Consider the following 144179-nt stretch of genomic DNA (forward strand, 5'->3'; position numbering starts at 1 on the left):
CTGAAAAGGAATTGAGCCACAGTCTGGGTAAGTAAATTGCCCAGGCCACATAGCTGATGTGTGGTAGAGTTAGTACTCAGCTCGGGCAGGTTTACCCCAGAGACCATGGCCTATCCTTTTCTCCCCCGCTCTCCTCTCCCCTCCCTCCCCTCCCCTCCCTTTCCCTCCTCTGTTTTCCCCTCCCTGCTCCTTCCTTCTCCTCCCCTCCCCTGTCCTCCCCTTCCCTTCCCTCCCCTTCGTTTTTTTGTTTCTGAGATGGGGTCTCACTCTGTTACCCAGGTTGGAGTGCAGTGGCGCTATCTCGGCTCACTGCAACCTCTGCCTCCCAGATTCAAGCAATCCTCCCACCTCAGTCTCCTGAGTAGCTGGGACCACAGGCATGCGCCACTATGCACAGCTAATTGTTTGTATTTTTGGTAGAGACAGGCCATTTCCCAGGCTGATCTTGAACTCCTGAGCTCAGGCAATCCATTTGCCTCAGTCTCCCAAAGTGCTGAGATTACAGGTGTGAGCCACCATGCCTGGCACATTGCCTATCCTTTTACTGTATGGCCTCTAAGGGCCCTTCCAACTCAAAGATTCTATATTTATCTAATGTGGTATTTTATTGACACAATAAAGGCAATACCAGAAGTAAAAAACTAACAGGATAATAAGTGAGGGACCTCCTGTCAGATGACTTACACTTTATGAAAACCTACATGTATGGGAACTTCATGTGATGTTATGGTATCCAGTTGTTGAAAATACCATAATGCTTACCCACCAGAAGCAGACATTTTCAAAACCAGGATGCCACAAATAAATTAAAATCATGACACATAGAAATATGGAAAGTACATGATTCTGAAAAGATAGAAATGTATAGAGACTTATGTTTTCTTTGCTACAGGATATAAGTAGAGCCTTGAACCTGTTTTTCAAAAATTCTATCTTGGTGACATATTCATCATGTGGACCCAACACATGTAACTGTTTTGCTCACTTACCACTTACCCCTCCTGGCTGTCTACACCTTTCCTCTTACTTCTTCCATTGTATGAATAGAGAAGTATATATGTGATGTCATAATTAACTCAGAGGCACACATTTTCTTGGGCAAGCAAATCTAAATGGGAAAAAATGAGGGGATAGAATCTTTCAACTCTTTCTAGTTATTCTATGTTATTATTTAAGACCTGGATTTCCAAGGGTCGATACTTATTTGTGTGGCTTACTCTTGTTTTCCTTCCTTGTTGTTATCTGACATGTCTACCCTAACGTATGAAAAATCTTATGCTAGCTCCACTGCTCAGGCAATATTAATACTTACTTATTTGAGAATCGGATTTTCCAAGTATTGGTGAACAGTAGTACAAATAAATCAGTGGACAAACTTAATTATATCATCGATTTCCTTAAATTCTCACCTCTTCCTCAGTTCCAGTTAGAGAGCAAGACTTGCTTAGGCATCTTGCTCCAGGAGGTGGACTTTTTATGTTAAAAGTCATACTTCCCTTCAGGAATCTTTTTTGTGTTCAAGTTTTGGGTATGACACTAAGATACCTTTAATCAAGAAAAGAGGTGCCAGGAAGTCACTGCTGTTCCTGCCGACAGCTAGCATCTCCTATAGAGTTGGAATTAGAGATAGGAAAAGAATACACTCTATTTCCAAGTTGTGGGACAGCAATGAAAGATAACTGTAAAAAAATAAGCGCAGTTATGTTGGGAAAATGGATTAAATGTTTTCTTTTTCATGTACTAGTTGTTTGTGAGTACTTTGGATTTCTATAAATTTTACTGGGTAAACAGTTGCCTATTGATTTTGAAGGTGTTGGAACTAAGAGAAAAGATTGAAAAAAATAATTGTTTCTTGAACAGATTGTAGCTGGAGAAAATGTAGAAGTAAAATGTGGATAAATACAGCTATTTTTCTTTAAACAAGTAAAACAAATGTATCTCTCTGAAATCTGGATTTTCCTTGAGTAACAGGAGAAATAAGACAGGATGCAATAATTCAAGAGGAGAGGTAAGTCAGGATGCAATAACTGAAGGTAAAAAGACAGGATGGAATAACTGAACAGGAGGAATAAGACAGGCTATAATAACTGAATGGGAGAGATAAGACAAGATGCAGTGATTGGAGAGGAGAGATAAGAAAAGATGTGATAAATGAAAAAGACAAGATGGGATGTAATAAATGAGAGGGAGAGATCAGACAGGATACAACAAATGAGAGAGAAAGAGAGAGAAGACAGGATGCAATAAATGGATGTGAGAGGTGAGACAGGATGCAATACATGAGCAGGTGAGATAAGACAGTACAAAAATGAATAGAAGAGACAAGAGGGAATAACTGAATGGACAAGATAATGTGATGCAATAAATGAAAAAGAGAGATAAGACAGGATATAATAAGTGAACTGGAGTGATAAGACAGGATGCATATGGTAAATGAGTGGGAAAGATAAGACAGGATGAAATAACTAAATAGGAAAGATAAGACAAGCAGGAGTAACTGGTAGAAAAGATAAGACAGGATGCGGTAAGTGAAATGGAAAGATAAGATAGGATGCAATAAAAGGGCAGAAAAGATAAGAAAAAGTGGAATATCTGGATTGGAAAGTTAAGACAGGATGCAATAACTAAGCAGGAGACATAAGACAGGATGCAATAACTGAACAGGAGAGAGAATCAGGATGGAGTAAATCAACAGGAGATGTAAGATAGGAAGTAATAACTGAAAGGGGAAAGATATTAGGTTATTACAGACAGATTCTCCTTCCTACTAGGGAATGCTTTTTGAAGCTGGTAACGAAGTATGAGTAGGGTGGACTTGCAAAGAGGAGGAAAAAGCATGACAACAGGAGAAAGAAGAATCTGACTGTGATATTAAAATATGGGAAAAGAGCACTTAAGTCTACCTAGGTATCACAGAATTTATAAAAGTGAATAATTTGATGCCTAAAGAAGGTATGAAAGTTGGGTAAAAATTAGAAACATTCATTTACTTATACTTTCAAAATGTAAGTATTGAGCATAAACTCTGTTCAAGGCACAATCCCAAGTGGAGGGATACAAGGATAAACAAGTAAGAACCCCAATTTACATTCATGTAGCTTGTATTTTAATGAGGGAGAAGATATTATCATAGTTATTATAAGTAATAAATGATGAGATCATATAACAGGGAAATCTTAACTGTTCTAGAGGGACTAGGAAGTGAAGAGTATCACAAGGTGAAACTTCCAAGGTGGGAAAAGACTTCTTTAGGATTTTGGCCTTTGTGCTAACAGCAAAGGTATGGTTTTAAGCTAGAGAGTGATGTGATCAGCCTATTATTTTTAAAAAGCTCTCTCTGCCTGCAGTTTAGAATAGATTTGTGAAGTAAGAATAGGTATGTGGAATACCAGGCAGTAGATGATAGTAGTTTGGTCAAGGAAGATGACAGTGAAGATAAAGAGAAATTGATGGTCTTGAAAGATGTTTAAGAGTAGTAAAAAAAAAAAAAAAAAATTAATGATCGATTGGATATGGGAGAATGAAGGACATGTAGATTTCAAGGCTGATTCCTAGTTTTTAGCTTGAACCAACCGAGTGGGTAATGTTGCCATCCACTATGATAGAGTGGTATGGGAACAAAAGCAAGTTTTAAGGAGAGGAGGGGAAGGTCATGAATACCTCTTAACTGTGTTGTGTTTGAAGTGCCTATTAGTAGAGAGATTGAGTCTGACTCTCAGGGGAGAGAATTAGGCTTGGGATATAAAGTTGGAATTCATAGTTTATGAATGGTAATAGAAGCTAAGGGAGTGGATGAAATCATTTAGGGAGAAAGTGTAAAGTGAGAAGAGATGGGGTCTAAGATGAGACTTTGAATCATATCACATTGAGGTTACATAAACACTTGAAGGTTACAGAGAGGAAGTTGAACTGACAAATCAAAGAGAAGGAGAGACTAGAGAGCCAAAGCTCTGAAGAAAACCAGGGCAGGAAAAAGTCTTGGAAATCAGGTGAAGAGATCAATTTCAGAAAGAAAGAATGGTCAGATGTATAAAATATAATTGGAAGATTATGTTAGTTAAGGCTTGGGAAGTGTCCATTTGATTTAGCAACAAATGAATCATTGAATCATAGTGAGATCCATTTCAGTGAAGTGGAGGGAGCAAAAACTACTTTGAAATGAATTAAAGAGTAGGTGGGAGGTGAGGAAATGAAAACAGCGTGTATACACAATTCTTTTCAGACACTTTGTTGTAAAGTTGAGAAGTGAGACAAAATCTGGTGAAAGAAACAGGATCAAGAGAGCGTTTAAGAAAGGATTCAGTAGAGTGGGAGATATTGGGGATGAAAAGGAAAGAGAAGTAGTCTATTATATAAATCTTCCAAAAAAGAAAGGAGGGAGGGAATGAGATTTAGTGCCAGGAAGAGAAGATGGCCTTAAATTGGAGGAGACACCTCGTCACTGGAAGGAGCAAGATGGTTTGGCAGTATAAATGTGAGCCCATTTCCTTTTGAGCAAGATGGTTTGGCAGTATAAATGTGAGTCCATTTCCTTTTGAGCAAGATGGTTTGGCAGTATAAATGTGAGTCCATTTCCTTTTGAGCAAGATGGCTTGGCAGTATAAATGTGAGCCCATTTCCTTTTGGTGACATCTATTTTTTTCTTTTTTTTTAAATTTAAAATATTTAATTGACAAATTGTATATTTTCAAGTTGTACAGCTTGATTTGCTATACATATACATTGTGTAATGATTACATCAATTAAATTAACACATCCATCACGACCCATGCTGTACGTTAGATCCCCAGCATTTAGTCCTCTTATATGTGAAATTTTTTACCCTTTGACAAACATCTTTTTGATTCGCCCCACTCTCAGCCCCTGGCAACCACTGTTTTACTCTCTGCTTCTATGAATTCAACTTTTTTGGATTCCACCATATAAATGAGGTCATGTGGTATTTGGTTTTCTATGACTGGCTTATTTCAGTTAGCATAATGTCCTTATGGTTTGTCCACGTCATTGTAACTGGCAGGATTATCTTCTTTTATACGGTTGAATAATATTTGTGTGTGTGACATTTTCTTTATCCACTCACCCATTGATAGACACTTAGGTTGTTTCCATATCTTTGCTGTTGTGAATAATTCTGCAGTAAATATGGGAGTGCTGGTGTCTCTTTAAGTTACTGATTTAATCTTTGTCTGTATGCTCAGAGGTGGAATTGCTGTTTTATTTTTAATTCTTTGAAGGACCTCAATACTGTTTTCCAAAATGGCTATACCAATTTGCATGCCCAGGAACAATATACAAGTGTTCACTGTTCTCTATAGCCTTGCCAATACTTGCTATCTCTTCTCTTTTTCATAATAGCCATCCTAACACACATGAAGTGACAGTTGTGGTTTTGATTTGAATTTTTCTGATTAGAGATATTGAGCACCTTTTCATATATTGATTGGCCATTTGTATGTCTTCTTTTAAGAAATTTAGGTCCTTTGCCCGTTTTTAAATAGGGTTATTTGTTTTCTTGTTATTGAGTAGTTTGAGTTCCTTTTACATTTTGGATATTAGCTCCCTATCCAATTTATGATTTGTGAACATTTTTTCCCGGTAGTAGTCCATTCTCACACTCCTAATAAAGACATACCTGAGACTGGGTAATTTATAAAGGAAAACAGTTTAATTGACTCAGTTCAGCATGGCTCGCGAGGCCTCAGGAAACTTACAATCATGGCAGAAGGGGAAGCAAACACATTCTTCTTTACATGGCAGCAGCAAGGAGAAGTGCTGAGCAAAAGGGGGAAAAGCCCCTTATAAAACCATCAGATCTCATGAGAATTCACTCACTATCACAAGAACAGAATAGGGTAACCGCCGTTATGATTAAATTATTTCCCGCCAGGTTTCTCTCATGACAAGTGGGGATTATGGGAACTACAATTCAAGATGAGATTTGGGTGGGGACATAGCCAAACCATGTCATTCTGTTCCTGGCTCCTCCCAAATCTCAGGTCCTCACATTTCAAGACAAAATCATGCCCTTCCAACAGTCCCCCAAAGTCTTAACTCATTCCAACATTAACCCCAAAGTCCAAGTCCAAAGTCTCATCTGAGACAAGGCAACTCCCTTCTGCTGATGAGCATGTAAAATCAAAAGCAAGTTTGTAACTTCCTTGATACAATGGAGGTACGTGGATTGGGTAAGTATATCTGTTCCAAATAGGAGAACTTGGCAAAAAAAAAAAAGGGGAGTCACTGGTCTCATGCAAGTCTGAAATCCAATAGGGTAGGAATTAAATCTTAAAGCTTTGAAATAATCTCCTTTAACTCCATGTCTCACATCCAGGTCACTCTGATATAAGTGGTAGGTCCCATGGCCTTGGGCAGCTTTACTGCCATGGCTTTGCAGGGTACAGCCTCCCACCTGGCTGCATTCATGGCCTGGAATTGAGTGTCTGCAGCTTTTCCAGGGGCATGGTGCAAGCTATTGGTGGATCTACCATTCTGGGGTCTGGAGGACAATGGCCCTCTTCTCACAGTTCCACTAGGCAGTGCCCTAGTGGGAACTCTGTGGGGGCTCTGTACCCCCATTTCTTTTCCATGCTGCCCTAGCAGAGGTTCTCGATGAGGGCTCTGCCCCTGCAGCAGATTTCTGCCTGGACATCAAGGCATTTCCATACATCCTCTGAAATCTAGGCAGAGGTTCCTCAATTTCAGTTCTTGACTTCTATGCACCTGCAAGCCTAACACCATGAGTCAGCTGCCAAGACTTGGGGCTTGCATCCTCTGAAGCAATGGCCTGAGCTGTACCTTGGCCCCATTCCCTCTTTAGGCATAGCTGGAGCTGAAGCAGCTGGAATGCAGGGCACCATGTCCTAAGGCTGCCTAGAGCAGGTGGGGCCTAAGCCCAGCCCACACCACCATTTTTTCCCTCCTAGGCCTCCAGGTCTGTGATGGGAGGAGCTGCTGTGAGGGTCTCTGACATTCTGTGGAGACATTTTCCCCATTGTCTTGGTGATTAACATTTGGCTCCTCATTACTTATGCAAATTTCTGCAGCCAGCTTGAATTTCTCCACAGAAAATGGAGTTTTCTTTACTATTGCATCATCAGGTTGCAAATTTTCCAAACTTTTATGCTCTGCTTCCTCTTGAATACTTTGCTGCTTAAAAATTTCTTCCACCAGATACCCTAAGTCATCTCAAGTTCAAAGTTCCACAGATCTCTAAGGCAGGGGCAAAATGCCATCAGTCTCTTTGCATAGCAAAAGTCAGCTTTACTCCAGTTCCCAAAAGTTTCTCATCTCCATCTGAGACCACCTCAGCCTGGACTTCATTGTCCATATCACTATCAGCATTTTAGTCAAAGCCATTCAACAAGTCTCTAGGAAGTTCCAAAATTCTCACATCTTCCTGACTTCTGAGCCCTCCAAGTCTGTAGGAAGTTCCAAACTTTCCCACATTTTCCTGTCTTGTTCTGAGCTCTCCAAACTGTTCCAACCTCTGCCTGTTACCCAATTCCAAAGTCGCTTCCACATTTTTCAATAGCCTTACAGCAGCATCCCACTCTCTGTGGTACCAATTCACTGTATTAGTCAGTTCTTACACTGCTAATAAAGACATACCTGAGACTGGGTGATTTATAAAGGAAAGAGGTTTAATTGACTCACAGTTCAGCATGGCTGGGGAGACCTCAGGAAACTTACAATCATGGCCAAAGAGGAAGCAAACATGTGCTTCCTCACATGCTAGGAGCAAGAAGTGCCAAGCAAAAGGTGGAAAATTCCCTTATGAAACCATCAGATCTCATGAGAACTCACTATCATGAGAACAGCATGAGGGTAACTGCCCCCATGATTCAGTCACCTCCCACTGGGTCCCTCCCACAACGTGTGGGGATTATGGGAACTACAATGCAAGATGAGATTTGGGTGGGGACCCAGTCAAACCATATTGCTCCCAATCTGTGGGTTGGCTCTTTACACCACTAACTTTCCTTTGCTGTATAGAAACCTTTTAACTTGATGCAATCTCATTTGTTTATTTTTGCTTTTGTTTTCCATGCTCTTGGGGTCATATCAAAGAAATCACTGCCCATACCATCGTCATGGAGATTTTTTCCCCATGTTTTCTTCTAGTAGTTTTACAGCTTCCGGTATTATGTTTAAGTCTTTATTCCATTTTGAGTTATTTCTTCTATAAATGATGAGATAAGGATCTATTTCACTCTTATGCATGTGGATATTCAATTTTTCCAACACGATTGAAGAGACTATCCTTTCCCTGTTATGTATTCTTGGCATCTTTGTCAAAAATCAATTGACTGTAGATGTGCAAGTTTATTTCTGGGCTTTCTATTCTTATTCCATTGGTCAGTGCATCTGTTTTTATGCAAGTACCATGCTATTTGGATTACTATAGTGTTTTAGTCCATTTTCACACTGCTATAAAGAACTACCTGGAACTTGGCAATTTATGAAGAAAAGAGGTTTAATTGACTCAGCTCCATAGGCTTAACAGGAAGCATGGCTGGGAGGCCTCAGGAAACTTACAATCATGGCAGAAGGCAAAGGGGAAGCAAGGACCTTTTTCACGTAGTGGCAGGAGGGAGAGAGAGAGAGAGAGAGAGAGAGAGAGAGAGAGAAAGAAAGAGACAGTGCCACACACTTTTAAACCATCAGATCGCATGAGAACTCACTTATTGTCACAAGAACAGCAAAGGGTAAATCCACGCCCATGATCCAACACACTTTTAAACTATCAGGTATCATGAGAACTCACTCACTATTATGAGAACAGCGAAGGGGAAATCCGCCCCCATGATCCAGTCACTTCCCACCTACTCCCTCCTCCAATTTGACATGAGATTTGGGCAGGGACACAAATCCAAACCATATCATATAACTTTGTAGTGTATTTTGAAATGTGGTTGTGTGATGCCTTCCACTTTGTTCATTTTGATCAAGATTGCTGTGACTGTTTGGGGTCTTTTGTGCTTCCATACAAATTTTAGGATTTTTTTTTTCTATTTCTGTAAAGAGCAACATTGGAATTTTTATAGGAATTGCATTGAATCTGTAGCTCACTTTGGGTAGTATGGAAATTTTAACAAAATTTATTCTTCCAATCTGTCAGCATGAGATATCATTCCATCTATTTGTGTCATCTTCAATTTCTTTCATTAATGTTTTGTGGTTTTTGGTATACACATATTTCACTTTGTTGGTTAAATTTACTCCTGTATTAGTCTGTTCTCACACTGCTATAAAGAAATACCTGAGACTGGGTAATTTATAAAGAAAAGAGGTTTAATTGGCTCATAGCTTTGCAGACTGTACAGGAAGTATAGTGGCTTCTTCTGGGGAGGCCTCAGGAAATTTACAATCATGGCAGAAGGTGATGGGGAAGCAGGAGCATCTTACATGGCTGGAGCAAGAGGAAGAGAGAGCCGGGGAGGTGCTATACATTTTTAAATGACCAGATCTTGTGAGAACTCTATTACAAGACAACACCAAGGGGATAGTGCTAAGCCATTTATGAAGGATCCACTCCTGTGATCCAATCACCCCTCCCTGACCAGACCCCACCTCCAACAATGGGGTATTACAATTGAAAATGAGATCTGGGTGGGGACACAGATTGAAACCTATGGGGGAACCAGCCCCCGATAATTCATCATAGGTTCTTTTCTATTTTCTCTAAGTGTCAGCTGGTCTGAGAAATAAAGGGAAAGAGTATAAGAGGGAGAAATTTTAAAGCTGGGTGTCCGGGGGAAACATCACATGTCGGCAGGTTCCGTGATGCCCCCTGAGCCATATAATCAGCAAGTTTTTATCAGCAGTTTTCAAAGGGGAGGGAGTGTATGGATAGGGTGTGGGTCACAGAGATCACATGCTTTAAGGGCAACAAAAGATCACAAGGCAGAAGGTCAGGATGAGATCACAAGGTGAGGGCAAAACTAGAATCACTAATGAACTTCCATGTCCTACTGTGTACGCATTGTCATTGATAAACAACAGGGTTCAAGAGCAGAGAACCGGTCTGACTAGAATTCGTCAGGCTGGAATTTCCTAATCCTAGCAAGCCTGAGGGCGCTGCAGGAGACTAGGGTGTGTTTCATCCCTGTCTACATCTGCTTAAGGCAGACACTCCCAGGGTGGCCATTTTAGAGGCCCTGCCCTGGGAATGCATTCTTTTCCCAGGGCTGTTAATTATTAATATTCCTTACTGGGGAAAGAATTCAATGATATTTCTCTTACCTGTTTTTGGTAATAACAGAAATATGGCTCTGTCCTACCTGGCCCACAGGCAGCCAGACTTTAAGGTTATCTCCCTTGTTCCCTGAAAATCGCTGTTATCCTGTTCTTAAGGTGCCCAGATTTCATATTATTCAAACACACACGCTCTACAAACAATTTTTGCAGTTAACACAGTCATAACAGGGTCCTGAGGTGACATAAATCCTCAGTTTATGAAGATGATGGGATTAAGAGATTAAAGTAAAGACAGGCATAGGAAATCACAAGAGTATTGATGGGGAAGTGATAAATGTCCATGAAATCTTCACAATTTATGTTCAGAGACTGCAGTAAAGACAGGTGTAAGAAATTATAAAAGTATTAATTTGGGAAACTAATAAATGTCCATGAAATCTTCACAGTTTATGTTCTTCTGCCAATGGCTTCAGCCAATCCTTCCGTTCGGGGTCCCTGACTTGCCACAACAGAAACCATATTAACTTCTATGTATATTTGTTTTTAGATGCTGTTGTAAATGGGATTGATTTCCTAATTTTTAAAAGATAGTTGTTTGTGTAAAGAGTCAGTAGTATACACTGCTGATTTTTGTATGTTGATTTTGTACCTTGCAACTTAGCAGAATTTCTTTGCTAGTTCTTATGGTTTTTTTGGTGATATCCTTAGGGCTTTTTATGTATAAGATTATGTCATCAGCAAACAGAGACATTTAGATGGCTTTTTTTTTTTTTTTTTTTACTTCCATAATTGTTCTGCCTAGGACTTCCACCACTATGTTGAAAAGAAGTAGTGAGAGTGGGTAACCTTATCTCGCTCTTGATCTTAGAGCAAAACCCTTCAACTTTTCGCCATTGAGTATGTTAGCTGTGGGGTTGTCATATATGGTCTTAATTGTGTTGAAGAACATTCCTTCTATCTATACCTATGTCGTTTTTATTATGAAATAATTTTGAATTATATTAAATGCTTTTTCTGCATGGTTAAGATGCTAATATGATTTTAATCCATCCTTCATTCTGTTAATATAGTATGTTACATTTATTGATATGTATATATTGAACCATCCTTGAATTATAGGAATAAATCTCATTTGATCATGGCATGTGATCCTTTTAATGTGTTTTTGAATTCAGTTTGCTAGTATTTTCTTGAAGATTTTTGTATCTGTGTTCATCAGGGATATTGACCTGTGATTCTGTTTTCTTATAGTGTTCATATCTGGCTTTGGTATGAGATTAAGGCTGGTTTCAAACAAATGAGATTGGAAATGTTCTCTTCTCTTCATTCTTTTGGAATAGTTTGAGAATTATTGCCATTAATTGTTTCATTGCTTGATAGAATTCACTTGTGAAGCCATCTGGTAATGGGCTATTCTTTGTTGGGACTTTCTGATTACTGATTCATTTTCCTTACTCATTATTGGTCTGTTCAGACTTTTTATTTCTGCTTCAGTCTTGGTAGGTTGAATATTTCTAGGAATTTATCTATTTCTTCTAGGTTATTCAATTTATTGGCTATAGCTGTTCATAATAGTCCCTATGATCCTTTATATTTCTGTAATATGAGTTGTAATGTTTCTTTCTCATTTATAATTTTTTGTATCTGAGTCCTCTTTGTTTCTTGGGTAGTTTAGCCAAAGAATTGCCAATGTTTTTTATCTTTTGACAAAACCAAGTCATGGTTTTGTTGACCTTTTGTACTCTCTTTGTAGTCTCTGTTTCATTTATTTCTGCCCTAATCTTTATTTCTTTTTCATTCCTTCCTCTGACTTTGACCTTAGTTTATTCTTTTTCTGATTTCTTGGGATGTGAAGTTAGGTGGTTTATTTGAAGTCTCCTTTTTTATTAATGTTGGTATTTATCACTATAAACTTCCCTCTTATAACTGCTTTTTCAGCATCCCATAACTTTGAGTATGTTGTGTTTTCATTTTTATGTGTCTCAAGATACTTTTTGATTTCCCTTTTTGATTTCTTTTTTGATCCATTGGTTGTTCAGGAGTATGTTGTTTAACTTTCACATATTTGTGAATTTTTCAAAATATTCTTGTTATTTATTTTTAGTTTCATACCATTGTGGTTAGAAATAGTACTTGATCTTAATATTTTTAAACTTGTTAAGACTTGTTTTGTGGCCTAATATATGGCCTGTCCTGGAAAATGCTCAGGTGCATTTAAGAAGAATATATATTCTGTTGTTTTGGGATGGAATGGCCCATATATATCTGTTAGATCCATTTGGTCTATATTGTTATTTAAATCTGCAGTTTCCCTTCTGATTTTCTGTCTGGATGGTCTATCCATTGTTAAAAGTGGGATATTGAAGTCTTCTACTATTATATTGCTGTCTGTTTCTTCCCTTAGTTTTGTTAATATTTACTTTATATATTTAGGTGCTGTAATGTTGGGTGCATATATAATTACAATTATTATATCCTCTTAATGGATTGATTATTTTATCATTACATAGTGACCTACTTTGTCTCATGACAGAATTTCACTGAAATTAATATAAGTATAGTCACTCATGTTATTTTTTGGTTACCATTTGCATAGAATAACTGTCTGTCTCTTTACTTTCTGTCCATTTATGTCCTTCAGACTAAAGTGTGTCTCTTGTAGACAGCATATTTTTGGATTTGTTTTTTAAATCCATTCAGCCACTTTGTTTCTTTTGATTGGAGAATTTAGACTATTTACATTGTAAGTAATTATTGAAAGGACTTACTATTGCCTTTAATTGTTCATTGTTTTCTGATTGTTTTGTAGATCTTTTGTTTCTTTCTTCTTTCTTGTTGTCTTTGCGATTTTTTGGGTTTTCTTAGTGGTACATGTTGATTTTTTTTCTATTTATCTTTTGTGCATGGACTATAGAGGTTATTTTTGTGGTTAACATGGGGCTTACATAACCTCTTTTTAGTGGATAACAACTTTAATCATATACAAAAACTCTACACTTTTATTTTTCTCCATGTTTTATGCCACAGTTTATATATTTTTATGTTGTATATAAAAATTATATATATATGTTCATATTAAATTATTATAGCTATAGTTTAAAAATTTTTTTGTATTTTAACTTTTATACTAGAATTGGAAGTGAAATACACACCGCTATTACAGTATTATTCTGATTTTGACTGTGTATTAAACTTTCCCTATGAGTTTTATACTTTCGTATGTTTTCTCTTCTCCTTCCTTCCTTCCTTTCTTCCTTCCTTCCTTCCTCTCTCCTATTATCTTTCTTTCCCTCCCTCCCTGTCTCCCTCCCTCCCTCCCTTCCTTCCTTCCGAGTCTTGCTGTGCTGCCTAGGCTGGAGTGCAGTGGCATGATCTTGGCTCACTGTAACCTCAGCCTCCTGGGTTCAAGTGATTCTCCTGCCTGAGGGAGAATCAAGTAATTCTGCTGAGTAGCTGGGACTACAGGCATGTGCCATCATGCCCGGCTAATTTTTGTATTTTTAGTAGAGATGGGGTTTCATCATGTTGGCCAGGCTGGTCTCAAACTCCTGGCTTCAATTGATCCACTTGCCTTGGCCTCCCCAAATGCTGGATTACTGGCATGAACCACCACCTCTGACCTCATATGTTTTTGTGTCTTACTTAGCATTCTTTCATTTCAATCTGAAGAATTCCCTTTAGCATTTTTTGGTAGGCAAGTCTTGTATTGATGAACTCTCTGAGCTCTTGTTTGTCTGGGAATGTCTTTATTGCTTTTTCATTTCTGAAGGATAGCTTTGCCAAGTACAGTATTTTTGCTTGTAATGTTTTATTTCAGCACTTTGAATATGTCATCCCACTCCTTTCTGACTTGCAGGATTTCTGTTGAGAAGTCTATTGTTAGCCTTATGTAGGTTCCCTTGTATGTGATGAGCTGCTTTTCTCTTGCTTCTTTCAAAATTTTCCATCTTTGACTTTCACAATTTTATTACAATATCTTGGAATATTCTTTTTTTGGGTTAATTTGTCTTGTGATTCTTTGAGTTTCATGGATGTAGATATGTATATCCTTTTCAAGATTTGGGAATTTTTAGTTAGTATTTCTTTAAATAAGCTTTTTGTCCTTTTTTCTCTCTTCTCCTTCTGACACTGTCATAATTTATACATTTGTATGCTTGATGGTGTCCATAGTCCTTTATGCTTTTTCTCTTTTTCCTTTTTTGATCCTCTAATTGACTAATTTCTGATGACATATCTTTGAATTCACTAATTCTTTCTTTTGCATGATTGAGTCAGTTGTTGAAACTCTTTATTGAATTTTTCTATTCTTTTATTATATTATTCAGCTCCAGGATTTCTGGTTTTTTTTGTCTTTACTATGGTTTCTATTTTTTTGTTAAACTTTTCGCTTTGTTCATGCATTATTTTCCTAATTTTGTTTAGTTGTCTATTTTGGTTTTCTTGCTTCTCATTGAGCTTCTTTAAGATAATTATTTGAATTCTTTTTCATGCAGTTTATAGATCTCATTTCTTTGGGGTTGGTTATTGGAGCTTTATTAGTTTCATTTGGTGGTGTCATGTTTACATGATCCTTTGTTATCTGTGTAGTCCTGCATTGGTGTCTGAATTTATTCAGGTTTAGTTCTTTCCACTCAAATGTAATAGGGTGTACAGAATGGCAGAGAAATTAGGGAGTTCTCAAGAGAATGGCTATAAAGATAGGTTATGAATTTTTCCATAAATGGGAAGAGAAATAAAGATAAAAATGATGCTGATTTAGATGAGAAGTAAAGAGACCAAATACTCAGGTGCTAATGGGGTTGAAGAACTGTTATGTTGGGAATAGTCCAACAAGCAAGATAGAGAATCAGAAAGGAGATGCTTTATGTAGTTAGTTTGGAGAATGGAGATTGGACAGTTTTGTGATACTTTCTAGAGTGAGATGAGACTATGGAGGAGGGGTAGTGGCAGAGAAGGTGGTTGAGTTGGAAGTCAGTGTATTCAATGAATCATCCATGTGGACACTGAAATCTCCCAGGAATGTGGTAAGGATTGGGTGGAAAGGAAAGGCAGGTGCCAAAATCTTCGATGAATGAAGAGTTAGTAAATGACTGCAGTAGGTTATGTGGAATAGCTAAATAATATGAACTTCAAAGAAGGAAGAGTCTTCTATAGGAGGATAAGCAACAAGGGGAATTGAGAGGGGTATTATTTCTAGCTTAGGACTAAGGAGTTCTTGAACCATGAGAGAATAATGGCCACCTCTTAAGAAGACTTACAGGGAAGGATTTTTATCAGGGAGACGCAGATTTCCATTTAAACCAAGAAGTGGATTGGGGGGAATATTCCAAAGAGCATAAGAGATCTCATGTTTTCCAGGAGGGTCAATATTAAGTGAGGGTACAGCTAAGATTTGCTACCATAATCAGGTCCTTCTGTCCTTTCCTGACTCTTTGCTTAACATATGCCCATTTATTTATCCATTTTTCTCATTGTCAATAACCAAAGGAAATGGAAATGTATAACTGGAATATTACGATATAAACTTTGGGAGAAAACTGAATATTAAAATCTATTAAAATTATTTTAAAGTCCAGTCCAAGATATAGCATTACAATAATGAGTTGTTTCCAATAATCAATAGAAAATAAGTGGAGGTGCATAATGACCCAGAGAGAATCTTCCCCAGGAACTGAGGTCCAGAGATGTATGATTGGATATTTTAACCTACTGGATCATAAGATTAGAAACATTTAATTGTATATTGTTCCTTTTAAGTAGACTGGGTACTATTCTCACGAGACCTTTGTTATATCTTTAATAGACAAGATACTTGCTATTTTACTTGCTCATGTTGTATAAAAAATTGACATAGGTGGAAGGCCCATGCTACCCTCAGTACAGGTAAACCTGTGGTAGTAATACCACAGTTACAACAATGATGACAACAATTGTCATAGCACTATAGAAAGACACAATACAGAAATCTAAAGTAATGAGAGTAGCGTACTGACTTTAAAACATATGAACTGACCTATTGCTATCAATATACTGGAAGAAATCTTTGTAAAATACAGAAGTATCCAAAGAGATAGAAGACATAATAGAAACATATTTCTTAACAATTTTTAACTCCTGGTTACCATTTGATTGTGGTAACCAGGGAGGGGGCACAATCAAGCAAACTAAACATCTGTAGAAAACAAAAAACTTAAAATCTCTTATATTTAGAAAGAGCCAGAAAACCTACAGAACATGTTTCCCTCTCAAGGGATTCTAATCCCAATTTAATGGTTCATATAGTTATAGTGAAGAGTTTGCATTTTAAATATTTTTGACAATACTTAAACCTAATTTTTTAATTTTTCTCTTATTTTATGTAAACAACATGTTTTAATTTATTTTTACTCAGCCTTAGGATGAAGGATTTTGTATCATTTTATGAAGAAAATCAATAATTTCATTGACAGAAACTAGCTATGTTTTGTCAAGTAAGGTTTACCAAATATTCTATGTTTTGTGTGCCTGTGGTATACCTTTAGGTTCACCTACTTCCCATAGGGACACATATAGTGGTACTTACCGGGGTCGGCCTAGCTGCTCTCTATCATGTCTTAATATTGGTGACTAAGCACTTTTCTGTAAAATGTAACCAAACTGTTGAGATGTTTTTCTTTTCTCAGTACTTCTAAAGACAAATTGCCATAGAGGGGAAAAAGAGACTCACAAGATTTTGGCAGATAAATTTTTTATCTCCAAAAGTCATAAGTACAAAATGGAGTGACAAAGATTTTCACATTTTGTGCATTTCTTTGGTCACCTTTCAGCAGTTGGATAAATTACTCTTCACTTATGATTTTTGTGTGAACCTCCCGGCTCTTCACCCGGAGCTTGTTGACCTGGGACTCAGCAATGTCAGCCCGTTCCTCGGCCTCCTCCAGCTCGTGCTGGATCTTGCGGAATTTGGAGAGGTTGACATTGGATTGTTCCTCCTGTGAATGGAAATCCATTTATGAGGAAGAAAAGTTCAGAATTTTTCAGAAATTCAATGGCTCTTGACTTTCCTTTTTACTTAAAAATGAATCACTCTAGCAGATCTTTTAAGAAACCTAGAGAAGTGCTCTTGAATTTGTATTTTTATTTTTTTGCATTAGCTTCTTGAACTCGTAGATAACAAGGAAGGACAGGTGACATTTGTATCTGAACTTTTAGAACAGCAAAACATCCTGGAGCTACTACTAAATATCCCAGGTGTCCAGCTTTGTTTTTTTTTTTTGTTTCGTTTTGTGTTGTGTTGTTTTTCAGAATCCTGAGAATGGAACCAAACCTTTTAAGAATGCAAGTATGCAACCAAACCTTTTAAGAATGCAAGTATGCAATCTATACCAAACCAAACCATTAGGCTTGAATATAAGTTATTGCCATGTGAATATAAATTATTGCCGCTTAAGTTTAGAAACTAAGCAAGAAGTTTGTTTCTTAAAATAGTCTGAGCTGTCTCTGATTATACTCAAATATATAGCAGAGAATTTGAACAGGTCAGTTCTAGTTTAGTCTCTGGTAATCATTCTTATTTAAAAGTCTCAGTGAGAACCTCTAAAATGTGGCATTCAAATTTAGAACAGACATAAAGCTTAGAATCATTAAATAGTATAGCTTGAGAAAAAACCTCAGCTTTTCCTCTTACAGATGAGGAAAGCAGGAACTGAAGAAAGATTAAGCAATTTGTCCAAGGTATGGACAGTTGTGTGTATGTGTGTGTGCGTGCACGTGCATGTGTGTCCGCATACACACATGTGTTTGTTTTCTCTCCCTCCCTCATTCCCCTCCATCCCCATCTTTCTCTCTCTCTTACCTTAGATGTCAGGGGTAAAATAAAAACCCTCAATGAACAGAGGAACTCATTTGTGAGATATAACTATGCATATTTATATGTAGGAAATTGATACTATTTGATTATTAGTCCAGATGAATCATGGGATAGGGAAATGAGATAAAGTGGAGTGTTAAGAATCTACTGATTTGAACATAACCAAGACCTTCTGAGTTTCAGAATCTTATATTTAATGATTTACTTGACATGTTCACTTATGTATATATGGTATTATGTATCTAAAACAGAATTCCTGTTTCTTTCTTGCCCTGCAAATCTGTTCTTCCCTTTGTTCCCCACTTAAGTGTTACATCATCCACCTGATTACTCAAATCATAAACTTGATAAATTACTCTTAATTGCCTTCTTTCATCTCCCAAGTGCAACCTACTAGCAATCTTGTAGTTTCTACCTCCAAAATATGTCCTGAATCTCTCCACTTCTCTCTGTTCCACTTTCTTTTCCAAGCCACAGAACTAACCCGAAAAGCTTCCTAACATGTCTCTCTGCACCCACTTGTGTTACCCAATAACCCATTCTTTACATAGTAGCCCGAATACTCTCTTTAAAAAATATAGATCAGGTAATGACTGACCTACATTAAAACCCTCCCTGGCTTCCCAGTACCTTACTGTACTGAGAATAAAATCCAGACTTCTTACCATGGCCTGGAAGACCCTATGAGCTGCCTCCTGCCTGGCTTTCCAGCCCCAGCTGTGGTACTTGCCTCCTTTTTTTTGTCTGCTTCTTGAGCCAGACTCTTTTCCACTTAGAAGCTTTGCCTTTGCTCTTCTCCATCTCTAGAACATCTTCTGCTGGCTTGTCAGGCAGCTAAGCTAAGGTTTTACCTTAGCTTTGGACCTCCATGTAGTCATTTGTTTTCCTTTGATCCTTCCTCATTTTACTTATCTTTTCTTTTGTTGCTTTAACTAAACTGGCCTGGTCATGTCTGAGAAAAATCACCCCAAGGGGTTGTGAACTCACCGCTTCCTCAGCTTGTCTCTTGTAGGCTTTCACCTTTGCTTGCAGTTTGTCCACCAGGTCCTGGAGCCTGAGAATATTCTTGCGGTCTTCCTCAGTCTGAAATAATATTTTCAAGAGTAAGTTTCTTGAAAGTACAAATATCACATTTTGTCATACATATGGCTTTTAATCCCATGTAGACTAAAGTGAAAACCTAGACAGGCCATTTTCCTTACTTGGTAACTGAGTTCCTTCACTTTTCTCTCATGTTTGCGTAGACCCTTGACGGCTTCAACATTGCGCTTCTGTTCACTTTCAACTTCACCTTCAAGTTCACGAACCTACAAGAAGATGGACATTTTAAGGACATTCACTTGATGAATTTTTACTTCTTCATATGACACACATACTTCTTTTACTCTGCTTTGTATGTAGTTTTTAATGCCCTAGTTCAGTTTTCCTTATTATGAGCTTTTGGGCATGACGGAATAGCTCTCCCTCATCTCGGTATGCCCCACATCATCTAGTAGTGCTAGGTATTCAGAATCATGCGTTGGATTGGAATGAGATAGGAATACACGCTGATTAGGAGACCCACCCTGGCCTCCAGTTTCTGGATCTGCTTCTTCCCGCCCTTCAGGGCCAGCTGCTCAGCCTCATCCAGACGGTGCTGCAGGTCCTTCACTGTCTGTTCCAGGTTCTTCTTCATCCGCTCCAGATGGGCACTGGTGTCCTGTTCCTTCTTCAGCTCCTCAGCCATCATGGCAGCCTAATTAGCAGTAAAACAGAATGGGTTAAGACAGCTAAGACAGCAAATTAAGATTCAAGTTTGACCACCACTGTGTTACCCTTCACTCACATCAGTGATGGCCTTCTTGGCCTTCTCTTCTGCATTGCGGGCTTCCTGGACGATGTCTTCCATCTCTCCCTGGATTTGGGAAATGTCTGTCTCCAGCTTCTTCTTGGTGTTGATCAGGCTGGTGTTCTGTTTAAAATGTGAAATTTAGAAATATTAGGCACATGAGAGAAAAATTAGGAAGCCTGATGTTCTAATGAACCCATAAACTAATTAACTAAATGAATTCATTAATATTCCTCCTTGTTTCATAAATTATCTAAGTTGTCATATGTTTAAAAGACAATCAACTATGGATGTTATAGTTCAGATAAACAAAAATATAGATAATCAAAAAATAAAATATTTTAAACTTTATCCCTCATGAGATCTTATAAATAGATTACTTAATAGTACCAAGATTTCAGCAAGAATGTCATTTTCATACCCTTATATTTTTTACTATTCTGTTATTACATGCACCTGGGTGTGCAGGAGCTGAACACGCTCACTGGCATCCAGGAGCTCCTGTTCTGCGATTTTCCTGCTCCTCTCTGTCTGCTCCAGAGTGGCCCGCAGCTCCTCGATCTCAGCCTGCAGCAAGTTGGCTCTGCGCTCCACCATGGCCAGCTGCTCCTTCAGGTCCTCCTGGGTCCGGAGAGCATCATCCAGGTGGAGCTGGGTATCCTGTTAAACAAACCGTCATTGAGACACCATGTATTCAGGGTTGCAGGCACCCCAATTGTCCTGGGACCATCTCTTAGACATATTTACCTTGAGGATGCCTTGGGTGTTCCTGTAGTTCCTCAGGGCCTCGGCAGCCATGCGGTTGGCATGGTTCAACTGGATTTCCATTTCATTGAGGTCTCCCTCCATCTTCTTCTTGAGCCTGATGGCATCATTCCTGCTCCTGATCTCAGCATCCAGCGTGCTCTGCATGGACTCCACGATTCTAATGTGGTTTCTCTTCAGCTGGTCAATTTCCTCATCTTTTTCAGCAATTTTCCTATCGACCTCAGACTTGACTTGGTTCAACTCAAGCTGGATGCGCAGGATCTTTCCCTCTTCATGTTCAAGAGATGCCTTAATGACAGCAAGAGGTGACATTAGTAGGGTAATGGAAGTGTGTAGTATTCTAGAGATAAGAATGATTTATCCTTCATGAAACCTTATTTATAAATAGATTTCTAAATAGTAGTAAGATTTAAGCAAGAGTGTCATTTTCATGCCCTTGCATTTTTTTACTATTCTCTAACACACACACAGTTTCTGCCTTTGTGCTGCCATCATACATTTTTATTTTGTTGTTATAGAAATTTCTACAAATTATTGAACATTATTATTGGTTTTATATGCTTCTATCTCCCTAGGTAAGTTGTGTCCTTGAAAACAGGGCCTTTAACTGATTCATCTTTGTTTGTTCAGCATCTAGCACAGTTCTTGACATATGGTTATTTTGGTTGTATGCATGGTCAGTTCTCCATTCTCATCTCTAGTACATGGAGCAAAAAATATTTTTCGTTTCTTTTGATTCACCATTCCTTGCATTTAATAGAGCCCAATTCCTCTTGTAATTGTTTTAGAGTATGCAATAAAATGCTTACCTCTGCCTCCTCTAAAGCAGCCTGAAGTTCAGACTTTTCTTGCTCAACTTGCTTCTTTACTTTTTCCAGTTCATGGATACGCTTTCCTCCTTCTGCAATCTGTTCGGTGAGATCAGAAATCTCCTCTATTGGTGAACAAAAAATATAGAAATTTGTTCATCGATGGAAAAGAGTCTTTCAAATCTTTTATTGTTAAAGAAAAGGTAAAATGTGCTCACGTTGCAAATTCTTATTTTCCCGCTTCAAGGTTTCAAGTTGGTCTAAGGATTCCTCATAAGCATTCTTAATCTTGAATAGTTCTGTGCTGAGGGAGCGGGACTCCTTTTGAGAAGCTTCAAGTTCAGCATGAGTTTCTTCACACTTCTGTTTCCATTCTGACAGGATCTGAAGGTCAAGGAATGGACAAGAAATTTAGTGGAGAAAATTTGATGAGATAAAAACCATCTATTCTAGCAACTCTGAGTTGAGGTGTTCTGGGACTGAAAAAAAAAATTACAAGTGAGAAGAATAGAAACCACAGCAGCATCTCCCCTCTCCACAGACAGCTGCTGATGGGTCAAGAGCCACTGAGGACAGCCCTCAGATGGTTTGAATTGGGCACACTGAAGGCAGTAGGCTATTGTTAATTCTATGTTGAAAGTTGAAGCAAAAACTGGAGAAAATACCTTATCGAAGTTCCTTTGCTTTTTGTCCAGGGCGGCACAGGCAGCATTTGTCCTCTCAACATCAATCATGAGGTCCTCAACTTCATTCTGGAGCCTCTGCTTCGTCTTCTCAAGGGAAGCACATTTGGCATTCACAGCTTCTACATGTTCCTCAGCATCCTGCAGACGCTGAGCCAGCTTCTTCCTAAAAAGTGAAATATGGACAATAAAAGTGAATGGCTGTCAACTGAATTGGGTGTTTCAAAGTGGGTACAAGAGAGTGAATTCCACAATCAGACTTCTTTAATACTTTGCTTCTCAAGCTTGTTTTGTAGGTCCAGTTCTATATTAACGTATTCCCATTATCCTACCACCAAATACTGAAAACAACTCTAATTTTGGTATTGCCATACTTCATAGAGTGGCTTTAAGGCCATCCATGACAAGCATGAGCTAACATTTTACCCTTCCAGGTAGCTGTCTTATTCCTCTTCTGTCGAATATTAATGTCTACCTTGAATTACTGCTTTGTATGTCTGTGTCTCCATATAATTTTAATCCCCAGAGGGAGAGTCTGTACCGTACTGATCTTTGTATTCTTGTAGGCTGTCCAACATATTAAGGGCTCAAATGTTGGATACATTGAATTCAAATGAAATATATTTGATTTTGTCTGTCTAATTATGTCCTTTATTTGTGCTAGCTTTTAATTAATCCATAAATAATAAAGAAGCCTTCCCACATCGATATAAATTTTGCATTGAGAACTCCTCTCAGAATCTCTTCTAAGGCATCTACCAAAACATTAATTCCAACAACAAGGCTGTATATGGTCCCAGAATGTTTTTTCCCTAGTTTTTCATATGTTTTGGGAGCAAGGAAACTGTTTGCCCTTATAGTTCCATTTTAACTAAGTCTGGAACATACTTGGCCTCCTCCAGCTCCTCTGTCCGCTGGATGGCGTCCGTCTCGTATTTGGTCCTCCACTGGGCAACCTCACTGTTGGCCTTGGACATTGCTCTCTGTAGCTCAGCCTTGGCTTCCTGCTCCTCCTCATACTGTTCCCGCAGCAGGTCACAGTCGTGGCGGGAGGACTGCAGGGCGTGTGCCAGGGCACTCTTGGCCTGAGAACATAGAGGTTGGTGACTTAATTTTATATATTTAAAGTGATGTTTGATTCCTGATCTCCTATAGGCCACCAGAAGAAAGTCTGTAAAAGTAAGTGAAAAACAAACAACTACAAGAACAATAATGACAAGAACGACAACAAGTGGAACTTACCTTTATCTCCTCTTCAAGTTGCCTTTTCAGTTCCTCAATCTGTTGTGTAAAAGCTTGTTTGCCCCTCGAGAGCTGGGAAACTAATGAATCCTTTTCATCTAGCTGGCGTGAAAATTCACCTATAAAAGACCCAGGTCCGGAAAACTCAACCTTACTTTGGAAATTAAAACTCTAAAATAAAAACTTGAGCAGGGAAAGGGAGCCAAGTCTGAAACTCAATGGAGGGCATGGGTGACAACAAACCACCAACATCCGCTTTAACCCTGATAAGCAAATCCATGTAAAAATTAGAAGCATGGAGAAATTTGAGGCAGATTACATGCTTGTGTACGGCACAAAAGATTTCAAGAGATATTTATGATTATTTGATCATACTCAGAATTGACGAAGAAACGTGAAAAAAGTGTAAATCAAGCCAACAAAATATTCCAGTACTTTTTATTTTATGTAAGGCAATAATGTTGACTAATTTGCCTTCCATTGAAAGTTGTTTGAAACAAAGGATTTATACTGTGGAAAATAAGAGACTTTGGGCAATTTCTTCTGTAAGTAGAAGTGATAGTCAAAAGAAATTCTGGAAGGATTTTTATATTAAGAAATGATTAAGTGGTCTCCCATCCCCAGAATGAATTGGTTTCTGGATAAGTACTTTCCAAACTAAATGGCATTTACACATGTCTTTAATTTTTTAAGCACCATAATGCAGAAAATACACTACATTATGTTAGAAAGGTAGGAAAACTTTTCCATACCATTTTTAAACTAGTTATCTTGAACTTTATCTCTTTGGCATTTAATAAGAATTATCTTTTTTTTTTAAACACCACTGAGTTAGGAGGAATAAACATGTATTGAGGAAGAGAAACTACAAGGAACATTTTGACTCCTTGAGGATATAGTTTTTCTTTTTCATGAAGTGTACTGACCACCTTTTAACAAAAATTAAAAAAACATATTCTGAACTTTATTATAGAAAGAACGTATTTGAATACCAAAGATGTAGAGTGATTTTCCATCACTTTAACCTGCCTGTTACTTTAATAGCCTAAATTACCCATAAAACAATTTCCATCTTGTTATCTGTACTTGGGGAGATAGAACTTTGGTAGAAAGTTGGACAGGTCAGTAGGATGGGGAATAAATGCAGAAACTTTCCAATTTCTCTAATCAAAAATCTACAAATCTTACTTGAATGCTTCTCAGTTGGGTTGTGGTCTTGAATATTTCCCTACTTAACCATGTTAGTTACCAGTAATTGGCAAGACTTCAGGAAAAAGACTGGAGTAAACATTCTTGGACAAGTCGCTTCATCACTACCATAATCCGCTGTCTTTAAAATGGGGATAGTATTACACAGACTAATGAGGAAAATAAAGTAACACATAGCTTGCGAAAGCATTTTGAAAAGTGAAAAGAGGTACTGTAAGGATACACTTTGTTTTTGATAACTTTCTGATTAAAGCCAAATCTTCCTTAAAGTCTTCAAAACTAAAAGGGCCTGATTCTATTTCTCTCTCTCTCTGTCTCTCTATAGATGTATGTGTGTATATATATATCTTTCATATATATACACATATATTTCTCTCATATATATGAAAGAAAGCAACCTCATGCCAGTGGTCAATAATGTTTTCATATTAGTGGGGATCTCCCAGGGAGGTAGTATATGACCTCAAGTAACTAAATGCAGAGTTTCTCAGCAGATGGCACATGCAGGGTGAATTCGTCATTCAAAGTCAGTACTGGTAAATGGCCCACCTGATTCTGCCTGCAGACGCGCTCTCTGCGCTGTGAGGTCATTGATCAGCCGCTGCTGCTCCTCTTCCTTGGTCTTAATTTCACTCAGTTGATCTTCTAGAGCGCGGCACATCTTTTCAAGGTTTCCCTGCATTCAAAAAGTGGTAGAAGGCATCTCAAGTCAGTAATTGGACCAAAGAAAGTTTCAGTAATCTAAACATTCCATAGGAGCTGCAGTACTCATTTATTTCGAGAAGAAACTATCTTTACAAACAAAACCAGCAAAGGTCTTAGATTGTGATGGAAAGACTAATACATAGTCCAAGCATACTGCCACTGAATTGCTAATCTAACTACTTTACTAAATTGTACTATCCATGATATGAATAAAAGGGCACCTGATTTAGTTCATGAGATGTTTTTGAGATACAAATCATATTTGTGCTAAAGGGAAAAACAAAAAAAACAAATAATCCATGTGAAGTGTTGATTGTACCTTGGCTTTGGAGACGGTCTCCATGTTACCAGCAAGGTCATCGATCTCCATCTTCATCTCACTCTTCTCCTTCTCCAGCTTCTGCTTCACCCGCTGCAGGTTGTCAATCTGCTCCCCCAGCTCGGCCACACTGTCTGCGTGCTTCTTCCTCAGGGTGGCCGCCGTGGCTTCGTGCTGCAGGGTGGCCTCCTCCAGGTCCCTGCGCATTTTCTGGAACTCAGCCTCCCGCTTCTTGTTCATCTCAATCTGGGCGGAAGTGGCCCCACCGGCTTCTTCCAGCCTCTCGCTGATCTCCTCCAGTTCCCTGGAGAGGTCAGAGCGCTGCTTCTCTGCTTTGGCCCGGGAGGCCCTCTCTGCCTCGATTTCCTCCTCCAGTTCCTCAATGCGGGCCTGGAAATGGTGAAAAATATTAATATAAACTCAACTTCTTGGTGTCAGTAACTTTTTGATGTTGAATTAGCCTGGTGAAAATCATTTAACGTACTTGTAACTCCTTGATTTTCTTCTGCAGCTGCATAGCAAGGGCTTGTTCATCTTCAATCTTGCTTTGCAGACTGCTCATTTCAAACTCTTTCCTATTAGAAAAGCACTTTATGTCAGTCTCAGAAATATTAAGAGTAATTTCCCCCCAAAACTCTTGTCCTGAAACTGCTTACTTTTTAAGCTTTTCATCAAGTTGTTGTTTGTCATTTTCTATATCCATTGTGGATTCTTGAGCCAATTTTAGGTCTCCCTCTAGTTTTCTCTTTGCTCTTTCTAGATCCATCCGGATTTTCTTTTCTTGTTCCAAAGATCCTTCAAGCTAAAAGTTAATAATCCATGAATATGGTTCTCAGAAGGGTACCACCTTTTGTCCCAGATTAAATTTTTCAACATTGTATCTATTCAGCGAACTATTTTTTCTATGAATTAGGCAGATTTGTCCCATTGATTCCATTGTCCTTGGTATTTACCTAGTCGAAAGAGTCATCATTTAAAAGGCAAAATATGCCTCTTTGTCACATTGTTACAATAAGTTACTAGTGAGACATTATGCTTTCTGCATCTCCCCACTGGAATCCAATACTTTTCCAACTGGGATGGACACCATGCTAATACTTCCAAACCATGATTTTTTTAATGTCAGGCATTTTCAGTGGGTTCTTCATCTTCCACATTCCTAATTCTGAGTGTCCTTTGTTTCTGTGAGAGAAAACCTTATTGATCATTACAACTTCTTTGCTGTTGCTATGCTGCCTGCTTAAAACACCCCCGCTCTTCTGTAACTGCACATAGCCACTTGTCTTTCAAGCCCAGCTAAAGACCTGCTTTGCTTGTATAGCTTTTCTTTGTGAACACGTTAAGCTTCCTTTCCCTCAATTCTTTTACCCATATTGTCTATTATTCACAGTTAACTTTCTTTATTGATTTTAACAACTTTCTTGTGTGTACATCTTAGTCCTTGTAATAGGGATGGTATTCCATATTCCTCATTCATAGGAGGTACTTGATAAATACTCGCTACGTCATAAAAACACAAACTCACGCTTACTTAGTTTGTTACAAAATTTTTAAAAAATCGTTTTTATATAATGTTAAGCTTACGTCATCCACTTGTTGTTCAAGTTTGATTTTAGCTTTGGTCAGGGTGTTGACTTTGTCCTCCTCTGCCTGCAGGTCATCCAGGGTCTGCTGGTGGGCCTCCTGGAGAGCCTTCTTCTCCTTGGTCAGCTTAGCGATGGTTTCGTCCAGACCTGCCATCTCTTCTGTGAGGTTTTTCACCTACAAAGGTGAAGAAAGCAGCTTAGTTGTTCTAAAGCAGCTGAGTTGGGTGGCAGAACCTCTATACAGTATTGTAGAATATGATTGATACCTTGTTCTCTGTGGCATGTTTCTCCTTCTCAACCTTGGCCAGTGTCAGCTCAAGGTCATCAATGTCTTTCTTGAGTTCTGAACATTCATCCTCCAGTTTCCTCTTCTTGGCTGTCAACTCAGCATTGATCTCTTCCTCATCCTCAGCTCTTTCAGTCACCTCTTTGATTTTGGCCTCTAGCTGGATTTTGGTTTTGATCAGCTGGTCACACCTTTCCTCTGCATCAGCCAAGCTGTCAGCTTCCTGAGAAGAGGCAATAGATACTTACAGATTTTAGTTTCCTAGACATGTTCAGATTTTATTAATATTTTGAAACCAAACAAGTGAATTGTTTTAAGGCTTCAGGTTAATTTTTATTAGCTTTCTACCATTCAGCAAATATTTATTGGGCACTTATGAGTCTGGTGATAAAAAAAGGAACTTAAGTCATGGTTCCTGGTGAAATTATGTTACAATTATATTTGCTATAACATATATAATGTGTTGCTATATAATTTCAGGTCAGCCAATTTTCTTTTTTTAATATTTATTTTCAGGAGCATTCAATATATGAAAAACCAATAGAAGGATTGGGTTTCTAGCAGGTTGCTAGGATAGAGGGGTACTATCAGAAAAGTGCCTTAAAAGGAAGAAGTGTCATCCAGTGACAGAGTAGCTTGGAACTAAAGGAACACCTGGAAGCACCAAAGGGAATGGAACATGTTCAAGGTGATGCTTAGAGAAGTAGCAAGCATATTTCTCATGAGAAGAAATAGGAGTTGGGATAAACTGTGAGGGAAGGACCATGTTTCTCATTCAAACTTACATCCCTGTCTGGAACTTCACCCAGTATTTATTAGTGGATAGTTGATAGAATATTGTTAAACAGAGGCTATATAATACTATCCTCAAAGGAGAGGAGTATTCTTGGATAGATTATCTCCTGTTTCTTGAAGGCATGATGAACCACTCCTCAGTGTGGAAAACCCCGATCTATACAAAGTACAGGAAAGTCACAGTGCCAACCTAGGTATTCACAATTCATCATTCTTTAGATTTTCTAAATATGTGTCCCAAACTTGTAGGCGCAATGGGACTAGTCAATTCCCTTTCTGAATTCAGAGAACTGGGAGGGTAACTTTTAATGTTTCTGCTGTTGGTTTTGGGGGCAGCAATTGAACTGTCTTGTTATTTGGGTTACAAAAATGGGTTAGGTAGTGGCTCTTGAGCAAGTATTTCTCCCCAAGCCTCTGGATAGTTACTGGGACATTAGAATGAGAATAGCAACCCTATCTCTCATACTTTGCATAAAAATAGGCATTATCTATGGAAGACATTGCCATTATCCTTACCAGAAAGCATTGCCATTATTCTTGCCATAATCTTACTCTTTCAGGTACTAAAAAGTTTCTAAAAATAAAGTTGAGAAGAAAGTTGCTTGGGGATTGTAGATACAAAATTCAGAATATTGATTTCAAGTTAATGCGTTTTCATAAAAATCTCCTTCCTCTTCACTGACAATATTTTTCTTTTTCACAGCTCTTACTTGCATTTTTCAGTAGGGAGAATTTAGGGGACAAAGCTCACTTTATTTCCTGTTCACATTCTGCTATGGAAAACAACAGAGGGGAAGGAAAAATGCTTTTATTTTTCCCTTCTTGACAGCAAAGAATCCTGCCGCAGTGATTTTTAGTAATATTGTGTATGGAATTTCATAGAACATTCTAAGGAGTTGTGGATTATTAAAGATTCATAACCTGTCCCTTATTTAGTGGAATCTAGACCTCTCCTTAGTGACCACTGAGCTGAAGTTTTAGCATCAGATTGCAGGAAATGACTTCTGGATACTCACAGCTTGAACTTGGAGTTGCAAGTCATTTTTTTCTTGCATCAGAACAACCATTTTTTCTTCCAGCTCTTTTCTTTTGGCCTCAGCTTTTGCAAGGCTTTCTTTCGTTTTCTCAAATTCTTCCTTCATATTGGCCATCTCCTTCTCTGTCTCTGCACTCTTGAGGAGGGGTTTGATCTTGAAATACAGCTTCATCCAGGGCCAGTGCTTCACATTCATGAAGGCACGGACATTGTACTGGATGCAGAAGATGGACTCTCTGTCATAGGAACAGAAATGTTCAAATCAGATTATAATAAGAAACAGAATTAAAAGGCCTAGGATGATGAGGTTAAGTAAAGAATTCTTTACTTAATACCTTCTTTCCACCATTTTCTGGTACTCCACTCTTGCCAAGAACCCTCTACACATGGCCTGGGTTCGGGTAATCAGCTGGGCCAGCTTCTCATCTCGCATCTCCTCTAGGAGCCCCAGAAGACCAGCTTTGAAAAAGACCTATGTGTGGGAAGAATTTCAGATCAGAAAATTTACATAAAATTCAAAGGGACAGGAATAACATCAGGTAGGATTTACAGAATATTACCTTGGTGTGCCCAAATTTATACTGGGTGTGGTCAACATCAATGGACCCAAGGAGCTTCTCAGAAGCCTTCTTGCTATCGATGAATTGTCCTTCAGGGATAGCACTTGCATTTAATACCTTGTATCTGTTTAAGCCAGGCAAAAAAAATGATAAGGCTGTTGTCACAGACAAGAAATCTTCCTGTCTGGCTATAGAAACAACATAGCCACTGGGTAATCTGAAATAAACAAGAACTCATATCTACCCCTTTATCTATCCTCTGTATATTCAAAAGACTTCAGATTTTTCTTATGTCAATATGAAGTTTGTTAAGTGAGTTTATCTTCTCTTCAATTTTAAGAGGAGGTATAAAGGGTTCTTTCATTGAAACATGTTTAAGAAGTAATAAAAACCTTAAAATAATATACAGCAAAAATGTCTGACCTCTGTTTGAAGTCTGCATATAAGATTCTGCTCGGGAATCCTTTCCTACAGATGCGGATGCCTTCCAGCACCCCGTTACACCTCAGCTGGTGCAGGACAAGCTCGTGCTCCATGGCACCTAAAAGAATGAATCCACATGCCATACTTCCTGGTCTATTGCACACACGCTGGAGCTTGTCTGGATATCAGAAATGTCTTACCAGGAGTTTTAGTTTCATTGGGGATGATGCACCGCACAAAGTGGGGGTGAGTGCTCCTCAAGTTGGTCATCAGCTTATTCAAATTCTCCTGTGGAACCATGTGAGTTTACATTTTTAAAAGTGTACTGTTTTCTACATTCATATTTACAGACATAATCATTGTGATCTATGACACTGGTTTAATTCTTACGAATAGTATCCAGATGAAAATTTTCAAAGAGTTATCTCTGGAATTTCCACATTCCCAATATGTCCTCCTATTTTCTGTTGGTGTGCATTAGAAACATAGATTTCTACTAGCTGTTGAAGTGACTGTTCACTGCTGTTGAATTTCCTAGTATATGTTTTAAATTCACTATGACACTCTAAATACATGGAAATACTCTACCCATTCTCTTTTTGCCTAGATACATGGTCTGATTTTACTACTAATCAATGCCTTCCTCTCATTCTCCCACTTTTTTCTTTTTCTTTTCTTCTTCTTTTTTTTTTTTCTTCTGAGACAGAGTCTTGCTCTGTTGCCCAGGCTGGAGTACAGTGGTGCAATCTTGGCTCACTGCAACCTCTGCCTCTCGGGTTCAAGCAATTCTCCTGCCTCAGCCTCCTGAGTAGCTGGGATTACAGGCACACGCCACCACCCCCAGCTAATTTTTGTATTTTTGGTAGAGATGGGGTTTCACCATGTTGGCCAGGCTGGTCTTGAACTCCTGACCTCAAGTGATCCACCCGCCTCAGCCTCCCAAAGTGCTGGGATTACAGGCGTGAGCCATGGCACCCAGTCACACCGACTTCTTTCTTTACCTGACTTTCACTTGTATCTGTGTGTCTATCACATGCTTATTCTTTGCCACAGATACAGAGCTGTGTCCTCCTGCTTATTCCACAGAAAGTGGCCTTTATTAATGCCTGTTCTGGGAATTGGTAGAAAACTGACAGCCATGTTACCAAGCATGTAAAGTTTTCCATCTTTTGGAAATCCTGGTTTTTCCAAATATCTACAGCATCAGTTATTAGAGATGGAATCAGAAATGGGATTGCCAAAAGAAAAATAGACTTTCCTTTTTTTCCTTGAGATGGCGTCTTGCTTTGTCGCCCAGGCTAGAGTGCAGTGACATGATCTCAACTCACTGCATCCTCCGTCTCCTGGGTTCAAGCGATTCTCATGCCTCAGCCCCCTGAGTAGCTGGGATTACAGGCGTGCACCACCATGCCCGGCTAATTTTTATATTTTTAGTAGAGACGGGGTTTCATCATGTTGGCCAGGCTAGTCTCAAACTCCTGGCCTCAAGTGATCTGCCTGCCTTGGCTTCTCAAATTGCTGGGATTACAGACATGAGCAACTGTACTCGGCCGTATTTTTTTTTTCAAGTGCTATTTTTTTTTTTATCCCATCTGGTTTCTTATTTCCTTCTTTTGACGGGGGCTCCAATTCCCACCACTGTTCTATCTTTAGCTTTCAAAATCTACTCATTTCTGTTCTATACCAATATATCTTTAAGCACCTAAATCACTTGGAGGCTCCCAAAGCCTCAAGCAAATCTCAGCTTTACTTAATCCTATCCCAGTGGAGTCTTTTGAGTGTTAAATGACCTCATTCTCAGGCCCCAGAATTGAATTTTGCTGTCTGATACTGACTTCTGCAGTTCACTTTCATCTCCCCTGACTCCTGTGTCTTCTGAATAGTGAGGTGTGTCTTCCAAACTATCCCCAAGCTCCCTAAAACTCAGTTTTACCACTACCAGCTGAACGATCTCATTGAGTCACATCCAGTTCTAGAATCCTTGAAAGATTAGTTTTTCCCCCACACCATAGAGTACATTAATATCCTAAATCTAATTAGACAGAGAAAATGAAGTTTGTACCCTGAAGAGAGCAGACACGGTCTGGAAAGAAGAACCCTTCTTCTTACCACCTTTCTTTCCACCAGCCTCTAAGGGGAAAAAAAAGAAGCAATCATAGGACCGCCTTTCTCTGGTTATGGTTTTTGTTGTTTGTTTTGTCTTTTTTTTTTTTTTTTTTTCCCTGAGACACTGGAGTGCAGTGGCGTGATCTCGGCTCACTGCAACCTCCACCTCCCGGGTTCAGGTGATTCTCCTGCCTCAGCCTCCTGAGTAGCTGGGATTATAGGCACCTGCCACCACACCCGGCTAATTTTTGTATTTTTGGTAGAGATGGGGTTTTGCTATGTTGACCAGGCTGGTCTTGAACTCCTGACCTCAGGTGATCTACCCACCTTGGCCTCCCAAGATGCTGGGATTATGGGCACCGCATCCGACCTCTGGTTATGTTTTATATATTAGGTAAAAGATTAATTATATTGATAATTACCTGCTTCTGCTGCCGTTGCCCCAATAAAGAGGAGAGCCAGAGTCTTCATTGCAGACTTCTGGTACAGCCCCACCACAGTCTCATTCAGGGGGTCCTTGTTCTTGTCGAGCCAGCCGACAATGTTGTAGTCCACGGTGCCAGCATAGTGAATCAGAGAGAAGTGAGCCTCAGGCTTGCCTTTGGCAGGCTTGGGCTTCTGGAAGTTATTGGATTTTCCAAGATGTTGTTCATACAGCTTGTTCTTGAAGGAGGTGTCTGTTGCCTTGGGGAACATGCACTCCTCTTCCAGGATGGAGAAGATGCCCATAGGCTGGAAGCATGAAAAGAAAGAAATGCCACTTGAATTCTGTCTGCTTATAGAAATAACACGTGACATTAATAATGATCCCATCTGAATCAATTCACCGTTTAATTCTACAGAGTTAATGAAAACTCATTCCTTTGGTCAAAAGTTGTTAACTTAACAAATATTTATTGGGTGCTGATCAGGAGCCACGTGCTGTGTCAGGCTCTGGGATATGATAGAGTAAGACAGATGAGGGCTGTGCTCCTGTGGAGTTTGTGTCTTTACCCCAGAGACCTTAGAGCAATATTTCTCCAAGTGTGACTTGCAAATTAGCTGCATCAGAATCGCTTGTTCAAAATGAGGATTCCGATGTTTCATCCTACACTTACTAGAAAGTATTTCTAGGGGTGAGATGAGGGAAACCTGCAACTGTACATTCTTGGTGAGTCTTTCACATACTGGATTTTAAAAGCCTCTGCTTTAACGCACAGTAGTAGAAATTCATACTTCTAATGCAGTAATGATGACTTTAGGATGACAAAAAAGTAAAAACTATTCTAGTCAGTGCACCTTTTGTAAGGAATGATGACTTTAAATGTAAGACTTTGTGTTGCAAACTGTGGGTAAGTGTTGAGTTCGGACTCTATAGAAAATATTTAATCTCCTTTTATCAGAATATCTACCTCAGAGTTGGCAAAATAAGGAATTTTCCTCATGTTTTTCACAAGTAGAAATATTTAGCCATTGCCTATATCATCAAGATTTTATGATTTTCTTTTAAATACTGTACAGCAGTATGATCTGTGGTCTGTAAAAAGCAAGCCAACCTTCTCGATGAGCTCGATGCAGGCAGCCAGGTCCATCCCGAAGTCAATGAACTCCCACTCGATACCTTCCTTCTTGTACTCCTCCTGCTCCAGCACGAACATGTGGTGGTTGAAAAACTGTTGCAGTTTCTCGTTGGTGAAGTTGATGCACAGCTGCTCCAGGCTGTTGAACTAAATAAGTGGAAAATACAAATTAGCCTTCCATTTATAATGAAATCTTCTCTTTGAAAGTGGTGTTTTTTTAGTTAGCCAAATTGCCCTCTTAGGATGGTATCGTTTTATCCTACCTATACCTACGCAATGAAGTTTTTGCTGCTGTTAGCATACTTGTTAAAATTGTCTCTTCAACACCCGTCAAACAAGCTCTGAATGATGCTTTCCTATGCAATAAAAAAAAGTTGTTTGGAGCTGGAGGCCGTTATTCTTAGCAAACTAACGCAGGAACGGAAAACCAAATACTGCATGTTCTCACATATAACTGGGAGCTAAATGATGAGAACACATGGACATATAGAGGGAAACAACACACAATGGGGCCTATTGGAGGGTGGAGAGTGGGAGGAGGGAGAGGATCAGAAAAAAATAACTCATGCGTACTAGGCTTAATGCGTGGGCAACACAGCTTACCTATGTCACAAACCTGCACATGTACCACTGAACTTAAAAGTTTTTTTGAAAAGGTTGTTTGGTTTTTACAGTATTTGTTTTAGTTGGTTAGAGGTTTCTTAATGATTTATTATTATGTTGTAAACTAGCTAAGTTTGTTAGATCTGAGCCATTATGGTCTGTATGTTGTCCTTAATATTAAAATTTCAACAGCTAATATTTGGTGAACATGTACTCTACAGTAGACACTATGCTAAGTGCCTTGTATAAGTGACTGCATTTAATCCTCACAGCTACCTTTGTAGGTGGTATCATTTGCTCATTTCATGGATGAGGAAACACTATTAGAGAGGCGAAGTAACTTGTGTAAGACCATGGCAGTAAGGGTCATGGCAGAAACCCCAACATTTTGATACCAGAGCCAGTGTTTGTAACTACTCTCAGAACTTGAGTAGGCCTTCCCTGCTTTATTATTCAGGACACTTACATAGAAACACAATTGAGGATGCCCTTGTTTAAAGGCACTATCACCATACAGAAAAGTCAAAGGAGCTCTACAAGGGGGAAGCTTGTAAGCTTAGTCAAGAGATAGGCTGCCTTGTCAGCAACTGCAGAAACATAATTCAGGTACCCAATGTGACCTACTCTGGGACCCACAGTTCACAGGGGCAGAGTATTGAGTGAATAACTTTGTAGAAAGTCTGTGTGTGGGTACATCTGAGTATGTCCATCAGGAACTCAGCTGTAAAGAAGACTTGAGTTTTGGCAAGCATATGCTAAGTCAAGAAGCCAGTCACAAATACCACATATTATCTGATTCCATTATATGATGTGTGCAGAACAGCCAAATCCAGAGACAGAAAGTGGATTAGGGGTTTCTGTGGCCTAGGGGGAGGACAAAATGGAATTTCCTGTTGGGGTGATGAAAATGTTCTGAAATTGTTGTGATGATAGCAGGTACCTGTGAATATACTAAAAACCATTGAATTTTATACTTTAAATAGGTGAATTGTATGATACGTTAATTATATCTCGATAAAGCTGTTACTTAAAAAAAAAAAAAAAAAAAAAAAAAGCTCAAAATGATTGCAAGTACCCTGTCATTAGTTTTCTTATTTTAAAAAGTGTGGTTTGCTTTTTCTGTTCCTGCTTGATGACAGATTATTCCTTTCTTCCCACGTTGGCTTGGAAATGTCTGGAAGTGCCTCCATTTCTAAAATTTCATCCAGTTTCAATCAGTCCATACATAGATAAAAGTTTGGAAGTGCGACCTCTAAATGAGACACATCCAAGATACTGCTATCAAGTGGAGGATTTCCTAAGCTGTGTAGCAGATACTCTTTGTTAGGCAGACAAATTTGAGTTTATTTATGGTGCCATTTCTATACTCAATACCTGGGTGTTGCAGAGGTTCTCCTAATAATTAAACACATTTCATTTCTCAGCAAACAGAATCTCAAAGTCTTTCTTTTAAAGACGTTGTCTTCTCCACTGCCATCTTTGATTCTATTGTTGCCCTCACTATCTTACTGTTTACTGAGTGCTGCCTGCATGCTTGGGGACTGTGTTAAGGGCTGAAAATTCAGAAATCTTGAAACTAGCAGACAGATCTCAGAAGTGAGTCTGTGATCTGGAATGCTAAGTGCTTTACCTACAGGTCCTAGTTGAATTTTCCCAATGATCAATCGGGTACCATTTCCCATTATTACACAGCTAGTAATTGGCAGAGCAGGAGTTTGAATACAGGTCTGTCTCATTCCAAAGTTCATTTCCTTTCACAGTCTTTTGGTGCTCTTTCATGTGTCAGTTAAGTTTAGAGTGCAGCTATTTTTCATAGACCCTTTCCATAAGTGACTACAGTCATGCTATAAGACTGCAGCAAAAAGCTTGCTTGTTGGAAACTTTTTTTGGTACAATTTTTCTGCTAACTCACATCAAAGATCTCGAAGCCAGCAATGTCCAACACCCCGATGAAGTACTGCCTGGGCTGCTTGGTGTCCAGCTGCTGGTTGATGCGGGTGACCATCCACAGGAACATCTTCTCGTAGACAGCTTTGGCCAGAGCACCCACTGCATTGTACACCTTCACAGATAAAGTTTGTTGGTGTTATTAAAGGCATGTCATGAAGGCCTGGGATGTGTGTGATTCATTGAGGTCATGTACTTACCTGCTGCACAGTTTGACCTTTGGTGACAAACTCATTGCCGACCTTGACCCTAGGGTAGCAGAGGGCTTTGAGCAGATCTGCAGAGTTCAGATTTTGGAGATAGGCTGCCTTGTCAGCAACTGCAGAAACATAATTCAGATGCCTAATATGACCTACTCTGGGACCCACAGTTCAAAGGGGCAGAGTATTGAGTGAATAACTTTGTAGAAAGTCTGTGTATGGGTACATCTGAGTATGTCCATCAGGAGCTCAACTGTAAAGAAGACTTGAGTTTTGGAATGGACGTTTTTGCCTATATTCTCTCATTAAACCCAGATGGAGATTCATTTGGTACCTTCAGTGCCATCTGGCTCAGCTTGCTCCTCGCGCTGCTTTTGCTTGAATTTCATGTTCCCATAATGCATCACAGCCCCTGTGAGCTTATAGATGGACACTCTTTCATCTGACGTGAAGCCCAGAATTTCAATGGCACTCTACCAGGAGAGATGAGAAGACAAAGATTAGGGCACAAGAGAATTTATACTGTATCCTTTACACACATATAGACGGCTGTTATTGCCATTCCCATGCATAATGGATTTTAAATGAAAATTCATGTATAACTTACATCTGTAGCCATCAACTCTTCTTGGTCATCAATGCTGGGCACTGTGATCTCCCCTTGACTGACGAAGGCATAGTCATATGGGTTGGTGGTGATCAGGAGCATTTCTGGGTCACAGAATTCAGGGCATTTGTTTTACATTAGAAGATAGTACAGTGACAATCTTCTAGCTGTGAATTTAAGTTATTTCTTACCAATTAGATCTGGCTTCTTGTTAGACATGATCTGATAAAAAATATGATAGCTTCTTTCAGCCTTTAGCTGGAAAGTAACTCTAGACTTCTCCAGAAGATCTGCAACAGAGAGTAGACATCAGATTACGGGGGAAAATTACACAGTGTCCTGGAATGATCTGGGGACTTGGGATCATTAGCTAAATCTCATTGGCCTCTTGAGATTTCAGCTGAATGTTCCTGTGAAGTACCACATATTGTGTCTCTACAAACACAACTGCAGTTCCTCCTACTGCCTGGGAAAAAAGTGAAATATGCTTGGATCAAGACATTCACTTCACATACAGAAGATCCTTGACATTTGGAATATAATCGAGTCCTGAGACTCCCTCTGCAGCATCCTGTTGCCATATAATAGAGGGACTACTAAAAGCAACAGTATTAAAGCTCAGGCTGGGAAGAAATCACATATCCTCAATCCCTGGACAACTTGTTTACTCCTAGTGTTAGTTTTTTCTTAAAAAAAAAAAATTTGAAATCATTCTGGGGCTGGAATACTTTGGACATGCCCAGCAGTTCCTGGCAGTTCCCACAGAAGCATTACCTCATGACTGGAGTGGGTAAAGCACACTGTGGGCTGTGGATAAGACTGACATTAACCACAGGCATGTTTGGCAGCAGACTGGTGCTTTACAAGCTCCATATTCAGCAGGAGCTGCAAAGTGTTCCTCCAAACCAATATTTGCCATTCTTGGATTCTATTTAGGAGGTCCTGTTACTCACATGTTTCAATATCAGCAGAAGCCAGTTTCCCTGTGGTACCGAAGTGGATCCTGATGAATTTACCCTTGTAAGGAAAAAAGATGTTGTTATACCCAAAACTTGAAGTACATAGTAGGGATGCCATTGAAATAATTCAGACATGCTTTCTCTGGCATCTAAAGGCAGAGAAGACCCTTCAGCAACCAAGAGACTTACAAAGCGAGAGGAGTTGTCATTCCTCACGGTCTTGGCGTTGCCAAAGGCCTCCAGTAGGGGGTTGGCACTGATGATTTGATCTTCCAGAGTCCCCTGCAAAGGCAAGAGCAGTCCTTGCATCTGGGGCTTGGGAATTTCCTACCCGAGAGTCCCAACAGAGCCTGGATTGTGACTGTGACAATCAGACTCACCTGCATTTTGCCAGAAGTAACGTCTTCCTTCTTCTTCTCCCCGGTAACTGCAATTGTTGCAAAGTACTGGATGACACGCTTGGTGTTCACAGTCTTCCCTGCACCAGATTCTCCGCTGTCAAAGGCCAAACACATGAGAAATTAAGCACTGCGACAAATGAAACTACAACTACCTCGTGCCTTTGTCTTTATATCTCTATCAGAGAGCCTTTTACATCTTTCTTTTCAGCCTACATATAGCTCATATTATTTCTATTGCTTTGCACTGACAAGAAGTAGAAAAGATCAGTCATTATTCATTTAACACGTATTTCTTGAGTGTTTATAATGTGTCAGCTTTTTTTCTGGGTGCTGAGACCTGGGCTTGAGGGGTCTGAAAAGCAGCTACTCAGCACCTCTACAGTGAATGAAACAGTTAGTAGGAAACTCTATGAAACATGCATGTGTTTTTCCATTTCCTCGTACTAGAGACATGGCTCAAGTTTGGTCTTTGAAGGAACAGACATTCTCTAAGTGGGCCTTAAAAATGAACTGCTAGTAATATTTCCAAACTGCTGTACCTTTCGAATGCTGTATGCTGCTCATTGCACTATACTGGGTTCCAGCCAAGCTCATTTTACACTTTCTACTCACCAAAAAGTTCTGTGGAACTTTCAAGACTGAACTAACAAATGAGGTGATTTAGAACATTATTTTACATTCTAATGCAATGTAAACCTTATAATAAAGCTAAACCTATATCTAGTTCCAGGTTGATCATTCACTGCTTTAGTAGGGGGCATTAACTAATTTCTTCTTTCGGTTTGTCATTTTTCCAGTGAGAATAAACTGCCAATAAATCTCAGAATAGGAATACATACGTGATCAAGATAGACTGATTCTCCCGATCTAGAAGAAAAACAGTGGACAATCAGCATATGTATCAGTTACACAAACAAAACTTTCTATAGGGAAACACAGCATTTGAGTATAAGTGTCATATATTCAATGGGGTTTTTCAATATATTGTGGTAAAGTTACGGTATTATATTTAAGCCTCTTAAATCAGGGGAAGAGACACATAAAAATGTCATATCTTAAATTCCTTAAGTTAATACAGAAAGAAAGTGTGTCCTGTTGGTTTAATATAAAGAGCAGTATTCTCCAAAGCTAGGTACATTCCTTAGTTGTCATCTGTAGATTTCAATGGCATGCTGTCTGCTGATTAATGCATATAGCTGAAAAATGCATAATATGCTAAAGGCTTGGACTGTCATTTAATAGATTGAAATAGTGTTAAGCCATGATTGAGATTTTGTTTCTAAGACAAACAGAAAATATTTAGTGTCTTTTGGCCACAGACTATAGCCCTGACTTCAATCAGCCCTCCCAAAAGTGTACCATGGTGTTAAAGAAAGATGAGGTAAGAGAGGATGCCTCAATCAAAATAAAATCTTTCTAAGGCGGGAAAACAGTTTCTGTTCATATGTGTGTAACTCCAAAACATCATCTTCATTCAAAGGATATCATCTCTGAGATGTACTCTGATGACTTTAAAGAGATGACAGTACTTGTAAAAGTATCTAATTTATAATTAACAAGAAACTGAGGCACCAAAAGGATTGAACTCCTATTTTTCATTTCTATTCAGATAATATATGATTTATATGATTCAGTTGTTACTTAATCTTGGCTCTTATTACTTAAATATATAAAATAAATTGTGTATTTCCAAGCAAGGAGACCATAAACAAATTCAACTTAATGGGATAGAGCAATAGCATGGCCTAGTAAAGTCAGGGAGGTGTAATCAGGAGAGCAGAGTTTTAATACCAGCTTTGACAGTATGTACTTCTCTGTGCTTTAGTCACCTCTGCTGAACAACTAGGGGGGTGGATTGGGATTTTTTCTAAAGGTCTTTTTTTAGTTCTAACATTTTGTGATTATGGGTGGTAAAATAATTCATATGAAAACCAGCTGAGCCACTCACCAGTCAGCATGAACTGATAGGCATTGTCAGAGATGGAGAAGATGTGGGGCGGGGCCTCCTGGCGCTTTTTGCCTCGGTAGGCTGTCACCACCTCTGCATTATACACTGGCAACCACTTGTAGGGGTTGACGGTGACACAGAACAGGCCTGAGTAGGTCTGCATCCAAAAAAAGGGGGAGAACAGAATTATTTGATGGGGACCTTAATCATCTACTACTTTTCAAAAACTATTAACTACTCTCATGAGTAGAAGGCCGTGAGAAAGAACTCACGTAGATCATCCAGGCTGCGTAGCGCTCTTTGAGGTTGTACAGCACGGCAGGTTCATGCAGGTGAGTCATCATGGCCATGTCCTCGATCTTGTCATATTTGGGAGGGTTCATGGGGAAGACTTGGTCGTCTTTCACCGTTACGGTCTGTCCAGTCAAACAAGAGAGGCCAGATCAAAACATAAGTGTCTACTAACTTAACCCGAAATGAGGCAGAGTCTAATCAGCTCCAGATGTTTTTACTCACAGCTCCAGCTTCGGTCTTGGCTGTCACCTTCCCCCCTTCCCTGCTCTGCACTGTTGCTTTCACAAAGGACTCCTTAGGGTCCACCACGAAGACTGATGTCTTGGCATCAAAAGGCTTGTTCTGAGCTTCAATTCGCTCCTTTTCAGACTTTCGGAGGAAAGGAGCAGCCTCCCCAAAAATGGCCATCTCAGAGTCGGAACTCATGGCTGCAGGTTACTGATGGCAGCCCAGTTAAGGACCCTAGCTGGCAGAGGAAGAAAAGAAATTGTAGAAATTAAGAAACTGGACCATTAGCTTCACATTTAAAACTTTTTAAAAAAGTTTACCGACCAGTTGAGTGCTTTGTATTGCATTGGGTATGACCACCTCCCTGGCTTGGTTGAGGATGAAATGTCAGTCTCTTTGTTCTGTGCCAGTGCTGACAGATACTTAATTATGCATTTGGAAAGAGACTGTTGTTTCTGGCTCACCTATCGCAGTCTCTTAGCTGCTTTCTCTGTTTCATTTGTTATGTATATTAATCTTTATAAGCTGTCTATCATTGGCTTATGGAGAACATAAAGCTGTAATGGTGGCAGGATAGTCTCTAGTTCTTTCACTTATAGTTTTTTGTCTTCCCAACTGGATTATAAGCACCTTGCAGGCAGGGAGTTCTCTTCTTTTTATGGTATCCTTCACACCTCTTAGAACACATGCTGGACACAGAGAAGGGCTCAAAGCTGGCTTGGTGAATTAAAAGAACAATAGGAATATGTTGCTATAATTTTAGGAACTACTCTGTACATGATGGAAATATTTTCATTATAAACTTGGGAGTTACAAAGACTTCCTAATATACTGGAAAGCAGAAATGCATGGATCTTTGTTTTGCATGGTCAAAAAATATTCTATTATCTATCAGTTTCTGTTGTCTCTGTATAATAATTTTGACAAATGCAGCTTCTTCCCTGGTCTTTAGCATTTCTCAAATATTTATTATAAAACATTACCTATGTTTTCTTGCTTTATTGTTAACATTTTTATAACAATTTCACAAGACTTGTTCTTTTCAGGATCCACATTAACTAGCATTCATTAATGCTGTCAATAATCCTGATGTATATTCTACTTTGTAATAATAAAAGTACCTTTTCCAGGAAAGCTCATTTGGATACATTTTTCACATTTTTCCCATTGAAACTGTATTGACTCTGATAACACAATTAAAATGCTTCATCTTGCTGAATATGCTCACAATCATGTTTCATATTGTGTGTTTGTATATATATGTGTGTGTGTGTGTGTGTATATATATATATTCGTTAATTTTTATTTTACAGATTGTGAAACAACATGCAGATTTAAGCAACTTTTCCAAGGCAAAGATTCAGACCATTCTATTTATCCATTTAGACATCATCTCTCATAGTTTTTTATATTTATAGGGCTGAGGAAAATCCATAGTATAGAAAATTTAGATTTTCTCGATAATTGAGTAACACTTTGAAATGTTACATTGCATGTTGTAATGCAATCATTTAAAAGATAAACTACAATGCTGGAAATAGTGAATGAAATTCACTATTGTGAATAAAATTCCCAAAGACTCTGAGAAAACATTTCCATATATTGCAAGGGATATGAGTTAACGAGAACCAGTTTCTCAAGTCATTCTCCATTTTTTAAGAGAAGAACGATCAACCATGAAATGGAAATGATTTTTTTTATCACTCCCCTCACCCCACCCCCTACCACTTCCAAACCACTGCAGAAGATTCCTTGCGCTCTGTGAGCAATGAGAAGAAAAGAAAAAAAAAAATCAGAATCTTACCGTAGAGATGCGACCTGAAAGTGGATCAGAACTGTAAGAAAAAGAACAAATGTTTTCTGATTAAATTATAACAATTCCCAATTGTAGAATAATTCTTAACTGAGAACCAGGAAATGACTGGGAAGACTACAACATCTAATTAAAATTGCTACAGAGTAAGTTGGTGCTTCACTGGCAGGGCTGCCAGGGGCAGTGGGAGCCAGGATGTGTGGCATGCGTGGGGGCAGCCAGACATCCCTTACCGTCCTCCAGACAGAACCCTGTCCTCACACACACTTACCTTGAAGCTTTACGAGGAGAGACAAGTCATACTCATTCCAAGGGTACTTTTATAGGCTCCAATATGGAAAACACGTAACCTCCTCCTCTTTCTTAAAACATATTTGGCAAAACATGTTTTTGGCATTGCCGGTCTCCAAGCCTAATTCCCCTCATATTAAAGATGTTTGGATATAATTAGAAATATTTCCTCTCACATTGGGTTAAGTATATGAATCAATCTCCTATAAATAATTTGAGTCGTTGGCAATCTTAAAGTTGTTGGCCTTTGGAATAATGTAAGGTGTTGTTTCAAAGACAGCTAAGTTCTGGAATCCCTGGACTTTGTTGCCTACTGCTCTTCTGTTTCACAGAGTCGCCTGTGTGAAGTCTTTTCAACTGCCTGCACAGTTATGATAGTATACTCGGGAGGAAAGCTTCTGCTGTTTAGCAGAGTGTTATAAAAACGTTGTTGCTTTCTCTCAAAAAGATTTCCTTTTTTTTTTTTTTGTTTTTTGCAATTTATTGTGCTTTTTCAAGGATGCTTGGAAATTTAATTTTGAAACTTGCTTCATGAAGAGCAGCCAAAGATAGCTTCTTTTGTTTCCTTCAATCAGTCGCCCCTGATTCATTGTCAAATCATTCCACCGGCACTTCAGACTTGCTCCGAAATTGCATTGCCTTGCCAAGCAGAGATGTCCTGCTTCTCTCATTTTTTTCGATGCCCAAGTTGCTTGTGAAATCTAGTTTCCTCTATGAAACTCAACGTAAGAAAATGTTGGAAACAGGGCATTTCTCTATCTAAATATGCAGCATCGATGATTTTTCCTCTATCAACTGTCCATGGGATATATTTAATATTTTGCTTACAAACAATACCTGAACATTGTTTTCTATTTTAATTTTTTTTGAAGTTTATTTTACTATCTTTGTGGCCTTGCGTCTCTCTCTGTCAGCATTGTCTGGCTGGGACTGGGACCACATTTGCTTAATATACCTGGTTTTGCAGCCACATCTGTATTATTGTACTTATATTTCAATTGATTGAATGGCTATAGCTTGCCTTATGAAAGGAGATATCTGGATATACTAGTTGTAAAGGTCACATTGTTTTATTACCATAAGGGATCATCTAATTCATCTTCCTCATTGTACTAATAAAGCAACTGAGATCCAAAGAATAGAAGAGAATCTCCACAAATCACACAGCAGTTTAGACTCTGGTCACCTGACTTGCAGTCCAGCGTACTCGCTTGTGACACTCTTCTACCTGGGGTAGATTAAAGCCATCAGGAAGGGTATTGCAGGGATGTGCATCTGAGAGGGCCTTTCCTAGCCATCTGTTAGCCTGCTTTGTTACCACAGGTACATAATTTTACTTTCTTACTTGTCTGTTTCTTTACTAGGCACCTGCAAAATGTGGGTAATGATTTTCAGGATGACAGAACATTTTAATAATGCTCTCAATAGGATTTGATGGGAATTTTCAGACAACCTTTTGTCTTGCTCTGGGTAAACTTTTCAATAAGTAGGAAGTAAGATATTGTTTTTGTTTATTACTGCCATGTTATAAAGCACTTAAGCAATTCCAGGTGATACAGGAACAAAGTGAAAGAGAGGCTTATGCTGTGAGAAGAGCAATTTCACACCCTTTCTAAGGCCAGTGCGACAGTGTGAATCCAACTTACCTGTTAAACTACCATGTCTAATTTACATCATTTTCACACAGTGCCATTTAGACCAAGATACTCTTACTTTCTATTTGATGGGAAGTTACCATTTAGCTTTTCCTTTATTCTGTCGAGGAAGGTTATATTTTTGGCTATGCATCTCAGCTGCATCCAGTTTAAAAGTCTTGATCCTCTAGGAAAACGTCTCTGAGTAGTCCAGATTGCTACGATATCTACTTTTTGTACCAAACTCATACCCGTCATTATGTGTGTTGAATATACATTTGAATAATCTACTTTGAGATCATGTTTTCTTGACACTTTTAGTCATTTATTTTGGCTCTTTATATGATTATATGAGAGACCATAAAGACTGGAAACATAGGCTAATAGCTCATGGATACTACATTATAACACGTAAAATAATATTCTCTATGTCTCCAGGTTTGATAGATACCTTGTAGTTTTCACAGGGAGAAGAGTCATATTTAATTTAATTTTGAAACTTGCTTCATGAAGAGCAAGGTCATGTCAAACCCATTACCCAGTGCACGTCCTGTGGGCATATGGTACATTGGAATTAATAATGTAAATATCCATGGGCTAATTAAGAATATTTTGGATTTATATTCTTGATAACAGTTACTCAACAAAGAGAATTAATGATACAATTCCATTTGAATCCCCTATGTGAGAATATAGCTAGTACCATCCTGAAAAATGTACATGGTAGGGGAAGCAAGAGCTGTCTAAGATTTTACTGTACTCAGATATAAGGAAAGGTCAGAAAGAAAGAAAACAGACTTCCAGATTTCTGTTCATTAGAAATTAGAACAGTCTTTCTTGATACGTGACACCTTTACAGCCTTAAGGTGTTGCTGTAGACCCAGAATAAAAGTGAATACATAAATACTTAGTCACCTACTAAACGTGATTGTTTGACAGCTCTGTGACTATTCAAACTTTGACATGGCTTCAGGAAAGAGAAAAGACAAGACCAGTCTAAGGATATTGTTTGCAAACTACCCTATGCTTTATTTCCTTTGCAACAGGGTAGAATACACAATAATTACAGAGGGAAATGACCAAAGATGTCACATTTTGTGCCTGTCTTCAGTCACTGCATGGCATCAGGACATGGTCACTCTTCACTTATGACTTTTGTGTGAACCTCCCGGCTCTTCACCCGCAGTTTGTTGACCTGGGACTCAGCAATGTCAGCCCGTTCCTCGGCCTCCTCCAGCTCATGCTGGAGCTTGCGGAATTTAGCTAGATTGGTGTTGGATTGTTCCTCCTGAGAATAAAAATGGAATTGTAAGCAACTCACACTTACATCTTTCTAGACTCTTTAGACCTAAGAGAAGAAAGGATTCTTCTTTAGACCTAAGAGAAGAAAGGCATCTATGGAGAAGCAACATCTAGGGCTTATAATTGAAATTAATTTTAAGATTTATTTATTGGTGTCATATATATATGATATATATTATATATATCTTACATCTCTATTTTGGCAACCAAAACACATAATATATATGTACCACAAGTAGAATAAGAAGGAAAATATAAGCTTAGAGAGGAAGGCAAGAATATTAAAGTCATAGTTGTTAATGCTTGCTGTAAGATGGTGATTTTCACTTGGGTTAGTTTTTTATCATATTAAGAATGAATTTATTAAGTTTTTAAAAATTGAAATAAATACTGGATTTTTGTCATGTATCATTTTGGCACATTTCAAAATGGTTACTTTTTTCCACCTGCATTGGATGTAATGATTCTATTGACAGATTACCTAATATTAGGTAATCTTTACATTGTAAGAATTAACCTTATTTAATCACTGGAAGACGATTCCTTTAATAAAGTAAGACTTTTACTACTTAGTAATTTATCTTTGCTGTAACTGTCTTTATGAGTAAAACTGCCTTTAGTTTTTCTCCCTCTGTTCTCTCTTGGACAAGTTTTGGTATGAGGGCTATGTGAGCTTCTTAAAATGAATTGGACAGCTTTCCATCTTTTCCCATGCTCTTGAACAGCCTACATAGCTGGGGGATTATCTGTTCCTTGAAATTTTGAAAGATCTATCTGGACTTGGGTCCATTTCCAGAAGTAATTCAGCCAACTTGGTAATTTATATTCTCTTAGAAAAATCATCAATTTTTTTCAGGGCTTCAACTTTATTGATAGATGTATGTTTTATATTAAAAAGTAATCCTCTATGTGTATAGCTTATTCCCTTTCTCATTTCTAATGTTGTATTTTCTGTCTCATTTTCCTTGATTAAATTAGTTATAGTACATTTATTTTGTTAATTCTCCAGAAGTTACAAATATTAATGAAGTTATCAAATAGAAAATAGTATACTCTAATTCACCAGTTTCTACTTTTATTTTTAACAGTACTTCTTCTACTGTTTTATTATTATTTATAATTTCTTTATTGGACTGTCCATTTATTTATTTATTTTTACTTTTGGTTCATCATGAAAGCATTTAAAGCAATGAATTAGCCTCCAAGCACAGCTTTGACTACATTCTGTAGGTTTGTAAAAGTAGCATCTTCCTTGTGATATTTACTTATAATTAATAATTATTTAGTAATTATGTTTTTATTTTCACTTTAAACCAAGAGTTATTTAAGAAAGTTAGTTTTTTAAATATTTAAGTACCCAAGAATTTTTGCTTATATTTTATCATCACTTTACAACTCCATCATACTGTGGCCAGAGAGTATGGCCTGTATTATTTCTGCTTTTAATTTTTTTCAGGTTTCTTGATGGATTGAAAGTTTACTTTTAAAGTGAAGCTACTGATATTACAAATGATACACAATAATTATTGTACAAAAACAAATGTTAAGTACGCACGCAGAAGTCTATAAAGCAAACAGCTTGGTTACTACAAGAGGTAGTAATTATTTATTAGCTTAATTTGAGGACTTCAATCTTAAAATTACTTACAGCCTCCTCAGCTTGTCTCTTATAAGATTTCACTTTTGCCTGAAGTTTATCTACCAAATCTTGAAGTCTGAGAATATTCTTTCTATCTTCTTCCGTCTGAAAGATTATAAAAAGTCCAGGACCTTAATTACTAAAGCACATGACTATTGCATCATTGCATATGAGTATTTCACATAGACTTCGACCAGTGCTTAGCTGCTAAAAACTACTGCCGTACCTGGTAAGTGAGTTCCTTCACTCGCCTCTCATGTTTGCGCAGACCTTTGACAGCCTCAGCATTACGCTTTTGCTCACTCTCAACCTCTCCTTCCAGCTCCCGTACCTACAAATAAGTAGGCTCTTAAGAACTTTGATCCAATCAGGCACTGAAAGCAGATGGAAATAGACAGATATTGGGAGACGCACCCTGGCCTCCAGTTTCTGGATCTGCTTCTTCCCACCCTTCAGGGCCAGCTGCTCAGCCTCATCCAGGCGGAGCTGCAGGTCCTTCACTGTCTGCTCCATGTTCTTCTTCATCCGCTCAAGGTGGGCACTGGTGTCCTGCTCCTTCTTCAGCTCCTCGGCCATCATGGCGGCCTAAATAGCAAATAAATCAAGAAAACCAAGAAAGTTATAGATGTCAGGAAATCCTACTGCTAAATCAGTGGGCAAGTGTTCCTGCCACTCACATCAGTGATGGCCTTCTTGGCCTTCTCTTCTGCATTGCGGGCTTCTTGGAGAATGTCTTCCATCTCTCCTTGCATTTGGGAAATATCTGTCTCCAGCTTCTTCTTGGTGTTGATTAGGCTGGTGTTCTGTTTAAAAAGAGTTTGTACATTTTAAAAATTGTGTTACCATAGTATTTATAGGTAACCACTTCTTGAAAAAAATTCAGATAGAAATCTGCAAGTCAAAAAATGCCTTTTAATATGAAAGAATTAAAGGATTGTGTTATGTAGTACAATTAAATAAAATAGAAATATTATAGAATATTCAGCATCTTCAAGTGCATAGGTCACAAGCAGACCAAATAGCTCTATAATTTTATAATTATCATTTACCAATGGACCATTCACAGGGATAAAAGTATAATAGACATGCACATAACATTCCATTTCTCCAGAATGAAATGTGAATATTGATAATGAGGGCCAATAAAGATATTAACACAATAGAATATGGGCAGCCTTAGAATATTATAGGAAGCAAATCAACAATAGTTTTTCAAAGCAAAACAGGGAAAGATTTCTCAATAATGCAGAATTACTGTTCTGTATTATTTGCAAAGAAAATTTGGTAGACATATTAGGTCTGGCTGTCTTATAAAAACTCAGGCTTATCTATTCTGACATATAAAATTTACTATGGGGGAGTTCTTTGTGCTGAATCCCACCTGGGTGTGAAGGAGCTGAACACGCTCACTGGCATCCAGGAGTTCCTGTTCTGCAATTTTCCTGCTCCTCTCTGTCTGCTCCAGAGTGGCCCGCAGCTCCTCGATCTCAGCCTGCAGCAGGTTGGCTCTGCGCTCCACCATGGCCAGCTGCTCCTTCAGGTCCTCCTGGGTCCGGAGAGCGTCATCCAGGTGGAGCTGGGTATCCTGTGAAACAAACCGTCATTGAGACACCATGTTCTCAGGGTTGCAGGCACCCCGATTGTCCTGGAACCATCTCTTGGGGCCCGTTTACCTTGAGGATGCCTTGGGTGTTCCTGTAGTTCCTCAGGGCCTCGGCAGCCATGCGGTTGGCATGGTTCAGCTGGATTTCCATTTCATTGAGGTCTCCCTCCATCTTCTTCTTGAGCCTGATGGCATCATTCCTGCTCCTGATCTCAGCATCCAGCGTGCTCTGCATGGACTCCACGATTCTAATGTGGTTTCTCTTTAGCTGGTCAATTTCCTCATCTTTTTCAGCAATTTTCCTATCGACCTCAGACTTGACTTGGTTCAACTCAAGCTGGATGCGCAGGATCTTTCCCTCTTCATGTTCAAGAGATGCCTTAATGACAGCAAGAGGTGACATCAGCAAGGAACCAAAAGCTTTCTGAAGTTTTTCTGGACACCAATAATTTTGTGCTATGTGTCTTTTTATTCACTCTATGCAGATGTACCTAATTTTTTTTCCAAAATTTTTTATAATGCACAATTTTACATGTACCTCTGCTTCTTCTAAAGCAGCCTGAAGTTCACACTTTTCTTGCTCCACTTGTTTCTTTATTTTCTCCAGTTCATGGATACGTTTCCCTCCTTCTGCAATCTGCTCCGTGAGGTCAGAAATCTCCTCTGTCGTTTGAGTAAAAGGTAGGTATTTGGTTAAACACGTGACATAAGGGAAAGATTCTTCCAAGTTATGAATATTATTGAATGTGATAGGGACTCACGCTGTAAGTTTTTGTTCTCTCGCTTCAGGGTTTCTAGCTGATCCAAAGATTCCTCATAGGCGTTCTTCATCTTGAACAGCTCAGTGCCAAGGGAACGGGCCTCCTTCTGGGAGGCCTCAAGCTCGGCATGCGTTTCCTCATATTTCTGTTTCCATTCTGCCAGGATCTGAAAAACCAAGACCTGTTACCTGCTGTAAAGACAAAACAGTAGAGTACAGAGCAGAGGATGCTGGAGGAATTACCTTATCGAAGTTCCTTTGCTTTTTGTCAAGGGCGGCACAGGCGGCATTTGTCCTCTCCACGTCAAGCATGAGGTCCTCGACCTCATTCTGCAGCCGCTGCTTCGTCTTTTCGAGGGAAGCACATTTGGCGTTCACAGCTTCTACATGTTCCTCAGCAGCCTGGAGCCGCTGGGCCAGCTTCTTCCTTGAAGATTATACGTGTTTTCAGAGAGAAGCAAACCATAATATGAATTATGAGCTATTACCACACACACTGAAGAGTATTAGAAACTTCACAATAATGCTACCCAGCCACTTTTCATTCTTTCAACATATATCGATGGGCCCCTTTTATGAACTAGACACTGGCTACACAGCAGTGACCAAGACAAAAAAGGTCTCTGCCTCATGAAGATCACAAATAAGTGAGAGAGGTAAACAATAAGCAAATCAGAACATTGTAATAATACCTTACAGATATAAGTGCAGTGAAGCAAAATAAAATAGAGTAAATGGCGGGCAACTATTCTAGATATTCAGTGAAGGTCTCCATGAAGAGATAATATTTGAGTCAAGAGCTAAAAGAAGTCAGAGAGTGAGCCAAAGGGAAGTCTGTGGAGAGAGTATTTCAGACAGAGGGAACAGCAGGTACAAGCCCCTGATGCAGCAATGAACTCATTGTGCTTGACAAACAGCAGTGAGGCCCCTCATTATCAGTGTAATTATTTGCTTTTCTTTGTTTTCTTAACTAGATTTTCGGATCATAAGGCAGGGACCATATTTGACTTATTCATGTCTTACTCTCAGGGCCTGATTGTGACTGGCACATAGAAGCCAATTAACGAGCATTTGTGGACTAATTCACTGAATCTTCAAAGGTCATGTTTTTCTGATTCAATATGCAAAGTTTTCTGCTCATTCTCTCCTATCTGTGCACATACTTTGCCTCCTCCAGCTCCTCTGTGCGCTGGATGGCGTCCGTCTCATATTTGGTCCTCCACTGGGCAACTTCGGTGTTGGCCTTGGACAGTGCCCTCTGCAGCTCAGCCTTGGATTCCTGCTCCTCCTCATACTGTTCCCGCAGCAGGTCACAGTCGTGGCGGGAGGACTGCAGGGCATGCGCCAGGGCGTTCTTGGCCTATGGAGACAGTTACACCTTCATTTTACTGGATATTTAAATATTTAACTCTTAACTTTCAAAACCTTTTGAAAGCTGGTATAACAGCCTCCATGTAGAATCAGCTCATATGGGAAAAGTCTGTCTTAGAGTCATAATTACTTTTATCTCCTCTTCAAGTTGCCTCTTTAATTCTTCAATCTGTTGAGTAAAGGCTTGTTTGCCCCTTGATAACTGAGACACCAGAGCATCCTTTTCATCGAGCTGGCGTGAAAATTCACCTGATGGACAAAAGAAATGGCACCATTTTTTAAGTGAAAAACAAGATTCTGCAAGCCCATGTTAGAAAGAAATTTTGACTCTTATTTTCCCAAATTGAGTGCTCAGATGGTTGAATTCTATGCTGACATCTTCATGCTCAGTGCCAAGTTTTCAGTTTTTATGGTGAAACTTTCAGATCAATCAGAATGAATAAATACAGCTTAAATTCTTTTTGTCCTTTCCATCACTGATTCTTTCAGGATTCTATAATATCGTACGAAACCTCATGATGACTGTCAACGAGTAAGCGAAAATGTCTAATTCTACATAGTCCCCATTCCATAGGACTTTTGAGAGACTGGGCTATTCGTTGCCCCATTCTGGAAGTTAGTTGACCCGCATAAAATAAAGAGAAACTTGGCCTGAAAGAGAAGCCCTGGACTCATGCTGGAGTAACCCCTAATCCCAACGTCCTCACAATGAGCAAATACTCAAGGCCATTCTGGAACAGAGCTTGATCCTGTTCAATTGAAACCTTTATCTCCAGCATTGTCCCAAGATGACCTTGCACACAGGTCAGGTGTCTGAGTCGTTTGGTGAATCAGACATGTTCTCAGCTGCTATTATTAGGCTCCCACATCACCAAATCAGTTGTTCTTAATTGCATCCTCTCCACCCTGAAGCTGCACAGAAGAGGGGAGCGTTACCAGATTCAGTCTGCAGGCGCCCCCTCTGCGCAGTCAGGTCATTGATCAGCCGCTGCTGCTCCTCTTCCTTTGATTTCAGTTCACTCACTTGATCCTCTAGAGTCCGGCACATTTTCTCTAGGTTTCCCTATGGAAGAAAAAGTAAAAGAAGAAAACAGAGACCTTTTAAGCAAATAATAATCACCTTTGCAGTTGCTAAACCTTCTCCCCGAAATAAAAAATACAAATTTATCTTAATATAGAAAATAAACCAAATTGTCTTGTATGTAATGTAATGCATAAAAGTTTTTCTTTTTTTTATTTTATTTTATTTTATTTTTTGAGAAGGAGTCTTGCTTTCTCCCCAGGCTGGAGTGCAGTGGTGCGATCTTGACTCACTGCAAGCTTCGCCTCCCAGGTTCTAGCGATTCTCCTGCCTCAGCCTCCTGAATAGCTGGGCTACAGGCACGCGCCACCATGCCTGGCTAATTTTTCTTATATTTTATGAAAGCTAATCATGAAGCTCTGTTCAATATTAATATGAAAATGTTAAGGTTATGTTCTAATTTTAAGATTTTGTTAGAATTGTATAATGTACATTTTCTAAAAGCATGTTCCAAAATACTTCATTGCTTTTATGTATGATGAAACTTTCCTCACTTCAATTTCCTTGAAATTATTGGAGACCTTTGTTCTCTAACTGGAGACTTGGAGAACACAGATGGCTTATATTCAAAAACTGGTGTTGTCGTTTATTAATGGTGTGATGGGTCAAAGTGCTTGGCCTCTTTGAATTTCTGATCCTTTATTTGTTAAATGGAAATAGTAAAAACACTGATTTTTTTGTGCTTACTTCCCTGAATTACTGCAATTAACAAATGACTTTATGTGTAAAAAGTGCCCTGTGTAAACTATGATGTGTCCGTAAGGCATTATTTTCAATAACAATTTCCCAGAACTTGTAGTACCTTGGCTTTGGAGACCGTTTCTACATTACTAGCAAGGTCATCAATCTCCATCTTCATCTCACTCTTCTCCTTCTCCAGCTTCTGCTTCACCCGCTGCAGGTTGTCAATCTGCTCCCCAAGCTCGGCCACACTGTCTGCGTGCTTCTTCCTCAGGGTGGCTGCCGTGGCTTCATGCTGTAGGGTGGCCTCCTCCAGGTCCCTGCGCATTTTCTGGAACTCAGCCTCCCGCTTCTTGTTCATCTCAATCTGGGCTGAAGTGGCCCCACCGGCTTCTTCCAGCCTCTCACTGATCTCCTCCAGTTCCCTGGAGAGGTCAGAGCGCTGCTTCTCTGCTTTGGCCCGGGAGGCCCGCTCTGCTTCAATTTCTTCCTCCAGCTCCTCGATGCGGGCCTGGAAATGGTGCAAAATACAAACTCAGCTTCTTTGTATCATAACTGCCTCCGAGCCAGACTGATGAAAATCATGTACTTACTTGCAATTCTTTAATTTTCTTCTGCAATTGAATACCAAGTGCCTGTTCATCTTCAATCTTGCTTTGCAGATTGCTGATTTCAAACTCTTTCCTTTTAGAAAAGTAGCAAAGGACAACAATTTAGTCCGTATCCAATGTTGGAAGCAAATCCATAAGCAATTCTTTCTTACTTACTTTTTGAGCTTTTCATCAAGTTGCTGTTTCTCATTTTCAATGTCCATTATGGACTCTTGGGCCAACTTCAAGTCACCCTCAAGTTTCCTCTTAGCCCTTTCTAGGTCCATGCGAAGTTTCTTTTCTTGCTCCAAAGACCCTTCAAGCTAAATATAAATAATGTTGAATCAGAAGGAATGCTTATCTTCCTTTAGAAGAAAATAATGTCCTTGATGATACTAGACATACATCATCCACTTGTTGTTCAAGTTTGGTTTTAGCTTTGGTCAGGGTGTTGACTTTGTCCTCCTCTGCCTGCAGGTCATCCAGGGTCTGCTGGTGGGCCTCCTGGAGAGCCTTCTTCTCCTTGGTCAGCTTAGCGATGGTTTCGTCCAGACCTGCCATCTCTTCTGTGAGGTTTTTCACCTACAAAGGTGAAGAAAGCAGCTTAGTTGCTCTAAAGCAGCTTATTTGGGTGGCAGAACCCCTATATAGTATTTCAGAATATGACTGATACCTTGTTCTCTGTGGCATGTTTCTCCTTCTCAACCTTGGCCAGTGTCAGCTCAAGGTCATCAATGTCTTTCTTGAGTTCTGAACATTCATCCTCCAGTTTCCTCTTCTTGGCTGTCAGCTCAGCATTGATCTCTTCCTCATCCTCAGCTCTTTCAGTCACCTCTTTGATTTTGGCCTCTAGCTGGATTTTGGTTTTGATCAGCTGGTCACACCTTTCCTCTGCATCAGCCAAGCCTTCAGCTTCCTTAAGTTGGAAACAAGATCAAAATTGGGAAGAAAGAATGAAATACTTTACAATGATAAGAGTGTATGTTTCTGCATTTGATCTTTTGACTTTCCTATATTCATTTATTTACGCCTTCACAAATTCTTGTTCCATGAACCACCCTACTGTATACATTTTCCACATGTGGGTAAGCCAAAATGTACCAGTTGTTGTTCTGTTCCCCTAAAAGAATGTATTCTACAGTAGATTAGAAAATAATGTAGAAAGTAATTAGTGACATAACAGATCAGAGAATTTGGATCAGAGATGGTTTCATGAAAGAACTGCTATTTGATTTGGGCCTTGACAGAGGGGCAAGATTTGCTTTTGCAGAAATCAACTTATTGTGGAGAGGAGGAAGAGGGGTGTGGGGAAGCATTCTAGCAGGACAAATTCAAGATACAGCTGCTACTGATTTTTTTTTTTTTTTTGTAGTACTGGAGGATGCTCCTGATTATGATGTACTAAATTCAAGTTGAAACATAAAGTAATCAAGAAATTCCTGGCAACCTGCTGTTTCCAATTAAGGGGGTCAGGGCAGGCAGGAAATGAAGGAGACACTGGAATATATACTCATCAGTAATCTTCCATATCAGCCTTTGAATACATTAAGCAATGCAGGGTGCTGTGTATAACCATGCAATGAATACAGTGGTTTAGTACAGGTTCCGCATAAATCGCTGGGGGCAACAGAAGAGAATACAGGATAGATTGGAAGGGCTCTCTTTCCTTCTGTAATCTAGGAGTTATTACACTGCTCGGAGTTATTACACTGCTCAACGTTGACAGAGAGACCAGTCTTAACAGAAAAAAATATGACTTTGTGATAAGTAGACCAATTCAATTCACTCCAAATAAAACATAGTCTTATAAATTATAGTCTCAAGTTGATGGAAGCAGTTCTCAAATGATTAGTTCAGGAGAGGGCAGTGAGCAGGCTGAATGGAAGAACAGAGAATTGGGAAGTAGGTTGAGCAACTTTGGTGCTGATGCAACAATGTGGGTGTCACATGATGGGACACTGACTGTGGAGACAGATTAGAAAGAGGGAGTCTGAGTTTTTGAGATCAATATCACACGATAATTCAGTAAAATTGGATGTAGAGTGCTGTCAGCTGTTCCTACTCTAATTTAAGACCCGTGGACATCTAGAAGTTCAAGGAAGTTTCAGAAAAATATTACTCTCTCCATGCTATCCTCCCCTTCATATTTTATTTGGGACTGTGTTATATTAAAATCATTTTTAAGGACTGTATTTAAAGGGAAAATAAGTCAAAAATCTTGTGGTTTGATGAAATTGTGTACAGTGGAAAATGAGGGACTTTTCTACCTACTGCCCTGGTACTGGTTTGTTGGGGGTTATTGGGCAATGGAGGAACGTTTGGACCTTTTCGCACCATTGGAGTGTTTTAACCTTTTGCCTCCAATGAGTGTCTCCCATGCAATTACCAAACTCATGGCCCACAGTGGTCAGAGTCCTAGCACTTGCATCCTGGTTAGTGATACCAAGGGTGATATTCCAACTCACAGCCTGAACTTGAAGCTGCAAGTCATTTTTTTCTTTCAACAGCGTCACCATCTTTTCTTCCAGTTCCTTCCTTTTTGCCTCTGACTTGGCAAGTTCATCTTTAGTTTTCTGAAATTCTTCCTTCATGGTGGCCATCTCCTTCTCAGTTTCTGCACTCTTCAGCAGAGGCTTGATCTTGAAGAAGAGTTTCATCCAGGGCCAGTGCTTGACATTCATGAAGGCTCTGATATTGTACTGGATACAGAAGATAGCCTCCCTGAAATTTAATTGATGCAAATTAGTATTGTGTGGCTGATGAAATGAGATGAAACCTTGGCAGTGAGAGTTGGAGATTTGGCTCCACCTTGTTCCTACTCTGCTTTCAAACATGCAGATGAAAGAAATTCTATTTTGGGATGATGGTCAAGGTCTTGCTAAGGTCACTCATTTCTCTACATCACTGCTTCTCAGACTTTGGCATGCATAAGAATCACCTGAAGGGCTTGTGAAAATACTGACTCCTGACCCTCACCTCCACAGATTCAGATTCAGAAGATCTAGGGTGGGGCCTGAAAATTGGCACTTTTAACAAGTTTGCAAGGAACGCTGATGTTGCAAGTCCAAGGAGCACCCTTTGAGGAGCCTTGCTGTACATCAGTGCTTCTCAAACATTGCTACTAAAACACCACCAAGGGCAGTGAAGGGGGACACAGCTCTTTAGGGATATGTGGGGCCTGAGATTTTAAAAACTCAGAATTTCTTCAAAAATCTCTGGCATTATATATTGATGTTGTGTGAATGTTGCATTCTACTCTCTAATACCACTTCTGTTTTCATCTAAATGATTTTTACAACTAATTACCGCATATATAGACAGTTACCCAAATATATATGTATCATGGATCATGACCAGAATTTATTGTTTTTAATGAAATGGAATATAGTTGAAAACATTAGCATAATTACAAGTGGTAAAAATAAAATTTGCTTCATGTAAATTATTTATATATCTGCATACACATATGTAGATGTGTAGATGTATAGGTGGCAATGTAAAATGCCTTTCTCAGCATGGAGTAATGGTCCTGGTTACATACATCCTGTACGTTGAGACACCTGGCTCTATAGTCTTTGAACTCTGTCCTTGCATCAGATTAGATGACCGAAAAGCAACATTCCCTGATGATGTTGTGTTAACTTACTGCAAAAAGTCTTTCACAGATAAATGGCCCCTAATATTTTAAACCATGATAGTTTGATAACATAAATGATCGGAGGGAAAAAGTTGTCTCTGCATCCTGTGTTAAAACCACTCTTGACTATACTGTCTGTTATGCAGGTCAACGTCCAGCTGCTACCCAGTCCTTCCCCACCTCTGCCTTTTCTTTGATTCTTATCTAATGATCTGTCCAATAAATTCACATTAGAAACAAGTGCTAGGGCAAAAGTTTGCTTCTGCTTACTCACTGGTGTATTTTATCTTGTTAGGTAAGAAGTACACACACTTTATGCTTCTCAAGTTTTTACCCATACAGTCAGAAGGTGATGGTTCCTTCCTTAAGTTTTCTGGTACATGTATATTCCCACTTCATTATAGGACTCTTATTCATATCTTCTTTAGTGTCCTTATCATAAGCCGAGTCTTAATTGTAAGCCATTTCAAATATGTTTTTGAAGACGGAATATGTGAATAAACATAATGTTTTATACCTTCTTTCCACCATCCTCTGGTACTCCACTCTTGCCAAGAACCCTCTGCACCTGGCCTGGGTTCGGGTAATCAGCTGGGCCAGCTTGTCATCTCGCATCTCCTCTAGGAGCCCCAGAAGACCAGCTTTGAAAAAGACCTATGTGTGGTAAGAGTTGCAGATCAGAAGCTTTAATGAAGTTCAAAAGGACAGGAATAGCATCAGGTAGGATTTACAGAGTATTACCTTGGTGTGTCCAAATTTATACTGGGTGTGGTCAATGTCGATGGACGCAAGGAGCTTCTCAGAGGCCTTCTTGCTATCAATGAATTGTCCTTCAGGGATTGCACTTGCGTTTAATACCTTGTATCTGTTAAAGTACATATAACTTTTAAAAACTAGTTTACTGATGACACAAATCGTAGCTAAACATTAAATGATTCACTTTTTAAAGCAGAGCTTTTAAAAACATATTATTCTTTGTTCACAGGGAGAACATTGTTTATATGAATGGTCATCCCTTTGGCAACCAATTTTTACTCCACTGCCTTTCCCTCACAGTTGCAACTTTCCTTTCTGTCTCATCAGACCCTGTTCTTAGGAAAGGGTTCTGCCTTAGGAAAGGCACACATTATGGTGTGTCTAACCAATAAAATGCAATGTGTTATCTTTACTAGATGCATTTGCTTTTTAAGGCCCTGAATCCAAGAGAGCTACTTTTCATTGAAGAATTTGGTAGAGAGTACACTTTAGGTATTTGGAACTATCCTAATCACCTAAAATCAAACTTAGACATGCTTTGGATCTTGAGCCCTGGAATTCTCTGTCAGTGCCACCTGACCTAGACCTAGGAGAGATCAGCTCCTAGCAGCTGCTACCCAGTCCTTCCCCACCTCTGCCTTTTCTTTGATTCTCAAGATGGGCTTATCTAGAAAGGAGAAAAAGGACCTGAGGAACAGTCATTGTGACATGTTCCTTCTGTGTCCGGGAAACACTGGGAATCTAATATGTGAGAGAAAAAGACGAACATAGATGATACCAAAGGAAATGACAGAAAATGAATAGTTATGTTTGTATGGAAGAGTTTCTAGCTCAACCACTTATTAACTGTTACTTTGGGCAAGTACCTTAATCTCCCTGAGCCTCAGCTTATTCATCTATAAAATGAAGTCTTAATAGTACCTACCTCTGCTGTGTTTTTGTAAGGAATAAACAAGATAATCTAAACATATTAAGCACTCAAAAAGGTCGTTCTTATCATTATTGGAGTTAACGTGTACGTCTATGAGCTAAGCCAAGAGCCTGGCGAATCCAGTGAAAATTCCACAAGGTGCTTAAAAGTTGCATATTTACATTTTAAAAGTGTTTGAAGCTGGGCATGGTGGCACAGGCTGTAATCCCAAAATTTTTGGAGAGCAAGGCCAAGGCTGGTGGATGACTTGAGGTCAGGAGTTCAAGACTAGCCTGGCCAACATGATGAAACCCCATTTCTACTAAAAATGCAAAAATTAGCTGGGTGTGGTGGCGCATGCCTGTAGTCCGAGCTACTTGGGAGGCTGAGGCAGGAGAATCGCTTGAACCCAGGAGGCAGAGGTTGCAGTGAGCTGAGATCACGCCACTGCACTTCAGCCTGGGTGACAGAGCAAGACTTTGTCTCAAAAAAAAGTGTTCGAGACTTGAGGCTTGTCATTTTTTGACTTGTTTTTGTGACACAACTAACAAGTAGAGGCATGGGTTTCACTAAATTGTTTTGCTTGCATTAAATTTGTTCATATTAAACTTCAGAATACACCATAATCAGGAGAAACTGACCTCTGTTTGAAGTCTGCATAAAGGATTCTGCTCGGGAATCCTTTCCTACAGATGCGGATGCCTTCCAGCACCCCGTTACACCTCAGCTGGTGCAGGACAAGCTCATGCTCCATGGCACCTAAAAATGCATATTTATTTCACTGCAGAGCTGTTAAAAAGGAGGTGTGGCAGTCACCCTTTGCCCTTTCATTATAGAACTTCTTACCAGGAGTTTTAGTCTCATTGGGGATGATGCACCTCACAAAGTGAGGATGGGTACTCCTGAGGTTGGTCATCAGCTTGTTCAAATTCTCCTGTAAAATCGGGAGAAATCCTGTCATCTTAGACTCTAGACATGGATATGAGCAGTCATTGATGTCTATAAAATCAATATCTATAGCTGAGTTGAATGACCAGTATGGACTGCGTTCATACAAGGCAACACTTTGAATGCTTCTCCTGAGATGCACTTTCCTCCTCAATAGATCTTTCTGCACTTGAGTTTCCAGGAGTTACACACAGAAAGCATCCTAGCATGTGCTTCTTTTCAGTTTATACCAACACCATCCTTCTTCCTACCCTGGTCCCTGGCCATACACATACATTTACAAGGCCATTGCCTTCCCATGCAAGATGATCGCTCTTTCTTCTACTCAATTCCATAGTTCTCCAATAAGGAAATGGAAGCCTGCACCACATTTGGACTTTTTCCTTATAATACAGCTCCTCTTTTCCAGCTCTATCAAGTTTTGGGGATAAAGATTATCTACAGGGGAGCAATCCTACCAATTATAATTGAAAATTGACTCGATGAAGAGCAAGGATACATATTAGTTGCACTACAGATTTGCTGCTAGAATTCATGAGTTCATTAGCCATACTGATGTCTTTTGGTCTCGCTGAGTTCATGTCATTGCTCTTTTTCATGGCTCAGCTAGATTGTGAATGGCAGAGTATTATGGTCTATAAAATTTTCTATAAAATATTTCTCATTATTTGACTCAGCATGAAAAGTGAACTAATAATTTCTGAGTAATTTAAATCCCTTCTTTCCAAAGTTAGATCAACAGAGTCACTAGTTACTATCAGTCCTTTTCTAAACTACTCATGGAATGATCTTGTACTTTTCAAAGCAAATTTTAACGCATTGGGTACAGTGTACACTGCTCTGGTGATGGGTGCACCAAAAGCACAGAAACCACCACTAAAGAACTTATGCATGTAACCAAATACCACCGGTTCCCCCAAAACCTATTGAAATAAAAAATAAATTTTACAAAGAAAAGATGAGGGGAATTTTGCCTAGCAAGATGTCAAAGCATATTATAAAGTAATTTTAATAAATGTAATGTGATATTAGTACATGAATAGATAAATATATCCTTAGAACAAAAATAGAAATTCAGAAAAACAGACCCATGTAAAAAAAAAAAAAAATCCCAAAGTAATTGGAGAATGTCAAAAACAATTTCTTCCTTACTCTGAAAAGGGCAGACACTGTCTGGAAAGAAGAGCCCTTCTTCTTACCGCCTTTCTTGGGCCCTCCACCTTCTGAAGAAGAAGGAAGAAAATAATTACAGTTTTGAATTGGCAGGGCTACTTCTTGGCTATTTGCTGATTTCCGTGTTCATTGAGTGGAGCCTTTTTTCTACCCAGCTGGCCTCTCTGATAGAGCCTGAATGAATCTTATTTTTTAACTAAGTTTGCAGCCACTTATCTATGATTCTTTCTCCAGTGGGAAATGAGACCAGGGATATTCACCTGACCGTATAGAGAGGGATTCCCTAATATTAGGACACGTGGGGAGCACTAACTTCAAAAATCATCAATAGAAGCTAGTACTGAGAGGCAGAAGTTTGTCACTCTGTTGCCTAAGATTTATACCCTCAGATACTCTATATCCTGCAGATGTGGAGGAAGAAGTAGGAGAGAATCGTAGAAGCTGAGGCTTTTCATTGGTTGACAGTCTGATAATTCCTCTCTGACTCTGCAGTAGGGCTCCTGTCAGTAGTGGAGTGAGCCACAAATATGTGATTACAAGGCTGCCTATCTATTCAATACTTGGAGGAACCAGGGGCTTGGTCTGCAACCCTTCTACAGGCCTAAGAGATCACTAGCTTCAAATTTAACATCACGTTTTGTAATACCTAGAGAGTATTATTAACATTTGAGCATTACCTGCTTCAGCAGTTTGAGTCCCAGAGAAGAGGTGAGCTAGAGTTTTCATTGCAGACTTCTGGTACAGCCCCACGACGGTCTCGTTCAGGGGGTCTTTGTTCTTCTCCAACCAGCCAGTGATGTTGTAGTCCACAACGCCAGCATAGTGAATCAGAGAGAAGTGGGCCTCAGCTCTGCCTTTGACCACCTTGGGCTTCTGGAAGTTGGCAGACTTGCCCAGGTGCTGGTCATACAGCTTGTTCTTGAAGGAGGTGTCTGTTGCCTTAGGGAACATGCACTCCTCTTCCAGGATGGAGAAGATGCCCATAGGCTAAAAAGCAGACCACAACACAATACTGCACTTCTATTTTTTTTTTTCTGTCTGTAGAATTAAAATAAAAAGCAGTGAATAATATAGTTGCCACAAAATATGGTTTCGGAAATGCAAAACCAACCTTCTCAATAAGCTCAATGCAGGCAGCCAGGTCCATCCCGAAGTCGATGAACGTCCACTCGATGCCTTCCTTCTTGTACTCCTCCTGCTCCAGCACGAACATGTGGTGGTTGAAAAACTGTTGCAGTTTCTCGTTGGTGAAGTTGATGCACAGCTGCTCCAGGCTGTTGAACTAAATAAATAGATATGTTTACTTCTCTCTTAAGCAAATTGAGCATTTTTTTAAAATACAGAATTTTTCCATTTTAAAAATATGTGTCCAAAAGCCTTCATATTATAGATGTTAAAAATCATTAGATTAAAGAGACTTTGAAATAAAAGGTGAAAAGTATGGAAGGTTTGAGGGCATATGGAAGCTACTATTTTTCTGCTGTCATTTTGTAGAAAATCCTACCATTATGATATTCTTTTCCTGTGTTTGCTTAAATTTATTCAGGTATTTTCCTGAGTACCTACTTAATCATCCTGTGTTTATTTCCATTATCTTCTACATTTTCCAGAAGGTTTACAGTTTTCTGTTGACTTATTTAAAAGCCAACTTGCAACCCCTGAGAAGCTGCCTGGGAGGAGTCTATCTTGCATGGCAGTCACATGGTCAGCATGGCAAGTGAGCAATAATTGCCACCTGGGTTATTCTTTAATGTGAAATGAAAAAAAAAAATCAAGATACCAAGTATTATATAAAGTATGACAATACACATTTATATTTTTAAAATATACCAAAATACACCATTTTGGTATTCACCAAAATGTTAATATTACATATAAATAGTAGAATTATGTGGAATCTTTTTCCTTGGGACCTTCTATGTCCTCTGCAATGCCCTAAGTTTTGCTTGTATAATTAGAAAAAAAAGTAAACTTCTTAAAAACTATAATCAAGAAAAATATATTTCATAATCAAATATGAATTTTTATTTCATGATATCATACTGAGTCTTAAAAGCTAATTGCATTTTTTAATGCTGACTCTAAATTATTAATGTTTCTCAGCTCTTATTGTCTCTGAATATTTCTTAGAATAGACCTTCAATCCCACTGCACTAAGCTAATTCAGAACTCCCTTTGGATCATATAGCAAGTTGGGGAGTCCTTATTAAGTGCATTGTTGTTTTTTTATAGAAGCGGAATTGCTACTACAGTAACTGCCCAGTTACTCTCTTTTAAGGCTTAAAATAATTTCAGTGGTGGTAAGAAAAGGTCATAGTCTTCACTAATTCCTTCATATAGATATTTCCATTGCCTTACTATAAAATCCTGTCACCAACCAGCTACCAACTCACATCAAAAATCTCAAAACCAGCAATGTCCAAGACCCCGATGAAGTACTGCCTGGGCTGCTTGGTGTCCAGCTGCTGGTTGATGCGGGCGACCATCCACAGGAACATCTTCTCGTAGACGGCTTTGGCCAGAGCACCCACTGCGTTGGTCACCTTAAAAGACAAAGTTATAACTCTCAAAGTTATTAGAGGCCTGTGAAAATGCTTTCATCCTTGGCAGTTAATTTGAATTATGCACCTACCTGTTCTACAGTCTGGCCTTTGGTGACAAACTCATTGCCGACTTTGACCCTAGGGTAGCAGAGAGCTTTGAGCAGATCTGCGGAGTTCAGACTCTGGAGATACGCCGCCTTGTCAGCAACTAAAAAGAAGAAAGAGTAGAACAGTGTTATTGTGGCCCAAAGAAACCCACTTCCTTAAACATATTTTTTAAACTACAAGTATTTTGTGCAGCGTTTCAAATATCTCTTTCCGAGTATCCTTACCCATGTTTTCACTAAGTTCAAGTTTTTGATTATGGGGTAGTTTGTCCTAAAGAACTTCAATAATTATAAGAAACATCTACCTAGTGCTTATGTTTCCCGTGGCATATTATTTAGGTATACAGATACTTTCAAACTTAATTCTTAAAAGTGAGTTTACCTTCCCTAGGAAGATTCATGGGTAACAAGTTAAGAATGTGATTTTCAAACAAATGCAAGATCGTGTGGGTGACTTAGTTGATACCTTCTGTGCCATCCGGCTCTGCTTGCTCCTCACGCTGCTTTTGCTTAAATTTCAGGTTCCCATAATGCATCACAGCCCCCGTGAGCTTGTAAATGGAGACCTTTTCTTCATTGGTAAAGCCCAAAATATCAATAGCACTCTGTCAATATAACCAATAGGATAGCTGTTAAGTTGTGATCCACACGCTTACTATTAATAGTGCACACTTCCGTTGCTGGCCTGAGGAAACTATCAGTACTAATGGGAGACAAGGAACCCCTTAGCTTGGGTATATAGAGAGTTGGTCAACCAAAGGCCAGCACAGAGCCTTAGAATTATAGGTGCATACCCTCTGAAGATTCAAAACGTGAACTTAGAACAGAGAATAAGGATAGTAACTCTAAGGAACTTGTTATTTTGAGAGATGGTAGGAATGTAATGCAAGTCAATTGCAAGAAAAAAAATAGTTTAGAAATTCAGAAATGACAGATCTTTAGAAGAATGTTAACGGATAAGTAAAATGCTGTAGGGGCACATCGTACTCTTTTCATTTGACTCCAGGGGGCATGTCCATTTGCATCCTGGAATCTTCCTTTGCCATTTCTACTAGACACTGAATATTTATCTGGATCACCATTACTCTGACTGACCATAATAATTCCGACTTTCTTGTGTTCTACTTACATCTGTGGCCATCAGTTCTTCCTGATCATCGATGCTGGCCACACTGATCTCCCCTTGACTGACAAATGGGTAATCATATGGGTTCGTGGTAATCAGAAGCATTTCTAAGTACAGGAAACAGAGCAAAGATAAGCATAATTATCTTCTTCATTAAAACAAGAGATTTCTGGACAAATTGTGAGGCACTATGATGCTTGGTTGATGATTGATGGGCACTGAAGAGGCATTTAAAGGATATTGGGCACCATTGCAAACACCTTGAAGTTGATGTCATGGTGCTCTTATAAACCTTATTTTAAAAAAAAAATGTCTGGGCACAGTGGCTTATGTCTGTAATCCCATCACTTTGGGAGGCCAAGGCAGGTGGATCACCTGAGGTCAGGAGTTCAAGACCAGCCTGGACAACATGGTGAAACCCCATCTCTACTAAAACATAAATATTAGCCAGGCATGGTGGCGCATGTGTGTAATCCCAGCTACTTAGGAGGCTGGGGCAGGGAGAAACGCTTGAACCCGGGAGGTGGAGGTTGCTGTGAGCTGAGATTACACCATTGCACTCTGGCCTGAGTGATGAAGTGAGACTCCATCTCAACCATCAAACAAACAAACAAAACTATTGTAATCCAAAGAGGATAATCACATAGTGGGAAAAGTTGTATCACTATAGTGTTGATTATATACAATCCAGAATTGGAAATAATCTATCTGCAAAGAGGGTATGGTTAAGTAAATTGTGCTTATTTCTAGAATAAAACACTATGCAACCATTGGAAATAATGATGTGGAGCTATATTTAGTGACATGGAAAACGCTATGATATATAATTGTTCAGTAAAAAAGTAGATTACAGGAGAGCATGTAACCACGATTTCAGTTATGAAAATTGTATGTATGTGTCTATATGTAGAGACATGTATATAGAAAATAACTAGAGTGATATTCATCCAAGTGTTCATGGTGGTTATTTCACAGTAGTAGGAATTAGAGATGTTATTTTTACTTTTCCTTTTACTTCCCTTTGAATTTTTCTAATAAGCACATATAAATTTTTACCAAACTCACAAAGCTATTTTAAAAAATAAAATAGCATATAAACTTGACAAAATTCAGTCACAGAATACTAGGTTGGACTATGCATTGATAGATACTGATGCAGTAATTCTGGGAAAGAATTATGACATTTCTTACCAATTAGTTCTGGTTTCTTATTTGATGTAATCTGATAAAAAATATGATAACTTCTCTCAGCCTTAAGCTGGAAAGTAACTCTAGACTTCTCTAGCAGATCTGGAAGGAAACAAATAACAAATAAGAAAAGTGTAAAAATTCATGTGACATGTTTGGTCAGTTTTTTTAGGTCATAAGAATCAGGAATGATTTTAAAGATATCTGAACACTTACATGTTTCAATATCAGCAGATGCCAGTTTTCCAGTAGTGCCAAAGTGGATTCTGATGAATTTACCCTTGAAATAAAAACTAATATTACTACCTTGTTTTTGTATAATATTAAATCTTTGAGAAATTCAAAACATTTGATGCTAGTGCTTTAATATTAAATCAATTCAGAGAGTATTTGTATCAGGTAGAAAAAGGTGTATCTCCCGTCTTATAAGTAGAAGAGTTTTATCTTTGATTTAAAAATCGTAAATATTTATTAAGTATGTGAAGTAATGGATATGTTAATTAGCATGTTAATCATTCCATAATATACACATAACATATATCAAAACATCACATTGTATTTCATAAGTATAATTATTATTTGTAAATTAAAAATTTTTAAATTGTGAATAATTATAGATCATGACAGATAAGAAAGAATTCAGGAAAAAGGCCATGTATCTTTCAAGATGGGGTTTTGATCCACGTTATTACATGCTCAGAGAAAAAGGAAAGAACAATGATGTAATACAATGGGAATGAACAAGATTCAGAGAATGTATTTACAAACATCTCATAAAGTTTGACCAGTGAGCAGTATCTGTTCGAGTGTCCAAAAGACTTACAAAGCGAGAGGAGTTGTCATTCCTCACGGTCTTGGCGTTGCCAAAGGCCTCCAGTAGGGGGTTGGCACTGATGATTTGATCTTCCAGAGTCCCCTGCAAAGGCAAGAACAGTCCTTGCATCTGGGGCTTGGGAATTTCCTACCCGAGAGTCCCAACAGAGCCTGGATTGTGACTGTGACAATCAGACTCACCTGTATTTTGCCAGAAGTAACTTCTTCCTTCTTCTTCTCCCCGGTAACTGCAATTGTTGCAAAGTACTGGATGACACGCTTGGTGTTCACAGTCTTTCCTGCACCAGATTCTCCACTGTCAAATCAAAAGTCAATCAGATATGGTCTCAAAGCTAGCAGCTATCACGGCCGTGTAAAGAAAGCATAAAATGTACTTACGTGATCAGAATTGACTGATTCTCTCGGTCTACAAAAGAAATTGTAGGCATTTAGTACTGTTTTCTTACATATTTGCAAATGATAAGTAAAGTAAAATGGAATGAACTTAGTATTATGCAGTCTGGGCTTTGCAACCTTTAGGGCTTGGCCAGCTCTAGACCTACCACTTTCTCCTCCCCAACTTCAGCACACATCCACCCATTTAAACAGAACACCATCATTTGTACTGGTTTTATGTTCAGATCTTCCAAGAAATATTTCATTTGAGGAAAAAAATTCTAAGATGAAGGAAAATTTTTGAAAGCCACTCTATAAGTGATGACCACACAGCTGTGTGTTCCTGAAGCACCAGACTTTTTCTTTTTAATACTTGATCACTAAATAAACACTGAAAGTAGACTCGACTCTTTGGTTAGGTTTAGATGACAATTTAAGTTAGGGACTTATATATTGTGGGTGCAAGAAGTATTGAAGAATGAGCATCAGAGATATTTCTAGTGTGTGAGAAGGAGTAAGCACAGTGAAGGTGATAGCTTTAGAAATACAGCTTCGGTCCTATTTTTAGGAAAAGGTAAAATTTTGTATTGATGTTTTACTCTCTCTGAACAGGAATTCTCTAAGCCCCTTCTCAAGGTGCCACAAGTAGTTTAGATTGGTCTAGCCAAGACAAAATTGTAGGAAGCAGATTCAGTATCTAACTAGCTTAATACCAAATACACCTTAAATCTCGAGCCTGTTCAGGTTGGTTCTGGGAAAAGGGCAATAGCACTGTGCCATCCTTCATATAGAGAGACTGTTTAATCTGTCACAATTTAGGATGCTGAGGCTAAAACTAGAGAGACAAGTTTTACTCTTCTGTTTTTTGGCTCATAGTAACGGAGACACAGTTCGTATGTGTGATTATGTGTCCATGAGTGTACGTGTGTGTATACATACACAGAAATATTTGTATTTTTGCTCATATTTATTTGAGTTTCTGAGTCATTCAAAAGTATACTAACTAACCATGGCCAGCCTCTGTTGATCTTTTCAAAGTTTAAGAGATCATTAGCAATTATGTAATATTAAGGATTACAAATCAGCCTTTCTCCCCTTCCTGGACCTTCTGCTTCATAAATACACCAGCCTCAACTAAAAGGGATGATCTCAAAGAATGTGTTGAGATTGCCTCAAGTCTTTTTCTCCTATGGTTCTGCTCTAAAAGTTTATGCACTCGCAAAGCATTCGGCTCACTCACCAGTCAGCATGAACTGATAGGCGTTGTCAGAGATGGAGAAGATGTGGGGCGGGGCCTCCTGGCGCTTTTTGCCTCGGTAGGCTGTCACCACCTCAGGGTTATACACTGGCAGCCACTTGTAGGGGTTGACAGTGACACAAAAGAGACCTGAATAGGTCTATGAGAAGGAAAAAGAAAGAATAAGTACCCAAAGACCTTTCCTGTTATTTGTGGAATTAACTTATGAATTGAATGTGTTTTTGAGACAGTGTCTTGCTCTGTCACCCAGGCTGGAGTGCAGTGGTGCTACCTCAGCTCACTGCAGCCTCAACCTCCTGGGCTCAAGCAATCCTCCCACCTCACCCCTCCAAGTTGCTGGTACTACAGGCGTGCATCACCATGCCCAGCTAATTTTGTATAGGCTTTTTGTAGAGATAAAGTCTCACTTTGTTGCCCAGGCTAGTCTGGAAATTAATTGAATTTTAACAAAAAGGAGCACTTTAAGTGAGTACTCTTATTTCTTCAAGGTATCAGCATGAAAACTAGTTGGCAGGTTCAACAATGTAATGGCAGAATCCTGAGGGAAGCGACTACAATTCAGATTTCTTATTGCTCTCCTCAGGGCTTTTCACAGTGATTTTTACACAGCAGCAGAAGAAATACATGTTATTAAACACATGTGCTATGAAACTTTTTATTGTTTTATGGAAATGGTTTATATTTTCTTTGCAGCATTAAGATAATTCAAATTTATGAGAACATAAATTTGGACATAAGCTAAGTGGCCAACAGTAAGGGAATGGTTAGGTGAACTGGTAAATCTTCTAAGACAATATGATGCAGGCATTTAAAAAAGTAAACATGAAAGTATACAGCAACACTCAGAAAATATTTACAAAACATTTTTAAGTTATAAGGAAACAGAACACAAAATGATATATATACATCATTACTATAATAGGAGGATTTTTAATATCTTTGACAATTGATTCAAGACAGGCACCAACTAGTTAGACTGAGATGCTGACCATCAACACTAGGTACACTTGTATAGGTGTTGCCTAGCTAAATATCGGCACTGACTAAACTATGCAAAAATATAATAAATTTGGTTTAAAAATATTTACTGCATGTGTATTATGTGCAGGCCTTTGCCAGACAGTAGAAATGAGACCTGATAAATGAGATTATGTCCCTTGAGGAATCCCCAGTCTATGTAGGAGACAGTCATGTAAATGAATGATCAAGGAGAAACATGGTCAGTGTTAAGGCAGGGACAGAAACAAAAGGACAGAATATGTCACTGCTTGGGGAAGTGGGAGAGGTTTCATCGAGGAAGTGACATTCCAGATAGAAGGGACCAGAACACACAGATACAAATTGCTGTTATTTTGAGTGAAAATGAGTGAAATTTGTTTTTTTCAAAAAAACAAGAACAAAAACATTGTAGGCCGGGCATAACGGCTCATGCCTGTAATCCCAGCACTTTGGGAGGCCAAGGCAGGTGGATTGTTTGAACCCAGGAGTTTGAGACCAGTCTGGGCGACATAGTGAAACTCTGTCTCTGCTAAAAAATACACACACACACACACACACACACACACACACACACACACAAAATAGCCGGGTATGGTGGCACATGCCTGTAATCCCAACTACTCTGGAGGCTGAGGCACAAGAATTCACTTGAACCCAGGAGGCGGAGGTTGCAGTTAGCTGAGATCGCACCACCGCACTCCAGCCTGGGACACAGAGCAAGACTGTCTCAAAAAAAAAAAAAATTAAAATAGTTTCAAGTGTTAAAACATGTTTATCTTTTCACTCTGGATGATTCTGTGGCTGGAGTGGGGAAGAGGAATGGGGAAGATAACCTGTGATTGAAATATAAGCAGTAGCTGCTCAAATGCCTGCTTAAGGGTTTCATGGCAAACCCAGTCAACATGGACAGTGGCCTTCCCCAGCTTTGGAGGGAAAAACAAGGAAGGGCTGGCTGTTGAGCTGTGCTTTACAATAGCAATCATGAAGCCTTTTAACTACTTAGGCTACGATGAAAGTGAAATGAGTCACTACCTGTGACCTGTTTATGCTCAGTGGAAGAAGCGGGATGGTAGGGTACATGAGGATGATTATAAAGAGCGCTGGCAGGGGGTACTCACGTAGATCATCCAGGCTGCATAACGCTCTTTGAGGTTGTACAGCACAGCAGGCTCGTGCAGGTGAGTCATCATGGCCATGTCCTCGATCTTGTCATATTTGGGAGGGTTCATGGGGAAGACCTGATCATCCTTCACTGTCAGAGTCTGGTAAACAGGAAAGATAACCGTTTACATTAATTGAGTGACCAAACAACGCCAACAACAAAAATCAATAAAATGTGGCAAGCTCCTGGGATCCTACTCACCGCTCCTCCCTCAGTCTTCACCGTCACTTTTCCTCCTTCTCTGCTCTGGATGTTTCCTTTGACAAAGGATTCTTTGGGCTCCGCCACAAAGACAGACGTTTTGGCATCGAAGGGCCTATTCTGGGCCTCAATGCGCTCCTTTTCAGACTTTCGGAGGTAAGGAGCAGCCTCCCCAAAAATAGCCATTTCTTGGTCTGAACTCATGGCTGCTGAACTCTGAGGTCCTAAAGTAGATAAAACATTTCACATTAGAGAGTCTGGATTGCCATGTGTACTGATAAATCTTAATATTTGTTGTATTTCATAGACCCAGTTGGAAATTCCACTAGACAGGTCTACCATTCACCATACTATAGTTACTGAGACAGACATAATCACAAGAGCGAAAATGCATCAGGTGGTCTCTGTGTACCCAATACCGTATTCAGGGCTTTGCATCTATTGTCTTATTTCATCCTCCAAGACTCATATCCTCATCGGGAACTGAGTTACAGTCCAGTGCTGCTGTCGAGTAGCTTGTGACCTTGGGTATGTCACTTGATTTTTTTTTAAGCCTAAGTGACTCCATCTTTAGAATAGGGATTATAAATTCGCCATTCTTAATTCACAACCCATGATATATGGTGAAGATACTTTGAAAAAGAGGTTCGAATGATGACTGAGAAAGTAATTTGAAATTGTTCAGGCTACCATTTATATATAAGATGTCATGAATTATCATGTCACCAAATTCCAGGTTTTGAATGTAATGTAGGAGAACTTTATTTCCTCCTTTACCTGTTCAGCCAGATTTGTTCAAGTTCAGTGTTTTATTGGAGATTGTAATTTTGTTTCCCTTTTTTTTCTTTTAGGTTAGGTGCTTAGTATAGTTTCTCTGACATAATTTTTTGCATATTAAATACAGTTCATCAGTTTAACCCCTTTAAACTAATTAAGGATAAAAACAGTAGCCAACGTTAACCTCATTCTTCTACATCAAAGGGCTCCCTTTGCTATTCCAAATTTTCCTTTGAAGCATGCAGGCCCTGTTTGCTCCATTCTATGTGATCTGCAGATTGCCAGTGGAATCAGTAGAATGAAAGGTTTGGAAAATAATGCTACCGCAGTCATTACATGATCAAATTACTTGAAACTCATTTGAATCATCTCTCCTAGTCTCTCCCTTTAGAAATGCAGTATGTAGTGGGAGGGCATATTAACACCTCTATTATATATAAGAAAAATGCCACAGCACTCAGCATTGTGTAAGACGACTTTTTACAAGGGCTTTAAGAAGTTTAAAGGAAGGATTGTCCTACTTACTTCCTTTTGACTTTGTTGGATATTATGTTTACTAAATGAATTCTAACAGCAGGATGCATTTTGATCAAATTTGAGATTTTTAGCCAGGGAATCTGAGGGTAGACTCTTTTTTTCCTGCACAGACAATATATTTATTCAAAGCAATTCCCCTGCTCAAATGTCACCCCACCAATGCTTGAGCCATAAATGAGGATGTGTGCATTGTCCTGAAAAGACAGTCCTCCCTTTTCTACCCCTTTCCTGAAGCACAGTTGTTAGAGGGTATTTACTGAGACAAGCACTTTCTGAAAGGTTGCTAAGTGACAGAAATCCATCCCAGAGCCTCTTACATTCTCCTCCAGGAACTGGTTAGTCCAAATCTTACCTTGTTAGCAAGTGAGAAGATGTAGCCTGGGAGTGAGACAGTTCTATAAAAGAAAAGGGAAAAGCACTTGATTAACCAAAAAGAGAGGGAGAAACATCCCATTTATGGCATTACTTGCTATTGTAAACAGAAGTAACAAAATTCATAGAGGTAAAATGTGCAGTTCCAGAAGGAGCAGTACCAGAACTAGCAGCTGCTGCTGACACTGGGCGGTGTGACCGGTGTCCCTCTTGAAAGGCCCGTCCTGCTCCCACTTACCTTGGAGCTTTTTAAAGCAGGACGAGTCAGCCTCATTCCAACGGCTCTTTTATATGGATAGCTATGGAAACAATGCAGCTGCCTCTTCTTTCTTAAGTCAAAAGGAATTGTTTGGCAAAATACCTCTTGGCAATCTAGCGTCCCCGCATAATTCTCATTCATATTAAGAATGGTTGGATATAATTAGAAATATTTTTCTTATTGAGTATGTGAATAAATCTCCTATGGATAATTTGAGAAGATGATCTGAAAGAAAGAGTCAAGCTGGGGGATAAAGGCCGTGGCTGGGCAGCCAGGATACCTGGTTTCCCTCGGAACTTCTTTTTGGCTTTGCTGGGCATACCATTCGGGCTTGCCTTGCATCACTTTTGCATATTTCACATGTTAAGTCACATAAATAAAATACAACTGTGTATTTTAATTTTGTGGACAGTTAATTTTTACCTGTTGATCCTTTCTTTCCAGCCCTGCAAAATTAAGCGGTGTGCCTTCAAAAACTTAAAGAGACAGAAAGTCCTCTCTGTTGTTCCAATATTTCTGTAGTTTCAGAATTTCCTTGCTGTCTCACCTTTTTGCTTTTGCCAAAGCTGTTCACTCTACCCAGCGCACCATCTCCTGTCCCCCCTACCCATTTGACTTGCCTGCAATAAAAAAGGCTGAATATTTTCTAGTAGCAGAGGCATTTTTAGAGAGTACTTTTCAACATTTTTTTGTGTCATAGCCCACTGAGAAAAAAATGACAATATTAGTGTCGCATGCTAGAGTAATGTGGAAGGGATTTATCTGTATCTGTAAAGGGCTTGGGGAGAATATTTTTAAATTTTTTACATTCCTTTATGTAATATAATAACTATGATACACATAGCATTAAGGAAAATATTAAATACTGAATATGTCAGAAACTTACAAATAATATCTTCTTGAAAATCCTAAGGAAAAATGTGAGCTATATCCCACAAATAAAACTTGTTTGTATCTGACTTTATACTTGAAATATGACACAAATTTCCTGATCAAATTTTCAAAAATGATATAAACAGTATCTGCGTTCTTGATAATTACCACAGTGGGGATCTTTGTCCAAGAAAGAGGGATGAAAATGGAAAACCAAGTAATTTACAACTGTTGAAGTATTTTTAAAATTTACCAGCTCTTTTCCTTCATTGAAAAATATAATGTTGAATATTCTAGTATATTGAAAATAAGTTTTTAATCCATTTGAACTCTCTCTTTCATATCAAATATTTCAAAGGATAATGAAGCTCTAATCTTCAAAAACTTCATGGGTTAAAGGACTCATCAGTTGCTAGATTGGTCAAAGGGCACCCCAGTCGCAAATACACAGGAAGTACCTGATCTATTCAAAGTCTAAGGTTTGGAGCTATTACCATGAGCTACCTCTTCCAGTACAACCTACTTAGCCTTCTGGCACCTTTACTCTGGCTGGTGCTCTCTGGGCAGCATGCCTTGTCCCAGGCATCCTGGAACACCAATCCTCCCAGCAATTCCAGGGGTCTCTTGACTGCAGAAGACAGCATTCCATTCTCAGCTGGCTGCTGAAGTCCATCCAGCACATGGCAAACACCACCATTGTGCTTGCCTCCCGTGGGGATCATAGGTTATGCTGTCAAACTCGAATGCAGCCCAGTCAACACTCTGGGGAAACCTTGGTCAGCCTTCTCCCAGCTAGGAGCCACCTCCCAAGGCTGTGGTCCCCCCTACCCATCCAGCCATTCTGAGACTGAAGAGATCAACATTTTATGGCACATCAGTTACCTTTTTGATACCAAGACACACTGGTTGGGAAGTTCTGTTTTAAGGTGAGCTGTGGAGCTGTTTTTTCAAACTAAACAGCCATTTTTAGTGCCCACAGCAATAGTTTAATATTCTCTTGTTCCATCTCTGCTGCTGATGGACATTTTCCTTATGATTTATTAAATATTTCTTATTTTATGTTATTTACGAAATGATCCTCACTTTTTTTTTGAAACAGAGTCTCACTCTGTCGCCCAGGCTGGAATGCAGTGGCATGATCCCGGCTCACTGCAACCTCCACCTCCTGGGTTCAAGCAATTCTCCTGCCTCAGCCTCCCAAGTAGGTGGGACTACAGGCACATGCCACCATGCCTGGCTAATTTTTTGTATTTTTAGTAGAGACAGGGTTTCACTGTGTTAGCCAGGATGGTCTCGATCTCCTGACCTTGTGATCCACCCACCTCAGCCTCCCAAAGTGCTGGAATTACTGGCGTGAGCTACCACGCCTGGCCCGATCTTCACTTTTAAGCCAACCCGTGGTTCTGTATTCTGTTTCCTCAGTTGGTAAACTCCTTCAGTGAATACTGTCTTCTATAGGTAGCAGCTGTCTAATACATTGTTTTTGACTGTAAACAAGAAAATGCAAAGCCTTGTTCCCAGTGGTTGAGAGACACACCTTAATTGTTCCTGTGCCACTCGGCTCATGATCTGTGACTGTTAAATGTTCTCTGAGAACGAGGGCTTAAGGAATATGTCATTTGGGATCATCTTTTCCACTATGTCCACTATGTAAAGTGGACCACTGCTGCAATAAGTCAGGGGCTTTCTACTTTGCATTGCTCACACCTGGGAATATCTGTCACATTTTGGTGTGGTGACAGCTTGAGAATGAGCTAATTTAAGAGTGCTGCTACTCTCTCTGAATCTCCTTGCATGGCATAGACAATGCAAGGAGATTCAGAGAGAGTAGCAGCCACTGATCTGGTCTTCAGGAAGATTACAATCTAAGAAATCAAGAGAGCACTAATAGATGGCTCAAGTCACCTTCAGAACAAGTGATGGCAGCCTTTAAAAGATATAGTGTATAAATCCTTTGAGAAAAGGATCTATATTTTCTGCATCTACTCAATCCTCATCAACACTTAGGATAGTGCTGACATGTAGAAACTGCCCCGGAATTCTAGTTTGTAAATCCCCAGATGTTCCAGGTTTCTTTATCCTAATCATTCTTGTCCCCAACAACTGAAATTGGTACCTGGGTTTAACTTTTGACTACATACCAGCTGGATATCCTTGGAAATTTACTAAACCTTCTCAAGACTCAGCCTCCTGCTCTATACAAGGGATAAGGAAGTGCTACCTCATAGGGGTTTGTGAGGAGTCAATAAGACACGAAAGTGCTTAGAAGGTGAAAACAGTGACTGGTACCCATCACTCGTTCAACTGATATTAACAATTGTGATTACTATTGCCCCCCACAGTTTGTTAGTTCTTATTCTGAAGTCTCTGCGGAAGTGAAACTAGTTTTTTTTCTGATCTCTATAACTAGACGTGCCCCCTTGATCATTTCAGTTACTCAATAAACATTTGCACAGCACGACTATATGGCAGGCTCTCCGGTAAACTCCCCACTGCCACCATGGAATGCCCTCCTCTCTTTCATATTATTGTTTGATTTTATCAAAATCCAGCTCCTATTCAGACATTTTTCTCAATTATTCCATCAGATAGAGAAAAGGCAGTTTGGCCCAGACAGAGAGACAAACTCATGTCAGCTATTACATTAAGAAAGGTGTGAAGATGCTGGGCGTGGTGGCTCATGCCTGTAATCCCAGCACTTTGGGAGGCTGAGACGGGTGGATCACCTGAGGTCAGGAGTTTGAGACCAGCCTGGCCAACATGGTGAAACCCCGTCTCTACTAAAAACACAAAAATTAGCTGGGTGTGATCGCTGGCACCTGTAATCCCAGCTATTTGGAAGGCTGAGGTAGAAGAATCGCTTTTGAACCTGGGGGTGGTGGTGGAGGTTGCAGTGAGCCAAGATGGCACCATTGCACTGCAGCCTGGTGACAGAGCAAGACTCCTTCTCAAAAAAAAAAAAAAAAAAAAAAAGAAAGAAAGATATGAAGAAATGAGAGCCCAGGCTAGGGAGTTGGTGGTGGAAATAGAAAACTGATCAAGAAATTTGTTAACAGGTGATCTTTGGAGAGGGGAACTGAATGTTAGGTAACTTGGTGGAGGGGAGACTGACATTTCATACCATACCATTTTTGTATTTTCAAAATTTTATGCTGGGTGCATGTATTATTGCTTTAAAAATTGAAAGTGATGATTTGTCAAAACAGGATCCCCCCTAAATATTGGAAGAAAGGAACAGATGGGATTAAAAGAATTAAAGAGATGGCAGATTAAGCTCTAGAAGAGTCGGGACTCAAGAGGAAAGTTTCCCAGTGACCACTTCTGTCTTTTTTCCATAGTCTAAACTCCAGGCCCATCAATCCACATTGTTAATGAGTGTTGGTGTTGTTTTCTAGGAATGCATTGGTTTTCTGTTTCAAACTTTGTACCTTTGCACCAGTAACCCACATGTATAAAGCCCCATTGATAGAGAGCTATACTTCCAAATGTCTAGTCATAGAGCTTTCTGAAAATTTGCTTTATAAAGAAAAAACTTGGCTAGTAAGAGGCCTGTAGGAGAGCTCATAATTTGAAGTTACTGAGAGACATAATTTAGAGCCATTTATAATTTGAATAAAAATATATGCATATATTCAAATTTAAGTATTTATTTAAATACATTTATATATAAATTACAAATATAATTTTTATCATGCATTGCATTACTCCTTTTAGTTCCAGATTTAGCTTTCAAATAATACATTATTTAGTCCTAATTTGAAATAAGTGGAAAAAGGAAAGTTTATATCTGTTTGCACTTTTGGGTAGAACTGCACAGGAAGTGGCTGGAGGGGGTGCTATATCAAAATCCAAGAATCCAAAGACTTGCTGTATGTAAAGCATTCTATTAAGTGCTTAGGAGAGAGGAAGATGGGCCTAGCTTTCAGCAGTTCCCCCAGCACAAAGCACGTAATCTGCATGTAAATAAGGGAGTATGGTGATCCTTCATGGAAAAATTTGGGAGAAGCAAAACTAACACCCTTAAGACTAAATTAACGTCTGTTTGTTTTTCTATCCACAAAAGTAAAATAGTTACATGAATATTCTAGAAATTTGGAAAAAGCACAGCAAAAGAGTGAAAGTTAAGAAAAATGATTTCTTACTAGTGAATGTAGAAAAAAAATGCAGTCATTTCTGCACCTTTCAACATTCGCTTACCATCTTTTATTAGGTTAATTTGATTAGGCAATTAAGAGGCATAATCAGTATGTATATGAACTCTATAGGCCTCAGGCCTGTCAAATATTAGGCATCAATACATGTTGGTTGGATGACAAAGGAGTAAGCATTATTCTGATAATGCCACTACTTACCTGGCATTTTATAGCTTGTAAAATGAACCTCTTTCAACAGCTCTGAGGTACGGATAGCACAGATAAATTCTCTTCATTTTCTTCTCTAAGAAACCATGATCTAGAGGGGTATTATACGGCTTACCTAATCAGGGCGGAACTCAAAGATTTCTTGCCCCATTCTCCATCGCTTTTAATGTCTAATATATTTAACCCTGAGTGCTGTTCACTCCAGAATTGCTCTAACGCCTTTAGGTTGACTGTTAGGATGTACATTCATAAACTGCTAGCCTTAGTCAGGCTTCTTACAATATTGTGGGGAAGATAAAATGATAAATATGCCAATAGTTATTCCAGAATGTAGAAAATGTTAAGTGTAAATCTCCAAAGGAGAGGGCATTCCCCACAAACCCTTTACTATCCTGTTTGCTCAGTCTCTTCAAAATTAGCACACTGACTGTGAGAGTATATGCAGATTTCTTTAAGGAAGAAGTCGCATTTTGTTGAAGGATCAGGGAAGGCCTCATGGAAGTGTCATCTGAGATAGTCCATGAAGGAATGGGTAGGATTTAACAGATGGAGATCCAGGAAGAAAGAAGTTCTAGGTGCAAGAACAGAAACCGGAAGAACTGAGGTGGGAGGAAGAAAAGCTGAAGTCGGTTTGAGGAGGACGGAGCAGTCTTGTCTGACTAGAGTCTAACATAAGTGTAAGGAAGAAGTCTAGGGAGACAGTTGAGGCCAGATGCATCAGAAGCTGTTGTCAGGCCTCACTCGTTAAGAAGAAATGTTCTGGCCCAGAACTCCAAATGAGGCTGACCAGAGCAGCTCCTTTTTATCTTTGTTCTCAGACCACAGACCCCTTCTTTCCTTATCTTTCACTCGGTTCCACACTCTCAGATTAGTTTTCCATGCCCCATATCCACACAGCCACTTTGGCCTCCTCCTTTGGCCTCCTGCTGCTCATGATCTCCCACCCTTGACCATACTTGATCCTATTAGTCAGGGCACTTAACCCCTCTCCTACTTCCGTGACCAGCGTCCTTCCTCCTGCTGATGCCTATAGAAGCTGGAAACAGTTATGGGTTGTGTTTCCTGCCCTGCCAAGCCCACTCAGCTTGTGACAACCACGAGCCTTGAATGCTTGGCACCAGAGTTTGACTTGAATAAAATATTTAACCCTCTTGGCTTGGGCACGGTGACTGACATCTGTAATCCCAGCACTCTGGGAGACCAAGGTGGGAGGACTGTTTGAGTCCAGGAGTTCAAGACCAGCCTGGGCAACATAATGAGACACCCCCGCCATCTCTACAAAAATCAAAAGTTAACCCCTAAATATGGGGCTATTAGCCAAAACAACACTTCTATGAATTTAGAATGCTGTATCATTGGGGACCAAAATTATCTCATACTTACTTTAAAATAAAATCTACCAACACTTTTTGAGAAATTTTAATTTTGCTTGACTATGATGCTTTTCAAAGTCAATTTTTAGGAATGGAAAAAGTATTCAATTAACCCAATTCTGTTTTCCTTCTCTCAGTTGCAAGAATAAAAACTGGATCAAAATAATTTTCATCTTGTCCTGCCAAGATTATGCCCCCACAAACAAACCAACAAACAAATGCAAACCCAAATCCTGAAAGAGAAAAGAAAAAAAGAAGTATGAATTTAGGGTGGCAATGGAATTCTCATGGGTGAGGGAGGAAAGATTTCTGCTATTTCTGTGAGCTGGACATTTCAAAGAGACCCAAATGTGAATCAGCTTCCTCAAAACTGCTGCTTTTTCTTTGTGGTTTTGGTTTGTCCCAGGTCAAGCAACTGGTCCAGTGGACAGGAGTTGATGAAAACAAGGCTGTATTCCAAGGCCGAGGAGTATTTTTAGATCTTGAGGAAGAATTTTTTTTTTTTTTTGAAGGAAAGGATGGTAATGTCATCCAAAGTACTAGTCCTTTGCAGAAGCTGCTACTTGGCATGTCTCAAGAAGCACTTCAAAAGGAATGCGGCCAAAGGCCAAGCTTCAGGAAGCCAAAGGCTGGAGACCCAGTTGTTCTTCTGGTCTAGTTGAAAAACATGATGGCAGACGTTTTCATGGATTTTCTCACCCTTTGTCCCTTTTATAAACCTTCGTGAACACAGGCATTTGCTTTGTTGTGATTGCCCTGTGGAAGACTCTAGCTTAATGTTCTAAATTATTTCTTCTTTGAGTGATAAGAACAAAAATGATCATTGGAAACCCCCAAGATATATCATATCCTTGTAGGAAAATATTACCTGGCCAATCTCGAACAGTCTTCAAAGTAAAAATTATGGGAAGAATGGATAAAACAAAGATCAGATGCTGGCGTGTGTACATGTGGGTGCGCTGTGTGTTTATGTGTGCCCAGCACTCATGCATGTGCTTAACTCGAAGTGCCCTTTGCAATTAGGAGAAAGGCAGGAACGGCGGAGCTACTTATTGTTCTTGGATGATTCAGACTCATCGGGGGTAGCTGGGTGTTTAGATAGATAAGTGCTCCCTGCTAAGATCTTACTAAAGCAAACGATTCTAACGTGGCATTCAGGAAAATCAATAATTTAAGTGAAATAAAGAAACTGAATTCTGGAAATTATCTTCAATTGAATCTCGTGATGTTGGTTGAGCTACTCAGGTCTCGTGGGCAAAAACTTAGGAACAGAAAGTTTTTATTAGCTGACTGAAGTGCCATTGCGTGGTGCGTGACTGTATTATAGTTTCAAAGTGTTGATGCCTATAAATAATATTTTTAAATATCTACAACTACTGGCTGGGCACGCCTGTAATCCCAGCACTTTGGGAAGCTGAGGCAGGTGGATCACTTGAGGTTAGGAGTTCAAGATCAGCCTGGTCAACATGGTAAAATCCTGTCTTTACTAAAATACAAAAATTAGCCAGGCATGGTGGTGGGCACCTGTAATCTCAGCTACTTGGGAGGCTGAGGCAGGAGAATCACTTAAACCCAGGAGGCAGAGGCTGCAGGGAGCCAAGATCATGCCACTATATTCCAGTCTAGGCAACAGAGCAAGGCTCTGTCAAAAAAACAAAATAAAATATTTACAACTACTGAAATATGACATGAATATCTATCTTGGTGACTATAATTTATCTTGGTGACTGTGATGGTTAATTTAATGCATCAAATTGACTGGGCCAAGGAGACATAGGTGTAGATATAAGTATAGATATAGACACACACACACACACACACACATATTCAGTTGTTCTGTTTCTCTGGAGAACCGTGACTGATAAAGTGACGAAGTCACAAGCACTACTACTAGTACTTGGGTTTGTTTCCTATACCGTATTAGAAGGAAATGAACTGCAGGTTAATTGTTTCTTAATAACTTCCTATTTTCCCAGTCCAAAGGCTGCTCACTTTTCAAGAACCAGCAGATTTATCCACCCATTACAATCCCCACTGAGACTCCACATTTCTGAAGCCTTTGTGTCCATATAGTAATAACACCCAGCAAGCTGCTCCAATTGTTCATAACATTTCAACTTTGTGTTTCATCTCTCCTTTCTCAGTGCAGGTTTCTTGGAAGCAGGCACTGGACTTCTGCTTATTTTGAAATTCCCTGCCTCCACTGCAACCAGCATACTGATGGGAATCTGGTATTCCAGTGGTTCTCAACCCTGAACACACATCAGAATCACCTGCAGATGCTTGGGTTCTATCCCAGGCCAGCAGTTCACAAAGTGTGATCCCCGGACCAGCAGCATCAGTATCACCTGAGAACTTCTTAGAAATGCAACTTACCAAGCCCTACCTACAACCAACACAATCAGAAACTCTGGGGCGTAGGGCCCAGCAGTCTATGATTTTGGAATGCACTAAAATTTGAGAATCACTGCCCTGAGGACTCTGATTCAGAAGAAATGGAGCGGAATTCAGAAAACTTTACGGAAAAAGTACCATCATCTGGTAAACTCCATGAGGTCAAAGGTAGGGTCCAATTTTGCTCACTATTATACCTCAAGGGCCTGTCTTAGTGCCTGACACATGGTCTGGACTAGAAACTATTTGTTGAATAAAAGAAAGAAATGCAATCTGTGAGGCCCATGTGTTGCGCAACTATATTTTTCAGCGTCTGCTGACTTTTATAGAAATTAGATACAAGTCCTTTGGAAGATAAATATTCCCTTTGAAGGTGTCATTTATTGTAAGACATCAATTATTTAACAAACGATGCACCTGTGGCTCATCTAGTAGCTCCAACTAGTGATTCGGCTTATGAGAGAATTTTGAAAAACAAGCCAAAAGGTCAGCGTTTAGAAACCTAAATGCCTTCACCGAAGTAAAGGAAAATTTGCTTTTTTTTTTTTTTTTTTTTTTTTGAGACAGAGTTTCACTCTTGTTGGCCAGGCTGGAGTGCAGTGGCGTGATCTCAGCTCACTGGAACCTCCACCTCCTGGATTTAAGCGATTCTCCTGCCTCAGCTTCCGGAGTAGCTGGGATTACAGGCGCCTGCACCACACCTGGCTAATTTTTTGTATTATAACTAGAGACAGGGTTTCACCATGTTGACCAGCCTGGTCTCAAACTGCTGACCTCAGATGATCCACCCGCCTTGGCCTCCCAAAGTGCTGGGATTACAGACGCGAGCCACCCTGCCCGGCCTGTAATTTTTCAGGAGCACTTGCCATGTTGAGCTCTTTGGGGTTTTCTGATCTTCTTGACTACAGTGAGGACAATATGAGCTCTTGTACTCTACAGAATAAAGGAAGAAAATCCTTCTGCCTTTCACCTTCAAAACATAGGTAGAATAAACTAAAGCTACAGCAGACTCCGATTTCCAAAAGACCATTATATATATTCAAATAGCAAGTTGTCAGAGAGTGTACTTTGCTCTTTAAATAGCGTGTCATTGATGCATTGATTCTGCTACTTGCAAATTGTGGTGTAAGACAAAACAGGGAATGCTGAAAGGTGTTCCTTCTCTCAAAGAGCTCACAACAAAAAAGAGAAACGAGAGCAGGGAAGACAAATAACTACAATCCCTCTTTATCCTCCTTAGTGCTCGACAGAACCTTTTCCGATGTTTTTCTTTCTTTATCTGTTCGCTTATTTGTGAGTTTGTTGTCTTCCCTCCTCACTAGAGCATAAGTCCAGGAAATCTCATTTACCACCATATCTGACCGGCACTGAGGATATTTCCTGGTGCTGGGGGATACAATAAATATTTCTTAAATGGAATGCTGGAGAAGGAAACACAAAGTTAAACACATGAATTACTACTTTAAAAATATTAGATCCTGGCCAGGTGCGGTGGCTCACGCCTGTAATCCCAGCACTTTGGGAGGCCGAGGCAGGCGGATCACAAGGTCAGGAGTTCAAGACCAGCCTGACCCATATGGTGAAACCCCATCTCTACTAAAAATACAAAAATTAGCCAGACCTGGTGGCACGTGTCTGTAGTCCCAGCTACTCCAGAGGCTGAAGCAGGAGAATCACTTGAATCCGGGAGGCGGAGATTGCAGTGAGCCAAGATCATGCCACTACACTCCAGCCTGAGTGATACAGCAAGACTACGTCTCAAAAAAAAAAAATTAGATCCCACTCTGGGGCATTTATTTTCATGTTCTCTGATGAAGAACCATGCTCTGGATTCACGTGGATCTGTGGGGTTCAAGTCTTGGTTCTGAAACTTGCTGCTGTGTGGTCTTAACCATGTTGCTTAACTTTTGACAGCTTCTGCTGCCCCCTCCATTGTGCTACTTACTCTGTATTGCCTCACCTGAAGTTTAATTTCTCTCTAAGTCTATTATTTAAAATAAGCCAAAAAATATCCCATAATATTGAAAAATGTATTTTACTAATTCCAAGGACTGCTCGCTTATAACCTTGAAATTACAAATATTTTTATGAAAAACTATACGTGTTACATTAAATTTATTTTCCTACTGTTATTTTTGTAGAAAGCTGTGTTAGCTCCCTCAAAGTGGTAAACTATCTTTTTCATAAGAGGATAATTTTACCCAACAACCTTGTAATAATTAACTCACCATGACTTCCAAATATAGCTCCAATTTACCCAAGCAATATTAGAGAACTTTTAAAATTAGGAGCACAGCTAAAGGAATTTCCTCCTTGGGTTTACGAGTAAAATTAAAGTGACTGAGAATAACTTTAAAACACAAGGCAAGACTTATTTACCTTAAGAGTATTATTGTTTAGTCTGTCGAAGTACTTTTAAATTCCATTCTTACTATCATAGGCATCAATAATTCTAACAAAAAGTATTTATGGGCATGTATAAATATATATGTTATATTTATATAATCACTAAATTAGTATTTTTAGAACCATGTTTTTCAAACTTTTTCTTCCCATTGCTGAGATGAGATGGTCTTTTCTATGAGTTTTTCTAAATAAGCCGCAAGGTTCTTTCTCATGTGTTCTGGGAGATGTATCTTCTGGTGGTGAGATGCCTAGCCACCACCTGGGACAGCCATGAGACCTGGTAAGAGAATTGCTAAATCATGAAACTCTCCAAGCTTCTAGTGCCCTATATGTAAGGTCAGAATTGTAACACCTGTCCTGCTTTACAGATCAAATAAAAAATTGTGTATAAGGGTGCTGTGATTTGACTGTGTCCTCCAAAGTTCATGTGTTGGAAACTTAATTCCCTACGCAACAGTATTGAGAAGTGAGACATTTAAGAGGTGATTAGGACATGAGGACTTTGCCTTCATGAATGGATTAACGCTGTTATTGCAAGAGTGGGTTCCTAATAAAAGGATGAGATAAGTTGGGCATCTTTTTCCCTTCTTCTCTGCTGATCTCCTCCACTTCTGTCTTCTACAATGGAATGACAAACAAGAAGATCTTCAGTAGATGCTGGCGCTTCGATATTGAACTTTGCAGCCTCTAGAACTGTGAGAAATAAATTTCTCTTATTCATGAATTATCCAGTCTGGGATATACTGTTATAACATGAAACAGAGAAAGACAAAGGGTTTTGTAAGTAGAAAAACTATATATACCTATGCATGTGTGTATGTATAACAGCATATATATACCCACATATATATATACACACACATATATATTCTATATATATATATATATATAGTAGCACTCTTTCATCATAACACTAAACAGGTCTGTGGGAATTTGTTACAGCAGCCATAGAAAGCTAATACTCCTTTATATCCCTATAGTGCCCATGTATTCAACAGGCATGCTTATTTCTTTGTATAGTTGTTTAGGCCCTGAATCAAACTTATTAGCTGGTTGTATTCAGTTGGTGAAAATTCATCAAATTGTCATCTTATGATATGTTTACTTGTTTGCATTTTATATCATACTCAATAAAAAGTTTTTCTTTAAAAAAATGCTATCTTCATATAAAGATAGCGGAGAAGTGGCAATCACTGCAGATGTATTTTACTAACAGTCTATCTGGTTAAAGTTCTACAGTGGTTGCTGCTTGAAACCAAGAAAGGGTAAGTTCAGGGACCCAAATCTTATAACTTCAAAGTTCATTTTTATATGCCTGGGCACAGTGAACAATAAAATCCTTTTAGCAATAATTAAACAGATAGAGTGTACTTACACAAACCTAGGTGGTACAGCCTACTACAGCCTAGGCTATATGGTCTAGCCTATTGCTCCTAGGCTCCTAGGCTGTATACTGGAGGCACTTATAACACAATGGGAAGTATTTATTATGTAAACATGTCTAAACATAGAAACAATACAGTAAAAAATATGACATAAAAGATTTTAAAATGGTAGACCAACATAAGATACTTACATGAATGGAGCTTGCAGGACCAGAAGTTGCCCTGGGTGAGTCAGTGAGTGAGTAGTGAGTGCACATGAAGGCCTAGGATGTTACTGTATATTATTGCAGACTTTCTAAACACAGTACACTTAGGCTACATAAAATTTATAAAAATGTATTTTTCTCCAGTTATAAATTAACCTTAGCTCACCATAATGTTTTTACTTTATAATTTTTTGACTATTTGGTAATAACACAGCTTAAAACACAAAACACGTTGTACAGCTTTGAAAAAATATTTTCTTTCTTTAAGCTTTTTTCTATTTTTAAATTAATTTCTTTTGACTTTTAAAACTTTTTTGTTAAATACTGAGACATAAACACACACATTAGCCTAGGCCTACACAGGATCATTAATATCTCTGTCTTCCATCTCCACATCTTGTCCCACTAGAAGGTCTACAATGTCACTAGGCAATAGAAATTTTTCAGCGCCATTGTAGTCTTTTTTTTTTTTTTTTCTGAGATGGAGTCTGGCTCTGTTGCCCAGGCTGGAGTGCAGTGGTGCAATCTCAGCTCACTGCAACCTCCACCTCCTGGGTTCAAGCGATTCTCCTGCCTCAGCCTCCTGAGTAGCTGGGATTACCACCATGCCTGGCTAATTTGTGTGTGTGTGTGTGTGTGTGTGTGTGTGTGTGTGTGTGTGTAGAGATGGGGTTTCCCCGTGTTGGTCAGGCTGGTCTTTTTTTTTTTTTTTTTTTTTTTGAGACGGAGTCTTGCTCTGTCGCCCAAGCTGGAGTGCCGTGGCCGGATCTCAGCTCACTGCAAGCTCCGCCTCCCAGGTTCACGCCATTCTCCTGCCTCAGCCTCCCGAGTAGCTGGGACTACAGGCGCCCGCCACTTCGCCCGGCTAGTTTTTTGTATTTTTTAGTGGAGACGGGGTTTCACCGTGTTAGCCAGGATGGTCTCGATCTCCTGACCTCGTGATCCACCCGTCTCGGCCTCCCAAAGTGCTGGGATTACAGGCTTGAGCCACCGCGCCCGGCCCAGGCTGGTCTTAAACTCCTGACTTCGTGATCCACCTGCCTCAGCCTCCCAAAGTGCTGGGATTACAGGCATGAGCCACTGTGCCCGGCCAGCGCCATTATAATCTTATGGGACCACCTTTGTATATGTGGTCCATTGTTGACTGAAACGATATGTGGTACATGACTGTATACATATATATATTACATAATATACACATATAAGTTATTGCTGCTGATATTCTTTAATGGCTTGCTTTTATAAATCCCACAGGAAATGGTTATCAAAGCATTTCAGTGGACCTAGTCATTAGTCATTCACTCTCTAAGCCTCAGCTAGTAAGACTGAATATGATTGGTCTTCATATTTGAAAGCACAAGGTATTCTCTTCACAGTTTGACACTGTCTTGCTTTTTGCTTTTCTTTTCTAATAGAAAGTATTGGAAAAGGCAAATTGGTAAACACTTATTGACTCTGAATCTTAGCTAGAAGAATCCTCTTATTCCTTGACAACTACTTCTTAACTGGGGAACTGAAGCCTTGGATGGCAAAGGGACAGGTCTGAGCAAAATGCCCAGCTGTCCAAGAGGGATCTGACAGCGACCTAGAACAAATGTCCCATCTCTTGTGACAGCCTCTCACAGACTCCACTGAGCCTTTCTCCAGTCAGACGTGGCCCTTTATTCAGACCACTTTCTGGTGTTGATTATGTGGTGGGGAAGTTACTTAGGGTTTTTTGCAATAAACAATACGTTGCTATATGCAGTGATAACGTTGTAAAAATTAAGTATATAAGCATATAGAGTTAAAAAGTGAATGTCCTCCTTTCCCTCTCTCCCCTTCGTCCCACTCTTAGCAGTTTGGAACGTGGCCTTTCAGATCAATTCTATGCAGTTTTATTATGCACATGACAAAAAATTTAATAAAGAGATCATTCTGAACATTTTGTTCAACATCTCAAAAATCTTTTCATGTCAGAACATATATTGATATATCTAGTCTGTAATATAAACATGTTATTTAACTTCCGATGAACATTCCTTTCTTTCTCTTTCTTCTTTTTCTCTCTCGTTTTGCTTTTACAAACAATGCTCCAATAAACACTCTGTTCTAAACTCATACACACACATATGCACATATACACTCATACACATATGTATCTGGAGGATACTTTTATAATCTTGTTTTATACAATTGGTTGTTTAATGCAGGTAAAATTTATTTTTATGTGTAACGTGGTGTAAAAATTTAACTTTACTTTAAAAAACAGATATCTAGGTCAGGTGAGATGGCTTACCCTGGTAATCTCAGTACTTTGGGAGGCCAAGGCGGGCGGATCACCTGAGGTCAGGAGTTTGAGACCAGCCTGGCCAACATGGTGAAACTCCGTCTCTACCAAAAATACAAAAATTAGCCAGGTGTGGTAGCAGGCACCTGTAATCTCAGCTACTTGGGAGGCTGAGACAGAAGAATCGCTTGAACCTGGGAGGTGGAGGTTGCAGTGGGCCGAGATCGTGCTGGGATTACAGGAGTGAGCCATCGTGCCCGGCCAAGACTGTTCTTTCACTCAGCAAAATGCCCTGAGAGTCATCCAAGTTCTTGACTGTATCAGTAGTTCCTTTTTTTTTTTGGTAAGTAGTATTCCACTGTATGGAGGTCCTACAGTTTATTCATTCTCTCCTGCTGAAGGACACTTAGGTTTTTGCAGCTTTGGATCGTTATGAATAGAGCTGTCTTAAACATTCATGTACAGGTTTTTGTATGAATACAAGCTCATTTTTCTTGAGTAAATTCCATGGAGCGGGGTTGCTGGGTTAAATGATAAGCATAGGTGTAACTTTGTAAGAAACTGCAAAACATTTTTAGAGTAGCTATACAATTTTGCATTCCCCCAGCGGTGTATAAGAGTGCCAGTTCCTCGATATCCTTAACAGCACTCAATATGGTCAGTATATTTTTATTTTAATCATTCTGAGCAGTGTATAGTCGTGTCTCATTTTGGTTTTAATATGTATTTCTCTAATGGCTAATAATGTTAAACATGTTTTCATTTGGTAAAGTGTCTGTTCAAATCCTTTGCCCATTATTAAAAGGGGTTATTTGTCTTTTTACTTTTGAACTTTGAGAGTCCTTTATATCTTCTGGATACAAATCCTTTGTTAGCAGGGGCATCTTCATGGGAGTGTGACCTGTTCTGCTGCACAGGGCTCCACACTCGAAGGGACACAGAGCTTTGTTCAGTGTTCTACAGTTGCAGTCTTGAAATTCTTAATAATTTTTCAACAAGGGGTCCCACATGTTCATTTTGTACTGAGCCCCATAAATTAGGTAGCTGGTCCTGTTTGTTGGATATGCAATTTGCAAATACACGTTCATAGTGCTAGCTTGTCTTTCCATACCCTTAGTAGTGCTTTTCCCAGAACAGTTTTCAACTTTGATCAGGTCCAGTTTATCAAATTTTTCTTTGTTGGATTGCACTTTTGGTGTCATGTCCAGGAACTCTTTGATCATGAAAATTTTCACTTCTGTTTTCTTGTAAATTTGTCATCGCTTTGTTTCACATTAAGATACATCATCCATTTGGAGTTAATTTTTGTATAGTTTATGAGATTTAGGTTTTACATTGAAACTTTGATTGGCAAGAGATTTAAGTTATAGATTAATTTAGGAAGAACTGACATTTTTACAATGTAGCATCTTTATGTCTAGAAACATGATAATACTTTTTTCATTTATTCAAGTCTTTTGTGTCCTATAAAGTTTTATTGTTTTATTCCTATATTTCTTGCACTTTTTTCCTGGTTTATTCCTAGGTATTTTATACCCTTTTTTTGCTATTTGAATGAGATTTGTTTTCCATTATATTTACTAATTCATTATAGTAGATGGACTGAAGTTGAAAAGAAATAATTGAAGATGAACTGAGGTTGAAAAGAAAACTGTTGTTTTTGGGTGTCGATTTTGTAAAGAACTACTTACTAAACGGTCTTAGCAGTTGTTTGCTTGTAGGCAGGTTCCAGAAGAGACCATGCTTTCCTCCTCACTTCCTGCCTTTCCCTTGTATAAACTAGGGGATGGAGTGGAGTGGCAGTCAGTTATGAGAGTTCTGCTGAAATGACACCTCTGGACAGCCTGAGGGTAGGAAATGGGCACCATTTGCTGCTAGGTACTTGGTGCCATTGTTCTCAGCTGTGGGTTTTAAGAGCTAATTGCATCAGCAAAAAAAAATAAGACAAAGATGAACACATTTTATCAGTTGATATTCATTCAGCTGATAAAAAAATAAGAAAAAAAATAAGAAAAAAAATAAGACAAAGATAAACACATTTTATCAGTTGATATTCATTCAGCTGCAAGTAACAGACTAGTTTAGTGACATTTGCTTTTAAAAATGTGTTTTATGGCTGGGCTTGGTGGCTCATGCCTGTAATCCCAGCACTTTGGGAGGCCGAGGCGGGCGGATCACAAGGTCAGGAGGTCGAGACCACGGTGAAACCCCGTCTCTACTAAAAATACAAAACATTAGTCGGGTGTGGTGGCGGGCGCCTGTAGTCCCAGCTACTCAGGAGGCTGAGGCAGGAGAATGGCGTGAACCCAGGAGGCGGAGCTTGCAGTGAGCCGAGATTGCGCCACTGCACTCCAGCCTGGGCGACAGAGCAAGACTCAGTCTCAAAAAACAAGTGTGTTTTGTTTTTTTCACATAACAACAAATCTTGGGGTAGACCATTGCTGATGTCAACTCAGTTGTTCAGTAATGCCATTGGGAACTCAAATTCTTCTTTTCTTTCAGACTATTTTTTTTCCAATTGAACTTTTTCTTTTGGAATAACTTTAGATCCATAGGAAAGTTGCAAAGATAGTACAGGCCTCTCACATACCCTTCACCCAGTTTTTTCTCATGTTAACATCTTACATAACTTTGGTACATGTGTCAAAAGTGGAAATTAATATTGGTACATTACTATTAACTAAAGTACAGACTTCATTGGGGTTTCATCCGTTTTTCCTCTCTTATCCTTGTCCTGTTGCAGAGTCTAATCCAGGGTACCATTTGTTCTAATGTCTCCATAGGTATCTCTTGGCTGTGACGGTTTCTTGATCTTCACTTGTTTTTCATCATCTTGACACTTTTGAGGACTACTGCTCAGGTATTTTGTAGAATGTCCCTCAATTTGAGCTTGTCTGGTGATTTCTCATAACTAGACTGGAATTGTGGGTTGGCAGGCAATACCACTGGGGGTGGAGTGCCCTACTCATTGCCAGAGGTCCTGATATCCGAAGGACTTATCACTAGTGATGTTAACCTTGTGATAGTCAGCTGGTAATGTTAAACTTGATCACTGATCTTTTAGTCTTTTTATTATGGAGAATTTGAAACATGCACAAAAGTAAAGAAAACAGTATAGTTAACCCCTACTTATCTATATCCAGCTTCAACAATTATTGATCTTATTTCATCTATACCTCCATCTACTTTCCCACTAGCCCCCACTGGGGTATTCTGCAGCAAGTTGTAAACATTACATTTAATCTATAAATATTTCATTATGGATCACGAAAAGATAAAGACTCCTAGAAAAGTAGGCACAATGGGCCGGGCGCGGTAGCTCACACCTGTAACCCCAGCACTTTGGGAGGCCGAGGCGGGCGGATCACAAGGTCAGGAGATTGAGACCATCCTGGCTAACACGGTGAAACCCTGTCTCTACTAAAAATACAAAAAATTAGCCTGGCGTGGTGGTGGGCACCTGTAGTCCCAGCTACTTGGGAGGCTGAGGCAGGAGAATGGCATGAACCCAGGATGCGGAGCTTGCAGTGAGCTGAGATCATGCCACTGCACTCCAGCCTGGGTGACAGAGCGAGACTCTGTCTCAAAAAAAAAAAAAAAAAAAGAAAGAAAAGAAAAGAAAAGTAGGCACAATGTCATTAGCACGCATAAAATCCTTGACTATATTTTCAAGGCTATTTGTATTTTCCCACTCTGCCCTTTTTGGCATGTGGCTCTTTATCCTTGCTAACAGTTGCCAGAGAGTTTCTCTGTCTTCAGCCATCACATCTAACTTCAAGGCCAAACACTGAGAGGCAGGATAGCAAAAAGCAAAAGGTTTCCCAGATCCTTTTGCCCCCTCTTACCCTCACAACCCGACTTCCAGCTGTATCTCACTGCTCAGAATTGTATCACGTGGCTACCACAAGTACCAAGAAAAGTTGGAAAAGCTCGCATTTGGCTTTCCAGCCTCCATAATTGAGGATGATATGGGATGATGAGGTTGGGAATAGATGCCGAGTGAGCCAACATGAGTATCGTTCACACTAACTTGGGGAAAAGAGGAACTTCACTGGACACATTTCTCCATTCTGTGAAACCAGTCATTAGGGAAGAGAGTGGGATTGGTGGAAGAACTGCTGAATGGCCATGCTATAGCAGCACTCGTGTTCTCCTATGTATATATGCTGAGTTCTTTGTCAGATACATGTTTGGCAAGGAGCCATCACTTAAATGAAGAAAAGCCAATAAGGTTGAAGCAAACTGTGAGACTGAAGTCAAACTGACATTTACTGAATAACTACCACATACCAGGTCCTTCATACCCAGGCTTTCCCCTGATTTTCACTCTGCTGGGCATCATTTTCTTGATTTTTTTCACCACGCTGCTAAAGCTTAGAGAGGTTCAATAACATGTTCAATGCTGCCCAGTTTGAAGGGGCAGAGCTAGGATTCAAAGAGGTCTGTGTGAATCCTTCCCCTTAAAAGAAGCACGCTTATATTGGGTGTCCTCCATTTTCCCTTTTATTTTAATTATATAGAAGGGACATCTTTTTTTTTTCAGTGCTTAGCCTCTAGAATCTTAATCTGTCCTTCAATTAGGGCTAGCTACTTAGTCCTGATTAATTTCTAATAAGGAACGAATGAGTCCTTTAATATGCCCCTGAATTAGAATATAGGGAACTCTGGTGTGGGAGATTAAAATCTGATGCCCCAAAGTATGCTTCTTTTGGCATATTTCAAGATGGCAATTCAGAGGGGCTGCAGACACAGGAATAGCTCTGAAAAGCTATCCTTTTGCGGGGGAGATTTACATCTGCAGAGGAAATCTACATTAGTGAAGTAAACAGCGGATGCAGAGGCTTTCTCTGAGTTCTCCCTGTCCGGATCTAGGAAAGATTAACTCAGAGGAAAAGGAGACAGAACTCTGACATTTTAAAGATCTGACAGAGAAACTTCTACATAGTCTACCATCTATTCTTTCTGAGGACTGTCAGCTGAGTGGCTTCATTTACATAAGACAACTACTTTTGTTTACAGTGTATTTCCTCCCTCGCCATCCTGTGACCTATTGTCACCTCCTTCTGGGAGCCCCAAGCCCCTGTCCCTTTCTGTACAGTATAAAACGTTAAGTCATCTGACCCTCCCTTGAGTCTCATATTTTGCGTGGCTTTCATGTACACGTGCTTATAGTAAATTTGTATGCCTTTTCTCCCATTTATCTATTGCAATTTTGTTTTGTAGATTTAAATTACCAAACTTTCAAAGTGTGGGGGACAGAGAAGGAAAATTCCCTTCACCCCTACAGTGGATTCATAAAAATGGCAATAATCCAGGATAGGAGAACCAAAAAAAATTTTTTAAAGATAGGAAGAGGATTCCAAAGCAAGCTGAGAAGTTTGTGTACAGCCTGGACAAAAATTGGAAGCTAGCGAATCCCCAAAAGCTGAAAGTCAAGAGAGAGCAGGGCTATAAAATCAGGAAGGAGAAATATACACTCAGAGGTGAAAAGACCATGGAGTTCTTGAGAAGCCCCCTAAGACAGGAAGCATTTCTATTCTTCCTAGTGTAGACCTACAATAGCCATCCCCAAATGCAACCAGTCCCAGATCTAGAAACCCAAGGGTTCTCTGAATTCAAGAACTTGCTATACCTGGCAGCTTCCATCGACATGAATGAATTTTAAAATCTTTTCTAGCCCTGGCTGCTTCCCCGGTACTTAGTTAGGACACTTTGGTTGTGATGGAAACTCAGATCAATGTGATGCAGACAAACAAACAAAATGTATTCTGGCTTCAATCGTGGGATGAAAATGACACCTCCAGGAACTGCTCTTTTTCTCCATTACTTGACTGTGCTTTTCTCTGTATTGTCTTCATACCTGCAACAAGCTCGCTCTCTGTGGTGGGAAATCTAGTCCGTGGCACCTCTCGGTTTTCACTGTCCTGATAGAGAGTCTAAGGAAAAGAGAAAGACTTTTCCCAGGAGTTCCAGTACCAATTCTGGAAGGGCTCTGATTGGCCTGGTTAATGTCACATTTTCATCACTAAGTAGGATTCCCAGATAAAATAGAGAACTCCCAGTTATACGTGAATTTCAGAAAAACAAATTTTTTTTTACTGTAAGTATGCCTTATGCAATGAGACAAGTTTATACTAAAAAAATTGTATTTATCCAAAATTAAAATGTAACTGAACATCCTGTATTTTTATTTGCTGAACTTGGCAATCCTATGCCAATCACTTATGGCCAAAAGGATGACGGACTCCTGAATCCTGGAGACTGAGTCAGTCTCAGAATGATGGGGACTGGGAATGGGGGAAGGGTAGTTGCCTAAAGAAATTCTGGGCAGATAAAAAAAGCTTGTGCCTACTATACTCCCTGTTTCTGCCTGTACTCCCAATTTTGTGTAGACTTTTCCAGGACGTCTATCTCATGTTACAAACTGAGATAATCACCTTCATTTCCAAATGCACTTTTTTTTTTTTGACAAACTGTCAATTACTAACAACAGATGTCTCTATTCCTCTCACCTCTAATTATTGAATTTACAAGTTTGGTGCTCTTTCATTTTTGATTTTCCTTTGGTCCATTAATCCACAACTTGAAAACCCAGACTTGTGTCTCACCAAGTAAATTCCTACATTCCAGAAGCTGCGAGATTCGACTCAGTGACAGCGTAGTGCTGGCTCAAAGGTGACTTGGGGCAATACCCGAGCAAGCAGTATGAACCTGCGAATTCAGGGGCGGCACACTTGTTGATTTGAAGAGATCATTCCAGTTTTTATAATAATTTCAAATACTTACTATTTTATGAAATAATGTACTGTCATCATAGCAAAGTGTGGACCTTAGCTGGAGGAGAAAGGGATGATTTCAAGACATTTTCCTACTTGTAAGCACTACTATTTGTTAGTTCTGTATCACATTGCTATGTTCTCACTTGTATGCCTCAACTGTAAGTATGCATATCTGCTTTATTAGTCAGGATTCTCCAAGGAGTCAAACACATGCGTGCACACACACACACACACAGAGAAAGTGAGAGATTTATTTGAAGGAATTGGCTCACACTGTTGTGAGGCTGGCAATTTGAAATCAACAGAGCAGGGTTAGCAGGCTGACGAGCCAGGAAAGAGTTGATGTTGTAGTCTTAAGTCCTTTGGTGACTTCAGTCTTTTCAGACCTTCAACTGATTGAATGAGGCCCTCCCACATTATAGAGAGTAGTCTGCTTTACTTGAAGTCTGGTCATTTAAATGTTAATCACATCTTTAAAAAATCTCTTTGGCCAGGCATGGGGGCTGCTGCCTGTAATTCCAGCACTTTGGGAGGCCAAGGTGGGAGGATAGCTTGAGCCTATAAGTTAGAGACCAGCCTGGGCAACATAGTGAGACCCTGTCTCTACAAAATAAAAAATTTTAGCCCCAGGCATGGTGCACATGCCTGTGGTCCCAGTTACTTGGGAGGCTGAGGCAGGAGGATCACTTGAGCCTAAGAAGTTGAGGTTGCAGTGAACTACGATCACACCAGTGCACTCCAGACTGGGTGACAGAGCAAGACCCTGTCTCAAAAAATAAAAATAAAAATCCCTTCACAACAATGTCTAGACTGGTGTTTGACCCAAAACAGGGTACTGGGGCCTGGCCAAGTTGACCCATAAAATTAACCATCCCATCTAGGAAGTCATTACTTTATTCTAATTGTGTCAATGTATATCATTGGCAGATCTTCCTTCAATATTGTCAGAATTCTTGATACATTGGTTTTATTTGCTTGGAAAAGTTTGGGTGATAATTGCTGAAGGACCAGGCTATTTTATAGAAAAGTTCTTTTCTCTTGACGCTATTGGATGTGAATAGTCCTCAAGTCTTCTTCTATAGCAAGTCAGTCAAGAAATGGGTTGACATTTAAAAGAAATTTCACAATAATTTTCCTCTGGTTTATTTTTGGCAATCAAAGTAAATAAAATCAAGGACTGGGGACTGGACATGGTGGCTCACACCAGTAACCCTAGTGCTTTGGCAAGTCAGGGCAGGAGGATCACTGGAGGCCAAGAACTTGAGACCAACCTGAGCAACAAAGCAAGACCCTATTTCTACAAAAAAAAAAAAAAAAAAAAAAGAGTCAGACATGGTGGCTCATATCTGAAGTCCTAGCTACTCAGGAGGCTAAGGCAGGAGTATTGCTTGAGCCTAGCAGTTCAAGGCTGCAGTGAGCGCCATGATTGCACCACTGCACTCCAGACTGGTTGATAGAGCAAGACCCTGTCTTCAAGCAAGCAAGCGAAACAACAACAACAACAACAACAACAACAAAAACTAAAGACTAGAGGGACATTGATTCACTCTTTGAAATCTTAGATTTATGTTTAGATGAGACACTACAGAAGCCTAAATCTTCGTATTAGTTTATTGGCATGTGCTTCAACAAAAAGCAAACCAATAAAACATGTAGGTGACAAAGATGAAAGATAAAATAGACCAAAATCAAGAAAAATGGCATTCTGAGTTTTGAGCTCAGGGAATAAGTCCTCTCTCTATGTTCCAGGAATGACAGAAAATGACATATTTCAAATACAAGTTAATTCTTTTCTTTTAGCTAAATTGTTCATGATTGAATGGTGCTTTTATATGTCAAGAAAATGATCCCTTCTCTCCCTGATCTTCTATTAAAAACAGTGGGATAATTAATTTTTCCTACTGATGGATCTGATAATATGCACTGTTAAATGTGTGGAATGCAAATTTAGAATTTCTTATACAGATCAGATACTCAGAGGGAGTATAATTCACCAAGGATTCCCCTTTGGAAAATGATGTTTAAAAGCTCAGAGAGCACTACTTAAGTAAGTACAATGATCATGAGAGAAATGTTAGATTAGAACAACCAAACAGTTTTTGAAAGGGTAGAGCAATTCGGAGGAGCTAAGAGAAGATTAATGCATAAGAATTGAGTGACTGTGCTAATGACAAAAAGAACCTAAAGGGACACATTTCAAATCGGTCAATGGTAAATGGTGGAGAGGTGTGAGAGGAATAGGGGTCAGGGCCCCTTTGACAAATATTCTCTTAGGTATTTTCTCTTAATAGAGGGCCCTTGTGGAGGAAGAGTGATCTAAAAGTTTGCATGGGTAAAGGAATACCTATTGAATTCAGTAAGACCTTAAATGCCCAGGGGAACTCTCTGGCCTTGGCTCAGTAAGCAATAGAAGTCACTGAAGGTCTTGAGGAAAAAGGAGGGAGAAGCATGCAGTAGGTTAGAGAAGCAAATCTGGAAGTATAGTGTAGACTATGAGAGAAGAGTTCAAGTTGGAGATTAGAGGCATATGTGAGTTTCCACAGAATGTGTGGGCAGGGCTTACAGATATGAGATGACTCTGAGATATTCTAAAAGAGTGGGGGGCTTACAGAGAGGAATTGTGGACAGGCTAGATGGTATCTTTGAAGTTATCGGATCCAATATACTACCCAATACAGTATGTCTGCATTTGACAGTCCATAGCTTACATTAGAGTTCACTCTGTGTTGTAGACTCTGTGGATTTTGACTAATGTCATACATCCACCATTACAGTATCACATAGACATTAATTTCTTTTTCAGAGACAGTGTAGACTAATGCTGTATCAATGAAGGAATTTTCTTTGACTACCAGGTGTCTGTCCCTGTAATGTTATCGTGGATTCCCACTGTTCTGCCAGAAGCTTTGAATGTTCTTCCTGCTTTGCAGGCAGTTTCTCCCTAGAGAACTACTGAATATTATGTCATACTCCCAGCAGGGTAATGTATGTGATGTGCACTGTAAAACTTTCCAAAAGTTATTGAAATACTGAGTTCCAAATGCACCAGGCCCCAAAGGTTGTGGATTAAGAATTGTGTATCTATACTCTATAACATCCCCAGCAGGATGTGAGAGAGCACCTCAGAATCAAACAACTTAATATTTCTGCAGTGAAATAATCTCTGCACATAAATACTCACACTAAGTGGGATAAAGAGAGATACATATCAGCTCACATGATGTCAGGAGTTCAAGACCAACCTGACCAACATGGTGAAACTCCGTCTCCACTAAAAATACAAAAATTAGCTGGGTGTGGTGGTGCATGCCTATAATCCCAGCTACTCAGGAGGCTGAGGCAGGAGAATCACTTGAACCTGGGAGGCAGAGGTTGCAGTGAGCTGAAATCGCACCACTGCACTCCAGCCTGGGTGACAGAGTGAAACTCCATCTCAAAAAAATAAAAAATAGGCCGGGCGTGGTGGCTCAAGCCTGTAATCCCAGCACTTTAGGAGGCCGAGATGGGCAGATCACGAGGTCAGGAGATCGAGACTATCCTGGCTAACACAGTGAAACCCCATCTCTACTAAAAAAATACAAAAAACTAGCCGGGTGTGGTGGTGTGTGCCTGTAGTCCCAGCTACTCGGGAGGCTGAGGCAGGAGAATGGCGTAAACCCGGGAGGCGGAGCTTGCAGTGAGCTGAGATCCGGCCACTGCACTCCAGCCTGGGCGACAGCGCCAGACTCCGTCTCAAAAATAAAATAAAATAAAATAAAAATAAATAAATAAAAGGCTATGGACCCATAGAGAGGCAATTGGTTCATATCTTTACCCCTTAGCCAAGCTGATTTTAGGTAGGTCAAGAGGAAGTGATAAGGGAATGGAGCCAGTGGGCATGGACTATTTGTATGAGAAATTTATGGCAAGGTGTGATGGCTCACTCCTGTAATCCCAGCAGTTTGGGGGGCCAAGGCAGGCAGATCACCTGAGGTCAGGAGTTCGAGACCAGCCTGACCAACATGGAGAAACCCCGTCTCTACTAAAAATACAAAATTAGCTGGGCGTGGTGGTACATGCCTGCAATCCTACCTACTTGGGAGGGTGAGGCAGGAGAATCACTTGAACCCGGGAAGTGGAGGTTGCGGTGAGCAGAGATCGCGCCATTGCACTCCAGCCTGGGCAACAAGAGTGAAACTCCGTCTCAAAAAAAAAGAAAAAAAAGTTTCAATTACTATGTTTTTGTTAAAAGCACCAGGAATTCCACCTCAAAGAAGCTAAAACAGTAAATGTGTCAGCTAATATATCTGGAAGGATCAGAGGGAAGACTAGCATAAGGCAAGGCTTGATCTGGAAGCTCAGTCATACTACCAAGAACTCAGATCCTTTTGGCCTCTCAGCTCTGCCCTGTAACTTACACTTTTAGGTGCACATAAGCAGGAAAAACAAAATTGAAGACCGTGGCTTAGGCCACATGCCCCATCCATCCCTGGAGCTAACAAGAGGAAAGTCACCTTCCTTGGGACTCTATAGATGCCCAAACAGAAATCTGAGGGTGTTGGGAAGGGGGAAGAGAGATTGGCTGGTGCAGAGGCAAGCATTTGACAAAGACAAGGGGAGAAGCCATTGAAAGGAGGTAAACTCTTAGTGTTTGTTTTAGATAGAGAGTATGTGTGTGTGTGTGAGGGCAGAAAAGACGGGAGGAGGTGAGTTGAAGTCTAGAACTCATTAGAGGCATCCTGGAGGAGGAGGAGAAGAGAAAGGATTTAGACAGAGACAGTGGGTGTGTGACTTGGTAACCAGATTGTAGCAACTGGCTCTGGTATCCTGAACTTGAACTGCCTGATAGATGGACGGGCACAGCTGGTTACTCAGGGCAGAGTCTCTTGGGGTTTGCTGTGGTCATAGAGCAGTTTTTTTCTGTGAGGTCAAGCCGCAGCTATAGCCTCAAGCTACTTGAGAGCTAAACCTATCTGTTTAATTATTGCTAAAAGGATTTTATTGTTCACTGTGCCCAGGCATATAAAAATGAACTTTGAGGTTATAAGATTTGGGTCCCTGAACTTATTACCCTTTCTTGGTTTCAAGCAGCAACCGCTATAGAACTTTAACCAGATAGACTTAGTAAAACATATCCACAGTGATTGCCAGTGAAGGTAGCATTTTTTTAAAGAAAAACTCTTTATTGAGTATGATATAAAATGCAAACAAGTAAACATATCATAAGACGACAATCTGATGAATATTCACCAACTGAATACAACCAGCTAATGAGCATCCAGGTTGAAAACCAGCACATCGCTGCCACTCCAGTAGCTTTCATGTTATTCTGACCATGTTTATGCTTAATCCAGTTTAGGGATAAGGCTATCAAAAGCATGTAGTCTGCCTTTGAAATAATATGATGGTAATTTTAGAGTCAACTGTTAACTTGGTTATGTCAGTATTTCACTGCTGGAAGACTGATTTCAGAAATACTTTGCTCCCCAAAAAACACATCTTTAAGCAAAAATCCGAATTGCCCATAAGAATAATTTTCTCCTTTTGGTACATCAGCCGAATCTGTCAAATGAAAGGGTGAACAGATGAGCTGCAGAGGATATGGATCTTTATTAAGCAGCAATGAGTGAGCAAAGAAGCAGAATATTAAATAGCAAAAAAAAAAAAAAAAAGAGACTGTACCTTAGTATTTGATTCAGGATACTAAATACATACTTTGCAAGTGATGGTTATTTGTTAATAGCTTTTTAAGGTGTTTTACTTTGTAAAGATTATTATAGAAGAAACTGTTCTTTTTACTTCATTTTATATAAATAATAATGTCAGTAGTATTTAGTCAGTGGCCCTATTTTTTTTTTTTTTTTTTAAATTTTTGAGACAGAGTCTCGCTCTGTCAGCCAGGCTGGAGTGCAGTGGCACAATCTCGGCTCACTGCAACCTCTGCCTCCTGGGCTCAAGCAATTCTCCTGCCTCAGCCTCACGAGTAGCTGGGACTACAGGCATGTGCCACCATGCCCGGCTAATTTATTGTATTTTTAGTAGAGACAGAGTTTCACTGTGTTGGCCAGGCTGGTCTCGAACTCCTGACCTCAGGTAATCCGCCCACCTCGGCCTCCCAAAGTGCTGGAATGACAGGCGTGAGCCACTGCGCCCGACCAAGTGGCCCTATATTTTTATAGAACATTTATGTATTTGTTTTTATTATTCTAATTTGTTTCTGTTTTATTAGAATATCAATGCAGATCTGACATCTATCAATCTACATAAATATATATATATATAAAATTCAACCCAATAAACATATGTATATTTATGTAAATGGATCTTGAGATGGGAGTAGGGCATATGAATTTGGAAATAGTAAGTATTTTAAAACATCAGTGGGTAGCTATTAGTTTTATAGTTACTTGTTTTTCTAGGGTAGGATAGAAGAAGCAGTTGAGAATTGGAATGGAAAGGAAAAGACTGGGGAGGGAATGTTGTAGAAAAAGGATAGGAAGCTGAGAGGTCATGGGAGCTGCTTTTGCTGAAGTTGTTCATCAAACCAAGGGACCAGTTGGCCAGGCTGATGTGGAGGGGACTCGCCTCCAATTCTCCTGCCTCCCTTGCCTGTGCTTGGTCTCTGCTGGGACTGAGCACTGGGAGAGTGGCTGCCATTGGCTTGCCTGCTCCCAAGCGATTCAACACTTTCCTGTTCCCTTTCCTCCAACCATACATTGGCTCCCAGGACCAGGCTGTGTGTTTGTGTGTATATGCATTCAGTCATAACTGCACACCATCGATTCAGCCCACACATATTTATCAGAAGTGGAGCCAACTTTGACGTTTGTTCGGTTGAATGTCACCAGTAGCCAAAAAAGTCTGGTGAATGTCAACTTTAAAAAAAATTGTGGTAAGAGCATTTAACATGAAATCTGCCCTCTTAAATTATTTTTTCTTTATTTTTGAGACAGAGTCTCACTCTGTCATCCAGGCTGGAGTGCAGTGGCGCAATCTCAGCTCACTGCAACCTCTGCCTCCCAGGTTCAAGCGATTCTCATGTCTCAGCCTCCCAAGTAGCTGGGATTACAGGTACATGCCACTACGCCCAGCTAATTTTTTTTTTTTTGTATTTTTAGTAGAGACAGAGTTTTACCATGTTGGTCAGGCTGGTCCGGAACTCCTGACCTCAAATGATCTGCCCACCTCGGCCTCCCAAAGTGCTAGGATTACAGATGTGAGTCACCACGCTCGGCCTGCCCTCTTACATTTTTAAGTGTAAAATACAGTATCGTTAACTATAGGCAAGCTGTTGTGTAACAGATCTCTAGAACTTACTCATTTTGTGTAACTAAATCTTTATACCCATTGAATAGCAACTCCCCATTGCCCCTTCCCTTTAGACCCTGGCAGCCACTGTTCTACTCTCTGCTTCTATGTGTTTGACTAATTTGATTCTGTGTAGAAGTGAGATCATGTAGTATTTGTAACCGGCTTCTTTCGCTTAGCATAATGTCCTGCAGGTTTATCTATGTTGTTACCTATGACTGATTTTCTTCTTTAAGGCTGAATAATATTCCATTTTATGTATTTACCACATTTTCTTTGTCCATTCATGGACATTTACGTTGTTTCCACTTCCTTGTTATTATGAATAATGCTGTGGTGAACACTGGAGTACAATTGTCTCCTTGAGATCTTGATTTCAGTTCTTTTGGGTAAATACCCAGAAATGGGATTGCTAGATCATGTAATAGTTCTCTTGTTAATTTTTTGAGAAACCTTCATACTGTTTTCCGTAGTGGCTACCCCTTTGTGAATGTCAGCGTTTAAGTAACTCTCTGATTGTGATGTGATCAGTGCGGGTACAATTTATACTTCCCAAGAAATACCTATGCCAGCAGAAATACCTGTGTCATCCTAAGCTTTTAACTTTTGATAAGAATGGACTGGAATAGTATATAATAGAGAAACTTGAATATTGACAGGACCTTGCTCTTTGGTTTTCAAAAAATTATGTTTTTCTATCAAAGATGGTTTAGATATAGCATTTTTTCCCTTCCAAATGTGGTTTATTTTCAACACTTTAGATTTATTACTTTTTGCTTTCATTTAAATGTCCATTCAGGGTAATTGAAATCTAACAGATGATCCTTGACACTTTGACACTCTCTGTCAAAAAGCATTAGTGGAAATGCAGCATTTCAAGGGGAAGTTTGTACCCACAGGAAAGGTGGGATTGTATCTACAGTCTATGAAATAGAAAGACAGTCATTTGAAAGTTCAGAGTGGTAAGTTATCTGCCATGCCCAGGTCCAGAGAAGTTACAAATGTGCTTCTGTTAGTGGAAAACTATGAGAGTGAATGGTGATTGGAGGCCAAGTAAATTATAGAGGGAGGAGTTAAGGCTGCAGGCCGGAGAAGCTAGAGGAGGCCAATGGCAAGAGAGGACCAGGGCAGATTTTAGACGTGAGGACACTGGTGGTGGGCCTGGAAGGCTTGGAGAGTGAAAAGTGAAGGGAGAAGAGGCAGGCAGGAGGAAATTCGAGTGAAATAAGATGAGAAGTGGCTCTTGCAATATGAGAGAGGATCTTATGATACTGTCGTATGCAGGGGTGGAAGGAAAGCAAGGCCAAGGGCAGCAGGGTAGATAGAAAAGGGAGAAAAGAACAGCGAAATTAGTTTCCTGTAAACCCACCAGTGCCCTACCTGTCTGTAGAGTACTGGCCATCAAGTAGTTCCCAAGGAAAGCTAGCATGTCTCGAAAGGTAATTGGATACAAAGCATCATCTGTCAGTGTACTGACCCTCGGGAAAGGCAAGAGCTTGGTTTCCTGACTTGTGAAAAAACATTTACTCTCCTAAGAAAAATTAAGGAATTCTGTCTCATCCACTTAAGTCTAAGTCAGAGAACCGAAGGGATGGCCCTGCATCAAACCAAAGTGAGTCCACTCGTTTGATCAGCTTAAAGGGATATTTTCATTTGTCAAGTGTTCCAGAAAGAGTACATAAGATATTGATATTGTGTATTTTTGCTATCAACTGGTAATAATTATAAACATGCCTTGTGTAGATTTCTTCTTTATCAATCAGTTTATCCAAATATAAGGGTCTTGGCCAAAGATTTAAAATATCCCAGGTGTAATGTCCCTAATGTTGTCTTCCTGAAAGAATGAAGTAGGTTTGGATGGAAATGAAATACCTCAGTTTAAGAAATGAAAAGCATCTGCTAATAATGAAAGAAAATTGTACTTATTCTTCGGGGCTTCACAATGTTCCTTCTCCTACCCAGGGACGTCCTGAGCACAGAGAGATAAGTAGAGTATTGCCCTCGGGAGGTTCACGATCAGCCCGGTGAAAGATGCCTTGTGTTGACAGACAGGCCACCTTCATCTGGAACTTGTAAATTTGAGCTGGGGACACATTTGTCACATAGCAACCTTGAAGTAAACAGGGTGATTGCTCCCCCAGAAATAGGATTTTCATTTGCTGAGGGGGTTGGATTAGATTATCTTCCTGCCCGGGTACAGCTCTAGTCCTCTGTGGCCCATTTGTCCACCTTTTAAAAATATCTCTGGCGAGGGATTCTCAAATCATTTTGGTGGAGGGATAGACTGAGGCAACATCTTTAAGAAGGCAACCTTGGGAATATCTATCAACGCTCAAAATGCACAAATCATTTGGGCAAGAGTTCTACTTCTAGACATTTAGCTTGTACACTTAGTTGCATAGGTATACCAATCTATAAACACAAGATTTATTGTAGCAATGTTTGTAATAAGAGAAAAAAAAGTGAAAAAAAATCCTGTATACCCATCAATGGGAGACTGATTGAAAACATTATGTATACCCATGCAATGAACTAATAATCAATATTTAAAAGCTTGAGATAGAGCTATATATGTTCATCCATATGTGGGAGGGCCTATATTTTTAGCTTTTATTCCCCTCCTGCATTTAAAACAGTACCTAGCACATGTAGGTGCTAATCATCTTTTTAAGTGAAGAAAGGAATAATGAATGAGTTTTAAAAGTGAGTTTAAAGATGTCTACTATAAATGCCCAAAAGGTACTGTGTATTTCCCAAGGCATTTCTTAAGTGGATCTTGGTCTTTCCCAGTTGTGATAGCAGGGGGCATGAATATTTTACACCACTCTGCCTTTGGAGAGTAGATTATTTTGGTTAGTAGTGAGAAGGCTTAATCCAAAATCTTGATAGCATTCTGTAGGGCTGTACAGGTGGAGATGGGGAAGGAGACACTAAATAGCCATCTGCAAATCCCAGTCACTGTTCAGAGCATTTCACGAATGATGCTCATGGTTGCAGGACGCTTTGACTGTGCTTGAAAAGTGAATATGAGAGAAATTGCCAGCTGTTCCATTTGAAACCATTTTGGTTGATTTCTTGTTAATTTTAACACAAACTCTTTAGCTCAGCAAAGTTCACTCTTTAAATGAGGTGAAATGTTTCCAAAGCATATATATTTACAATGAACATGATGGATTTGTACTTCTTCATGTCATGGAGTGAAAAGATATAAACAGCGAAAAGAGGGTAATGCTTAAAATGTCCTTTTCCTGAATTAATAATGTAAGAGATTTAAAATTCCTAAAATTACCCTAATTGTTACTTGTGTTTCCATAAATTGGAAACCCCAATTTTATTCCCCTTTGCTGTTTTATTTCTTTGCCTTCATGCTTATTTTTATTTTTTATTCTGTATGTTGAAATAAAGCACCAACGGGGGGATATACTCTTACAGGATTTTGAAATTCTATAGCCTCACACTCCCAAGTTCTTTATAGAAGAAATTATAAGGCCTAGTAAATATAACTACACCTGCTGGTTAAAGATACACATTACGGAAAATAAAACTGCTGCTCATTTTCCTGTGCATGTTCGTGAGAGCATTTAAGGATTTGTTTCAAAAGAACTGCTGAAAATATGGAAACTTGACATCGTCACGAAACTTGCCGAGCATCGTGCTGATTTACAAGAACACGCCCTCAGCACCCTCGTTGCGGTAGATAAGCCAACACTTGGCAGACTGTTGTAGCCACAGAAACTCGTCTGACTCTGCTACAGTCTGACGTATAAACTTAGAAGAGTATGCAGCTGCTGATTGACAGCTATAGGTCTGTAGGGACCATGGTCTTGGTACTCTCCAGCCTTCTTGTTTGGGGGGAACGGCATTGGAGGGGATTAGCCACATCACTGCTTACCATTCACTAGAACCTGCTTCCATCTTTATGCCTTCATAATACACTAAAGGAAGAATATGAAGAAATGTATTGGAAATTTGGACTTTCTCATATAAATGGAGCCAAAGCCTTATTTGTCAATTATTCTATGGAAACAATTGTTTTCTCTACCCCTCAACACCCCCACCCCCACTTTTTAAGACTTTTTTTTTTTGAGACGGAGTCGCTGTGTTGCCCAGGCTGGAGGGCAATGGCACAACCTCAGCTCACTGCAACCTCCGCCTCCTGGTTTAAGCATTTCTCCTGCCTCAGTCTCCCATGTAGCTGGGATTACAGGTATCCACCACCATGCCTGACTAATTTTTGTATTTTTTAGTAGAGACGGTGTTTCACCATGTTGGCCAGGCTGGTCTCGAACTCCTGACCTCAAGTGATCTGCCCGCCTCAGCCTCCCAAAGTGCTGGGATTATAGGCGTGAGCACCCGGCTGAAGACTTTCAAATCTAACACATTTTATTTTTTAATAGAATGTATTCTTAAAAGTTTTAGATTATAGGAAAAACGGAAGATAGTACAGAGAATTCCCATAGACCCTGCATCTAGTTTATCTCTATCACCCATGCTGGTCTTGAATGCCTGACCTCAGGTGATCCACCCACCTTGGCCTCCCAAAGTGCCGGGATTACAGGCATGAGCCACCGCGTCCGGCCTAGAGGCTCTTTCGTTTAGCTCCTGTGCTCCTTTGACATATCCCCATTATTGTGTGTGTAGGTTCTTTGTTTATTCGTTTGTTTGAGTACTTTCTTACTTTCTAGTACTAAAAGATGCTCCAAGCTCATCTTGTATATTTCCCTTCCCAGTCCTTAGTTCAGCTGTTTCTCCTAGGGACCATGGAGCCCCTTATTGGATAATGGCTTTAGAAAGTAATACCTGGGCTCTACGTATACTCATTGCTACTGGAGTGTCATTTCTTTTAGGCCTTTTCAGCTGACGGAGCAAAGAAATAAAAGTGTGCATACTGACCTGTCTATGTACACTTGTCTATATGTAACAATCTCTATATTAAGCTCAACATGAGTGCATAGCGGTGGGCTTTATAATCCGTTACCACATGGACCATTCTAGCCTCCTCCCCTCGCTTGTCTATAAACTTCCACTTCGAGGGTGACAAACCTGGCTCCATAATTGGCCTTCCACTTACTTAGTTGTTCAAATCCCAATAGACACGCATAGCAGTATCGGAATTATTACCGTGGACCTCCCTGGGAAACAACTTAATCAAGTAGAGTACAGTGCTCATATGCAGTTCCTTTTTCTTTTAGGTTTACAGATGCCATTTATGTCCGAAGCTACTGAGGTCAGCACCTTTTCTCCCCATCTCCTTCAGTGAGGTTGTTTCATAAATTTGTCACATAGTTACATTCTCTTATCATAGTCTGCATTCCTTACTGGGATCCCCTGACCTCCTAAATCATTCTTAAAGTCTGCATATATTAAGGTTCATTCTTTGTGCTATAAGTTCTATGGGTCGTGACAAATACATAATTTCATTTATTTACCATTACAGTATCAGACAGTTTCACTGGTCTAAAAATCCCCTGATTCGCTTATATATTCTACCCCTTCTTCCTGAGCCCTTGGCAGCCACCAATTTTTTTACTCTTTCCATACTTTTGCTTCTTATAGAATGTCATATAATTCAAATCATATGGTATGTAGCCTTTTTAGACTGGTTTCTTTCACTTACAATATGCATTTAATGTTCCTCCATGTCTTTTCCATGACTCGATAGCTCATTTATTTTTATCACTCGGTAATGCTCTGTTGTATGCATATGTCACAGTTTGTTTATCCATTTAATTACTGAGGGATATCTTTTTTTTTTTTTTTTGAGACGGAGTCTTGCTCTGTGCCCCAGGCTGGAGTGCAGTAGCGCGATCTCGGCTCACTGCAAGCTCCGCCCCGCTGGGTTCACGCCATTCTCCTGCCTCAGCCTCCAGAGTAGCTGGGACTACAGGCGCCCGCCACCTCGCCCGGCTAATTTTTCTTGTATTTTTAGTAGAGACGGGGTTTCACCGTGTTAGCCAGGATGGTCTCGATCTCCTGACCTCATGATCCGCCCGTCTCGGCCTCCCAAAGTGCTGGGATTACAGGCTTGAGCCACCACGCCCGGCCTTACTGAGGGATATCTTGACTGCTTTCAGTTTTTAGTGATTTCATAAAGCTGTTATCAACATTCACATGCAGGTTTTTGTGTGGACATAAGTTTTCAAATCAATTGGATTAGTCAATTCTTTTATGATGTGAAACTCAAAGGGAAAAGTGGATCTTTTTCATCTAAGCATGGTAGGGGAGGATAAATCACTTTCCAGTGGTTTATGATTCCTTTATAATTATCTAAAATTAATTCTTTTCATTTCTATCGAACGTCTTTTTTTTTTTTTTTTCTTCTGAGACGGAGTCTTGCTCCGTTGCCAGGTTGGAGTGCAGTGGCGCGATCTCGGTTCACTGCAACCTACGCTTCTCGGGTTCAAGCCATTCTCCTATCTCAGCCTCCTGAGTAGCTGGGACTACAGGTGCCCACCACCATGCCCGGCTAATTTTTTGTATTTTTAGTAGAGACGGGGTTTCACCGTGTTAGACAGGATGGTCACCATCTCCTGACCTTGTGATCCACCCGCCTCAGCCTCCCAAAGTGCTGGGATTACAGGCATGAGCCACCATGCCCAGCCTCTATCTAACTTCTTAAAGTTGTCATGTTATCAACATTTATCCTCTTCTTCTGCCACTACCAGCCTTAGTTTTAACTATAAGCAGCTGTACTAAGACATTCAGCACCTGTTTAGGATCCAACTAGTTTTCAGTAATATCTATATGAGCATGAGTAACTTAAGCATGATGTACAAAGTGGGCCTTTTCTAGCTACTCACTGAGCAAAATCTGCCGTTGCAAGCAGCATCAATGGGGAATTCTCCAGCAGAATTGCAATGAACTATTCCAGATTCCCAGTTTAAGGGATGGAGGTTGGAGTTCTGCTAACATTTCAAGCTCGACTTTGTCAGTGTTCTCTCTACTTCCCTTCCTGCTAGTCCCTTAGATAGTGCTTTCATCATGCCAACACTTGGGGCTCTCTCTGATAGTGGGCTCCCATTGTCACTGGGGAGAGTTGAAATTCTTCACATTAGTTGAATTATGGTGTTTGTTTAATGCTGTCTACTGGAGAAGTGAGATCTAGGGCCATCAGGTTCAACTGGAGAATTTTTCTTTGCCCAAAGGCAGGAGCCAAATATAACAAGATGCTAAGAATTCAAGAAGAAGAGAGAATCATCATATAAGATGAGGGGCTGGGTGCAGTGGCTCACGCCTGTAATGGCAGCACTCTGGGAGGCCAAGGCAGGTGCACTGCTTGAACCCAGAAGTTTGAGACCAGCTTGAGCAACATGGTGAAACCCTGTCTCTATGAAAAATACAAAAAAAAGTAGCAAGGTGTGGTGGCACGCACCTGTGATCCCAGTTCCTTGGGATGCTGAGGCAAGAGGATTGCTCGAGCTGAGGAGGTTAAAGCTGCAGTGAGCTGTGGTTGCACCACTGCACTCCAGCCTGGGTGACAGAGTGAGACCCTGTCTCAAACAAAAACAACAAAAGAATCCAAAAACGAGCACTTCCAAACCAGGGAGTATAGGTTGTTTTACAAACTCACTGCCCTTTTCTTTTCTAATATCCCTACTGTTTGTTTTGCTGGTGGCTATGGTGATGGGAAAGGATGTAACTGAGAATGGAACATGAAATAAGAACTAGGTCATAACCTATATAAACCGGTGTCAAAGTTTACTTCTTAAATGAGTACTTGAGACACTCATTTCCTGTTTCCAGGATGCCAAGAGATGTCGTATTGTAAGAAAAATTCCCCAAAATTCTGTGCATCAGACTCATGTATACAATCTCTGCCTACATTGGGACCCCACTGAAGCCACAACCCCTAAGGCATGGCTGGAGTGCCTTGCAGGTCTACGAAGTCCTCCATTCCAAATCTCTCTTAATTGTGATTTGCATTCTACATTTATAGGCAGATAATTAGCCAGATTGCAATATCTTCCACAGATACATTTATACAGATATTTCAGTGCCCCTTCGGAGGCTTAGGCCCTGAGGTACATGTTTGGCAAATATCAACATTCTATAGAAAATTTCAACTGGATCTATTTACAGATTAAATAAGACATTAACCTAAAAACAGAATAACAATCTCTAATTGCTGACCATGTCACCAATTGACCTTTTTTGTCTTTTTTCTTTTTCTTTATTTTTTTTGAGATGGAGTTTCGCTCTTGCTGCCCCCAGGCTGGAGTGCAGTGGCACGATCTCAGCTCACTGTAATATCCACCTCCCGGGTTTAAGCAATTCTTCTGTCTCAGCCTCCCAAGCAGCTGGGATTATAGGTGCCCGCCACCATGCCTGGCTAATTTTTGTATTTTCAGTAGAGATGGCGTTTTGCCATGTTGCCCAGGCCGGTCTCGAACTGACCTCAGGTGATCCACCTGCCTCGGCCTCCCAAAGTGCTGAGATTACAGGCGTGAGCCACCACACCCAGCCCACCAATTGACTTTTGAAATAATTGTTGGTATTATGAACTATTCATACATTCCCAAGAACATATATAGAATATATGTGTTGTTTAAATCATAATAGCATAAACACGTGGTACCCTCCAACTAGTTTAAGAAACACCCAGCAAAGGTATTTGCCCTCAGAAAGTCCTGTGTGCCCCTTCCTGCTATGCCTTCTAAGTTTTTCTCCCCTTAGAGCTGAGGTCTTTCAGAATGTAGAGGGACCTCATACGCGTCACCCTGGGACCTACAGAGGCTACCTGACTCTCCAAGTGACCTAGAGACACAGAATGGTACCTGGTTCTACTAATTCCTGCTCCAGTGAGTTTTTCACTACATCGAAGTTTTGAATTTATTTTGAAGAAGGAACATTTTTCAAGTCAAAATAAGTACCTAATGGGCCTGGCGCAGTGGCTCACGTCTGTAATCTCACACTTTGGGAGGTTGAGGTGAGCAGCTCACCTGAGGTCAGGGGTTCGAGACCAGCCTGGCCAACATGGTGAAACCTTGTCTCTACTTAAAATACAAAAATTAGCCGGGAGTGGTGGTGGGCACCTGTGATCCCAGCTACTTGGGAGGCTGAGGCAGGAGAATCGCTTGAACCTGGGAGGTGGAGGTTACAGTGAGCTGAGATCGTGCCGCTGCACTCCAGCCCAGATGACAGAGTGAGACTCTGTCTCAAAAAAAAAAAAAAAAGAAAAAAGAAGGTACTTAATGATTATTATTTATAAACATCTTCTGTTCCTTTTCAGCTCATATAAATGTTTCTTTTTCCTAGATCCTCAATGTAGCAAAAACTCAAGATTTCTATCTCATTGCATAATGAAGAAAGTGAGGGAATAGACATGATTTATAAATACTAGAGACTATGACCCTGTGGCTGTAAAACAGTGACAAATTCTGACAAAGTGCTACTTGGAATCCTCTACGCTCTGGTGGTACTCAGAGGTCCATGGGCCAGCAGCATCAGCACCACCTGGGAGCTTATTAGAAATGCAGAATTTTTGGCCATACCACAGGCTGCTGAATCAAAATCTGCATTTAACAAGATCCCCAGGTGATTCATATCACGACATAGGATGCTTCCTAGTCCGATGTCCAAGATACATAGTTAAATGTTCACTTGATTCACATTTAAGGCAGAGAAAATCATTTTCAAAACTCTGGGAATTTCTCATAAGAAAATAAGAATAGTGTTTTCTAGAATGGTTTTATCTCCTAACATATTATTTATTATGTACACATTATTAATACATTCCTTTGAATGAGTAGTCAGTCATGTATCTTTATCACTTAGACATTTGATGATGTCCTAAGGTAAATACCTGTGTGGAAAAAAAACAACAACAGTCTTATCTCTTACTTCTGCTGGTCTAAAGGTGGGATCAGTAGCATGTGAAGTTTCAGATTGCATTAAATGAGCTCATGTCAACTTCATTCAGTATCATTGTTAGTGACAGTTTTGAGGACATGGTGATAAAATAAGGAAATCTACTGAGTCAGCAGTGCAAGCCTGAAAAGTGAAATGCAGAAAGTATAACAGAAAGGATGAATCTGGAAAGTTAATTCCTATGTACATGTTTTTTGATTGCCATTCATATGTCAAACCCTGAACTAGAAGTCATGAGTCACGTGAATAATGACCTGTCAGCAGATTGACTAGAAGTAAGAATTGAAATATATTTCAATATATTTTAAAAACATTTTGAACAAGATGCTATAGCAGAGAAGACAAAGCAGCTTTGATCTTCTTCTTCCAGGGCTTCTCAACCTGGTACTATTGACAAGTTGTTTTAGGGGGTGGACCTGTGTGTTGCAGGATGTTAGTAGCATCCCTGGCCTTTCCTCTCAATGGCACCCCCCTCTCCTGAGATGTGACAATCAAAAATATCTCCAGACATTGCAGAATGTCCCCTGGAGGGGCAGGGGGGTGGAACTGCCCCCAAGTTAAGAATTTCTGCCCTATGCAGTGCCTATCATGGCCCCTGCCTCCCATCCTGGCAGTACAGTCACTCTTCCTGGTGACCCAACGGCAGAATCAATGTCATTGTCCTCCTTTCCAGAGCTCTGTGTTTCAAGGGTGGGGTGTGCTCCTACCCATGTCCCTTCACCCTCATCATGCTTATCATCTACCTTTCTTAATCGTAACCTTCATCATTTATGTGAAAGTGGGGACAAATGATCTCTTTCGAATGACTGGCATATAGAGTTGATCGTCATCATTTGAGGATTTCATATCTGTGAATTCATCTAGTTGCCAGAATGTATTCACAACCTCGAAATCAATACTCACACACTTCTGTGATCATCGGAGGACATGTGCAAGATGGACCCGGGAGGTGGAGGTTGCAGTGAACCGAGATCATGCCATTGCACTCCAGCCTGGGTGAAAGAGTGAGACTCCATCTCCAAAAACAAAACAAAACAAACCAACAAACAAACAAAAACTATGGATGGGAAGGGCATTGGACATAATTAGTTTTGGGTGGGACTCAGGCACCAGTACCATTATAAAGCTTTCCAGGTGATTCCAATGTGCAAGCAGGGTTGAGAACCACTGAGCTAAAACCACAGAGAGGTACACGGATCAGGTGGTTTCATTAGTACAGTGGTTTTTTAAGTCTGGTTAAGACATGTGCAAGATGGAGAAGAATTTGAGTGAACAAATCTGCATGTTCTCAACTTAGGTCAAACAAGGTGGCATTTGGCCTTCTTGTTTTTGCTCTCATGGTATAAACAAGTATCCTTTTTGTAGTCTACTTAAAACTACTTTTTTTTTCTGCATTTTTGTGCATTTGTTGGTGACTTACAAATGGCTCCCAAGTGTAGGGCTGAAGCTCTGCCCAGTGTCCCTAAGTGTAAGAAGGCTGTGATGTGTCTTGTGGAGAAAATACATATGTTAGGCAAGTTTCATTCAGGCATGTGTTACAGTGCTATTGGTCATGAGTTCAATGTTAATAAATAAACAATATATAACTGTCTAAATAATCAGGTGTCTTTAAATAGAAACACACATGAAACGAAGTTATGTATTGGTCAGGTGATAAAAATGTGACCAGAGGCTCACAGGAACCGAACCCTGTATTTCCCCTAGGAGCAATGGTTCTGTATTCACTAATTGACTAATTATAGAACTACTGCAAATAATGAGAATTGACTGTATTCATGTGGGAAGCCCCACTTGAAGGATGTATAAAAAGCTTCTAACACCAGTGACTCCAAAGAACAAAATTAGGTGGCTGAGGGACAGGGGTGGGAGGGGACTCTTTACTATAATTCCTTTTTTGTTTTGGGCTACTCAAGTGTAGCCATCAAAAAATTAAACTTAAAAACTAAATGCAAATAATAAAATTTTAAAAAGCAATTTAATCATGTTTGTATTTAATCTCAGGAAAACAAAGTAACTCCTATCAAAAATCCAGTGTATTGAATGACACCCAAATGCACTCGCTGGTCTTCCAGACCTTCCACAAGCTGTCTTTATGCTCTGTCTTTTCAGCTCTGCTTCTCACCACCCCCTTCATGAGTGTATCTGGTTATCCCTCCGGATTACCCCTTGCCCTGCAAAGTACTCAGTAATTCAGTTACTTTGCTGTTGATTACTCCACATTTCTCAACAGAAACACCTTTCTTCTCTCTACCTAGCAACATTCTGCTTTTTCTTCAAAATCTTTAAATATTTTCCTGACCATCCCACTCTAACGGACCTTTCTCTTTGGCTTGCTGGAACTCATCAGAGTTTGTTATAACTTATCATTGTAGCCTGATTTTGTCGGTTGTGTTTAAGTTTCGAAGTCTCCCTAAATTCATTATAAGTTATTGAGGATGGGATTGGTATCCTTCTTGGAACTCCTTCAGAGCCTTACATGTAATAGAAACTCAATAACGTTGATTATTGTTTATCATTCCATGCCAAAAATATTTTTATTGTAGCCTGTCTTTTTTTGTTTTTTTTTTTCAGACAGAGTCTCACTCTGTCACCCAGGCTGGAGTGCAGTGGTCTGATCTCACTCACTGCAACCTCCATCTCCTGGGTCCCAGTTCAAGCGATTCTCCTGCCTCAGCTACTCCTTCTGAGTAGCTGGGATTACAGGCACGTGCCACCACACCCAGCTAATTTTTGTATTTTTAGTAGAGACGGGGTTTCACCACGTTGGTCAGGCTGGTCTCTAACTCCTGACCTCGTGATCTGCCCACCTCAGCCTCCCGAAGTGCTGGGATTACAGGCGTAAGCCCACCACACCCAGCCTGCAGCCTTTCTAAGTGTGTTCCTGTCCAGTTAGGTAAACATGAAGCTGCCTAGGCTAAGTTTTAAGAGTAGTATGAAGATCTTGGTTGGAGACCTGAAAAAGATTTGCAATTGCTCTTCAAAATGGGTGAAAGTAGAATTGTGCCATTTGAGAGGAGGCGATCCAGAAACCAAATTTTTATCTCAAATGAGTCACAAAGTGGGAAGGGATCCAAGTGTAGATTTGTTGAATTCCTGCTGGACTGTGGCACCTAATATACCTCATTTTATTTACATGAGCCTATCAGGTAGCTTTAATGAATTCCATTTTATAGGTGAACAAATGAAAGCTTAGTTACTAGCATACGTGTTATGCAGCTGGTAATTGCAGAACTGGGATAAGAGGCCAGGTCTAAAGGCCTACCATATTGGGTTGTCCCCAAACAGAATACACAATAAATATTTTGAACAAATCTAAGTTATTTGCTGTAAATTCACAGGATTACACCTCTGGGTAAAATACAGGGCAAGAATGTTTTCAGATGGCCCCAGCCAAGCATTGTATAACTATGATATGCTGCAAAGGAGGAGGTAACAGAACAACCAACTTTGCCCTCCTTCAAGGCAACTGGTATCAGCTACTGATGGTTCTTAGTCCTGGCTGAACATTGATTCCACCTGGGGAGCTTTAAAAACTATGGACGGCTTTGGGAGGCTGAGGCAGAGGGATTACCTGAGGTCAGGAGTTCGAGACCAGCCTAGCTAACATGGTGAAACCCCATCTCTACTAAAAATGCAAAATTAGCAGGGCTTAGTGGCAGACACCTATAATTTTAGCTACTTGGGAGGCTGAGGCAGGAGAATCGGTTGGACCCAGGAGGCGGAGGTTGCAGTGAGCTGATATTATGCCATTGCACTCCAGTCTGGGTGACAGAGACTCCATCTCGAAAAACAAAACCAAACAAAAAAACTATGGATGGGAAGGGCATTGGACATAATTAGTTTTGGGTGGGACTCAGGCACCAGTACCATTATAAAGCTTTCCAGGTGATTCTGATGTGCAACTAAGGTTGAGAACCACTCAGCTAAAACCACAGAGAGGTACACGGATCAGGTGATTTCTTTAGTTCGGTGGTTTTTAAGTCTGGTTATTGGACCACCAGCATTGGTAGTAGTTGGGAACATTATAGAAATGAAAGCTCATGCACCTCACCCAAGACTCACTGAATCAGAAACCCTGAGGGTGGGTCCCAGAAACTCTGTCTTAAACTCTCTGGATGATTTTGATGTACGGTGAGGTTTGAGAACTACTGCTCTCAGAACAGGCAATTCACTGAAAAGGAAATACAAATAGCCAATAAACATATGCAAAGATGTTAAACCACTTTTAGGGAAATACAATGGAAAGTAACAATGAGGACCAGTGCAGTGGCTCATGCCTGTAATCCCAGCACTTTGGGAGGCCAAGGCAGGAGGATCACCTGAGGTTGGGAGTTCGAGACCAGCCTGACCAACATAGCGAAACCCCGTCTCTACTAAAAATACAAAAATTAGCCAGGCATGGTGGTACATGCCTGTAATCCCAGCTACTCAGGAGGCTGAGGCAAGAGAATCGCTTGAACCTGGGAGGCGGAGGTTGCAGTGAGCTGAGGTCATGCCACTGCACTCCAGCCTGGGTGACAGAGTGAGACTCCGTCTCAAAAAAAAAAAAAAAAAAAACAATGAGATAGACTTTTTAATCTTTCAGACTGGCAAAAGTTAAAATGATCAATAATATCCAGTGTGACAGCAGGAGACAGGAAAACTTTTTTTTTTTGAGACGGAGTCTCGCTGTGTCACCCAGGCTGGAGTGCAATGGTGCGATCTTGGCTCACTGCAAGCTCTGCCTCCCAGGTTCACGCCTTCTCCTGCCTCCACCTCCCAAGTAGCTGGGACTACAGGCTCCCACCACCACGCCCAGCTAATTTCTTTTTGTATTTTTAATAGAGATGGGGTTTCACCGTGTTAGCCAGGATGGTCTCAATCTCCTGACCTTGTGATCCACCCACCTCAGCCTCCCACAGTGCTGGGATTACAGGTGTAAGCCACCGCGCCAGGCCAGGAAAACATTTTGTATACAACTAGTGGAGAGGTAAACCACCACCAGTATAACAACCTTAGAGAGAGTTTGTCAGTTGAATTACAGATTACACATATGCGTATCCCAGGGCCAGGCAGTTCCCTCCTTGGCCTCCCTGCTAAAGAAACACTTGTACCACCCATAATCCCAGGACTTTGGGAGATCGAGGCAGGCAGATCACCTGATGTCAGGAGTTCCAAACCAGCCTGGCCAACATGGTGAAACCCCAACATGGTGAAACCCCGTCTCTACCAAAAAATACAAAAATTAGCCTAGTGTGGTGGCGCGCACCTGTAGTCCCAGCTGCTCGGGAGGCTGAGGTGGGAGAATTGCTTGAACTCGGCAGGCAGAGGTTGCAGTGAGCCAAGATTGTGCCACTGCACTCCAGCCTAGACTACAGAGTGAGATGCTATCTCAAAAACAACAACAACAACAAAACAAAACAAAAAAAACACATGTACACACACACACATTTTTAATAGTAGTGCATAAAATGATGAATAAAAGATATTCATATGCATCATGCTGTTTTTGTAATGGAAAACAGCCCAAGTGTCCATCACTAGAGGAATGCCTGAGTGCACTGCCCAGCCTTAGTATGGAGTCTAGGCAGCAAGTGACAAGGATGAGGTGGCTCTACATGTGCACGTGTAGAACTGCCCCCAAGACACTGTGAAATGCGAAGGCAAGTTGCACACACACAGATCAAATACGGTGTATGGTCTATGTAAAATATCTGGAGTGGAGACAACATCTGGAATGGAAGTGTAGACAGACTTCAGCCTTATCTATAATTGTAGAATTTCCGCTAAGATTATGTATCCAAGTATTTTTTGAGCAATAAAAAATGGCTTTGGGGAGTGAAAAAAAAATCTGTGGAAATAATATACTAGATTGATGGTATGTTATGGTATACTTAACCATTTTTGGTCACAAACCTCTGATAATCTGACAAAAGTTTCCCATCCCCCACAAAGGCAAGAACATGTTCGTTCAATTTGAGGGAATTCATAGATACCCTGAAGCCCACTCATAGACCCCTTAGGGCTTCCTGACCCCAAGTTGAGAGCTGCTGGGCTGCTCAGCCTTTAAGGGTTCTAAGTAGTTTTACTCTTCTGTCCTGGGCTCCATGACCCCTTCTTCGTCGTATGCGTCTCAGAGGAGTCATAATGTCTGATAGCTATTTTTATGAGCATCAGCAGCCCTTCTCCTGCAGATTCAATTTCACCAGAAGGTAGATTTTCGCTGACATCTTAATACTTGGAAAGGAGCAGATGATCCTTGAGGAGTGAGTGAACACAGCATATGGTTTGCTGAGCTGCAAACAGAAGCTGATCTATGTCAAGGAAGTTTCAAGTGTTTCACATGTGCTCTTCGGCATCATCAGGTTCTGTTTTTAAGTTCTGCAGTGTCACTCTCCCCAAGCACACAGACCCTTTTCAGTGTTTTCCACTTGGCTTATATATGAAAAGAAGAAAATGACAGGAAAAGATTATCTTTCCACTGCTATATTTTCAATCGATATTCTGTTATTCCAAAATGGTGGCAGAACAAAGGTTGTTATTTGCCTTATTTTCATCTACCTTAAACTGTCTTAAAGGGCAAAGCTGGTTCTCATAAAAATGAAGCTCCTTGGTAACCTACTTTTTATTAAGTCCCAGAGCTGCCAATAGATTTATGGTTCTTAGGTAGTAAGTCTGATTAAATGTGATGTGCCTGCCTTCTCCATGGATGCCTTGCACACACTGTCGACCTCGTCTCTCTGTGCCCACCCAGGTCCTCATTGCTGCTCACCCTGTAGCAGGTTTGAGAGAGCTCTGGACAAGTTGACCACAGGTGGATTTATTTCTCCTTTCTCTAGCCTCCTATGGATGCTCTTACATTCTAAGTAGGAAAAGACAGATCTAAATATTATATGATGTTGTCTAAGAAATTTGGATGGTCATTCCTTTAAAAAAATAAACTATGGATTTTATTCAGTAGGGATGCAACTGGATATTCTTGAGTCCTTTCCCACTTGGAATAATAATTTCTGCAGCTGGCATTGAAGCCTGCCCCTTCATGAGCTGGTCCAACCTCTCTTTGCAGGTTCATCTCTCATTGCTTTCTCCATGAACTATTGCTCCCAGCCACATTGGCATCCTTTCCCTGATGAAAATCCTTTTTGTTCTCCTGAGTCTTTACTCATGCTCTGCTAACTTGCCCTCATATGGCCGCTACCATGTTCATTTATTTTATTCATTATCATCCAGATGCAAATCTAGATTTTTCAGAAATTTGAGAGAGCTCTGGACAAGCTGACTACAGGTGGATTTATTTCTCCTTTCTCTAGCCTCCCATGGATGCTCTTACAGTCTAAGTAGGAAAAGACAGATCTAAATATTATATGATATTATCTAAGAAATTTGGATGGTCATTCCAAATGACCATCCAAAAATTAAAATCTAGATTTTCATTCGCCAGTCAACCCCATCAACAGTGCTGAGTCTCCTTTGTATGTTTGCAAAACTTTGTCTCTTCTGCTCATAAGGTACTTCACTGCAAAAGGTGGTATTGTACCTGCCCTCAGTAAATGTATGTTGAGCACTTACTATATTTCAGGCATTCTTCAGTTTCTGGAGATATGAACAAGTTTTGTTCTCATGGAGCTTATCTTCAAATATGTGAGGCAGGATAAATAAGTACTATACACAAATAGATTCAATGATTCCAAAGAATGAAGAAAATGAAGCAAGGTGATATGATAAAGTGACTAACAAGGAGAGAGGCTGCTCAGTGAAGATCTTTTGAGAAGAACACATTTGACTCGAAATGTGTATGATAGAAGGTGACAGTCATGCCAAAATGAGGGGAAAGAGCCTTCCAGGCAGAGGGAACAGCAAGTGCAAAGGCCCTGCGGTAGGAAGGAGCTCGGCATGTGGGTGATCAAAAATCCTAGATGGCAAAGGATTTTTTTAAAAGATATCTGTATTTCTCCTACATCATCTAGCACATAATAAAGCAATCAGCTGCAAGACCCTTAGCTCCATAAGGGTAGATTTCATGCCTGTCTTCCTTTCATGACCAGCCCAGTAATGGCACATGTAGGCACTCAAATTAACGAATGTGTGGATGGGTTTTCACTGAGTAACTGAATGCCTTATCTCTGATCCAACATCTGTTTTGCAGCAGAACCAGAAAAGACAAAATAACTCCATCATCTCCTAGAGGCTAGTCTGTGCTGAGCCAGCTTCTCTCAAATCTCTGTCTCCATAGTTTGGTGTCACCATTCATTGAATGAAGTAAGAACAGGGCACTTCCTTTCTGGAGGAACTTTGTACAGTTAAGTGCCATCGCATATAGGAAATGTTTGGAACTTTTGGAAGCAGCTCAGTAAATTCAAACAATTCCTACGGCATGGCTCAGCAGGCAGGAAGCCAGAAGTCATTGTATATTAAACTTTACCCACGCAACAGTGGGAATGCAGTGTGATCAGTCCCTGTCCTCGCCACTGTGGGATTTCCAAGGCTGGCACCTCTTTTAAGCTTTTGGAATGTAGATAAAGCATTCCATCATGTTAGCGGGCCCTCTTTTACCTCCCCTGCTGCCGGGTTTATTGTTGTACTAATTCCAGGGCTCCCATCTGGCTCTTCTCTTGCATTCTCCCATGGAGAAGCCTGTGTTACACTCATTCAGAGTAATCCCTACTGGCACCGTGTTTTTTAGCGTATGGAAGATACTGTCCATTCATAGAAACAGTAATGTGGTAAGATCACTTTTCAAGAGCATCAGGTTTAATAAAGAATAGAATCAAAAGGTTTCTTAAAGTCAGGAACCTCCACAAAACTTCCCCACCCCCTCAAAACGATAGTCGAAACTGCAGGCCTACTTTGGTTTTCAATGGCAATGAAAGAAGCTTAAAACTACTGCAGGCCAAGCGTGGTGGCTCATGCCTATAATCCCAGCACTTTGGGAGGCCACAGCAGGTCGATCACTTGAGGTCAGGAGTCCCAGGCCAGCCTGGCCAACATGGGGAAACCCCACCTCTACTAAAAATTCAAAAATTACCTGGGCGTGGTGGCAGGTGCCTGTAATTCCCAGCTACTGGGGAGGTTGAGGCGGGAGAATCGCTTGAACCCAAGAGGTGGAGGTTGCAGTGAGCCGAGATCTGCCATTGCACTCCAGCCTGGGCGACAAAAGCAAAACTCCATCTCAAAACAAAAAACAAAAAAGCTACGGTATACATTTTTGAAATGTTTAATTTCTTCTCTCAGTGTGGCAGTGGATTAGAATATGGAATTACAAAATGGTAAAGATAGGGACCACTTTGTTCAAATAGGGAAACTGAGGCCCATATGGATAAAGCACTGTGATACTCTCCTTCCAATGAAACCAAGATAAACCAGTTCACCCTACGAAGAGGCCAGATTTTTCCTAAACAGCAAAAAGTAGATGCTTTACAAGCGATAGTTCCTAAAAAGGATCCTCATTCTCAGCATTCTGCTGCTGTTAGCACTACTGATGGCAGTCCGGAGCTGAATACATGTGCAGAGAACTTCCATTTGTTAACAACCAGTTGGAGAACTCAGGAGCCACCCTAACTTCAGAGCTAAGCTTCATTGTTTTGCCCAACAGCATTTATTAACACAACCTTGTTGTTTTTAACCAATCGACTCTAAGTGTCAGGTCCATCCATGACCTGGTGGTGGCCAGAGTTTCATATTGTGTGTACAATAATATGTAGCTGACTAAGGTGGGAAGGAGAGTTGGGATGAAATGGTAGGGTCCACACCGTCTGGCTTATCACCTGTTACCGCCTCACAATTACTATCTGAGCGGGCAGTGCTTGAGACAAAGTTTGAGCTTAGACAGACACGTTAGTGATGGACCTCATCATTTGACACACCTGTTTGCCAATTGAATTGGAGTCCAGTTTGGTGGCTAAATTCCCCAAATATTTCCTGCTTCACAAGTCACACCCCCAAAGCACTGGCCAGTCAGTAACATCAGAGGGTCTCCTACATCCCAGGACCCATGGTCCAGATGGCTCCTACGCCAGGCAACCACAGTCATGCAAACATGGTCTGTGGTTTCTCTGGCTGGTGTAGAACCCAGTCTGGAATGAACTAGAAAGTCTCTCATAGCCACATGGGGGCACATTAGGAAGGGGTATTATTTGCCAAGCAGTTAAAATAGAACTCATTGCTATTTGGTTTCTACTAATTTCCCGTATAAGCAATATCCTGTCTTTTTCACTTGGTTCCCAAAAAGAAATATTTGACTATTGGAAGTCAATAGATGGGGAAAGTCTCCTTAAATCCTTCTGAATAAAAATCTTTCTATTAAATCCTATGTGTCATCACAGCCCGTTTTGTCGACAAACCTTCCATCTTGGACCACATAAAAATTCACAATTAGGAGGTTCCAACCTAAGGCTAAAGGTTTGCTCAACGGACTGACACCGGTTTTAATTTAGCTTTCCCCCTTTATTCTTTCATGCTTTGGGTAGTGTGACTCTGAGTCAATTGCTGTGAGCCATAGAGTCTGCAAATGCAAACTAAATCCTATGCTACCATTCATCTCCAAAGTCCTAATTATATTTCCTAATTAAAGCTCATTTTACACATTCGCTCATACAATAGATAGGACAATAGATATTTTCAGTCTCCAAGATGCATTTAGTATGATGGGACTGGTACTTAGCCACTATGAGAGTGAGTAAGATAAAGTAGACAACTGTTGCCTCCACAGAGTCTAGTGGGAAGGACTCATGAATAATAAAAAAAAAAAAAATAGCAAACAGCAATATGTTAGGAGCTAGATTTGAGAGTGTCTTCTCACAGTGTGGCAGGAACACAGTGGGGACACGGAAAGTAATTCTTGCAAGGGTAGGAAAGGCTTCCCTGAAGAGGAGACAACATTGCAATTTATTCTTGAAAGAGGGATTGGTGGACAGGGAATGGAGGAAGAGCATTCACAGAAGGTAGAACCACACGAGCACAGATTCCATGTGGAGTGGTAGGAAAGCCTGATAAGTCTGGAGAAAAGTCAATGGTCCAGGGTGGGTGCTGTATAGAGTATGGCAGGGAGAGTGAGCCCAGAAGCATCTGGAAAGATAGGTGGAGGTGGGAGTCAAAGGGTCTTCAGCTAATCCAGTTGTGGACACTATGAAACAGATGCAACTGACTGGTAAAATCCAAAGGGCTCTCTCTCCCACTCATTGTTACGGCTATAATACCAGTGAAACCCCGAGAATGGGATATAGGAAGGAAGAGTGTGGACCTTGGTGCTTGGAAGATTTGAGTGGCTTTCTGAGCTCCGAACCTTAATATGTGTGGTTTTAGCAAATTATTTACTCTCCCCAAACCTCAGTCCTCACTCAGGCTCATTATCTGTTAAATAGGGATAAGTATGGCACCTATTTCTTAAGTAGGAACAAAAGGAGCAAGCAAAAGAATGTATGTGAAGGACTCAGTATTGTGACTGGCCCACGGTAAGTAATCAACAGATGCTGAGTTTGTAATAATACGTGATTGGTAATATCTGATGAACAACGTGCGATTGATAATAACATTACTTTGGTCAGGGTCAATAGAGAAACCCAGCCTGTCAGGTAGTTCAGCTGAGGTCAGGTTTCCTCATCACTTCGTTTCTGAGAATAGCCCCGGAGGGATTTGCAAGTTCAGCCCCATCCCTCAGCCAGATTTGCAATGTCAGGAGGACATGACTGGCAGGCTCATTCTGTCCTTAGATTTCTTACCCCATGGGGATCAAGGAGGGGGAGCCCAAGCCTTGGATTATAAAGACATTCTTGCATCTCCCTGTGTAAAATGATAATGCCAAAGGATCCTGGCACTAGGCAAGGGTGTGTGGCCCCCAGCCAAGGCTCCTTGTCCCCACATCAATTACTAGCTGCCTACTGATATTAGACCCTGGAGACTGTCTTGAAAGTCCTTGTTTCTTTCCCCTTAATATATTTGTTTATTTAATAACTGCATTGTACAAGTGGGTGTGGTGTGTATTTGTGTCTCCTGGCAGTGGTTGCTGACTTTTAAAAAATGTTTTAATCCCAGCACTTTGGGAGGCCAAGGTGGGAGGATTGCTTGAGGCCAGGAGTCTGAGAGCAACCTAGGCAACATAGCTAGATCCTATCTCTACAAAAAATTTTTTTTGAAATTTAAAAATATTTTAATGTACTTTAATTTTTAGAGCAATTTTAGGTTTATAGCAAAACTTAGTGGAAAGTACAGAGATTTCCCAGATACTCCCTCCTTCATACACAGCATAGCCTCCCTGATTGTCAACATCCCACACCACGTGGTACATTTGTTATAGTCCACTGACGCATCGTTATCGCCCTTCGTCCACAGTGTACACTAGGGTTCATCTTAGCGTTGCACTTTCTATGGGAGTTGACCTTTTACACCAGTAGTTGTTCTGGGGAAGCCTCTCCAAAGAGCTCAGGGCCAGGCTGGTGATGCTAATTTATTTCCAAATAACCTGTTTTGGAAAAGGGGTTTAAGATTGAGTAGAAGTGCAAAAGAAAGAAAGAAAGGCACAGAGGAAAGAAGGAAAGAGAGAGAAGAGAAAACACCATCCACTCACCCAGGCCAGTCCCACCCCCAGGCTCTGAAGCTCTTGGCAGGTGAAGGCTGATGCCGTTCTTGCCTAAGATGTTCACACTCTTCTCCTGTTCCCTACATCTCCTTTACCACCCTCTTTCTGGAGTAATAGTGCTGCCTTTTCATCTTTTCCTTGCAGCTTTCTCCCTGCACACCCTCCAGGGCTGCATGGTGAGTGCCCACCCCCACCCCCAAACTGGTATAGGGCACAGTTTTATTTTGAGATGGAAGTCTCAGGAAGGGACTGAGGCTCCTCTGGAGAAATTTTGTTTTCATCACCTAAGATAACTTATTTTAATTGCTCTTGCGGTGTTCTTGTAAGGAATTCTAAGTAAGCTCCTGCTCTGACAGATGAAGCCTTCTGGGAGGTTCGCTGTCCTGGGAGCCCTGGGTGATGCTGAGATGTCCTTCCAAACAGGGACCCAAACAGCTGAAGGGCTCCAGTTACCCTAGAGGGGAGTGACACGGACACTTCCTTTGCCAGCTGGAGAAAGAGAAGGAGGAGGGGGAGGGAGGTGGTGAAGAGAAGAACAGGAGGACAGTGACAGGAGAGTTGGGGGGAGTAAGGAAAACCGAAGGGGAACATGAAGAGTCACGGCTGTCCCACAGACTGGCAGAAGGGAGTGGAAAATCCTTTCTCGGCCTGCACCCTCTGCTGTACTCTAGGGCACCAGGGTGGCACCCTACTTTAAACCTCAGGATATGAGTAGTGATTTACCAACACAAATTACACCCCCTCTAAAGTGGCGCCATTCTGCCTGACTCCCCTGGGTATCATTAAGCGACTGCTGTAAATGAAGCTAGCCACCTGTGTGCTAGCAAGTGGCATTTGTCCTAAGTCTTTGATTCAGGATTTAAATACGTATTTTACCCAAGCCATGAATTAAAATGCATGCCAATTTACATATTTTTATTTTACCTTGGTTTTACTCACTTGGATTTTCTGTATATTTCTATAACAACTATGGATTGCTTTGGTCATGAAAAAAATAACGATTTTTAATTATAAAAACTGAATTGGCCAGGTGTGGTGGCTCACGCCTGTAATCTCAGCACTTTGGGAGGTCAAGATGGGAAGATCGCTTGAGGCCAGGAGTTGGAGGCCAGCCTGGGCAACATACCAAGACTCTATCTCTATAAAAAGCAGAAAAAAAATTAGCCAGGCATGGTGCCTCGTGCCTTTAACCCCAACTACTCAGGAGGCCGAGGCAGGAGGATCACGTGATCCCAGGAGGTTGAGACCGCAGTGAACCCTGAATGCACCATTGCCCTCCAGCCTGGGTGAGAGAGTCTCTGTCTAATAATAAGAATAATAATAATAATAACAACAACATCGGTTTGAAAAATTTTGCAAACTATTTTAAACATTTTTATAGAGAAAGGGACGAAAGGATACCTATCCAATTGTTAACCTAGGTTAACTTGTGGTGTGGGGTTGGAATTAAAATGAGAGATGAGATATAGTCTTCTTTAACTGTCTCTGTACTGCTTGACTTGTGAAATGAATACCTATTACCTTTTTAACTTTTTAAGCAAATTCAAGAAAGAAAGTTAAAAGAATAATTTTGCCATGTGTTTTTAAAAAGCAAGGCTGTTTCATTAAGTGAAATACTTTTATCTTACTATTTTTTAAATTATATAGAATTTTTGGTTTAACTTTAAAAAAAAAAAAAAAAAAAAGACAAGGTCTCATTCTGTTACCCAGGCTGGAGTGCAGTGGTGCGATCATAGCTCACTGCAGCCTCGAACTCCTGGGCTCAAGCGGTCCTCCCAGCTTGGCATCCCAAAGTGCTGGGATTACAGGCATGAGCCATTGTGTTTGGCTCTTGGGCTTTATTTTATTAACCCCTTAGCAAATTCCTTCTGCCAATTTTCTTTGTGTCTGCATCCCTAAGAAACATTGAGTTTTGCATTTGTCTCTCAATAGGACAAGGCAGGCTTTTCTGTCATAATCAGATATTTCTACCCAAGGAATTCATGTACGTATTTTTGACTCAGAGGCTTCAATGGCTTAAATAACTTTATTTTTCAACTATAAAGTTTCAAACTGACAGAAAAGTTTGAAAACATAAATTAACAAGTCTCCATGACCCACCATCTAGATTTAACAAATGTCATTTTTCATATTTGCTTCTGATCTTTAAAATAATTGCAATAGTAAAATACTGTACTTATCTCCTGCCTTCATCCCAGGGGCAACTGTTTCCCTAAAGTTGGTGTGTATCTTCCTGTCCAATGCTTTACGCTTTTATGATATGTGTTTATATCCATAAGCACCATGCACTATTGTTTTGTATTTTAAAACTACACCAAAATAGTATGGCACTGCATATATATATATATATATATATATATATATATATATATATATTTGCTGTTTTTCATCAATTTTTGAGACATATGTAACTCTTATCATTCATTTTCATGGCTGTATAGCATTTCATATATGATTCTACCACAGTTTATCTATCCTGTCTCCAGTTGATGAACATTCAACATACTTCTAATTTTTCTCTATTATAAAAAGTTAAGCATTGAACATCTTTCTTTATGTCTTCTTGTGCACTTGAATCAGAATCCATCCAAGGGACTTTCCCAGGAGTGGAATTGCTAGGAAATTGGTTGGTTGAACAGTCTTTTTAAATATAAAAGTGAGAGAGAAAAAGAGACATGAACAAAGTCTTAGGTTTTCTTTAGATTGGTTGGTTTACATAAGGATTCTAGGTCGTCTCATTTTACCTGAGTATAAATTCTCCAATTCCTTTCATCGCTCTTCTCCCAAATTTAAAAACTGGGAAACCTCTTAATTAAAGCCCTGATAATGGAGAATTTGTTCAAACTCAGAGAACTAACTTATCTTGAAGCTGAACTGAGAGGGAGATGAGTGAATACGTTGATTTTTCTCTCCTTTCTCTCAGAATATTGCATATCGCTTTAGAATGTATTAAACAACCTATCAAGATTAATGAGCTTATTCAAAAAAGAAAATAAGTCCTGATAAGTAGAATAATACATTTAAAATTCTGAATCTTTAAACCCAGGCTGAAAGATGGCCTCCAGCGTAAGCTGCATCCCTGCGCTGTGACTTTATGAGCCTTCTGTAATGGTATTTTCCCCTCCTGCTAGATCAATTTCAGCCTGTTTGTATCAGCAGATTCCAGGTGATGGATACGAAGCTTCATTTTAATAGTCTGTTGGTACAGGGTGACCTGTAGCCTTTCCAGGAGAGGTAAAATGAATCCTCCGGTTGTCACCCCCTCCTTCCTCACTCCAATCCCATCATTAACCCCCGTGTGAGGATTTGAGTGCTGCCAAGGACGGACAGACTCCATGAGGGTCAGCCGCTCCCTGATACCTGTGGTCACCTGCAGCTTCTTCAGCCCCACATGTGAGTGACTCAGGACAAAGGTCTACAACACCCGCCCTAGACCTTCCCAAGTCTTCCCAGCACTCCCAGTACCTCAGTCTTCTGTGTTTCAAAGTGTGATACATGCACAAGGCGTGATGCACAGCAGGAGCTAAGGTGGTCGACTGCAAAGTCCATCGCATCTTAATTGTCCTTAATTTTAAGGTGTATTTTACAGATTTTATTGCTGAAGACAAGGCTAAACAGCATTATGTTTTAAAAATCACTTTTTAAAAAAAGTACATAGAGGCCGGGCGCAGTGGCTCACACTTGTAATCCCAGCACCTTGGGAGGCCGAGGTGGGTAGATCACTTGAGGTCAGGAGTTCAAGAACAGGCTGGCCAACATGGTGAAACCCCATCTCCACTAAAATACAAAAATCAGCCGGGCGGCCGGGCGTGTGGCGCATGCCTGTATTCCCAGCTACTCAGGAGGCTGAGGCAGGAGACTCACTTGAACCCCAGAGGTGGAGGTTGCAGGGAGCCGAGATCACGCCACTGCACTCTAGCCTAGGTGACCGAGTGAGACTCTGTCTCAAAATAAGTAAATAAATAAATTAATTAAAAAGTACATAGAGATGCATGTGGCTGTGACCGTGTTGTGAGGATTGTATTCAAATGACTAGATCTCGGAGACATTGACTGAAGCAAAGCACACTCTGACTTCGGGTCCCACATAAGCCCCTGAATTTATGTGAGTGAACTTTGGGCACATTCTTTCAGTTCCTTGGGTCTCAGTTTAGCCCCTGGAAAATCCAGGTGTTGGACTAGACCAGGGATTCTCAGCCCTGCCTTCACCTTTGAGTCACCTGTACAAATATGAAAAATGCTGGCATCTGGGGCCCTCTTCAAATCAATTTCATTAACAACTTGGGGTAGGGACAGGGTTAGACCAGGCATCAGTATTTTTTTTTTTTTTTTTTTTTGAGAAGGAATTTCACTCTTGTTGCCCAGGCTGAAGTGCAATGGTGCAGTCTTGGCTCACTGCAACCTCCACCTCCCGGGTTCAAGCAATTCTCCTGCCTCAGCCTCTCGAGTAGCTGGGACTACAGGCACGCGCCACCACGCCTGGCTAATTTTGTAATTTTAGTAGAGACGGGGTTTCACCATGTTGGCCAGGCTGGTCTCGAACTCCAGACCTCAGGTGATCCACCCTCCTCTGCCTCCCAAAGTGCTGGGATTACAGGTGTGAGCCACCGTGCCCGGCCAGCATCAGTATTTTTTAAAAGCTCCTCCAGTGATTGTCATGTGTAGCTAGCATTGAGAGTCACTAAATAAGGTGATGTCTGAGGTTCCTTTCAGATCTAAAGTTGACTGATTTTCTGATCTCATGGGTAGACTGTAAATGCAAAGGAAGTTCTGATTCCGTAACAGTGGAGGAGGCTCATTATCCCTTTCAGGCTCAGCCCTAACAAGCGTGATGATGTTTACTCACACTCCAGGATTGGGTCAACAATGGTCTGGAAGCTCCCTGAGGGCAGAGGCTGTGTCCTTTATCTGGGTTTTACCAGTCCTTACCATAGAGCTTAGTAGACAGTAGCTGCTCAATAAATGTTAGATGAGAGAATGATAGGTTGGAGTTCAGGAATGTGATTTATTAGGGCATCTGGAATTAATCAAGTGGTCAGAAATTAGTTCATACTAACCAAACTCACAAGGCACTGAGTGTTCTACCAGAATTCTAGTTGATGATTAGCTTCTTAAGGGAACTCTTCTGGGTCTAGGAAGTGAAACCAAACTCTGTTCCAGAACATTCTCTTTGTGGTAAACAATATCAGAAGGTCACTTGGTGAGCACAGAATAAAAGTTGGATCTTTTTTTTTTTTGGAGACCAGAATCTTGCTGTGTCACCCAGGGTGGAGTGCAATGGTGAGATCTCGGCTCACTGCAACCTCCGCCTCCTGGGTTCAAGCAATTCTCCCGCCTCAGCCACCCCAGTAGCTGGGATTACAGGCACCCACCATCACACCCAGCTAATTTTTGTATTTTTGTACAGATGGGGTTTCACCGTGTTGGCTCGGCTGGTCTCGAACTCCTGACCTCAGGTGATCCTCCCACCTCAGCCTCCCAAAGTGCTGGGATTACAGTCATGAACCACTGCACCCGGCCAAAAGTTGAAGCTCCTTATGTGCAATTTTCTTCAAACTCTGAAGGTCTGATGGCTGGACCTCCTTTTCCGTAAGCCTGTTTTTATGTAAAGTGTCAGGATCAGTCATCCAGAATCCAAGTGGGTGTTGGACCTCCTGGTGACACACTGATAGATTTTCATTTTCCAACTTCCCCTTTGCAAATACTCATACGACCACCACCTTGCCGTTTGCACTCTTGTTACCACAACACACAGTTTCTTAAGTGTTGGGTTGTTTTGCCGCTTGCTAATGACATACTCAAGAGAAACACTTTAATCTCCTCTGCAAGGTCACTCCAAATCACTCTGCAAGACGGGTTACTTCTGGAAAGCTGCCCTGTAGACAGCTAATCCCATCCTTCTTGCAGGCTTGACTTACGGAGATGGCATTTGCTGACCTTACATTTTCAAGAGCCATCTTATTTTGAGGGCTGTAGCACTTTGCCCACCATCTACAATTACCGTGACTAAAAATACTTCGGAGGGTGAAGAATCTTCAAGGGGACTTTGCAAGCTGGAGACCGTATTCCTTCTATTTTGGTACCATATTTCAAAGCAATAGCCTTGTTCTTGTGTTGAACTACACATTACCTGCCAGACGAATATTTCACTTTATAGTTGATCTTGAAGCCAATCTTGAAGCGGAAACTTGTGATTATGTCACCCTTGCCCCCTCGAATGTACCCAACAGTGATTTTCTTGACAGCGCCTTGACTGCTTAACCACCGTGCACAGATTTAACCGCCTTCCCTGTGCATCTTGCCAGGGCTGCATTCTCCCCCGTGGAAATGGAGGCTTCCATCCTCCATACCATCTCTGTCTTCCACCCCCACATAGTATAACTTGAGGGCTTCCATATAAACCTAGGATAGGAGAAACAGAGATGTATTTTGCGGCCTAGGAGGCGGTGTTTGTCTGGAGAAAAGTGTGGAAGGTGCCGCTGCAGGTTCAAACGGAGCTGTGCGCTTCGCACATCTTTTTAGGTCACTGACTTGAGCAGTGATGTGTCACTCAGGGTCACTCACGTGCGAATAGGTTGCCAACCTCTGACTGCAGGCATAAATGTGTGAGGCTCCGCCACTCCCTGCTCGTTTCTGAGTGTGTTTAAATAAAAGGAAGTGCTTCTACCATGTAAACAGGTTAGAGTATTGGGAGGCTGAGGTGGGCAGATCACGAGGTCAAGAGATCGAGACCATCCTGGCTAACACGGTGAAACCCCATCTCTACAAAAAATACAAAACATTAGCCGGGCGTGGTGGTGGGCGCCTGTAGTCCCAGCTACTCAGGAGGCTGAGGCAGGAGAATGGCGTGAACCCAGGAGGTGGCACTGGCAGTGAGCCGAGATCACACCACTGCACTCTAGCCTGGGCAACAGAGTGAGACTCCGTCTCAAAAAGAAAATGAGTAACTCTGAGGACTTGCTCATGTATTCAGGAAGCTCTTCTTTGAAATTAATTTATTTTTTCTCCTACACCTTTAGTCTGACTGGACTGTAGGGAAAGTGTGTGTGTGTCTGTGTGTGTGTGTGTGTGTAGGTACCTGTATGTGAACAGAACATTCATGGAAGGACGTACAAGAAACTGCAAACACTGCTTACTTTAGGGAGAGGCATGGATGAACTGGGATACAAAAGAGACTATTTTTATTTTCAGATCTTTTGTGCTGTTTTAGACTGTTCTTTCTTCCATTAAATAAGAGATTAGATCTGAATGGCCATGTGATCTTCTGAGTCCCATCTGTAAGAATCTGCATTTCCGCGGAATCGGGGGTACATTTTACATTTTCTTTCTCTAATCTTTCTACTTTACTGAATTCAACTCTGACGATTATACAGAAACACCTCATTTTTCTAGCATTACCTGAGAATGAAATTTCCCACGCTGAATTCTCCAGGTAAATGGATCTAATCCCCTTATGCTGTTGAGGTTTGAAGTAATTTCTAATGGGATATTTAGAAGACGTATTACATACCTCCCTCTCCTCTTTATTTTACAGCTTGAGGAGACACATTTCACATGCCATAACACTCACCTATTAAAAGTTCAGTGGTTTTTAGTACAGTATATTCTCTGAGATGTGCAGCCATCACCACAAGCTAATTTTAGGGCATTTCAACACCCCCAAAAGAAACTCCGTACTCATTAAGCACTCACTCTCCATTCTTCCCTTCTCTTACCTTCTAGAAACCAATCATCTCTTTCTTTCTCTGTGGATTTGCCTATTCTGAGCATTTCACAAACATAGACTCATACAATGCGTGGTCTTTTGTGTTTCCTATCCTCTTAAACAGAGTGCAGTTAGTAGCACGTTACTTTTTCTTTACGATTTAGGATTATTATGATTGGCATTGTGCCAAGCTCATGGCAACCTCAAGAAATATTTAGATAGGGCCCCTGTTTGCCTCTTGTAGGTTCCATGGCCCATTAACGTGCACGTGGCTCTCTCTGGGCTCTGTGGCTGGGCCACCAGGTGACTGCTGAACACTTTGTCTTCTGATCCCTGAACTCTCATGTTAACCATCATTTCCTTTCTGGTCCCCCCATTTCTGCAAAGTTGGCTCATAGGTACATAAATGAGATGAGGCCTCAGCCCTCACGCCTTCGCTTGACTCAGCCTCATAAGGTCACTCCGCTGCGAGCCTCTCTGGTGTGTCTCTGCCTTTCTCCTGGAGTGATTAAACAGGCTGAAATCTTTTCTTCTTGCATGGCTATCTTCAGCATCTTATACCATGCAGTCAGCTAAATTCCATCTTAGTGATAAATCCCCCACAAATATTTTGTGATCTGTCTGATCTAAGCAGCGTTAAACCCTTTGATTCCTTGTATCCTTCCTCTCCCCTTTCTTAAAATAGTCTGCAGTGCTCATATCAAGGACCTGCTCAGCTTCCCTTTCTCTAAAATTGCATAATCCTACAAGAACATTTTCCCTTCTTTTCCTTGAGGAGCAAACATTCTCAAAACATTCTTAAATGCAAACCCGCAGGCACAGCACGTGTCTGCCAACTCCAGCAGCATTTGGGTGTTCGAAGGGAGAGGATGTTTGACATCTAACCCGTCGTGGGAAGTAGAGTCTCTGTGAGTATTTCTTCACTTCTTGGTAGGAATAGGGTGAAGGAAGAAGAGTCTGATTTAGGGCATTGTCTCAGCTCTGGGTCAGACTCTTATGAGGGTTATTTGAGGTTAGATGAGTCAACTTTGGCAGGGACAGAGTGGTTACTGTTCTGAATTTGGCTAAGCGAGCATGGCAGGGTCCAACTACGAGTATAGTATGGGAATTTCAGCTTTGGGGGTTTCTCATCTTATGCCTGTTGTCAGGGTAAGCCCCTAAGTGCGGGGGGCACCCTTGCAGAGAGCAGCCCAGGTTCATTCTGAATTTGGAGAGACCAAGAAATTTCAGTCTGTGTCAGAGAAACCGACCCTTGGTTTGGGCCTGACTTGGGCCAGGGAAGGGATGTCAAGTAGAACAGTGCTTGGCACATAGAGGTACCAGAAATATCTGCTGAATGACGGTGCCGCTGATGTCACTGAGCCGTCGGTAGCCACGGTCTGGCGTGAGACGCCCAGAAAGATTCTCAGGCCAGGCTTGGCGGGAAATGCTGTCATTTACGATTGCTTTGCCACAGGTGCAGGTGAGTGAGTGGAAGGGGCGCGATGCAGGTGCAGGACCTGTGGTGGGACGTCAGAACTGGAGTCTGAAGATGTTGCAGTGACCCTCCATTGCAGATGGGAACCAGAGAAGAGTCTGGGCACATCCACTTTTGGATAACCTGACACTAAGGGACTCTGCTGAGCTCAGACCTGGGCAGATTAGCAGACAGGACACCCCCAGACTCAACCCAAGGTGGTTAGAATTGAGGCAGCCTCCACAGCAGCTACCCTGGTGGGCCTGCATTTGACGGACCGTAAAGTGATTCCCCTCATAAGTGACCCAGCCCTGCCCTCTGGTGGTCATTTCCATCAACTGCACCTCGGTTTAAAAGGATTGGTGTGGGAGCTCCTTTTCCTCACCACTTAGTGGATGTCCTCAGCATTGGGGCTTTAGGACTAATTTTACTAACCCACATGAACCCAGTTCTGCTGTGATGTGAGTGTAATAAGCAGGAAAAGTCAATGTACTTCAAGACTCCATCTGGTTCCACCCATTGTCTGAGACAATTCAGTTATGGTTATAACATGTGATAGGCATCATGCAGGGCCTTGTATTTGCTTCGTAGCAGAAATCCTTTAGGGCAGGTACTATAATTATTCACATGTTACAGGGGAGGAGAATGAGGCTCAGAGAGGAACTCACTCTTGCTGGAAGAATATGACATTCAGCTGGGTGTGATGGCTCACACCTGTAATTCCAGCACTTTGGGAAGATGACAGGGCAGGATTTCTTGAGCCCAGGAGTTTGAGACGAGCCTGGGCATCATAGTGAGACCCTGTCTGTACAAAAAATTTTTTAAAAGTATCCAGACGTAGTGCCGCGTGCTTGTGGTCCCAGCTACTGGGGAGGCTGAAGCAGGAGGAACGCCTGAGCCAGGGAGGTCCAGGCTGCTGTGAGCTGAGATGGCGCCATTGCACTCCAGCCTGGGTGAGAGAATAAGATCCTATCTCAAAAAATAGATGATAGATAGATAGATAGATAGATAGATAGATAGAATATGACATTCAGTTCTGAGTGCCACCAATCTGTTAACGATGGGACCTCCCCACCTTACCCCACCCCATCTCTCAGATAGTGGGATTGAGGAGAATGGACAGGGAGGGACACTTTCTATTTTATGTTTTACAAATATATTTTTAATATGAGCATATATTGTCTCTATAATTCTTTTTTAAATTGTAGACTAAATTCTGGGTGTCATCCCTGATGAAGGGATCTTGCCAGTCTAGGAAGGAGGAGGCAGGGTATAGGAACTGGAGCTCCTTCACCTTGAGAGAACAGGGGTTCATAGGAGTATGGTGGCTGTCTAACCACCCTGGAAGATCCAAGAGAGCAGGTTTATTCCATGTGTATCTCCAGCGTCCAGACCCAGGGCCAGGAGGTGGAGTTCTCAAAAGGGAGTTCAGCTGTGTGACAAAGCATATTGTTAGCCAGGAGGGGCTGCCCTCTGCTGGAAAAAGTGGGATAACTTTGAAAGAGCTTGGGTTGGAAGTTACTGGGATGTTTATACAGGAGAGTCAGTGGTGGGGAGAAGATTCGGTTTTAAAGTCTTAAAGCTACGGCAGGGTGCTGTGGCTCATGCCTGTAATTCTAGCACTTTGAGGGGCTTGAGGCTGGAGGATCATTTGGGCCCAGGAGTTTAAGACCAGCCTGGGCAACATAGTGAGACTCTGTCTCTACCAAAAAAAAAAAAAAAAAAATTTTAAAGCATGGTGGCGTGCGGCCAGGTGGGGTGGCTCACGCCTGTAATCCCAGCACTTTGGGAGGCCGAGGTGAGCGGATCACGAGGTCAGGAAATCGAGACCATCCTGGCTGGCTAACATGGTGTAACCCTATCTCTACTAAAAATTAAAAAAAAAAAAAAAAAAAAAAATTAGCCGGGCGTGGTGGCGGGCGTCTGTAGTCCCAGCTACTCGGGAGGCTGAGGCAGGAGAATGGCGTGAACCTGGGAGGTGGAACTCGCAGTGAGCCGAGATCGTGCCACTGCACTCCAGCCTGGGCAACAGAGTGAGACTCCGTCTCAAACAAAGAAAAAAAAACCAAACCAAACAAAACAAAACAAAAAGCATGGTGGTGTGCACCTGTAGTCCCAGAGGCTGAGGCAGGAGGATCGCTTGAGCCTGGGAGGTTGAAGCTGCTTCGGGTTGTGATTGCACCCCACCCTCCAGGAAAGCCTTTGATGTTCAGCTCTCCCAGTCTGTGATCCTACCAGTGGGCTGCAGTACCCACTCCTACCTGCAGGTGACAGCCTTGGCTCTGTAAAACCCAGGCCTGTTTTTGGTGCGCTGGTTCCCACCCTTGGCCGGGTATTGTTTTCATCTGGAGAGTTAGGGTATTGCAATCTACCGAGGCCTGGGGCTGCACTTCCGGATATTCTAATTTAATCGGTCTTGGGTGGGACCTGAGCATTGGGATTTTTGAAAGCTCCTCAGGTGGCTGTAAGCCAAGATTCGGAGTGACCGAGTGCTTAGACCCTGACATTTCTGTGGATTCGGTGGGCAGATTGTATCACTTTATCTTTTTTCACTGTACTCTGGAGGGGGAGACTGAACGCACGGAGAGAAAGTAGGAGCATTAAAAGAGATGTCACCAGAAGCTACAAAACATACCAGCTCATTAAGATAGAGACAAAATAAAATAAAATAAAATAAAATAGGTCCCTCTACAAACAAGAGAGAGAGAAGAAACAGGAGCTTAAACAGTGCCCATGAAGGAGTTACAGGCCTTTAACTCACCCAGGAAGTGAATTTACTCCAGCCACACAGAGGGCAGGGGAGTGCTCCAGAAAGCAGGGCGACACGCTGGGTGGGGGCCAGAGACCTCTCTCTTTCAATAGCAGTGGCTTTAGTATGCGGCCAGGCAGGGGCAGTTCTGGAATTCAGGACTCTCTAGGGACCTGAGGGTATGGGCTGGCAGAACGGGATTCACAGGGCAAATAAGGGGCCTGCGGGGAATTGGCTCCAGCCAGTGACAGTGAACTGACCCAGCCCAACGCCTCTGTCCCTAGGCATGGTGGCTGCCCTCATATCTGTCCCAGCCCAGCACTGGGATCTCACAGAGAAAATAGCTATTGTCATAACTCTTCAAGATGCTGGACCACAAACCACATTGCTGCGGCCTGTGCCAGGACTAGAGGGAGGCAAGTGAGGCACCCTCTTCAGGCTCAAATCTAAGGGGACTGCAAAAAACCCTCAGTAATCGAGGCCAGGCACAGTGTCTCATGCCTTTAATCCCAGCACTTTGCGAGGCCAAGGTGGGTGGATCAGCTGAGGTCAGGAGTTCAAGACGAGCCTGGCCAACATGCTGAAACCTGGTCTCTACTAAAAATACAAAAATCAGCCGGGTGTGGTGCCGTGCACCTGTAATCCTAGCTACTAGGGAGGCCGAGGTAGGAGAATTGCTTGAACCTGAGAGGTGGAAGTTGCAGTGAGCCAAGATGACGCCACTGCATTCCAGCCTGGGTGACAGAGTGAGACTCTCTCTCTCTCTCAAAAACAAACAAACAAAAAACCCCTCAGTAATCAAAATTAATCCTATTGTATTGCAATATTTTTTAAAATTGAAGTTAGTGCAAAAAACACCCATGATGAACAAAGTTTTCAATGAAGACGGGATGGGTGTTCTTGCCTTTATGAGCCTAAATGACTTCTCTTGCCTTTACTCTGGTGCGGCATGGCATGGCTCTGGACTTCTGTAAGGGAATCTTCTATTTTTCATCCACACCTTGCAGGAGCCACCGGTCAGCTTTGGCACCTCAAGAACTTTAGCACTCAGGGTGAGGCCAGGCTGGAGACCCGGATGCCTGGCAGAGCAGCAGTGCCACCTAGTGGCAGGCTGTGGTGCCAAGGCATGAAGGGTGATGCCAGACAGAGCAACAGAGAGGGCCAGGAGTGGTCTGGGAGAGAGGGTTTTCCAGAGCACAGGAGCACGCGAGCCTCTGCCTGGGCAGCTGCACGGGTGTCCGCTGAGGTGGGGCAGCAGGGAGGCTGCGTGAACAGATGAGGCAGGAGCAGGAAAGTGAGAGTCAGTGTTGCTGAGACTGATTTTTCCGGCAGGCAGGAAATTCCCATGCACAGTCTTGGCACAGCCACAGGCAGATGGGGTGACCTGGAAGCAGTCGCCCCTCCTTGTCCTCATCTATGAAACAGGAAGGTCAGCACAGACCCTCTGTCTCTGTGGCTTGCATACTCTTCAGAACTTGTGCCCAAGTTTCCAGTTCCAGGGACGGGTGTGAGAAATCAGCTTCCGAGCAACAGAACAGCCTCCTGTTGGCAGCTCCAGGCCACTTGTTTTTTTGGAAACGGAAAGTGGTGGGGAGAAGTTTTGTTTTGTTTTTTTTTTTTTTTTTGAGGCGGAGTCTTGCTCTGTCGCCAGGCTGGAGTGCAGTGGCGCGATCTCGGCTCACCGCAAGCTCCGCCTCCCAGGTTCAAGCTATTCTCCTGCCTCAGCCTCCTGAGTAGCTGGGACTACAGGCTCGTACCACCACGCCTGGCTAATTTTTGTATTTTTAGTAGAGATGGGGTTTCATCATGTTGGTCAACATGGTCCCAATCTCTTGACCTCATGACCCGCCCACCTTGACCTCCCAAAGTGCTGGGATTACAGGCATGAGCCACGGACCCCTGCCAAGACTGGGTTTTAAAGTCTTAAAGCTATACAGGGTGTTGTGGCTCACTTTCCTTCTTTCATTCTCTCTCTCTCTCTTTCTCTCCCCTTCCTTCCCTCCCTCCCTCCCACTCTTCTTCCTTCCTTCCTCCCTCCCTCCCTTCTTTTCTTTCTTCTTTCTTTCCTTTCTCAGACAGAGTCTCACTCTGTCATCCAGGCCAGAGTGCAATGGCATGATCTTGGCTCACTGCAACCTCCGCCTCCAGGGTTCAAGTAATTCTCCCACCTCAGTCTCCCGAGTAGCTGGGATTATAGGCATCCACCACCATGCCCAGCTGATTGTTGTATTTTTAGTAGAGTTGGGGTTTCACCAGGCTGGTCTTGAACTCCTGACCTCAGGTGATCCACCCACCTCGGCCTCCCAAAGTGCTGGGATTACAGGCGTGAGCCACCGCGCCTGGCCTCCCAGCCACTTTGGACATAACAGTCCCAGGAGTAGCATCACCAGCCACCACATATCCAATCCAAGGGAGAGGAAGGAGGAAAGGACTTCTCCATGTGGATGTCCTCACCCAGCCTCGAGACTGTGATTTTCTGGAAACTTTTATAACAAGTGCTGTCTGTGCCAACAGCTTAGCACTTGGTGATACTGTTAATTAATTCCCAGAATCTTAGACACTAGGGTGGCGAATAGGATTTTATGAGTGCCTGAGTGCCAGAGTAGATTAGCAAGAGAAAACAAACAAACAAACAAACAAATAAAAACAGAATGGAGAGATTTCACTCTTGGACATGGAGTTTTGAGAAATCCTCCAGGGTCTGGTTCTCAAAGGGTGGTCCCTGGACCAGCAGCATCAGTATCATCAGGGAACTTGCTAGAACTGTAAAACCTTGAGCCCCACTCCAGACCTGAGAATCAGAACCTGGAAGGTGTGGTCTGGTGAGGTGAGTTTCAGTCAACATGCCCTGCAGAGCATTCCGAGGCATGTTCAGGTTTGAGAATCACTGATTTTGAACCATGCTTCTCAAACCCCGCTGTGCCAGCCGGTCACCCAGGGATCTCGTTAAGAATGCAGATTCTGATCCAGTGGCCTAGAAAGGGGTCTGAGACTCTGCAGTTCTGACAAGCTGCCAGGTGACACAATACTGCTGGTCTTTGGAAAACTTTGTGTAGCAGGGATCTAGGTCTGCATTTCCCAGACAAGCTTTGCAATGAAAGTCACCTGGGTGCTTATTAACTATGCAGGTTACCAAGTCTCTCCTGTGGAAATTCCTGTTTTGTAGATCTGGCTTCGGGCCCAGGAATCCACTTTTTAAAACAACTGCTCTAAAAGTTTACCTTTAGGCTGGTCATTAGAATCACCAGGGAGAGGCGGGCGGATCACGAGGTCAGGAGATCGAGACCATCCTGGCTAACACAGTGAAACCCCGTCTCTACTAAAAATACAAAAAATTAGCCGGGCATGGTGGCGGGCGCCTGTAGTCCCAGCTACTCTGGAGGCTGAGGCAGGAGAATGGCATGAACCTGGGAGGCGGAGCTTGCAGTGAGCCGAAATAGCGCCACTGCACTCCAGCCTGGGTGACAGAGCGAGACTCCGTCTCAAAAAAAAAAAAAAAAAAGAAAAAGAAAAAATAAAAAAATAAATGCAGATTCCCAAGCTCCAACCCAACCTATTGAATCAGAATCTCTAATGGTGCAGCCCTAAATTCTGAATATTTTTTTAAAAAGTAAACCAGGCAGCCAGGCATGGTGACTCACGCCTATAATCCCAGCACTTTGGGAGGCCAAAGCAGGTGGATCACAAGGGCAGGAGTTTGAGACCAGCCTGGCTAATATGGTGAAACCCCGTCTCTACTAAAAATATAAAAACTAGCCAGGTGTGGTGGTGGGCGCCTGTAGTCCCAGCTACTTAGGAGGCTGAGGCAGGAGAATCGCTTGAACCCCGGAGGTGGAGGTTGCCGTGAGCCAAGATTACACCACTGCACTCCAGCCTGGGCAACAGGGTGAGACTCCATCTCAAAGAAAAAAAAGTAAACCAAGCAATGCTGATGCCCAGCTAGGTTTAGAAACCCTTAAAATAGTTCAGACCTCTCCTTTTTCAAGTAAGTAACCAGAAACCTGGAGACTGAGATGACAAAGATTGTGAAAGAAACTGAAAGGAGTTAAGACTGAAACCCAGATTTTCTCATTCCTACTTGAGTGTTCCTCCAACGACTGTGTGTGTGTAACTTTGAAAATACAAAGCATTGGGAATAGGAACTGTGATACAAACAAAGGTAAGTAAGACAGCGTAAGTCGTGACTGCTACTCAGGGAGAGTAGAGGGAGTTTTTAAAAATGCCCCTAAAAAGGTGCACAAAGGATAGGGGTGTAACCACTGGTGGGTGGGGAGGACCAAGACAGCCTGAGGTGTGTTAAGATTTCGAGGGGAGGTGGCTGGGCAGGAGTAGCGAAGGGGAGCCATGTCTGCGGGCACAGGTAGAAGGCCAGGTTGAGTATCCATCTGAGGAGGCTGGGCGTGGTGGCTCACGCCTGTAATCCCAGCACTTTGGGAGGCTGAGGCAGGCGGATCACAAGGTCGGGGGTTGAGACCAGCCTGTCTAATATGGTGAAACCCTGTCTCTATTAAAAATACGAAAATTAGCTGGGTGTGGTGGTGGGCACCTACTGTAGTCCCAGCTACTTGGGAGGCTGAGGCAGGAGAATCGCTTGAACCCAGGAAGCAGAGGTTGCAGTGAGTGGAGATAGCGCCACTGCACTGCACTCCAGCGGAGCGAGACTCTGTCTCAAAAAAAAAAAAAAAAGCCAATATCCATGTGAGGCAAGTGTACCAAACTGTTGGTGGGCCGGGCGGGGCACTGACAGTGTCTGGGGAGAGCAGTGACTGGTCAGAGTTGTGTTTCAAATAGGCTTGATTAAGGATGACGAAGCAGTATTAACTAACTTGAATGGACTCAGCTGTGACATTGTCTTTCTTGAACACTACACACTTTGGGGCCAAATGGCTGCTGAACCATGTGTACCCCAGCTCGCCAGATCTTCATATCGCCAGCCTTTACAAGCCAAAAAGTGGTTTCAATTGAGCCATGACATGCAGGAAGAGACTGCCCAAAACTGCTTCTTCCTTTTTCTGTAACACTTAATATTCACACTGTCTTTTTAACTCAGCAACACAGGATGACTTAAACCACAGACCTAGTATTAATATTTCCTTACAGAGGTAGCAAGAACCACCAAAACAAACAGAAAAGCTCATGTTCATCTCCACCCCCGTATTTCAGACAGTGACACGAAGGCAGTGGATTCTCAGCATTACAACGCAAGACAGAACTTGAAGAAGGCTGGGAGGAAACCAGGGTTGAATGAACACTGACTCTGTGCTCAGCTCTGAGCGGGCAAGCAGTGGAAAGGCCCCTGGGCTGTGAGCCAGGAATTCAAATCCCAGCTTGTAGAGCTGTTCTGGGGGTGAGAAGTTTGGGGTCCCTCGTTGCTGCACCCATTCCAGGTTTGGGGCTGGTATCTGATCTGACCCCTCCCTAAGGTGGGCACAGGAGAAGGAGCGGGGAGAAGAAACAGGTGGCCGGAAGACACCCCGTGGAGGGCTCCCTCTGCTTGCAACAGGACCTGCGGAGGTTGCATTGAAGTGCTGGTCTTCCCAGAGAAAATGACCCCTCATTCTCAAAGGGTAAGAGGGAGCCCCACGGGGCTGTGTGCTCTTGGCCATGGGAGATCAACTGTGGCCACATCCAGTGTAATCAGTTTACAGTGTAATCAGTTTATGGATCACTCACTACATGCAAGACCGGGACACAGCCGGGATTTACTGTGGGGCTAAAAGCAAGTCACTTAAAAACGTAAAAATTCATGTCCTTTTTTTTTTTTTGAGACGGAGTCTCGCTGTGTCACCCAGGCTGGAATGCAGTGGCCGGATCTCAGCTCACTGCAAGCTCCGCCTCCCGGGTTTACGCCATTCTCCTGCCTCAGCCTCCGAGTAGCTGGGATTACAGGTGCCCGCCACCTTGCCCGGCTAGTTTTTTGTATTTTTTAGTAGAGACAGGGTTTCACCGGGTTAGCCAGGATGGTCTTGATCTCCTGACCTTGCGATCCACCCGTCTCAGCCTCCCAAAGTGCTGGGATTACAGGCTTGAGCCACCGCGCCCGGCCTCATGTCCTTTTAATCTGCTTTTCAACAGGGAACATCACGTCTGAAAGCTCATGGCCTCTGCCTACCTCGTGGGACAGTGCTGGAAATTATACTCATGTTTAGATAGAATTCTCTGTGAGTGGCTGCTGTTGTCTTTCTGTCAGCACAGACAGGTGCTGGGGTACCCACCTTGGGGTGGGGTGGCAAGAGAAGGCCAGCTTGTATCCACCTCGTTGTCTTCCTTCCTTCCTGACTTGACTTTCTCCTGTGTGGCCTCCTCAGGAGGGGGATGTGGTTGAGAGGAGAATGTGTACTTTACCCCTCACCAGTCCAGAGACGGTCACATAGCCCAAACCTCTCCCCTTCCCAGAAACCTGCAAGTCCCCCTCGGTGCGCCCGTGTGATGAGAGGCAGGCTCCGATAGCCACAGGCTGGTGGGCCACTAGGGAAGCAGAAAAGGAAGACGTTGGATGATTCTAGCTGGAGATAATGAATTGAAAAGCTAGTCTTCGTTTCTGGAAATGATGCCGTGAGGCCCTCAAAATAAACATGCACCTGTCTTTCAGGTCTCAACACCTGTTGCTCTTGGGACAGAGACCCCAGGCCCAAAATAGGCACAGCTGCTATGGATGATCTTCTCACCCTTCTGGAGCCGAGGCTGGGTCATGTTTGGAAATACATCTCCCTCCATCCCCTCCTCCCATCCTCATTCGGAGCCTTAGGGCTTTAAGAGCTCTTTCCTCGTTCCCTCTCCCCAGTCTTTCTTGGGTATCTCTGCTTCTCCCATCCCCTGTTCCTGGGCATGTCATAGGCAGTTGGTAAATGACAGATGCATGAATACATGTATAAGGAAACACAGATCTGAAATTTCTAGGAGTCAAGTTTGGAGCAGGAAGCTCTGGCTGGCCCTGGGCTTTTTGCTAACGGTGTCCTGGCTTCGCCCGGCAGCATCCTCCCCACCAGGCCTTTGCCAGGACGCTGGATCCTCTCTTCAGGCTACTGAGCAGTGTAAATTGCAAACAGCCACCCCCACTCCCCAGGCCAAGAAAACCAAGGATTGCTCACAGTTTTGTCAGGAATCACTTCTGCCTTATTATTCTCTCTTTATTACCAAATTGTGGAGGCAGAAAGTCAACAGAGAAAGAATTTGTTTTCCCCAAGGCCACACAGATTGCCCCAACACTTGGCTTTTCCTGCTAGGAACTCAATCCAAAAGATGGGCTTTCTTTGGTTCTCTGACTGTAAAAGCGTGCCACCCTGTCACCGTCCTCTATCACGCAGGATCCCTATGGGCTTGGTTTGGTTGTGTTCTTTCATCACTATTATTGGGGAAGTTTTATTTCCTTTACCTTCCTTGAGGTGTGAGGCTTCACCTTACCTTGTCTCCATTATCCCTGAGTCACTGAGGAGTCCTTTG

At 40.9% G+C, this 144179-nt stretch overlaps 2 protein-coding genes across 3 annotated transcripts; both read right to left on the reverse strand.

The window, feature by feature from the left end:
* Positions 1-16907: 16907 nt before the first annotated feature.
* LOC112609510 (myosin-1) lies at positions 16908-43254 on the reverse strand. Its single transcript, XM_025362358.1, has 40 exons — positions 43232-43254; positions 42952-42982; positions 41142-41385; positions 40898-41041; positions 40626-40782; positions 39517-39544; positions 38657-38771; positions 38466-38558; positions 38271-38334; positions 37509-37607; positions 37318-37421; positions 37045-37183; positions 36711-36829; positions 36476-36625; positions 33937-34107; positions 32824-33133; positions 32358-32425; positions 30496-30583; positions 30296-30413; positions 29873-29996; positions 29648-29784; positions 29293-29548; positions 27462-27704; positions 27194-27370; positions 26266-26411; positions 26094-26184; positions 25610-25999; positions 25135-25261; positions 23377-23495; positions 23023-23219; positions 22117-22300; positions 21670-21835; positions 21452-21576; positions 20622-20930; positions 20331-20534; positions 19872-19997; positions 19611-19781; positions 19249-19353; positions 19034-19129; positions 16908-17168 (listed from the first exon to the last, which is right to left on the reverse strand). The coding sequence occupies exons 3-40, from the start codon at positions 41343-41345 to the stop codon at positions 17016-17018; spliced, it is 5817 nt and encodes a 1938-aa protein (XP_025218143.1). The 5' UTR covers positions 41346-41385; positions 42952-42982; positions 43232-43254; the 3' UTR covers positions 16908-17015.
* A 2634-nt stretch (positions 43255-45888) lies between these two features.
* On the reverse strand, positions 45889-73379 carry LOC112609508 (myosin-2). 2 transcript variants are annotated; one of them, XM_025362351.1, is made up of 40 exons: positions 73054-73379; positions 72796-72838; positions 71130-71353; positions 70885-71028; positions 68750-68906; positions 67513-67540; positions 67315-67429; positions 67124-67216; positions 66517-66580; positions 66304-66402; positions 65116-65219; positions 64453-64591; positions 63969-64087; positions 63730-63879; positions 62448-62618; positions 62014-62323; positions 61316-61386; positions 60062-60149; positions 59857-59974; positions 58291-58414; positions 58067-58203; positions 56378-56633; positions 54586-54828; positions 54318-54494; positions 54090-54235; positions 53916-54006; positions 53444-53833; positions 52497-52623; positions 51691-51809; positions 51353-51549; positions 50433-50616; positions 50191-50356; positions 49968-50092; positions 49500-49808; positions 49208-49411; positions 48504-48629; positions 48241-48411; positions 48053-48157; positions 47836-47931; positions 45889-46173 (listed from the first exon to the last, which is right to left on the reverse strand). In XM_025362351.1, exons 3-40 carry the CDS (start codon positions 71331-71333, stop codon positions 46021-46023), a joined length of 5820 nt encoding a protein of 1939 aa, XP_025218136.1. In that variant the 5' UTR covers positions 71334-71353; positions 72796-72838; positions 73054-73379; the 3' UTR covers positions 45889-46020. The 2 variants fall into 2 exon arrangements, with proteins under 2 accessions (XP_025218136.1, XP_025218137.1); XM_025362352.1 differs by lacking the exon at positions 73054-73379 and adding an exon at positions 72977-73041.
* Positions 73380-144179: the final 70800 nt, after the last annotated feature.

This window comes from Theropithecus gelada, chromosome 16 (genome assembly GCF_003255815.1).
Source record: "Theropithecus gelada isolate Dixy chromosome 16, Tgel_1.0, whole genome shotgun sequence".
Classification (NCBI taxonomy): Eukaryota; Metazoa; Chordata; class Mammalia; order Primates; family Cercopithecidae; genus Theropithecus; species Theropithecus gelada.

Excerpts from the sequence above, each read along its gene's own strand:
- LOC112609508 (XM_025362351.1), bottom strand. The coding sequence starts at position 71,333 with ATGAGTTCAGACCAAGAAATGGCTATTTTTGGGGAGGCTGCTCCTTAC. Across the intron at positions 62,619-63,729 it reads CTGGTTTTGAGATTTTTGAT|TTCAACAGCCTGGAGCAGCT; the intron begins GTGAGTTGGTAG and ends CTATTTATTTAG. Across the intron at positions 59,975-60,061 it reads CAATGAGACTAAAACTCCTG|GTGCCATGGAGCATGAGCTT; the intron begins GTAAGAAGTTCT and ends ATGCATTTTTAG.
- LOC112609510 (XM_025362358.1), bottom strand. The coding sequence starts at position 41,345 with ATGAGTTCCGACTCTGAGATGGCCATTTTTGGGGAGGCTGCTCCTTTC. Across the intron at positions 37,422-37,508 it reads CAAGAAGCCAGATCTAATTG|AAATGCTCCTGATCACCACC; the intron begins GTAAGAAATAAC and ends TCTGTGACCCAG. Across the intron at positions 36,626-36,710 it reads AAGGTCAAACTGTGCAGCAG|GTGTACAATGCAGTGGGTGC; the intron begins GTAAGTACATGA and ends TTATCTGTGAAG.